The sequence below is a fragment of the Mixophyes fleayi genome, chromosome 6 (genome assembly GCF_038048845.1).
Source record: "Mixophyes fleayi isolate aMixFle1 chromosome 6, aMixFle1.hap1, whole genome shotgun sequence".
NCBI classification, from domain to species: domain Eukaryota; kingdom Metazoa; phylum Chordata; class Amphibia; order Anura; family Limnodynastidae; genus Mixophyes; species Mixophyes fleayi.
The window spans coordinates 158,007,124-158,124,017 of record NC_134407.1 but is presented as its reverse complement, the minus strand read 5'-3'; the positions used below and the strand labels follow the sequence as shown (position 1 = coordinate 158,124,017).

The 116,894-nt window shown below is 41.0% G+C and overlaps 2 protein-coding genes and 1 long non-coding RNA gene across 3 annotated transcripts; 1 reads left to right on the top strand and 2 right to left on the bottom strand.

Moving 5' to 3' along the window:
* Positions 1-7,483: 7,483 nt before the first annotated feature.
* On the top strand, positions 7,484-32,921 carry WNT3 (Wnt family member 3). Its single transcript, XM_075176888.1, has 5 exons — positions 7,484-10,937; positions 24,225-24,466; positions 27,942-28,207; positions 28,783-29,267; positions 32,447-32,921. The coding sequence occupies exons 1-4, from the start codon at positions 10,801-10,803 to the stop codon at positions 29,260-29,262; spliced, it is 1,125 nt and encodes a 374-aa protein (XP_075032989.1). The 5' UTR covers positions 7,484-10,800; the 3' UTR covers positions 29,263-29,267; positions 32,447-32,921.
* LOC142094584 (uncharacterized) lies at positions 27,756-29,164 on the bottom strand. Its single transcript, XR_012677678.1, has 2 exons — positions 29,091-29,164; positions 27,756-28,117 (listed from the first exon to the last, which is right to left on the bottom strand). It is a non-coding gene; the product is annotated as an uncharacterized LOC142094584 (long non-coding RNA).
* Positions 32,922-36,579: 3,658 nt separating the features above from the next.
* On the bottom strand, positions 36,580-102,705 carry NSF (N-ethylmaleimide sensitive factor, vesicle fusing ATPase). Its single transcript, XM_075176887.1, has 21 exons — positions 102,562-102,705; positions 73,518-73,603; positions 66,571-66,670; positions 66,217-66,256; positions 57,082-57,248; positions 53,108-53,215; positions 51,174-51,249; positions 49,002-49,157; positions 46,669-46,868; positions 46,003-46,168; positions 45,857-45,931; positions 45,590-45,777; positions 42,564-42,659; positions 41,804-41,960; positions 41,569-41,702; positions 41,272-41,338; positions 41,108-41,187; positions 40,863-40,997; positions 40,626-40,739; positions 39,938-39,993; positions 36,580-38,240 (listed from the first exon to the last, which is right to left on the bottom strand). The coding sequence occupies exons 1-21, from the start codon at positions 102,571-102,573 to the stop codon at positions 38,213-38,215; spliced, it is 2,241 nt and encodes a 746-aa protein (XP_075032988.1). The 5' UTR covers positions 102,574-102,705; the 3' UTR covers positions 36,580-38,212.
* Positions 102,706-116,894: the final 14,189 nt, after the last annotated feature.

The window sequence follows — 116,894 nt, the reverse complement described above, 5'->3', positions numbered from 1 at the left end:
GTCGGAGTGCTGGGCCCAGTCAAGTGTGCCCAACTTACCGTCCCAGCCGGGGAATCTCCAGAGACTGCTGCACAAGCTGGGAACTCTTCAGAGTCTGCTATTGAGCCTGAATGCCCAAAAGCTTCTTCAGAATCTTCAGACCCTCCTCTAGCCTTCTTTGACGGAGACCTGAAACAATTTTCTTTAGTCCTTGTATGAAGCAATTTGAAGAATTTCCAGTATATTTCTCTGACCAATTTTACCAAGTTGGTACGATTATCATGAATTTCAGAGGGGAGCCACAGACTTGGGCTTTTTCCCTTCTTAAATTTGATGATCCCATTACCCACAACACCATGGACTTTGTAAATGCAGTCTGTCAGAAATATCTTCCACCTCCAGTAAAATCACCTGATCGGGGTCTCTCTATGCCACCTCAGTCTTAACAAGCATCAACCTTGGTGACTGGCTTTTTGGGCATACCGCCATCTTCTAATAGAATAAAAGGTCCTATCCCGACCCTTGGCTGGGACTCAGACTCTGAAAGTGAGTTTGTTGAAGATACAAGAGACTTAGTGGAACTTGCCAATTCTTCTTTTGCTTTTAAAGAATTGGGTCTTCTCTGTGCTCCTTTGGAGAAGAGCCCAATTGGATCTTCAGGAAGATCCCATAAAAAGAAAAAAAAGAGGAGGAAGACCTGAAGGGAGCTTGTATGGAGCATCTGGAATCTGCTCCTTAAAGTGGGGGCTATGTTACATCTCTGTCTGTTGTTTGTACCTAGCAGCAGTGCCTCATACCACCAGAGGTGCTGCTGTTCTGTTCCTGAACTCTTCTACGTGCCTGAAGGAGTTAATCACCTTGCATTATGCCTGATTAGAACTGCACCTGTTGCACTGCTTTAAGTACCTGCCTCTAGCTGTGCTCTGAGCAGTTCATCCCGTTTGTTCCTGGCTGCTGCTAACCTGCTCCTGTGCTATTTGGTATATACCTGCTGGACTGAACTTCTGTGTATGACCCCTGCCTGTACCTTGGACCTTGCGTGAGACCCTGAATAATCATTTGCCTGTACCTTGGACCACGCTGTTTTGCCTGTTGCCCTGACCTTTTGGACAGACTTCTGGACCTCGCTAATTTGCTTGATCTCTGCCTGGCTATTTGGATTTTGTCTGATCACTGCTTTATCCCTGGACTCTGTCTGCTTTCCTGGACAGCCTTGTGCCTTCTGGACTGGGGTAAAACTTATAATACCTGTTCCTGCCATTTTACTATACAGTCTCCTTAGGAACCTGTTCTTATCAGTGGATCTGAGTAATCTTTGTGTATTTACCTGAATAAAGACACTTTGCTTTACACTTCTGTTGCTCTTCGTGAATACACTGGGATTCATAACAGCGGCGCAAAAAGTTTCGGGGGTGTGGTCATACATTTGGGGGCGTGGCAATGCGCCGTTGGGGCGTGGCTAGCACATCAAAATCACTAGGTCCTGAATTCACCAGAGCGTGACATATGTCCCAGCACTCCTGACTTTTAAGACATCTAGCACCACAGTGTAGTATAGAAAGAATGCAGTGTGTACACAAAGAGTTCAGTCTTGGCCTGCACCTTACATTGGGCACAACACTCACCAAAAATTGATATTGTCCCTACTAGAATCACAACATTTCACACACTCTGCTGCTCTCTCCTACCTGTTCTTCTCAATTTCACCACCTGTGACTGCTGCTTTCTTTAGTTGCGGCTTGTCCGGATCCTGGAATGTTGGAGGACCTATTTGGGGGGAAAAAATGGCTACCTTTAGAAAACTGCAGCCAGCCCCGGCGTTAAATCAATAGCATTCACATTTAATAAATAAACCTATTTCCCTTCCTGCAAACAGCCCCAGCAATACCTTTTTCCCGCAACCTTCACTGCCATTAAATAATTCATAGTCACATTTAATAAATAGACCTCATTCTCCCCAAACTCACCCCAACATTCAATAGCCCCCAAACCACCCCATCTTAAATTAATAGTCCCCACAATTAAATTGCCTCACCATCACCCTACAAACAAAATAGCATCCATTAATTAGCCACCACCTACCTCACACTCCCTACATTGCAACAAGGCCCCTGTGCCATCACACACACATTACTGTGCCCTCCATGCTGCTCTCCCCCCTTCTTTTTTCCTCTGTGCCTCTCTCCCCCTATTATTTTCCTCTGTGCCTCTCTTCCCCTTTTATTTTCCTCTGTTCCTCTCTCCCTCTTATTTTTCTTTGTGCCTCTCTTCCCCTTTTATTTTCCTCTGTGCCTCTCTTCCCCTTTTATTTTCCTCTGTGCCTCTCTTCCCTTATTATTTTCCTCTGTGCCTCTCTCCCTCTTATTTTTCTTTGTGCCTCTCTTCCCCTTTTATTTTCCTCTGTGCCTCTCTTCCCCTTTTATTTTCCTCTGTGCCTCTCTTCCCTTTTATTTTCCTTTGTGCCTCTCTTCCCCTTTTATTTTCCTCTGTGCCTCTCTCCCCCTTCTTTACAGTACTGTCCCTTTCTGTTCTTTCCTCCCCTTGCCTCTCCATTTCTTTACTTACCTTTGTCAGCTTTTTTCTTCTTCTCTTCTGTCTTCTCTTCTTTCTTCTGGCTTGGTCCTGGCTGCGGCGCTCCTCACTGACTGACGGGCGTGACTTGATGACGTCATGCCCGGCAGTCAGTGTGAATGGATAAGAGAGCAGAGGATGGACGCTGCCGCCACGATCGCGTAAGTATGTTTTTTGTTTTTTTTCTTCCAGCTACCGCCACCAATGTAAGAGCAACGACAGATAGGAGGAGGTTGTAAAAATAGAAGCGATAGATGATGAAAGGTGAATGTTAGGTAGCTTGGTGACATCCATGTGGAGATAGCGGAGAGAGACACATGAGAAAGTAGAGAAAGGGAAAGGTGAGGGAAGGAGAGGTAGATTTGGGTGTAGTCAGCGTAGAGGTTGCACTGGAGTCTAAAAGAGCAAATTAGTTAAGGAGAGGACATGTACAGTGAGAAAAGCACAGGGGTGAGAACAAAGTCTTGTGGGACCCCAACAGATAGTGGAAATGGAAGAGAGGATGTGCCAGAGATAGAGATGCTGAAGGACCGGTTGGATTGGTATATAGTGAATCAGGAAAGAAACATGCCACAAAGGCCAATGGAGAGAGGGATGTGTCAGAGAAGACAGTGATCAAAGGTGGCAAAATCAGCAGAGAGCACTGGAGAATGACTATATAATAAGTAAAGTGGAAAGCTGGTAGCCTTGATATTAAGGAGATCATTTAGAGTTGGACACATTTACGTCCAAAATACAAATTTGAAATGTGTGCCACATAAAAAGTGCATTTACCTGTTTATTTTTTTTAAGATACATGCAACTCAAGATAAACCCATGAATGGAACAGCATGATGATACGTTTAAAGCGGATAAAGATAACCTTTAAGCTTATCATGATGTGGCATCATGCTCGAAACATCATTCATCATCATCAATCTGATGTCGATGATTGGTGTTTTAGTGTTAAAAATAATTAAAGAGTCCAGCACAGGCCCGAAGCTCCTAGGGGAATCAAATCACCCCAAAAATTTCCCCGTTCACCCTAAGTGCTGAAAACACTGGAGCTCTGCCCATCACAGGGTAGTAAAGTGTCAAAAAAAAAACAACAAAAAATTTCTGTATGTGGCAGTACTGGTCCCAGCACGCCCTGGCAGCTATAAACTGCCAGCTTACACATTGCTGCCAGGGCATGCTAGGAAATTCAGCCCTGTGCTGAACAGGCTGGGGCTGTGTCACATTATGACATGGTACCCCACACTACAGTTTCCCTGTTATAGTGTGTCCAGACCAGCCTGTCAGAGCATGGCGCTGATTGCAGCATTTGCGGTAGAACCCAACACTATTTCACCTCCTTGCGTTCAATTTGAAATGAGCATCTGTGTCTCTATAAAGGTTCATCGGATGTAGTGGATGTCTCAAGAAGTTTGCAGTTAAGGTAACTGCAGAGCATTCTGTTTGTTTCGTTGTTTTTATTTCTATTAACAAATTAACAGGTCAGTAGTGTTAATGTTTTGCTCTCTGGCATCTCTTTCTGTATAACATGCTCCTTCTGTATAACATGCTGTAAACTATCAAACTACTTAGGGGTTAATTATATACACCTCCCCCCTAATTCTTGGGGCTGTGTTGAGTCCCCAGCTGGTTATCCTGCAGTTTGGGGTCTCCCTGGAGACGCTCCCTGCAGGGGGTTTTTCACTCCGACTTAAGGGAATGGTTTAATTTCACAATCGTCCTGAATATGGCCCAAACCCATCTGAGCAAGGGTTACGATAAACTGCAGAATGTGTGACACTTTAACTAGTCCAGAGCAACAGAGAGCTGTGTCTTGGCTTTAAAAAGTGGTTTGTGTGTGAGATACTTAGCCTTGCGCATAGCTATAGCAATGGGAGGGTAAAGCTGTGAATTTATATGGGGCAGGCTCAGGACTGAGGGACATGAAAGACAAGGGAGATAGAGAAAGTGGTGTCATACAAGAAACAATGGGGTAAACAACGGGAAGGAGGAACTAGCATGAGGAAAAGCAAATGAGGCACGTGTTGGCTGGTAGGAGATAAGGTAGCAGATATGTGTGTGTGTGGTAGGTGTTCTTAATGACCATCATCATCATCTATTTATACAGTGCCATTAATTCCGCATTGCTGTACAGAGAACTCACTCGTGTCTAGTCCCTGCCCCATTGGAGCTTACAGTCTAAATTCCCTTAGACACACAGGTCAATTTTGATAGCAGCCAATTAACCTATTAGTATGTTTTTGGAGTGTGGGAGGAAACACATGCAAACACGGAGAAAACTTATAAACTCCACACAGATGGTCGGGATTTGTAATTGTGCCCCCCCTTCAGTTGTGCAGGTTTCGGCTCCTTATCAAATGCTGCTGTTGTGCTCCACAAACCCATGCTCCTTGGTGGAAGTCTAGGCACGCTGTTACGAACCGAGACAACAGCACTATCTAAAGGGATTTTGTGCAGCTATTCAGCCATTTTGTACTTTCATAAATGTGGCCCACTGTCTATTGGTACTGTCTATTGGAACTGTCTATTGGGTCTATGCCAGTGGTTCCCAAACTTTCTCAGTTCGAGGCACCCTTAGGGTCACCATAATCTTTCCAAGGCACCCCTAAGCCAAAATAATTACCGGGTAGTCCCGTTTTTTTAAGTAGTTGTGTCAAAATGACGTAAGATGTATTTAGGCCCCTTCACTGTCACATTGTGCCCCTTCATCATATCACTGCACCCCTATACCATATTACTCTGCCCCCCTTTTCGCCATCTCACACCCTGTCCCTCTCCTTCAGCATCTCTCTCTGTCCCCCTCCTTCAGCATCTCTCTCTGTCCCCCTCCTTCAGCGTCTCTCTCTGTCCCCCTCCTTCAGCGTCTCTCTCTCTGTCCCCCTCCTTCAGCGTCTCTCTCTGTCCCCCCTTTCAGCGTGTCTCTCTGTCCCCCCTTTCAGCGTGTCTCTCTGTGTCAACCTTCAGCGTGTCTCTCTCTGTGCCCCCCCTTCACTTTCTTTACTTACTTTCTTTCCTGATGTCCTCTCTGCTGCTGCTCCTCACTGAAGCTGACGAACGTGATGACGTCACGCCCGGCAGTCAGTGAGGAGGAGGATCCGGTGCTGGATGATTGGTAAGTTTTTTTTTTTCTTCTTTTTATTGCTAGGGCGATCGCGGCACCCCTGTGACAGCGCCGCGGCACCCCAGGGAGCCGCGGCGCACACTTTGGGAACTGCTGGTCTATGCCAATATTTCACTGATTAGTTCCAGCCAGAATAAACCAGACTGTCAGTAAGTGGATGTGCTGAAGTATGTGTAATGTCTTAAAGACTCAGTTTGAAGCTGTTTATGGACACTGCAGAGCAGAGCCGTAACTTTGAATTCTAGCGCCTGGGGCGAGAAAGACAAATGCCACCCCCCCCAGCCCTCAATTTTAACCAAATGAACCTAAAATATTCCTAAATTGTGCCCCCCTTCAGGGTTGCGCCCTGGGCGGTCACCCCTGTCGCACAGCCCTAGTTACGGCCCTGCTGCAGAGCATCAGAGAGCTGCGGAAAATAGAGTCTAGAGCAGAACATCTCAGGGTTGTTTCAGGAAAACGACTGTTTCACCAGAGAAAGGTTTATTATTTTTACTTAACCAAATTTATTAAAAGGTTAACACTAACCCTATTCTTGACGGTATCACCATCCTTATAGAGCTCTATGGGGATGGGGAAAAGTATTAGCTTAGCAAGCTGCACAAAGGTAAACTTATCGCTGCTTGGATTTTTATCTTTTTAAAAAATTGCGCTAACCATTCAATGCTGCTTTTGAGATCCCAGCCAGACGAGAAACAGAAAAGGCAATTCATCTACACCTTCTTCCTCCTCCGCAGGATGTCAGCTCCGGTCCTCCTTCCTCAGAGCACCAGTTTATTGGTGTTTTCATATCCAGGGGTAAATGGTGAATAATGAATTACAGTCACTGATGGCAAGGGGGTTAAGGTAGATACCTGCTTTCACCGTAATGGAGTAAAGGGCATAAACGTTTTATGTGAGCTAGATATGCAAAGAGTTAATTAAAGTCCCAATTGTACTGTGAAATACACACATATACCACATAGAGCTGTTTTTTAACATTGCAAATGTAAAATCAAAGACATGTCATGTATATGTGAGGCCACCGATTTTAGTGCTTACACAGGGGTAGTTCTGGACATATACTATTGTCCCCTGTAGCATTTTAAGCTAGAATGGCCATTAGATAAGACAATATTCATATATCTCACTTAACGTGTTTTTCCTTTATATCCCTTTTACCCCAATACTTATATGCCTGCCTGCCAGCTAGTACACAAGCATTATATGCTGCCCTTTCCGTACACCCACCTCCCAGGCGGTTCTGATCAAAGCTCAGTCCACCTGTCTGCAACTGTAGATGGAAATGCCGGGTTGGAAATGCACTTCAACCTTGTGTGGCATCACAGTACGAACCAACGCTGAAAGCCGGCCCCCTAGCTCCAGCACTGGCGGCTCCACACTCGAGATTGCAGAAAAATAAATGACAGAGGAACAGTTCACCACCAGTCAGTCACCAACACTGTCCATGGTTCTGAACACCCTTCCTCGGTGGTAAAGCAGTGGCGAAAGTTATCTCTCTGGAAAAATGTCTCGCCAGAACACCCACTTACCGTCGGAGAGGGCCCGGTGCAATAATGCTAATAAACTGCACTGAAATGTTATTTTTTGTTATTGTGAAAAGCAGAGATAAAAATATTAGTTGTAGCTAAAATCATGGAGAGGAGGGGCGGTGGGTGTGTGTGGGTGGGGCGGTTAATTATTAGGCCCGTCAGACTGGTGCAGAGCATCAGAGGGCTGTTTGTAGTACAGAGATTAGTGCATAGCATAACAGGGCTGCTTGCCACACTAGGACTGGTGCCAATCAATCTAAGGGATATTTGTAACACAGGCTATGGCAGAGCAATCATTAGTCTGAGCATAATATTTAGGCCTACACTTAGAAATTAGTACAGAGCATTACAGGACTTTGTCTTTGAGACAGAAAATGTAGAGTATGACAATACTGGGCCTCATGCAGAGTATGCCTGCTCTTTTTTTTTTTTCATAAAATTAGCATTTCCATACTCTGCATGTGCACAAAATTGCCTTCTCCTACATCTGTAAGCAGATTTGGTCGCATCTTACACTTACGACTCCTTATGCTTGGAGAGGTGAAACGGGAGGAAAGGGTGGGTAAGCATTGGCCAAATACAGTACAGTAAGAGTGTGTTCATGGAATTGTGACTGAGGTAGACCAGTAAGCAGACGCATGTACACCTGTAATGAGGCAAATCTCTTGCAGGTGCTGGAGGGCAGGTGCAACACGACAATGATGATGATTGGCAGCAGTAGTCACTTCAGATGGGATGGTATAATATCCCAGGTCATCGCGTGTGACACAGACTCGTTCAGAGTACCACAGGTTAGCATGTGTCACGCAGAGACTATTGCAGCATATAACAGGCTAGAATGTGTCACGCAGAGACTATTGCAGCATATAACAGGCTAGAATGTGTCACGCAGAGACTTGCAGCATATAACAGGCTAGAATGTGTCACGCAGAGACTATTGCAGCATATAACAGGTTAGCATGTGTCACGCAGAGACTTGCAGCATATAACAGGCTAGAATGTGTCATGCAGAGACTTGCAGCATATAACAGGCTAGAATGTGTCACGCAGAGACTATTGCAGTGTATAACAGGCTAGAATGTGTCACGCAGAGACTTGCAGCATATAACAGGTTAGCATGTGTCACGCAGAGATTATTTCAGCGTACAACAGGTTACCATGTGTCACGCAGAGACTATTGCAGTGTATAACAGGTTAGCATGTGTCACACAGAGACTTGCAGCATATAACAGGTTAGCATGTGTCACGCAGAGACTTGCAGCATATAACAGGCTAGAATGTGTCACGCAGAGACTATTGCAGTGTATAACAGGCTAGAATGTGTCACGCAGAGACTTGCAGCATATAACAGGTTAGCATGTGTCACGCAGAGATTATTTCAGCGTACAACAGGTTACCATGTGTCACGCAGAGACTATTGCAGTGTATAACAGGTTAGCATGTGTCACACAGAGACTTGCAGCATATAACAGGTTAGCATGTGTCACGCAGAGACTTGCAGCATATAACAGGCTAGAATGTGTCACGCAGAGACTATTGCAGTGTATAACAGGTTAGCATGTGTCACGCAGAGACTTGCAGCATATAACAGGTTAGCATGTGTCATGCAGAGACTTGCAGCATATAACAGGTTAGCATGTGTCATGCAGAGATAATTTCAGCGTATAACAGGTTAGCATGTGTCACACAGACTATTTCAGAGTGTCACAATTAAAGAGCATCAGAGGTCAGCGTATGCGAAACAAAGATTACTGTATAACAATCACTGCTCTGTTGGTAACACTAACACTAGAGCAGAGCTTTACAGAGCTGTGTGTTTCTGGGACTAGTGCAGACCATCACAGTACTGTGTGTTACATTGAGACTAGGTCAGGCATTATAGAACTGTGTGCGACACTGACACTAGTGCAGAGAATCACAGGGCAGTGTGTGTGCGCGACACTGACGCTACTGCAGTGCATCACAGGGCAATATGTGTGCACAACACTGACGCTACTGCAGAGCATCACAGGGCTGTGTGTGCGACACTAACACTAGTGCAGACCATCACAGTACTGTGTGTGCGACACTGACACTAGTGCAGAGAATCACAGGGCAATGTGTGTGCGCGACACTGACGCTACTGCAGAGCATCACAGGGCTGTGTGTGCGACACTAACACTAGTGCAGACCATCACAGTACTGTGTGTGCGACACTGACACTAGTGCAGACCATCACAGTACTGTGTGTAACATTGAGACTAGGTCAGGCATTATAGAACTGTGTGCGACACTGACACTAGTGCAGAGAATCACAGGGCAATGTGTGTGCGCGACACTGACGCTACTGCAGAGCATCATAGGGCAATATGTGTGCACAACACTGACGCTACTGTAGAGCATCACAGGGCTGTGTGTGCAACACTGACACTAGTGCAGACCATCACAGTACTGTGTGTGCGACACTGACACTAGTGCAGACCATCACAGTACTGTGTGTAACATTGAGACTAGGTCAGGCATTATAGAACTGCGACACTGAAATTAGTGCAGAACATCACAGGGCAGTGTGTGTGGGCGACACTGACGCTACTGCAGAGCATCACAGGGTAATGTGTGTGCTTGACACTGACACTAGTGCAGAGCATCACAGGACAATGTGTGTGTGCGTGCCACTGACACTAGTGCAGAGCATCACAGGGCTGTGTGTGTGCGAGATGCTGACACTAGTGCAGAGCATCACAGGGCTGTGTGTGCGTGACACTGACACTAGTGAAGAGCATCACAGGGCTGTGTGTGTGTGCGTGACACTGACACTAGTGAAGAGCGTCACAGGGCTGTGTGTGTGTGTGCGCGATGCTGACACTAGTGCAGAGCATCACAGGGCTGTGTGTGTGACACTGATAGTAGAATATCACAGATATGTAGGTCTGTGACAATGAGACTGCACACACTATTGCAGAGTACGACAATACTGTGTGACACTGATAGCAGAATATCACAGAGCTGCACCTCATACTGACACTAATGCAGAACAGGTCTGTGACAATGAGACTCATGCATACAAAGACTGTTGCAGAGTATCACAGGACAGCATGTGTGACACAAAGACTATTGCAGAGCAACATAGGTCAGCATGTGAGACACAAAGATTATAGCAACAGAATCGTGTGTGTGTGTGTGTGTGTGTGTGTGTGTGAGCCATACAGCCCTGTGTGTTTCTGAGACTAGTTCAGAACATCATAGAATTGTGAGTGACATGACTGGTGCAGAGCATCGCAGCACTGTCTGTGACACGGAGACTAGTGCAGAACATCTATCAACAGAAGGTTTGCAAAAGCTATGGAGATATGAGAATTAGATATAGAGAAAATAAAAGGGAACAGTGAAGGGAAAGTTGATGAGTAGGAGGTTGGATAAAGGAGTCCTTTTGGGAGGGGACAGTTTGATTGACTGCTCCATGTAGGGAGGATTATCTTACCTTGTCTCATTGCTCTGGGATTGGTTGTCTGATGACATCTAGCTTTTCTCTCCCTGTCATGGTCAGCAGACAGAGTATAAAATGCCCAACACCTTCAGTCCCCCAAACAGGCATTCAGCAAAAGGACAAACCCAGCTTCTCATGGGATGCCCCTCACTTTTCCACCAAGGTCTCCTGACTCCCCCAACACCTACTGCTCTCCCCCCATGGACAGGCTCAATATCTTGCGATTTCTCTGGTTCTTCTCTGCTGCCCCCGTCCTGGCAGGTTACCCCATTTGGTGGTAAGAGATCATTGTCTACTTCAATTTGCTTACCTATTTTGTTTTTAGAGTGTATATATCAACTGTATACCCAATTGAATAAACATTTTATACAATGACTATGAATGCAATTAGATAAGTTTAGTTGGATGTTCCTTATCTGTGCTACAGCTTTAAAATAATTTAAAAAAAAAAGTCCCTGTAATATCACTGATAAAGCTGTGTTACACTTATTTTCGCTCAGTTTCATAACCAACAGCACTTTTTATAATCTTCTCCTCACGCTTAAATGCCGTAGTTTATAGAAGAATGCCAATTGCACACAATTCCTTGATATTACATAAACCTATGTCTATTTGGAAAGATTTACAGACTGTGGTCTGGTACTATGCCTGTTTGTAGAATTTAAGTAAATTTTTGATTTAAACATGGGCAATTCTATATATTTTGACATGTAAATGACATGTCATAAGTATGCTTAGTATTCAAATTTTTTCGCAGTCAACAGCCTTTATTGTATCCCTTGTTTAATATTGCTTATTTGTATTAACAAACAAATATTTATATACTATATTTATTGTGTATTTGTGCCATTTATCATAACCTATAGGTTGATACCCAAAAAAATTGTTGCAATGATCATTTTTTTGCAAATCTGAATTACTAATTTGTTAATCATATTTTCCTATTGGTTATATTTAATAAATAGTCTGTGTTCAATAATACGATTTCAAGACAGCATTAAATAAACTGTAAGCTTGTTATTAACAGACATAATCTGGGTCCAATTAATAAAAGGTTAAGAACCCCTGTTCGGTAGTGTAACCCTTTGTTTGGTGTGCATTTACGTACTGTTTGGCTCTTCTTTAAAAAAAAAAAAAGGCCAATTGGATGTTATTACTCGCTCCTTTAAATGCATGGTGATTCCTAAACACCCATAAATGCACACGATTCCCAAAATGTCATAATGCATGCTAACCAGCCATCCGGGAAAACAAATCCTACTCTAACACTGTGCTTTAAAAGCAGTCGTAACAAATTCTAATTTTTAGAATCTTGTTCAGTTTTCACGCAATTCACAATTTCTTTTATTGACATTATTCCCTCTTTGTTTTCTGTCCCACTGTAATTCACAGTTTAGCCAGGGATTGTGTTTGTATTTCCTTGTGTGGAGGGAGGACATAGTCTACAGCTGTCTATCCATTTGTGTTGTAATGGTGAGGGTTTGGAGAGCCACAGACAATTTATTGAGTTGTTATTAATTATGATTATTATTATTTATTTGTGTCATTTTATGCAGCACTTTACAGTGAATATTTAATTATTCACATCAGTCGCTGCCTATAGTGCTAATTTCCAACCACACACACACACATACATACAGGTTCATGTTGCCTGCAGCCAATTAAACTACCAGTGGGTATTTGGACTGTTGGAGGAATCCAGAACAACCGGAGGAACCTACACAAATACGGGAGAACCTACAAACTCCATATGGATAGTTAGTAACCTTTATAGGTAAACATGACCCCAGCACTGTGAGACAGCTAACTGTAAGTAAAGTTAATGCCTGCTCATAGGAAGTTGATCAGCATCTTGTCTGCAGGATTTAAATGCAGAGTGATTGTGTCAATGTGTCCTATCAGTGATATTCTGGGAAAAACTGATTAAATGAAAAAGCCGAAGATGAAATTTTATTTTTTCTGCTTACTCTTATACAAGTGTTGTTCCTTGTGTCTTATTTTACTAGAGGGGTTTTAGTTATTACAGCAGGAAATATTCAAAAGTAGTTCTGATAATACAATACTGTGATGGGAGCAGATTTGTCTCTGTGTTTGCACCCTTTGGGGGGCATGAACTGAAAGAACTTTAAATGAATTGGAGAGATATTAGCATCTTCACTAAGCCCACTCTGGATATCATGAATTGTTACCATTGCATGAATTTAAATAATAAGAAAAAGACATTGATTTCACTTCTTAAAAACCAATTTAATATGCCAGCATATGTTAATGCATTATTATTTTGTGACAAATAATATATAACACAATGTAATTTTTAAGTGCTGTAATAGGGAATATCTTTAGTACATGGTTTAATAAATGGTTAGTTTAGTAATAATGAACTTTAACCCCTTTCACTGTTTACTGTAAACCAACTGCAACGTGGCTCCTGTGTAGAACTTGGTGTGATATCTGTCAGGCCTTGTACACATGGGCATTAATGTTAAGCGTTTAACGCATGTTCTTGCAGGCAATTATACATGCTTCCGTGCTGATAGTTCCACAAATAATGAAAGCAAATAGATCCTCTATATACACAAGCGTTCGCTTTGCTCCAATTTTGACATTGCCTTCAAAAAAATTAATATTTTGTAAAATACAATACAGTTTTATAGGAAGACTCAAGAAGTACAATATAGCACATTACGCTGAAGGGCAACACCATGTACAAGGTTATGTTTGCACATTTAACTAGCACAGATCCTGATTTATAAAGGCAGGCATACGAAGCGCAACCTGCATTTAGGATTAAACGCATGTATTTTGATTGTGCGAACCCCCAAATCCATCAAGGCACGGACCTCAAGATATGTGTACTGTTGAATTTGGGTGTCGGCCTATTGTGTTCTATTATACAAAACACTGCACGATACGTCCAATAATATATATATATATATATATATATATATATATATATATATATATATATAAAGAGAGAGAGAGAGAGAGAGATGTATAGATGTATAGATAGATATATTAGCACCTGTTAAAAATAGAGGCGTAAGTGATCAAACAGAGGAAAAAAGAAAAACAGTGTTTGTTTTAATTTTTTTTACTCTTGAAAAACATTTATTACAATGTTTTTAATGTCTACTGAACATAAAATATGTTTTTACAGTTGCATCTGATTGCAAACACATTATAGCATACATATGGGACTGTCATTACTACTGATCAGGACTTAGATGAGCCCTGTAGCTGCAGCAAGATAAAAACAAATAACTTTCAGACGCTCACAGCTTAATATGGACATGGCTGCATGTGCTTGAGTGTGGTACGCCCCTACTGTAAACCGACTATGGCAAAACGCCCCTTTCCAGCCCCGTTCACTCCCCAAAATCACAGGCTGAAGTAAGTGTCCTTTGCGTTCGAGGATGGAGCTGCGTTCATGGACGCATCTCCCAGTTCTGGGCATGCGCAGAGTGATTTTCCGTACGATACGCTCAAACTTGGCAAATACGTGCCTTAATGAACCAGGCCCACAGTCTGCAAAATATATTGATAAGGTATCTTTGAAGGTGTAACTGGGGCAATGCATGTTTCGGTAAATCTGACTTGTAAATTATTGATATAAAAAGTAGAATGAATCACTGCAAATAGGGACAATGTCTATAACATTCGCTTCCCATATGATATATTTGTGATGCCTTATAAATTAAAGATAATAATAATATATAGGAAGGATATAATGGTTACACTTACATTACAGAAAAAAAAACCACAAGCATTAACTCATATTAATTCACATTTATAAGCATGATGAATACAATTATATTGGGTCTTATATTGAACTTATAGACAGAAGCTGGACAGACACTATTGGGAATCCATAGAATAGACTGGAAAGAGGGAAGATCAGTGTTACAGTGGGATTTGGAACCAAATGAGTAGCAGTTGACAGGTATGTACACCAAATTTCATTACACACAAATAGTATCAGCTATACGTGAAACACATAATATTATATACATACTGTATATGGGATCCTCTATTTGGAATACTTGGGATTTAGGGCTTTATTAGTGACTGTAAAACCATAATTTTGTAAATGCAATTTCAATTAAAATGACCCCCGTCTTTCCCCCTGCACAGCCATTTGTGGTGCCTTATAAGAAAACAAGGATGATGGTGATTGACTTGTTTAGCAGTGCTCATCACAGTGACTATATAAGGAACTTGGTGATCGTATCTGAATGTATATTATCTCTGATGTACTTTTCTCTTTCTGGGTTTCTTAACCTCCTGGATATAACTTCCCATAACACAACATAGTTGTATCATTTATTGAGTTATAATAAGGGTGACAAATTATTATATATATCCAGTAGTGATACATAACATAACCTGTACTGTAGGTATTTATAAGGTTTTAGAAAGGTTACCCTTAACCTTCATGACCTATGACCTCGATGCCATTATTCAGTCCCACAACTGCTTGGTGACTTGTAGTATCCTTATAATTTTCACTAATAAGATACATTTTATAATATGTTTGACATATAAGAATTACATTAAATATACATTGCACTCAGCTTATTCAGTGAACTATTTATATACTCCTGCTTTGCTACTGAGCTCTAGGAGATTAAGATATTCATTGTAAAGGTCTCATTGCTTTTAATGAGTGATTTCCATGTAGATTACAAAAAAAAAAAGCTGTAATGTGCTTTTCTCACCAATATATTAGATATAGAACTGCACTGGTCCATGCGGAACCTTATCCACCCGAGAAGGATTACACTGGTACCAAGCTGGATGAGGTGGGATGGGTTACCAATCGGTAATATCCGGGGTATCCTAATCCCTTTAATTGTTTGAGGATTAGGCTGTAGGATGAGTATTATTGTTTGGTGAATATCTGACTGGGTGGGATTCACTGTGAATATGGGGGTCTTAAGCCCTTTGTAATAAAGTCTCCCCGTGAACAGGAGAGGAGGCTCACTTGTGCATGTCCGGTCTGGGCCTAAAAATGTCTTGGAGAGGGGTTAGGAAAACACTAATCCTTAAAGTATGCAGTTATTGCAATACTAGAGATGGTTGGTTTTGGAACATCATTATAAGACGGTTGAGTGTTGCTTGGAGAAGTCTTGAAGACAAAACATATTGGAAAGTGGGACTGAATACATTGTTAGGTGGGCATTTGTGTAAAGCAAAGCTAGTTGGAAAGAGCTGCAGGTGATAGAGTTATAACATTGCACCACTTATTCATGTTTTCCAGATTACCTTATAATTATTATATATTGTCAGCATCTAGACAATATATATTGCGGCCCAGCACGCCTGTAAATGTGGCCCAGAAGGAGTTTTGGTTGTGGCAAGGGGGCAGCACTGTTAATGGGAAAAAAAATCCTGCAAAAAAACGAAAAGAAAATACTTACCTTGCGGTCACGTCAGCTGGTACTCCGGCTCCCTCCCTTGTCTCCTCCTCCGTGCGGTGCTCGCAGTGAATGTCGGGCGTGATGTCATCACGCCCAACAGCCATTGCGGAGCGCAGCACAGAGGAGTCACCCGCGCGAGAAGAACAATCAGCAGCACAGAATTGGAGAAAAGAAGAGAAGAGGACAGGAGAACAAGCCGATTAAAAGGGAAGTTAAGGGGGATTTTTTTTATTATTTCAAGGGACGCTGACCAGTGAATAAAAGTCACCTGGTCCTGGAGCATCATGGACCGTATCTCCCTGCTACATACTTCTACTTGTAATACTAATGGGGCATTATATATTATTCTCTTTGGCCCATTATAAGTTGTTATCCCTTAACTAACATAGTGGTGTAATTAGCAAAACAGGTCACAATTTGGGGTCACAGTGATGTATATGCCAGGTACCGCAGGCCTGGTCAGGGCACCCTGATATACAATGCCTGGCTTAAATGCACTTTATTGATATTGCATCGAAACAATACAAAAAGTGATTATAGTATAATAACTAGAGAGGATTTTTTGAACAGGGTGATTGAAAGGTAAGTATAGGGGGATTTGAAAAAGTGATGTGATTTTATATATATATATATATATATATATATATATATATAATCACTTTTTTTCTCATATATATATATATATATATATATATGTTAACTATGTTTTCTATGGTTTTTTTGAATGATCAGCTATCGTTATTGTTAGTGTATCTTATGTGCGGCCCAAACCAACTCGCCGTCTTCCAATGTGGCCCAGGGAAGCTAAAAGGTTGGACACCCCTGATCTAGATGATCGTAAAACCAGGCAGAGCTACTTGAAATCATTTGGAATGTAGACCATTTGGGGCCTTCCTGCCCCATATGCCAGTTTAGCTTCTTGCTGCATGGCACAAGTACCCACAATCCTGCACTCCTGTTATAGTTACTGTGCACTTCTACCAGGTGTCACTGTATGAGAATGTAACTGGTGCATGCTGGGAGTACAGTGACTAAAGGAGCGCTTCCTATATGAGGAGTGCAGGAGAAGAGATGGACAACTCAATATATATCATTAAATTCACATCTCGCAAAGAAGCGACATAGTAAAGCACTGATAATATATATATATATATATATATATATATATATATATATATATATATATATATATATATACACACACACATATATATATATATTGAGAAGTTTGGTGGTGAATATATTCCACAGCTCTCAAGGTAAGGTTGTCAAATCTTACATAGTTTTGTATCATAAAGCAACCTAGTGGACCACAAAGCAACAGAGCGACAAATGTTGAAAACATAATTTTTGGGTTGTATACAACTGTTTACAACCAAAAACACGACATAAACAATGCAACAAATCTTGTTTTCTGAATAGCATTTTTGATCTAGTTACTATATATATATATATATATATATATATATATATATATATATATATATATATAAAAATAAATAATATCTATATCTTTAATATCTGTATTTATCTATATCTATCTATATCTATATATCTATCTATCTATATCATATATATATATATATATATATATATATATATATATATATATATATATATATAGATCTATGAGACATATTTTCTCCTAAGTTACAGATTAAAAATCCTTTCTTCATATGATTATTTTTTTGCATATTGGTAGCCATAGCCTCAGAAGAACAATTATTTTGAAGCAAATCACTGTATTATGCAGTGATGTTAGGATGAATACAGCAGCAACCTGGTTGGCTAATTTCCTTGCAGATCACATGCCTTCCTCTTTGCCAGGAACTCTTTTATGTTAGAGTAAAGTGGAACTTTTTCTAGTTTCATGGGAGTAAAGTGAAGAAATCTATGAACAGTTCCAGACATTTTGTAGATTTATGATTTTTTGGGAGCAAATTATTATTATTGTTTATATAGCTCAAATCATATTTTGCAGAGCTGTACAGACAATGTGTGTCCCTGCCCTATTGGAGCTTACAGTGTAAATGTTCTACCCCACACTAGAGTCCATTTTGTCAAAAGCCAAATAATCTACACGTATGTTTAGTGCTTTTCTACACTGTAGAGGGACACCAGGACACTCCGAGGAAACCTACACAGAGGGAGAACATACAAACTCCACACAGATAGGGCCCTGGTCAGAATCAAAACCATTATCAGAATACTGCAAGACAGCAATTCTAACCACGGTGCTACTCAAATCCACAGATCCACTGAGTTCAAAAGGCAGTAGAGCACACGTCTATAGGATGACAGGCTGCAAACATTCCTGAGTGCCAAGTGTGATATTTCAATTGTACATCACTGAGTGAACAGTCCAGATACTTTTCAGATTGTATGGTGCAAAGTAAATACTACATTTTTAAACACGTATGGTATGGTGGTGAGTATTTTGCATACTAGTATCAAATAGTCCATCATATGCAGCTAAATGTCCAGCACATAGGGCACTATTCTATAACAAAGGAAATGTGACCTTAGGATTGTCCTTCTTTTCTACTCCATATTCTATATTATTATATCAACATATGCTAATCTGCCAATAGTAAGCGTGGTTTTATTATACCCACGATAAAACATCGAATTTATAGACTGAATGTTTTATAAACATTTTTTACATGTTTTTCTTGACTAAACTAAAACTCTACAACTGTAAATTGTCTGATGAGAATGGAGAACAAATTTAAAACATCTACTTTTTAAGGACTACAAGTGACATTTTTACATCCTTAATAAAGACTTTTTAATAGAATATGGTGTAAAATGGAAACTCCCTCAAATATATTTTTAAGAAGATTTTCATATTTTTCCACTTTAGAGACTATCCTTTATAGTCCCAATTTCCACCATTTGCTGTTACACAGCATCATAGCAGCCACCTCATGTATCCATATACACCTATACTGAGTGCTCACTGTTGGCTTTACACTATACCATATCCCAACATTTGAACTTGAATAACAGTGTGTGCTTGCTGCAGTGGAGTGGCGTCATACCTCCCAAAAAGGGTTCCCCCGTGAGACATGCCTGGTAGTTCTGAACAACTAGGACTCTCCCATTCCTTCCCATCCCTCCTGCATTGCCACAAACATCAATGGCTGGTGCACACGGCATCGTGGCAAATGGAACACATCTCCTAACAGCAATGTAGATGGGACAAAAGTTTTGACTGTTGGGACTGTCCCCTAAAATTTAAAATGTCCAGCCTAAATCTAGAGAATTAGGAGACATGTTATATCAAAGTTGTACTTAGGTACACAGACTAACGGGCAAGTAACTTAAACACTGCCATTGGTTACTCAGTGCTAAGGTTGGATTTTCTAGTGAACTCTGGCTGGAGTTCATTTGGAAGTACAGCCTTATATACGACAATAAAGTTACTTCCTGTTTAGTCAGCTGACTGTCGTTTATTTTCCCCCAATAAGTAGAGCTTGCTGTGTGATAAGCCCTACTTAGCAGACAACCATATGACTTGACAAGTATTTTCTAGGCACTAAGGCAGGCCTGTCCAACCTGCGGCCCTCCAGGTGTTGTAGTTTCACAAGTCCCAGCATGCTTTGCTGGTAGACAACCAGTTGATAGTTGGCTGGAAGGGCATGCTGGGACTTGTAGTTTCACAACATCTGGAGGACCGCAGGCAGAGGCGGGCTGGGCCGGGGGGCATCGGCCGGCTGCCCCCCGATTCAATTTCTCCGCATTTTTTTCTGCGGCCGTATCTGATGACATCAGATGCGGCCGCGTCAGCGCACAGGAGGCCGCATCCCATGACACAGGATGCGGCCGTGTCCCGTGTAATGAGATGCGGCCGCCTGTGTGCCCCCCTGCCTGCAGTATCCTAGCCCGCGCCTGGCCGCAGGTTGGACAGGCCTGCACTAAGGAATCAGGAGTCTGAAGGTCTGGAGTACACATTCTTGTAAATGACAGAAATGCTCTGTACAGATTGATGACTTTGCATACACAGGGTGTGACTTTCAATGTCACAGGAAACATAACTAAGAGATAATATTTTGCATTTGCGCTTTTTGTCCCATTTCAGGACCCTTTTATACCATGTTTCCTTTAGGTAATTCAGCTCTGTGATGTACAGACCAGGGATGAAGACTCGACTCAGCAGCCTATTAGGAACATTTTAAAGCATACCTGCCTACTTTGTAAATCTGTACTCCGGGAGATTGGAGTACAGATCATGTGACAGAGGGTAGGAGGGGCCGTGATGACATGATTACGTCACTGTAGCCCCGCCCCTACCATTAAATGCAGAAATTCGAGGTATTGAATACCGAGGGGGGCTTAATGATGCAATTAAGCCTCCCTCTATTCAATATCGTGAATTTTGGCATTTTACAGGGTCCGTGATGTTTGCCTACTCTTCCGGGAGTCCGGGAGGACTCCCTGAAATTCGGGAGCCTCCCAGAATTTTTGGGAGAGTAGGCAAGTATGTTTTACAGGGAAAAAATTCAGGAGGCCTAGTGACATAGCCCAAGGTAGTCCACTATGGGACCAGCCCGTGGGTATATGCCACCCAATCCAGTCTGCCCTTGGAAAAGATTGAGGCGGGGTCTCACTATAACAGGGGGTCCCCACACTGAGGTTTCCTTGTTACAGTGTGACCAGCCCAGCCTGTCACAGCCTGGTGTTGGTTGCAGGGAGACCCCACATGGTTCAATACCCCATTGACTGCATTAACAGTAACTAGCTGAGGCTTTGAGCCCTGGTGCTTAGGTAATTATAAAATCATCTTTATACAAATGTATTTAACACACCATGCTGAGCTACACATATCATAAGATATAAGAATAAACATGTAAAAGCACGTTTTTATTTTATGGCACACATTTTACGTATACATTTTGGACGTAGATGCATCCAAATCTTCATGAGGCTCATTATGTTTAAACAAGCTGCAATGGAAAGAACAGTATATTTACATTCATTCATGAAAATATATTTTAATTTACTTGTTGACGTAAGCATTTTTTGCTCACATTCCATTTATGTATAAGACTGACTTTTTCAGATACCTATTTATCCAACTTTTTGAATACGGCACACATTCACTCAGTGTTGTGCACAATACTGTGATACGAAGCAAAACTTTACATGTCCCCAAATACTCCTTACTATATGCAGCTCCCTATATAATCATACCCACTATGTTGATTATGGCAAATTAGAAACCAGGCAAACTTTATGCAGCAAATCAAGGTGTGTCTACTCAAAACTGACATAAACACAAGAAAAAAGTGTGTTTGAATTATTTGAAACTGGAGCATATATTTAATGTGTGGAGACTTTGGTCTTGTCTTAGTTTCATTATATTTTTTAATTGTAGTAACAGTCTCCCCCCTCTCAAATTTAAAGTGAAATAATCTATTATGTTCACAGCATCATCATTTATTTATATAGCGCTGTAGTGATTCTGCAGCGCTGTACAGAGAACTCGCTCACATCAGTCCCTGGCCCATATTCATCAGGAGTCCAAATTCTAGGAAAATATGATGTCTAAGGAATACTTGCAGACTTTTAAATTCTCCCCTCCGGGAGTTTCAAGAGGGGAGGTCAGGTGACAAAGGTCATCATCATCATCATCATCACCATTTATTTATATTGCGCCACTGATTCCGGAGCGCTTTACAGAGAACTCACTCACATCAGTCCCTGGCCCATTGGAGCTTACAGTCTAAATTCCCTAACATACACACACACAGACAGACACAGACTAGGGTCAATTTAGATAGCAGCCAATTAACCTACTAGTATGTTTTTGGAGTGTGGGAGGAAACCGGAGCACCCTGAGGAAACCCACGCAAAAACGGGGAGAGCATACAAACTCCTCACAGCGGAGGCAGAAGTGCTAACCACTTAGCCACCGTGCTGCCTATATTTTTACATTGTTTTGTTTTTTTCAACACAGGTATTTAAATTTACTGTGCACCTAAATAACCTAATTTCTCAGCATATTTGCATTTTTAAATAAGAGTGGAAGGTGCAATATTGCTCGCTATGCAAAGGTGAAGGGAGTATCAACTTTAGACAGCACAGAAAAGTGGTCTCCAATGGTCAAATGGTTAAAAGCAATAGTAGAAACAAAGAGCAGGTAAACCTACTATTAGACATAAATAATACACATAAAATAACCATGTGTACATACTTAAGCATTTTTAAATATTTGCTAAAGAGGGTGGAGCTTCTCTATGTCACATCACTTTGACACACCTAACAACTTTTTTTCCCCCCATCACAGCAGACCACAGTGGGGAAGGGATACATTAGTGTGGTGCATAACGTGTGCCAAAGGCCACAGAAGGTTTGCAAAAACAGATATGCAGTAATACTGTATACTACACGAGAAAATAGCAGAACAATTGCTTAACAGAAGTCAAGGCATTAATTTCTATAAAATGTCATCTAGAAATGGTAATACAATATCACTAAAAAATATGGAAAAAGTTGATAAATAATTAGCTGAGAATTAAGTATCTGACAATAAAACATAGTCATAGACTTGTAATAATATAATAATATACCACAAAATAACCTCTTCTAATACATATTCTGTCATACTATGGCTTACACAACATTCATTATTTATCTGTTTCGCATTATTTTCTGTTAGAGCTGAACCATTATAATATGTTACATCATTTTCTGGCATGTGCAAGTCAATTTTTAGTGACTGCTTTTGAACTATGGCAAATGTTACCAAAATGTTCCCATTAATGTATGAGGAGCCATGTGGCACATTGTTTTTCTTTGGCTACAGTTGGCCACTTTTCATGATAATGACTCGGTGAACTGCTCCATTGAAATATGGTAGCTCACATTCACTTTTATATGGACCTGTCACTTACACACAGTGAAAAGAGCCATTTTGTAAGCTGAACCAGTTTTTGAAAAACTAGTGACATCATTCAGGCACTGCCTAACATATTCATAAGGTTCAGGTGAATTGATAGCCCACAAAATGACTGTCTCCCCTTTGTGTAGGTGATAGGTTCCTGCATGTCTTTCTGAATACGAAACCGAAGTAATTTTACACATAGGGTGTAAACTATGTGCACAATCTAAGACAGGCACAATGATACTTTTTCTAATTTGTCTCATTTGTTCAGAAGGTAATATGATTTCTTTATTTTTGTGGTGCAGTTTAGTTTTCTGTTGTTGTGTAGTGGTTTACCAAGTGGATTACCAAGTGGAAAGGAAATAGTCATTTTGGATTAGAGCTGAAAACAGTTCAGAACCTCTAGCATTAATGACAAATGAGGCTGAATAGGACGAATGCACTTAAAGGGCGACAGGGTTTGTAGTAAGCTGAACACTGACCTGAAGGTGTTAACATGGGTTGGCCCGACCAATGTGTAATCCAGTGGGAGGGACCTTGATTGATATAGGAGGCTGCACTTCCTGTTCTGGTTCATTCCACAGCACGAGATCCCACTCACCCACTCCTTTGGTAGGGTATGTCCGGTTATGTTGCGGTAGGAAGGCACTGCGTTCAGCGGCTGATTTGTGGGCGCATTGGTAGTTGTCGTAGGTCACTGCCCCCCGTTGAGGCACCAGTAACTCCCTTTTTGGCCCTTCGGTGAGGAGGGTCCCTGTTCGACTCGGTGAGGGAGGGCAGAGTGAATTTTAAAAGGGGCAGTCACTCTGACGCCAACTCAGCGCAAAAGTTATGTTGGGATTTGTTCCCCGTGGTGGTGGACGTACGGCGGTTTGCGCCAGTCCACTCGTGATAGTGTTTGTCAGCTTGAGAGTTGTTTCGCAGTGCCCTTTCTCCGCCACCATAGGTCTAGTTAAAATTAAAATCATAATAAAAGTTCTGGCAATTTTTAATAACTTATTCAAGTCTCCGTGTCTTTATTTGCATGCAAAGGTTGTAGAATTATAAGGTTGATGTAAGGTTTACGAAACATACACGGTGAGCCCTTTATCATTCATGTGGGATAAAGTGCCTAATAGTGACTTAACATGAGAGGTGATGTTGAGTAAAAGGTTTATTCAATATATCTGCAGATTAAAAAAATGGAAAAACTGAACTCTTATATCTTGGGTGTTGTTTAGAGGGGGATAAAGGGAATTTTCTTTTGCTCTCTCATCTACAGGTCCTTGGCACTGGGGCAGCAGTACAGTTCTCTTGGTTCACAGCCCATTCTGTGTGGATCCATACCAGGACTGGTGCCTAAACAAATGCGATTCTGCCGAAATTACATCGAAATCATGCCGAGTGTGGCAGAAGGGGTGAAACTGGGGATCCAAGAATGCCAACATCAGTTCAGGGGCAGGAGGTGGAATTGTACCACTATTCATGACAGCCTTGCCATATTTGGACCAGTGCTGGACAAAGGTACTATTCTGTGTGATATGATAGATGTATACTATAGGCAGTAACAGTAAATATATTAATTGTAGTGGAACAATAAGAACTACAATATAGCCTACTAGTGATAACAGATTATCTAGACTCACAATATAATATTGGTGTGAAATAATCTAGTATAGTAGATGATCCGTCTCTCCCCCAACCTGTGCTCCTTCAAACGGGCACTTAAAACCCACTTCTTCCTTAAAGCCTACCAACCATCCACCTAACTCCTCATTCACTCTTCTCGTTCTCCCTCTGTCCCCTGGCCCCTCTCTTCTCTCCCCCTGCCTCCCTGGCTCCCTTTCGTGCCTGTTTTTGTTCCACCCTCCCTTAGGATGTAAGCTCTTATGAGTTTAAAACACAATCAGAGCAGCCGGGCAGCACACTGTCAATGCTGAACGGACCTGCACAGTGTGCAGCCGTCAGCAGCAAGCCCCTGCTAGGGGGGGGCGATCGTGAGGACTCCTTGAGCCACGGTAACGTAGTAGCTGCGAGGACTCCTAGTGCAACAGTAGCGTAATAGCAGTGAGGATTCCTAGTGCCATGGTAGAGTAATAGCAGTGAAAACTCCTTGTGCCACGGTAGAGTAATAGCAGTGAGGATTCCTAGTGCCACAGTAGAGTAATAGCAGTGAGGATTCCAAGTGCCACAGTAGAGTAATAGCAATGAGGATTCCTAGTGCCACGGTAGAGTAATAGCAGTGAGGATTCCTAGTGCAACAGTAGCGTAATAGCAGTGAGGATTCCTAGTGCCACGGTAGAGTAATAGCAGTGAGGATTCCTAGTGCCACGGTAGAGTAATAGCAGTGAGGATTCCAAGTCCCACGGTAGAGTAATAGCAGTGAGGATTCCTAGTGCCACGGTTGAGTAATAGCAGTGAGGATTCCTAGTGTTACAGTAGAGTAATAGCAGTGAGGATTCCAAGTCCCACGGTAGAGTAATAGCAGTGAGGATTCCTAGTGCCACGGTAGAGTAATAGCAGTGAGGATTCCTAGTGTTACAGTAGAGTAATAGCAGTGAGGATTCCAAGTCCCACGGTAGAGTAATAGCAGTGAGGATTCCTAGTGCCACGATAGAGTAATAGCAGTGAGGATTCCTAGTGTTACAGTAGAGTAATAGCAGTGAGGATTCCTAGTGCCATGGAAGCGCAATAGCAGTGAGGATTCCTAGTGCCACGGTAACGTAATAGCAGTGAGGATTCCTAGTGCCACGGTAATGTAATAGCAGTGAGAATTTCTAGATTCATGGTGGAGTAATGGCAGAAGATTCATTGTATAAAATTGTATACAGTAACAATACCTAGAAAAAAGGACCCAAAGTAGTACATGAGGGGAACATAAAGTGGAACTAAAACATAAACATGTCTAAAGTAAACATGAACATAATATGTAACATAATGGGCAGCATTTGCAATTTATGAAAGGTTAATAAGAACAGTTGCTTGTTTGTTTTTACACCTGAAATGTGATTTTTCCAATATTTAATGTGTACCTGTAAACTACACACAGTGCTTCATTGTTAATAGACTGTAAGCCTGCGAGCAGGGCCTTCTCACCTCTTTGTCTGTTTTACCCAGTTTGTTTATTAGTTTACTGTGTTTGTCCCCAATTGTAAAGCACTACGGAATATGTTGGCGCTATATAAATGATGATGATTGTTAAGTAATGTCCCAAGAAAAGGTTAGGATGTTTTTGTTTACATATATTAAGGTCACTAAATGGCTGCCTCCATGGTGTGTAGGGATCATGTGCACTATAACTCACTTTTGCAATACCACTACTTAAAATATAGAGTTATGGTTAATGTTTTTTTGAAGAATCAATGGGGAAAAACATGATGCACTAAACAAACATGTGAAACCATAATTAGAGAAATTATCAACAAGATTTTAATCCATTGCTTTATGAAAGCAAAGACTTTACATATTCTGGGCCTGATTCATTAAGGAAAGTAAGGCAAAAAAAGGAGTAAGTTTTTCCTGGACAAACCATGTTACAATGCTATGGATGCATATTATTTTATTATTTTGCACATAAGTAAAATACTGGCTGGTTTTCCATGTAGCACACAGATACTTGATAGCTTTATTTTTACACTGAAATTTAAATGTGATCTAGAACATGCCCTAGCCCAACTATAAATGTGTCCCCACATTTTACATTTACCTCCCCCTCCAATGCAACATGGTTTTGCCAAGGTGCAAAGTTACTCCTTTTTTTTTGCTTTGCTTTCTTTAATGACTCAGGCCCTATATGTATACACATTAGTGCTTTTTAAGAGTAAAAATGTGATGATTTTTTAAAAAAAATAAAACTAGCTTTCTTTAATCAATGCTATAAATACTATAAGTACTTCATGTTTGTTTTACACCTGCATCTAATGGCATTCTCTCCTTCCTTCTTAGCACTACACCTCATAGGCTCCCCGCTATTTGTCTCTGTTGTCCCTAGGTAGATTGTAGGACCAGCCTTTCACATAATAAATGATCTTATGTTTTGTCTGTTGCCTGCTTCTGCATTGTATCCTATTTTTACCATAATAATATATGGAGGATACCGATACCATATTTTTCCACCTCGGTGTCTTTCTGCTCTATTTATGTATGTGATCTATCTCCAGAGAGAGAACGGCATACGGAGAGCAGTCACAGGGAAGTAGGCAGCGATGAGCAGGTTCCCAGAGATGACAGACTCTGCAGGCTTTCCTCTCACAGAGGCTCCCGGCTCAGTAACATTGAGTGAATGAGTGAAATGAGCTTAGTGTAGGATGAAAGGAGTTTAAGCCTCCTCCCCACTGTGAGGCTGAGAGGGGCTCTGGGCCCAGCAGGACCCCAGGACTATTCACACGCCCTTTCACTGCTCTCCCCCCAGACAGAGAGGGGTCTCCACAAGCAGGGGACACAGTGCACAGTCTGCACACAGTTGCTTGTTGCTATGAACCAGCAGGGAAATGGCAGTCTGGTCACACACGGGTCCCAGAGACGTCCATCATTATATCTCTAATACACTGTGACACCAGCACACAAAAGGGGATTGAGTGTCTCAGCAGGTAACTGGCCGGACTGGGAAGAGGAGGGAGAACTTTTTAATAAGGGGCTTAATCCCTTCTCTACATCATGCACAGATCTGCAGTGTGCTATCCTGCTCATCTCTTCTTATCCCAGAAGCTTGCAATCTAACAGATCACAGTGGGCTGTACATTGTTTTTGCGCATCTAACTTTGGATATTGCCTTGCAAAAATCTTACTGAGAGGTGTAATCATTTCACTAGTGAACTGTATGTGATCATCTTTATTGTGGCCAAGCATTTATACAATGTAATAGGTTATCACAATGTAATGACTCTTTCCTGCTGTTTCACAATATATTACTGACCATACATAAGAAAATATATTTGGGACTGTGAATGTGTATCACTATGGATATGTGTGTGTCACTACTATTCTTTGTTCCCTCCAGCCACACGGGAGTCAGCCTTTGTTCATGCCATTGCTTCAGCCGGAGTGGCCTTTGCTGTGACCCGCTCCTGTGCAGAAGGCAGCTCCACCATCTGTGGTTGTGACTCCCACCACAAAGGCTCATCAGGAGAGGGCTGGAAGTGGGGAGGCTGCAGTGAAGACGCAGACTTTGGGGTGCTGGTGTCCAGAGAATTTGCAGATGCCAGAGAGAATCGGCCAGATGCCAGATCAGCCATGAATAGGCACAACAACGAGGCAGGAAGGGCGGTGAGCAAACAAAGTGGGAATGGTGTAAGAAACAGATCTATGAGAGGGAGCTGCACAACTATACAATGACAGAGAAGCTAATACAATAATAAAACATGACGAACTCAAAACTGATCAAGTGATACAACATATAAACACATAAGCTAAAACATTGAAGCACAGAAGATCAAAAAGTGTAATTCAGTAACAAATGTAATACAATTACACAGAAATCAATGGACAGCTGGGAACACACAGGTTTGTAGGACAATGAAGTATAAAGTGTGGTAATATGTATCACATAGAGTTTGGGAATCAAAAATCTATGACCAGCTAACCCTTATAAAGAGCCAAGAAAGAGGTGTGACCATTGAAAACTGAACAAATTACACCAAAAATGTAGGTGCCAATTAAAGGTGTCATAGCTTCCTGACTCCCAAGGATCTGTCCCCTCTATTACTAGATGAAACATACAGGTTTAGGGTTGCTATAAAGTAAGACAAGATTTTTCTGGTAAACATTGTATCTATCAATAAGGACCACCACTAAACTAATCACATTTTGCCTACAATAAGTAAATACACTTTTCTTTTTAGACCATCCTGGATCACATGCACCTGAAATGTAAGTGTCATGGTCTGTCTGGAAGCTGTGAGGTGAAGACTTGCTGGTGGTCTCAACCTGACTTCCGAGCCATTGGTGACCATCTAAAGGACAAGTATGACAGTGCCTCCGAGATGTCAGTGGAGAAACATCGAGAGTCTAGAGGTTGGGTGGAGACCCTCAGGGCCAAATATTCACTTTTCAAACCTCCCACTGAGCGGGACCTGGTGTACTACGAGAACTCCCCCAACTTCTGTGAACCCAATCCAGAAACTGGCTCTTTTGGAACTCGGGGTCGCACCTGCAATGTGACTTCTCATGGGATAGATGGCTGTGATCTGCTCTGCTGCGGAAGAGGCCACAACACCCGAACAGAGAAACGCAAGGAGAAATGTCACTGCATTTTCCACTGGTGCTGCTATGTGAGCTGCCAGGAGTGTGTGCGAATCTATGATGTCCACACCTGCAAGTGACACAGGTACCATAAGACATAAATTAATATAAAAGCATTTGTTAGGAGCAGTGTTAGGCCAGTTTATTTAATATCACCACTAGAAGGACTTTTTCCATAATCTCATTCTGGTATTTGCACTAGAAGTCAATTATTCCTGTACCGTCAGCAACTACCTTAGGGAAAGAATCTTTTCTACTGTGCCCATACTATACTCTTATTATATGTATTAGGTAATAATATACCTATAAATGTTTATGCAAATTACATATGGGATGTCAAAACTCACTATTTATAAGGTTGTTCTGCATGTTACTTCTCTACTCCGCTGCTTAAAGCTCCTGCTATCTAGGTATGTTTTGCCTTCGCTGATTAACGTGGTCATTAACTGTAGCATGTAGTTATGTTTGAAAGACTACAAATAGCAACATAGCAGCTCTTGACAACTATATCCATCCTCTTCCTTATTTCCAGTCCCCTTCAATCCCACAGTGCACTCTGCTCTTAAAGTATCAGTATCGGTTACAGAATACGTTCAGGACCGAATAAGGCAAGATTTTTTATATTTGGCAAAATCATCTGCAAATTATATAAAGTACATTTCCCACAGTTCCTGCTTCTTCACCTCATCATTTTATCCCTCTTTCACTAGTTATATTTTTAATACCTTTATCCATCCAAACACATTTTACTTTTAAGTGTTTAAAAATGCAGTGTTAGTATTATAAGGGAAAACATTGTGCTGCTTAGATTATGAGATAACGTGCCCCTGCCATAAATTAATTTATAAGGATATTAGAGTCATTGGGTAGTCAGTCATATAACCTTAAAAAGGCTGGCTGTATTTTATACTTTGCAATAGAGACTGTGTATTATTCCTTGTAATACACACATCTTAAATCAATCTCACCTTGAGTTTTCTCTTCCTGTATAGTGCATTCTGTTCTGGTACACAGATATAAACACTACACACAGTGCAGATAACATAAGTTATAAATATCTCCTATGTCTAGCAGTGTGTGTCATATATATCCATTCTGCCTGCCGGAATGGTGTGTCATATATATCCATTCTGCCTGCCGGAATGGCCTCTGACTACATTAACCATCTATTCCAGCTGCCGGAATAGGGCTCTGAGTACCGTAGCCTTCCTGACAGAATGGATGGCTAAGGTACTCAAAGCTGGACAGACACAATGTCATATCACAGTGTATGGGGATAAAAGCTGCCCAATAATCATCCACTTGATAGTGATTGGTTTATTAGCAGCCATCATAGTAAATGCAGTTGGTATGTGAACGCTACCAGTCTGTGTCTACGGTCATCTTGTGACCCGGCCCCACGGAAGCTGGAAGTCACCTACATGTGTAGCCAGTTGGACACAAAGTTTCTGGAGCCACAGGGTCACCCCATGTGTGGCCACCATTAGGCCCAAGTTGTTATCAAAGTACTACTAATGTAAATACATTGTATGACATTGTTTTTTGTGCATCTTTTTTTATCCTAATGAAGCATCCGAATAAATCATCCATAGACAAAAACAGAACCAACATCAGGACATGAGAAAACAGCTAGAGAGGAAAAGAATTTGCTTCCTAAACACAAATCACATACAAACTATTATAAAAATATATGTCCCAAAATGTGCTTTCTTTGCCAATTATACCAAAACTATGGATGCATAGGTGTTTTTACAAAAAAAATAAAAAATACTATTTCATACAAAATATGAAGCCTGGTCCAGAATAGCTAACAGCAAGATACAATTATATAGATGGTAAATTGTACTGGGCTGTACATTATAAAGGTATTGGGAGTCACTGAGTTATGTGATCATATAGCAATCACACTCTATCCATTACATAAAATGAGAGGCATTTGTGACCATTTCAATTAAGAGAGTAGTATCCAGGAAATCTGTGCACTGTGTAACTAGGCCACTATGGGAAGAATGAGTATGGTGCCTCGCCCCTCATGTCGCTAAGCCCGCTTCGACTATGAGATCTATTTGTTAAAAGAATATAAGGCCTAGATCCTGCAAAAAGGGATTTTTTTCAAATAATGTAGGACTTCTCCCTATTTACCAAAGCCCCCAGCCCACAAGACTATCCCCTGGCTTTTTAAACTTTAAAAAAATTTTTTTTAAATAGAGTCTGGAACTGGTAGCCCAAGTCCAGGCTTCCAGTTCGCATGCCTGAGCTGTCATGCCGGCTCAAGCATGCGCACAGAATATCAGGACAGGCTTGGCCAGCGGTAAGACTCTACTGGGATTTTCTTTTAATAAATTGCAAGATTAAGGGGTGTGTTTACTAAAATGCAGTTTTGAAAAAAGTGGAGATGTTGCCTATAGCAACCAATCAGATTCTAGTTATCAGTTATTTAGCACACTCTACAAACTGACAGCTAGAATCTGATTGGTTGCTGTTGGCAACAACCACTTTTTCAAACCCGCAATTTCGTAAATATACCTCTTTCAATTGATGTGGTAAACATCAATAAAATTTCTAGTCTTCGAGAGAATCTTAATAGACTCCTATGTGTGTTAGTAAAGGCTTCAGGCATGTCTGAAACTATTAAGACACCTCATGAGGACAAGTTTTAGTAGGTAGAAAAAGAGATGGCACGTGCCTGCATAGTTCGCAATAATGGGAGAATTTAACATGAAAATGGTTTCCTTTACTTGCTGGATTTACTTTGCTTTAGGTAAGAGTTTTTTTACATGTCTTCCAACGCACTTTAACCAATGCAATGTTTAGTATTTTTGGCATGCATGACAAATCTGATGTGCTGTGTTTTAAAACTTTAAACACTGCTTTTGAATTTTAGAATGCAATTGACATTCGTCTTATTGTTAATGCATTTGTTTTAAAATCCCCCAAAAAAGTAAATAGGTGTGAATGAATGTTATTTATGTCAACTGATAAACTTCAAAGGTCAGTGAATTATGTCCCATACTTTTCAGGGATCCTGTCCCCTTTGTCAGGATTTCTTAGACTCTGCCTTTGACTTAAAGTGCACCTTTAAAGTGGAGACAGCCATTATTCATCAGAAAGCTGCTTATCAATTCACTAGCAACCAATACATTACTGAGGCACCTTATGTTCCTACTGAATGAATAGGCTTGCAGCCTAAATTTACAAATTACTTGTGTAAATAGGTTATCACTCTTAATTTGTTTATTAATCAATTTTCTCTGATATCCGCAGACACACGTTTTGTAAACCAACACGGCCATATCAAAGCATCTACCATTGTGACCAAGCGTACAGACGAGCTGACACTATCCATAAACTGAGTTACCATACTTCTTGGGCAGTTCATTCGGGACTTGTGATTGTGACAGTTAAGTCTTAGATTATCTGACTTGGAAAATTCCGACTTACACTTGGGAGAGATTCCCATGCAATTTTTTTTCTTTGGAAATAAGGCCTGTGTGATGTCATCATGCGACAGTTGAGAGGACTTACCAGGGTACACAACAGATCTGAAATATGACGTCATACACTAAGAAGAGGCTATGTCTGGGGCTCCGTTTCAACTTTGTTGCTGTCGTTCAGTGGCGCATCCTATATTTTGTCCAAAGCTTTCAATGAGATCGATTCAATTGTCAGAATTTTATATTCAGAATCATTTTTATAAATATTATTTATTATGCAATGTGTATATATCCTATATGAGTTAACGAAGAATATATAAATATATATAATATAAATATATTACAAATATATATTTGGAGAAAAACAAATGTGTGTGTGTTTAATCATAGTAGCATCTTTCAACTCACTGTTTATACATGGTTTCTATAAGAAAGTAACAGTGAAGTACTTGGTATTTGTACTGCTCCCCTGTCAAATTATGATGTCAAGGGGGTTTCAAACACCTAGGGGTAAATGTATCAAGCTGCGGGTTTGAAAAAGTGGTGATGTTGCCTATAGCAACCAATCAGATTCTAGCTGTCATTTTGTAGAATGTACTAAATAAATGATAACTAGAATCTGGTTGGTTGCTATATGCAATCTCTCCACTTTTTCAAACACACAGCTTGATAAATTTAACCCCTGAGTTTTCCCAGTGCTGAGAGAATGATGCAGGTAGAGTAAGTCCTACACTTGGTTTCTTAAATAGGTCACCTCTATTTCGGTTTATTTATAAATATATCTGAATCTTATGTGAACAAAACCAATGATACCAGATAGTGAGCAGCTGTCTACATTTTTGCATGACACATTCCTGATCTCTGTTAAGATCGTTGCATTTAACAAGTGATTGGCTAGGTGTGGCTTAGATCAAATCACATGCATACTTATGCAGAGATGCCCACCCTTCATTAAAATACAACATGTACCTTCACTTGTGTTTATGGAGGACACTATATCACCATTATTCTTCCATGTATATTAATGAGTAAAAGGTGGGTGTGGTTTAGATATTTGTTATGTACCCCCCAGTCACTGTGTGGATGGTCCCGGGGTGCCTCGGTACAGGGCCGAACTGGGACTAAAAATCAGCCCTGGCATTTAAAGTACACAGGCCCACCTCAGCTGCAGTAGGAAAGAAACTATGTGCCGCCGAAAAGGGTGTGGCCACATTGTGCTGTGGATGTGGCCAACATGGGGCATTGATACATACATTATAATAAAATATTACATTTATCACGCCCTCCCAGCCACATCACGCCATCCCCCCAGGCACATTATGACACCCCCAGCCCACTGTAGTTATCTATGCTTCTGATGTTACTGACATCCATAAGGGTGGGACCTTCCTGTAGAGTGAGCAGGGAAGCTCTCTGTCTCATGAGATTACCAAATCTTGTGACACTTAGAGCTCCTCGGCTTGTTCTGCAGTCTGTGTCCTGTCCGGGAACTGGGAGCAGCTATCAGTTCCCTTCCCCTAACTGCTGCAGGTGCTGGTGTCTCCACTTGTCTGGATCTGGAAATGTTGGGACTCTGTTTGGAAAAAGTATATATGACATGAACTAAAAGTACATGAAATATGGAAATCCTTGCAATCATTGAACCAGCTACCTCCCTCGCGGCTCCCCAACTAGACCTGGCATTAAGTCAGTAGCAGCCATGTTTAATAATTAGGCCTCCCGCCCTGCATCTAGCTCCAGAGTTTAATAAGTATCATGAACATTTATATAATAGACCTATTTACCTCCAACAAGATCCGGCATCAAATTAATAGCATTCATATCCTACATCCAGCCCAACAATAAGTAATTATTATTTTTATTCAATAAATAGGCCTCCTTGTCCACAAAGTCAGCCAAATTAATAATAGCACCAAATCCACCCCATGTTAACTTAATAGGCCCCACCATTAAATGTCACCACCATGAAACTACCATTAAATTAAATAGCCCCCACCTTCAAATAAATTATTATTATTGTTTATTTGTAAGGCGCCACAAGGTTTCTGCAGCGCCGTACATGGTACAAACAGTAGACTATACAGGGTAAAACAGTACAGAACAATAAACACAAAGTACCAGTACTTCAGAAACTCCAGGCAGGCAGATACAGTAGAGACGGAGCAGAAGAACAGGTAAGGAGACAGGAGGGAAGATGGGCCCTGCTCATACGAGCTTACATCCTAAGGGAGGGTAAACAGAATCAAATAAATAGCCTCCACCATCACCCCACTATTTAATTAATAGCAGACACCCCCATCCACATTACAGAGACTTACCTTTTTCCATAGGTTACAGAGGCAGACTCTGATATAAAAAGCCAGTGATGGCAGAAGAGCAAGAGCAGGAGACAGACATGTTGTCAGTGTAAGAGAGAGGGAGAAGGCAGCTACAACACACACACACAGAGGGAGAGGAGCTGATCAGGACAATCCTTGGCCGTATACAATAAGGTGGCTGGTCTTGTGGAGGAGCCAGCCACCAGGACTTATGCTGGGTACCAGACAACCCCATTCTCTTGAGGGGGCGGGGTGGGTTACATTGTAAATGAGCAATGTCTTAGGAATTGGGGGCACACCACAGGCGTTTGGTGCGGTGGGCTAGTTGCAAAGGAGTAGTTTTTAGCTGAATACTCCTTTACAACTAGTCAACCTGACCACATGCTTGAGCTGAACTCCCACTTCCTGATTCATTGCATTCTAGATTTGCCCCTGCCAGTAAGAAAACTATTCCAAGACATTCAAGACATTGGTACTAGACCCCACCATTCTCAAGCAACTGGAAATCTCCCCTATGTGTGCACCTGTTACCTGTCAAGTAAAGAAATAAAGGTTATTTTACCATAGAGAACTATACAAAGCCTATGTATAGTTTATGGTCAGCATGAAAAATAAGCATTACTCACATATGACCTCTCAAATCTCTCAGAAAGCACTTGTTAGATTTGCCCCAACCTTTAAAAGCAATCTAATACAATAAGGTACTGCAATCTGAAAGTGTCAAGTAAATCTGCCTCCCTGCATTGTTGGGACAGGACCCACTGTGGAATTCACTATGGGATTTATAAGAGGACAACAACAAATCCAAAGCACAATTTGGATCGATCACTGTCCATTATTAAGTATATCTTATTTAGGGGCTATTTTCATGTTAAATAAAAACACAACCTAAATAATTTTTTTGTTCCAAATGGAATATGATGTAAACATTCATAATAATAATAATAATAATAATAATAATAAAAAAAAAAGAAGACATTTTGGAGAAAGATTTGAGATGCCTCTACTTTTATAGAATATCCCTAATTAAAATTGTATTTCTTACATTGCTGTGCTGTATAAAACACAAAAACCTGAGTGCTGCAGAGAAGCTATAGTTTAATTCAACGGAGAGACGGCACACATCTCAATGACTCCAAACCAATTGGGGATATACATTTTTGTTAAAAAAGAGTGAGTGAAAATCTCCTTTTAGCTATATAGAAGGACATAAAATTGTAGACTTCTCTATGCCTGAGTGATGTCACTCGTTGCCAGCATAATGACACACTGCATACTGGGTCAGCCCACAAATGGCTGCCTCCACAGGTTGTAAATAGGTCCACATTAGTGACACGCTGGCACTTTGTGCATTTGTGTATTCAATGTTACATTTATATGCTCTTTTTGGATGAACAAAGCTGTCAAGTTTAATTGAGGGTTTATAGCACACTAGCTTAGAAATATCCTGGTGTGATGGCGATTCAGAGCTTAAACTGCTCATGTGCAGGCAAATAGAGCATGTGAGCGCTAAGCTACAACGTACCTTCCATTCTCATGTCCTGTGCGATGCCACATAGGAAAGATTATCAGTTTATTTTGCCATCATGTACTAACTCCGGAAGATATTAATGTGCGATTTGAAGCTAAACATCACGCAGAAACACCCGATAAATAGTTTCTTTATTGCAATCAACGTTTAGATGCAATAACCCACAGATTATTTCTGACAACATAAAATCCACAATAAAAATATACACATACTGTGGGACGGACAATATTACAGGAGTCTGGTAAGTTGGAGAAAGGATTATAAAGAGAAGAAAAAGCAGCCACAGTATCACAGCACTTGTTACGTTAAGGGGAAGACACTGAAGGGTGGAGAGGACACATTGAGCTGATGTAGAGGAAGGGTGAGTCCCCTTCATCAAGGACTCTAGCTGGGCAAAGTGATACAGTAAACCAGCACAACAAGTTTACATCCAATGTGAGCATATTCAGTCCACAGAGACTTGCGAAGTGAGAAGTATATGAACAGCCAGTCTTCCCAACACAATCCTACACTATTAGCTAAACCGAGAGCAACTTATGTCAATTGGATCCATCACCTAAACACAGTGGATGCAGGCAAGTTGTGACCTGAATGGCTCAATTTACTGGGAATTAGTGACATAACGGAGGCATAAGGCATCATTTTATGCCTCAGTGATATAACCAAGAACTAGTTAATTGACAAGCTACTCTGTATTTGTTTGGCCCACATAATGGTGCCTCCGTTGCCTGAAGTTGATGGGTCCACTTCAGGGACGCACGGAGGATTGTCGGGGTTCTCCCCGGCCACCGAAAAAAAACAAAAAACACGAGAGCTGCTGCGCATGCGCTCCATTTCGCCAGCACTGTCCTATACAGCAGCCGCGGCGCTGTCTAAGAAGCGTCTGCGGCGGTGCTGTATACAATACAGCACCACCGCGGACGCTTCTTTGGCAGCGCCGCGGCTGCTGTATAGGACAGTGGCCACTTAGTTAGCGCAGGGGGGGGGTTTCTAGAGACTCAGAAACCCCCCCTGCGTGCGCCACTGCACTTTACGCCATGTTTCTTAATCCCAGTCCACACATACCCACAACAGCTCATGTTTTGAGGATTTCTGTCTTTGGAAGTAGGTGGGAAATTCTGGGTTTATGCAAATTTGTTTAATGTTTCCGATAATTTGGAACTGAATTCATTAATACCATGTGCCAATATAATACCTTTAACTATGAAAATGGAAGGTTAAAACTACAGCATTAAAGTCTACAAGGACTCCAGTTTTCCCTGGCATTTGTTTTAACCATCAACCCAATGTGCTAGTACAGAAAGATGAAACCGTACAATATGGCTACTAAAATATGGCTGGAACACTGGATTTTTGCAGTATAGATCTCGGCAGCTAAACGATATTGTTACAACATGGATGAACCAAAGCAGCCAGTCTCATGCACTCATCCACCAGAAGCCAAGTGCTGAAAGTATAGATAGCTCAATGATGACAGTTAGAAGATTGTTGCACCAAAGCCGCAAGTCTGGTACATTCAGATTTACAGTAGCTAAGTGGGTTTAGTATAGATGGGAGACAGTTGAATTGTTTGGACAAAGCAGAATGTAGTTACATGCACATCCCGTGTGACACAGAAATACAGGTAGCCAGTGGTATGCTTCAAGAATCCAGCCTTCCTAGAGATAGCCGGTGTGGGATGGAATGTTACCGATTCCTAACATTTCCTCCTCTCCAGTGCTCCTTCCCCGCAGGGAGAAATGTCCAGTTAATCGTATGTACGGCGGACTGGTTCTCTGAAAATAGAAAGGAGATTGTGACTAGAGGCTGCTACAAAATACATTTTAAAGTAATAAGTGTAGTTTCCTGTAGCAGCAAGGATACAATTTTATGACTGGTTACCCTGCAAGTTACATTTTAAAATTTTATGTATCATTAACAGGGCTTTGCAGCTGGAGAAGATTTCACACAACCCACTGGTGCACCATATGGTGGTCCATTACCTGTGACCGCTGTTATTTTCCTTTGCATGATGCAGCTGACCCAAAGACTTATTTGCATTGAAACCAGTAGCAGGAAAGCTTTCCGAAAGCCATGGAGGCCTTCACATCGGTTGGAAAGAGTCCGCTCCGATACATCCTTTCAGGATGTCGCCTAGAATTTCTAACTGATGTTGGACACAAAAGGGACGATTCAATTGGTAGCAACCTTGTGGCGCTGGTTAGGTGTGCATTACCGTCAATTACAGTAATGAAAATTTGCTCGTTTTTAAAAGATGGGGTAACACAATGCGTGATGCTACTGCAACACTCTGCCGCTAATCGAATCGCCCTCAAAGTCTCAGTATGGTCTTGAGAAGTGACCCTAACAGAAATAAGTTTTTGGGGACATCTGCATTGTGCATATGACACGTCACAGGTACTCTGTATATTAAATTAAATTATTGAAAAAGTGAGTTCTCAACTGAAATGTCAGCACACATAATACGATTATATGTGTAAACTGTACAGATAAGTTTTATTTTATGTGAAATAAATGTTCTATTTGTCTCCCATATTGTAAAACAAGGCAAAAAAATGCTGGTGCGATAATAAGGGGACAAAAGTAGCTTTTTGTTGTGCTGAATCTTACCTAACTTGTATACTGGCCAAAATGATAACATGACAGGAAAATAAGGAATTGGACCTGAATATAATCTTCAATTAAGTGAATTCATTTTTATAACTCAATGGTTGTCACACACCTACATTATATGCACATACAAGTTTATTATGCTTTTTTTTTATCATTTTCTCTGGTCATTATTTGCAGAGCAAGACAAAAACAGGTAGAGGCTTTTAATAGCCTGTACAAAACAAGACAGGATTTGTCCCACAGGTGATCCCAAGTAAAGCTATCCTGTGTGGTCAGCTCTAAGAGGATCAGTTTTTCCCCACATCCTGTCAGAGTAAATCCACCTCCCTTGTCACATTTTGACTCCATAGCAACCGATGCCCCATCTTCAGCTAACCAAGTTAAAATGCCCACCGCAGATGGACAGTCCAACAGCATGTCCATCAAGGATGGGCCCCTGTTGCTACAGGTTAAAATGGCTTTGAAAGAGGTAGATATATTATAACACAAATTTTATGGAGAAAATATTGAATGGTTGACTGGTTCTTTAATGCTTTATAAGTTGTTATGGGTTACAGTACCATACCTCCTAAATTCTCAGCACAAAGGCCTATGCCTCTGGACTTCCCAACCACACCACTTAACATGCAGACCATCCTGCCACACTCACAGACTGCCTGATCACCTCTTATCTGCACCTGGTGACAACAGGACTTTAAGGGGTCAAGACCAGGAGAGTGTAATGGCCCCCAAAACGGACATAGTCGCAGGGAAGGTGGAGTACTTATGTGGTATGTAGCCAAATTGTCCCATTTTTATCATGTGATTAAATAAGCCTTGGCTAACCCTCCCCCGTACACTGCCCACACTACACACTTACGTAGCCTCTTCTTTCAACAGGGCAAGGAACTTGCTAACACGATACTCTGGGTTCATCTTAAAATAAAAAAAAGAAAAGAAGCGATTATAAATCAAAAAAAAAAAAAAAAATATATATATATATATATATATATATATATATATATATATATTGGGACACTTTCAGTCACTAACAATTCGCACTGTACATGGTCTAAATAGTTTTAAATACATTCACTATCTTTCCCCACAGACTGGTCCACATTTCCCAACCCTATTTTTTTTTTTTTTTTTTTATAAAACAGGCCTTCCCCATATTACGGTATCCATAAACGCACCACAGTGCTGTCACTGTGAAGCTGACAATGTGTAGTACATTAAATGCCATACACAAGCTGTATCATTCTTATGATTTGTATTTTATTGCCAAACTACAGAAGTGAAAGAAGCAGCAAACATTCTATGAGGGGGAATAATACAATAAAATAATAAAAAGCATGTCAGAGATGTTATTAGGAACACAATATTTGGCCACTAGGTGGCACTGTTCTATTGCTGTTTTGTCAGTAATATTATACCTTCTACTATCACTGACAAATTGAGGAGTGCAAATACGCAATGTAACAACTCCTACATTTTACTAATGATTTAGTTATACACTTAAATCACCATGTCTCCACCCTCCCAACCCTTTTCCAGTGGGTACTCACCTGCATAGACATCTCAATTAACATGAGTAGCTTCTTGATCCCTATGTAAACCTTTTGGCCCTTCACATGCTGAGCAATTATTGACCGTTCGTTGTCCTTGAAACTGCCCAGAAGCTGCAGAACAGAAAACATAGAACAATCAAAGCTAAACACACTTTACAAATACTGGTAAAACAGTCTTCTCCAGAAGTGTTCTTCAAATAAGAGGCTCTCCCAGACGTGATGCGATGCCCTCACCTCCAGAGCTTCCATAAGCTGCTCTCCTGTGCGGATGTTTGGAACATGGATGGTTGTACTGAAGGCATCCAACATCTCCATCTCTTGAAGGACATCCTTACGGCTGGTGGTGCCAATGATCAGCAGTTTACGACGCTGCAGGCAAACAGTTTTAGAGATGTGTGCGATTGCAATGGCACAAAATACCAACACATGAAATATTTGTTGAACTTAGACATTAAATCCATTTTCTAGATTACTCCTACCTGTGGTGGGGCCTTCTTCAAGAGCACAAGCAAAGCCTGCAGCACCAGATTAGAGAATCTAGGACCAATTGGCACATAATCTACAATGAAGCACAATAGATTATATGTACCGTTGCTTATTGATCAAATGATTCATACAGAATATAGTGTGGAAACAGACTCACCTAGCAGCCGCTCTATATCGTCCACCACAACACAACTCAGCTGGGACTTATAAGCATCATCAAAGATCTGGGAAAGCAACCAGAACAATCAATGAGACAAATATTGGTTTTTTTATTTATTTTTATTTCTAAAAAAGAAGATCAATAAAGGATAAAGTCAGAAAAAACACCAAATGAGTAAAGAGAGAAAGAAAAATTTTGAAAGGAATGTGTTAATGTGCTGAAGCACCAATAAAGTTACAGCATTCACTACGGGCTCTGAAACAAATATAGTCACTGTCACAAAGGTGTACATACTTTTTTCATGGCCTGGCATTTGGCAGTCTCAGAGAACCCGATCATCTTCTCAGGTGAGCAGATCTTAATGAACGGGAAATTTGATTCCTCAGAGATCTTGGCAGCTAGTGCGGTTTTGCCACTATGAGGTGGACCTGAAAAAAGATGCCTGTCAATTGGTGCAATAAAAACACTGAACACCTTGCAGATACTGTACACACCCTGCCCCCATTAAGTTACAGTTTGGAGCGCCCACCTTCTAGCAAAACGCTGACTAGTGGTGTGCGATCGCTGTTCTTGGTTTGCTGGACTAGCAGTTCACCGTCATCCAAGACATGACTTACAGGGTCGCCCCATTTGATGATGCCATTCATTATGTAACTTGCATAGTCCTCTTGGTTCGTTCCAAAGGCCTAAAAATAATATTAGATGTTACAGCCCAAGGTTAACGTTTGTCCTACAAAGTAAGTGCATGAAGGACCCTCTGACAAATCTCCACAGTCCAGCCTGGTTTAAAAACAATAAGAACAAAAACAAATAGCCGGGCACTAGTAAGATTAATGACTGGTGCCTAAAAATCCTGCAGCTCTCAAATTAACAGGTACTGTAACCTGCTGAATGACTCATACAAGAAAATAGAATAAACTTAAGAGAGCGTTGGTATCATATTAATACCAATATATTTATTGATATCATTTTTGATTTATTTAAAAACAACTCTGCAGGTCTGTTTGAGGTTATCTGGATTTTGTACACATTCCAGTTTAAAAATCACATTCAGCAACAGTAGATTAGAGCAAATCTTATACAACAGGGGAAGGAGGATCAAGTTAGGAAAGACTGTAGGTCCTGAGCCTACGAAACACTGTTGAGATCTCAGTGACAGGGTTTAGAGAAAGAGATACCAGTTGTGTGCATCATAACATACAGCAATGAATATGCTTTTTATGCTTAACATATGTATCTTAGGGCTCACTGTCTGCAGTGGTCACATGTAAGATAGAAGAATCACTTACAGGCTTTACGTCATTTTCCAGAGAGGTGAGAAAGTCTCCTCTCGTCACTTGGAGACATTCAGCCTTTTCCATGTCAACCTCTACTTTGCTGGTAGCCTAAGGAGAGAAATGGACTTTAGTAACACAACTGATCTGAGGTTCCTGTGCATGAACTTCAAGTTGTTTGATTTATTGGGAGCATGTACCAGTATAGGATCGCTTATCTAGGAATTTCCAAAAACCAGAAAAGCAAAAATTAAACTGCTGCTGCTGCTACATGATAACTAAGTACTATCGCCTAAAGTCAAAGCAGCGCTGACAATCAATTTAACTGGTGGGACAGAATGTCAGTAATGTAATTTAGTACATTTTAGGCACAGCGCTCAAAACTACTGAAAAACCCAAAGCTTTTCAGATCCCATATGTGTATTTTATTTTACCTTAACCATGAACCTATGGGTTTTCAAAACTGCACTACCACATAGCACTTAGATTCCCTTAACCAGAGTGCCGAGGGCTGCTACGTAAAACAAGATTTCAGCTTCTGATTGGTCCTCCCGCTCACAGCTCCCTTCCTCACGTCAGTTTAAAGTAGCAATTGAAATAGTTTTGCTGGTTGTGTATTACAAAACTGTAGGAGCCCTGGGCTATTTTTACTGTGATAGCAATGATGTCTGATATAAGGTACTGCGCTACAATTTTGTGATTATTTGCTTTTAATGTCACATATATATTTGTTAGCTGTACAAGGCGAGCTCAGGGAGGACAGAAACCTCCCGTGGAGCAGAAGGGCCCTCAATGTTTTTCCAGAGAGAATGTGAATTCTTACATGGCAGGATTCTGGATTTCAGTTGCTGAAATACTGGAATGATTGGGCTTACAATTCATGTTATGAAGTAAGAAAAAAACTATACTACAAAGTATGAGGCAGAGATTAAAGTGCACCCATCTATCATGCACGGTTCAGGCAGCAATATGTAGGCAACAAATATCTAGGGCAACTTATCATTCACTAGGAACTAGTGACATACCGGACGCACTGTGCGCCTCAGTGAATGGAATAGGCCGGATGGTCATGAATATTGAACCAGCCGACATTACAGCTGCTTCCACTACATGTAGATGATGGGCATAATTTTAAGGTAGCAAGTGCAGGGAGGTGTGTGATTAAACTAGATAAAGGAAGAGGGCAGTGATATATAAAGTGTTATACAATTTGTATTCGCAAATCGACAGAGAATACAGTTATTTAGTTAAACTATACAATTTTCCTTAATAGAAAGAAAAAAAAAAGAAAAAAAAGACAGTTTAAATTATATGTACAGTTTTGCTCTGATATTTCTATTCATATTCAGCGTTTTAGTCTAATTGTCAATGCTGCTGCTGTTTTCGGTGACTAAATGCTCTCTACAGACAGCACACTAAGGAAAACGTGCACCAGAAAAAAGTGAAATGCATCTATGCTATGAAGGTTTTTCTGATTAAATCAATGTTCAGTTCTATTTCTGACAACATTTTAGAACTGCATTGTGATGATTTTTCTCCTTTCAAAATTCTGTAGCTTTGAGATTGTACTTTAAGCCAGGAGAAAGAAGGGAAAAAAAAAACCAACGTTGAGAATGGTTGACACTGTCATGTCCCCTCCGCCAACTAATAATGTCAGGAGGAGCGGTTATACCACTAGGGTGGTGGTAAGATATTGTCAGGTGTTGAAAGACACAGGTGATTGTGACATTAGTACAGGCCAGGGGAGGAATCGCCAGAGTTATACCGTACATAACAGTCAGAGTTTACTCAGTAGTTCCTTTTACAGAGAATGGCCACTGAAAGTAATATTACTACATTTCAAATGTTTTAATAATGTTTTTTCCCTACATAACACCCTCTGCATATTAAATAAATGTAGTGCATTCAATTTAATTGTTTAAAAGCAAGTAAAGCCAGTATTGAAATTAACAGCAGTGTTTCAGAATGATTGACAGTCTGGTAGACTTGCTTTGCAGAAATATATGTGTAGACTGGTGGATTAGTACATGGGTCAGGACCAGTGATGTCACAGTAGTTAAATGACTCCAGAATCCGCTTTTAATACCCAAGATCCCATTAGGACACTGTCCTAAAAGGGTAGGAGGAGCTTCAGCTGTCAGTATTGGTGCGGTAAGGTAAAACTTTACTTGTTACCAGAGCTGCAAAGTCCAGTTAAAGCAGAACAATGTCTTTTATCTGTGTGGTTTATTTTGGGTTTAGAGGTCCTTTACATCCGCGTGGTCTTTGTTGCTATATTTGATGATCCTGGCAACCAGCATTTAGAGAATACAACACCGATTGCCGGGCTCTGCAAAGTGTAGTCCATGACTGAAAGACTCCAATCATTTGCCAACGGTGTAATATATGTTATTTAAATGTCTTTAAATTTTTTAAAACAAGCAATATAAGTATGAATGGTTCTCTCCCTAATGTTGGATTCAAAGGTCACTGGTGGGAAGGATCAGAGAACATTGATCTAATAAGTAAAAACGCAACAGCACATCTTATAGCTTTAAACTTATTATATTTATTAAAGAGGCTGGCAATATAAGCTGGTTATCATTGTAGCAATATGAAGTAATGCAAATTACTTTGTTTGCACATTTTTTAGGAATTGTATTTTAAAACCGCACTGTGTTTTTGTACATATGGGCCCACCATAGTGTTTTACACATACACTGTAATCACACTGAAGAAAAACAGTACATCTTTGATTTATTTTATTTAACATTATTTGGTAGGGCACTGCAGATTCTGTATATACCATAAGGTAATGTCTGTCTTGGCAAAAGGCCATGTCATGCTCTAAAAAGCACTATAGGTTAAGTACTGACTCTAGATGCAGCCATGTAAATGGAATTACCCAGAAGTCTAATCTTCTACAGAGGAAAATGTTATTTGCATATTTTCCCCATTCCGCTAACTCTTCTCATTGTTTCAGTGAGATGTTGAATACCATACCCATGGAAGACTGTTCCATTAGTTCCTGTGTTCCGGAGAGTGGAGTCAGACTGTCTTACCTTGATGAGGCGGTTCATGGCGGTGGACTGTGCTGCCCTCACCAGCCCTTCTAGCTCAGCTCCACTAAAGTTCTTAGTCTCCTGGGCCAATTCGGAAACATCCACGTCCTGAGACAGCAACTTGTTTTCTCTCATCCGAACGGTGTGGATATTGAGAATCTGGATGCGGCCTTTCTCATCAGGCAGACCTGGGGAGCACAGGTATTTGAAGAGGTAAATAAGACATTTTAGAGAGAAGGGCAAAAAATATAACAGAGCCAAACTCACCTATCTCCATTTTCACCTCCAGTCTTCCAGGTCTCAGGAGAGCTTCATCTATCAAGTCCGGCCTATTGGTCATCCCTGCATTAAAAGAAGGGAGTGGAGTAAACTACATCCATGCAGGCGTCACACTTTCCAAAACCGCTTCTCACCTATGACCAGGATGTTATTGAGCTGCTCCACACCATCTATCTTAGAAAGTAGCTGGTTTACCACAGTGTCATGGACGCCCGTGCTGCCCGCCATGCTACCTCTCTGCTTACAAATGGCGTCTATTTCATCAAAGATAATAATGTGTAGTCCGCTGTTGGCACCAAGCTGGAGGCAGAATAATTATTGTGTAATATTATGTTATATAACAGGGCATGCATGGTCGCACTAAAAAGTAAGATTGTAATAATATGGTTTTTATGCTTTCGTCTTTATATCACTTAGCTAAAAGGGAAAATGAATGCCTGCTGATAATTACTGGTAAATGTTTCTTAAATGTTAGATAAATTTGTAAACCACAATTGTAAACCGCTACGGAATCTGCTGGCGCTATATAAATTAATGTTGATAATACACATGGACATGTGTCCTCAATATTTGCATTTTAACATGTGCTGAACATACTACATTGCTTACTTGTCCTGTGTAAAGGACATACAAGCCAATAGTATGGTTCCCTTTACTAACCAGGTTATCTTATTGTTTATGAATACTCATGTTTTATATATTACCTGGAGCTTTACAAAACAGACAGTTACAATTAAAAGGAAAATAAAATGTTAATTTTCAGTTAAAACAAACTGACTGAACTAGGTTTAACTACTCACCCTCCTCTGTTCCTCCTCTGCGTCTGCAAACAGCTTTCGGATGTTGGCCTCAGACTCCCCAACGTACTTGTTAAGAATTTCAGGTCCATTAACTACTTTGGGCTCTCGGGCGTTCAGCATCTTACCAATTTGCCGAGCCATGAGGGTTTTTCCACAACCGGGAGGGCCAAAGAGTAGGATACCTTTCACGTGCTTACACCCTGCAGGTTTAAGTGCGAAGTCAGACTACTGTAAAGTGCCACCTATACAGGGCTTAGCCCAAAAAATGGCTGTCTTCACTAATGGTCGTGCTACAAATTTACTAGAAACTAGTAATATTACTGAGACATACAGCACAAAAATATGCATTAAAAGGGATAATTGTATCAAACACTGAAAATTCTGTTCCCAAAGACTACTTCCAAGGGGCCTGGCACTCTCTGCTCATTCTTGCCAATTTCCATTTGCTTCTCTCATCCCAGTTGACCACAAACACTACACTGCCAGTGGGAGTGAGTTGGGCAGTACAGGCATGTAAGACGTCCATGGACCAGTCATATTATGTCAATGCAGTAACCATTTAGTATCGGGTTTTACTTATGATGTTCCATCAAAACTTGATTCCTATGCTTTAAGCGAGAAAGTTAATTCCATATCTTAGAGTGTAACAAACGTCCCAGAACTGGTTTGCATTGCCTGCACCCCATACGTTCCTGCACACGGTTCATGACACATTTTCTACTGGGGCTGATATAGCTGTATAAATATATTCTATGGTCCTATTTAAATACAAGCTAATAATAACTGACTGGAGCTCCCTACTTTCCCTCTACTCATTAGGTGAAATAACACTAAAATGTGGCATGTGAATGTTGAGGACTAGACTATTGATTATTGCTGCTGTACAGAGTGTTGGCATTTCCCAGTTGCTGGCAAGCAGTGTATTACTTGCCAGTGTTGACAGCCGTGTTTGGGTAGAAGAGGTTGCCTGTCATTACGGCCTAATCCTGCTACAATATGACCTTTTTCAGGGGCACAGGTGTGAGTGTGCAAGAAACGAGCAGTCAGAAGAGATGAAGTCTACGAGAAGGGGCTGGAATGTTTCTTACAGTGACATGAGAGCAGGGAGTTGGAAAAAGCAGCATTTATAACTTGTACTGTAAAAGAACTGACATTTATAAACTTCTCAGAGCTCTTCATTCTTCATTAGAATCAGCAGGTGCAGAAGGCTCAGTCCTTAACATTCACTAACAAAGCATATCTCTGGCAGTTGTGTGTCCGCTACCAGCAGGGCTAGCATGAAAATAGGTACTGATAGTGTCTGATGACACATGGATTCAGAATCATTTCAATAAGCTGTAAAACGCAAGCAATACTACCAAGACGCATCAGGCAAACAAGCGAGGGAAAGAAACAGAAGAAACATTGTATGAGATAACTTAGTAATACACAAATAAAGAGGCAGCACACTGTAAGTGTACGTCAGCTATGTATTAGTAAGATTAGAGCCGTTATCTGAGACAATCGCTCACTTCTTTCATTCTCACACACAAAAGGACAGATATAACACATAGCTTTCATTTTATTGCTCTGATTTCATTTACTTGATACACCTTGGTTTTATGGTATAATTCCGGACTTGATATACGTGTATTTCAGCACCACGTATATATTTTAAATGTAATTTTTGACCACTGAGCATTATTCAATTATTATCTATAAAAGCAGGCAGCTAGCCAAGCACTTTCTTTATGATGTGCCTAGTTCTGCTCAAATCCTCTATTCCGATGACTCAAACACCACCACAGTGGTTTGATTTATGGTTTATTGGTGAATCCAGGACTAATCACTATATTTTGCTTAGCTGCCTACATCAGTCTGCATGAAGATGGGTTTGACGGATCAGTAGGTCTACTTTTCCACTATAATTTACTATCAATACAGTACATTAAAAGTATAACAGAGTCATGGAAATGCGGTTCTGCAGAACACTCTAGTCATTAGCTTTCAGATGTACAGTGCGCTCACACCTTTTGATCAGAGATGGGTCCCAGTAGGAACAAAACTACCATTATGCAAACAGAACCTCTGGTTATGTTCCCCAACTTATCAAAATATATACGGTCATCTAGGTTTCCAGCTTCTTACCTAACTGGGAACCCTGAGGGATTACCTAAGGTCTATTGCACGTGTCAGGGAAATATAATCTCCATCTTCCGTCATAGTACAAAAGAACAGGAATAGGTTGAAAGAGGTGTTCCTACAAACTATGGAGATTGTCAGTGGCCCCAATGACGCGAGACAGATAATTAACCTCTAATAGTCCAGTTCGTATCATCATCTTGAAAGCTCACCCATCTGCTCCACAATTTCTGGTGGGAAGACTCTTGAAGCAAAGGCTCGTCTGAATATGTCAGAGAACTCCTTGTCCAGACCACCGATCCCCATCTTTTCAAAGTTCCAGTCTGGGTTGATGATAGACTGGCGATCCTGCCTGGTCTTTGATTTGCCTATGAAAAATGGGGGAGCATATGTCAGCAATAATATTCATATAGATGCACAGAGTAACAGGAGAGGATAAATCACACTGGGCAGCTGGTATTATGGTACCACCCCAAAGAAAACAAAAAGTAAGCCATCAACCACAACAAACTGCAGCAAGACTTGTCCTCTCCCGTTGCTCCGCCTCCCAGCTCTGCCAATCTCTATAATGGCTCCACATTCCTCTATGGTCCGCCAATGATCGATGCCTTAATCCCTCACTAATATCCACATCCCACCAAGACTTCTCCAAGGCCACTCCCCACGTATTGGATACACTTCCATGGCCAATTAACACTTCTACAAGTCTCCAACAATTTTAAACACTGCTTAAAAAACCATATGTTCATCAAAGTCTACTAGTATGCCACCTAACGCCATGCTTGCTATCCCAGTCTCCTTCTGCCCACATTCTCACTCCGTGTTGCCCCCCCTCTTGTATCAGCCTCACCCATTCCCAAATTGTAAGCTATCACAAGCGGGGCCTTCTCTCTTCCTGACTTTCCTGCTCCCACAACTTCCAGTTGTGCATTCTGTACACTTGATTGTTACATATGTACAGTATTATGCTTAATGACCCAGTTATGCTTCTTAAATGTCCTATATTTTGAATGTTGGGCCTGTATGCCTTTATAATAAACTCCACTCACCCACGGCACAGCAGATTTTTGTGGCACTTTATAGTGAAATAATAATAATAATACCACAAGGCCAGTCTACCTCATGTCATATTCCTCTTTATATGTAACTAGTACAATGGAGAGATTAGTGATGGAAAAACTGTATCAAGCCAATTACATTTTGTGGGAGGCAACTTTGTTCAATAAGAAAGGCAGAGTCTAGAACTGGATAGAGGATGCTAAAACATCATAAGAAAGCTATAGTACACAAAATACCTAGAATAGCAACCAAACAGCTTATTAAGCAACAAAGAGTATTGGTGTGTTTGTCATTTCAAAACAGTTGCTGAGAATAGTAATATTAGGAATATTTACATATATAATAAATGCATTTTACAGATAAACAATTCACACTTTAGCTGAAACTAAGCATGAATTTTACTTTCCAAGAAAAAAAACCCAACAGGTTTTAGAAAAAAACCAAAAAGAATAACAGACCATATATTTTGGATATTTATTATATAGGTATAGTAATTCATACAATATTACACTATTGTGTTCAAACTATTTTAGCTTTCCATGTTTGGATCACACGACTGAGAATCCTATTGGGGAACACCTGGTCAAGAGATCAAATATAAGTATTATTTATTTATATATTTGTAATTGATATGTGGGAGATTGATAGCACTCTAATCTGTTCTTGATATATCTATATATATTTTTTCAACAAGTGTATAGTTGAAGTTCAAAGAGTTTTGAACTGCAATCATATGTGAGGCGCTCTAAGGAACCCTATTGTTCATTTTTATTTAGGTTTTAGAAAAAATTTAATCATTTGATATTTTTTCCCAGTGAAGTCACTAGTGAGTACCATGTTTTTAAATGCTCATTGCTGCCCACTTCTGTTAATCGTGTGCAGTGTCTGCTGATCATTGACTCTAATGTACCAGGAGTGATTCATGTATAAAGACTGCCCTCTTTTGGTCAACCACAGAGGTGCATCTAAGTATGTTAAACGTAAGTCCCTTTGATAAATTTAGAATGATTATGCTATTTTGTTTAGTCAGTTTTCTGATGCAAATTATTGACTATAGCTCAAAATACTGTTGTGGAACATTAAAAACACTAAAATAAAATGCCACATATAATTAAGACTAGGATATCTAATAAAAATGTATTGACGAAACCTTGGGGTGTGCCAAACAAAAGAGTTTATCATGTAGCCTTCCGTACTACACTATATTCAATCATGGCAAGTTAATAAGAATCAATTAAAAAGCTTCTCTTGATACTGCTAACTTGTGATCAAGGGTGTGATGGAGACACATGTCACTGACACCATGACACCCAAGTGTGACTCACCTGTGAGATTCAGTGAGGAGCTGCTTGCCTTCTCAAACACCACCTGACTGTTCCCCAGCACCAGACCCACGTCAATCTGCAGAAAGAGAAGGACAGAAAAAGACTTGAAATCTCGTTCATGGTAAATATATGCCCTAGTGATAATTGTACACTCATTATGAATATACACACTGCAGGACTTCATGTGGAAACAACTGTGCAGTCCAACACACACAACAACAGAGATCTGATCTCCTGACTTGTGGGGTGAAATGAAAGAAACTGGGAGGATGGACTGTGCATTACTAGAAGCAATATATGTCTTATAAAAGGCATAAGTGATTTACATTGGAACCATTAGGTACAGTAAGGCTAGGGGTTTTTATTTTGTTTTATAAAAAGAAACTTTATGCGAGGATTGGACATTCCTTACAAAACTATTTGAAACACATTACATCACTACTTAAACTAACATCTGTAATGTCTTCTGTTATAAATAAGCAGTTTCATGTCCATATAAAATCATCATAATCAACATTTATTTATATAGTGCCAGCAGATTCCGTAGCGCTTCAAACAGTAATAAAACAATACTGGGTAATACATACATACGTAGAGGTAAGAAGGCTCTGCTCGCAAACTTACAATCTATAGGACAAGGGAAAGTTCTACATAAAATAAAAAATTCCTTTATTCTCCCTCCGCCTAGGAGAGGTGATAATATATCAGCACGCATTATATGCAAATGTGGCACACTGGCTTTAAAATCTAAAGCTGGGTACACACTACAGAATTTTCCACCAACTTTTTATGCCGATCGATTTTACATCCAATCGATGGTCCGATCGCTCAGTCCATGGACTGCATACACACTAGCCTTGTTTTAGACGATAAAGGGAAGAGCGGCTGTCCCGGTAGTGACTTTTTACAGCCATGTTGTCCTGAGCCATGATTTTAATTTCGTACACACTGAAGCAACATATGCAGGGCATGTAATGATATACCAAAGACATTAGCATAACGGGGGCAGAGCTTTCACTATAGTTAACACCCAATACCGCATAAAAAGAGAAGACAACAGTGTCTCTTCATTAATTCATATTTTTTAACCTACAATAGACACAGTAGAAGAACAAGCAACTGCACTTTTCCTGCTTGCTGTGGCAAGAAGACTGCAAATATCTTTTACAAATATTAAGCTAACAAAAGGTTAATATGACTTTATAAGTTTAATAGTTTATAAAAAGGTATACGTTTATAAAAGGGTAAATATGAACAGGTTCCCAATATAAAGGGTTACATAAAACACATGCTTGCACAAGTGTAATGGTGTGCAACCAGACAGGTGCAATACACATGTATACAAAACACAAGTCAGTGATGTGTAGATAACGCACCACGTGGGCAGGTACAGGCATCAGAAATTTCCACACACATGCCCCCAACGGAGCGCCAGCTCGAGGAAGTATTGGAGGATTTTCGTGGATCGGTCGGAAATTTATACACACTACACAATGGACAGGAGATTGGAACGAAAATATTGAACGGTACGACCAACCAAATGAGGCGACAATCTTCCATTTGGGAAGACTTTCAACCATTGTGTCACTACACACACTGACCCGACTTTCAAATGAGCTGTCATATGTCGGCTGGTTGAGCCGAAATTTGGACAAAGACCCTGTAGTGTGCACCCAGCTTAAGTCTTGCTTGCTTGTAAATTAAAGCTCCCCTGACTCGCACAAGCAGAACGAAGGGGTAGGAGAATGCTGTCCAGGTGCAAACCGGTCTCCTACATTGAAGCCAGCATAGGGTATTTGCATATAATGCACACTCACATTTTATGCTCTCTCCTGTCTTATACATTGTGTGTACAGAACTATGTAAGATTAACCTTTAAAAACAGGTCCTCTAATGTGGGAGTGATGACATCAGTGATTGCACTGTACTCTCACCTTCTGTCTCTTTCCAGGGGACTGCTCCCCCTTCAGGATGCTTGGATCCATTGCTTCAATGTCTTTCACCACCAGCCCAAAAAGTTTGTCATTGAAATTGAACACAAGCTGCAGAGGTGACAATCAATAAAAGAACAAAGGGAAATATTTGGGGGTTAGCAAGTGAAGATTACATATTATTAAAAAAAAAAATATTTGAAAAAAAAACAAACAAAAAAAAACCAAACAAACTACAATAAAAGTATGCAACATTTTAGCACCAGACAAAGAAACAAGTAAACTAATACATTGTGTGAGAAGTGAGACACAAGAGTACAGAGGACGGCTCAAGAAAAAGTGATGAAAAGAGATTAATGTTATCTAATTGGGTTTTCAGTTGTGAGGATGATTGCTTAAGGATTCATTGACCTTCTATAAAGCTCTAGTGTTTGACAGTAGGAGTGTTGCTATATAGCAGAAAAACCATGTGACCAAACCCTCAGCAAAGCTTACTAGCGCAAAATCTGTGCTCTCTCGCCATTACTATTTATGCCCACAAGCAGGGGCTTGCTGGGCTGGGGAGCAGGAGGTCATCTGCTCTCCAGGCCAGTCACATAATAGGTTACTTTGGGCTGGGTCACTGGGCTACCTGCATTTTGTTTCCTTTAAAATGCTCCCAATAGGCTGCTGAGTTGAGTTTTGCCCCCCGGGCTAAAATTTCCCAGCCCTCACCCTGCCCACCAGCAACCTCAAATGCCTTGTACATAATACAGCTACATCCCAGTATACTAGCACACCTAGGCTGCCAGAACACAGATAGAGGCATATTACACCGGAAAAGCCCAACACAGCAACAATTTCACCTCTGCAAGTACTCCCCCTGCATCAGCTCACATGAGCCTGCAGGGAATGCCTAGCAGTCACTCCTCCAACCCATCACAGTGGTGAAACTGACCATGCTCCAGCATTTAGATTAAGTGTATAACAACTCGTTAACTCTTAAAATGACATTTTCTGCATTAGCCACAAGCCCGAAAGTACAGTTTGAAAATTAGGCTTCTAATGATTGCTCAAAGCTAAAGCTGGAAGGCTGAGAGAAGCTGACACCACCTATAGAAGGAGGGATTACCAGGAACCAGCAGGATGCTCCACGCACTCAGGGCACTAGCCTGGAGGCAGCCGGATGCTCCACGCACTCAGGGCACTAGCCTGGAGGCAGCCGGATGCTCCACGCACTCAGGGCACTAGCCTGGAGGCAGCCGGATGCTCCACGCACTCAGGGCACTAGCCTGGAGGCAGCCGGATGCTCCACGCACTCAGGGCACTAGCCTGGAGGCAGCCGGATGCTCCACGCACTCAGGGCACTAGCCTGGAGGCAGCCGGATGCTCCACGCACTCAGGGCACTAGCCTGGAGGCAGCCGGATGCTCCACGCACTCAGGGCACCAGCCTGGAGGCAGCCGGATGCTCCACGCACTCAGGGCACTAGCCTGGAGGCAGCCGGATGCTCCACGGACCCAGGGCACCAGCCTGGAGATAGCCGGATGCTCCACGCACCCAAGGCACTAGCCTGGAGGCAGACATGCTCCACGCACTCAAGGCACTAGCCAGGAGGCAGACGGATGCTTCACGCACTCAGGGCACTAGCCTGGAGGCAGCCGGATGCTCCACGCACTCAGGGCACTAGCCTGGAGGCAGCCGGATGCTCCACGCACTCAGGGCACTAGCCTGGAGGCAGCCGGATGCTCCACACACTCAGGGCACTAGCCTGGAGGCAGCCGGATGCTCCACACACTCAGGGCACTAGCCTGCAGGCAGCCGGATGCTCCACACACTCAGGGCACTAGCCTGGAGGCAGCCGGATGCTCCACACACTCAGGGCACTAGCCTGGAGGCAGCCGGATGCTCCACACACTCAGGGCACTAGCCTGGAGGCAGCCGGATGCTCCACACACTCAGGGCACTAGCCTGGAGGCAGCCGGATGCTCCACACACTCAGGGCACTAGCCTGGAGGCAGCCGGATGCTCCACACACTCAGGGCACTAGCCTGGAGGCAGCCGGATGCTCCACACACTCAGGGCACTAGCCTGGAGGCAGCCGGATGCTCCACACACTCAGGGCACTAGCCTGGAGGCAGCCGGATGCTCCACACACTCAGGGCACTAGCCTGGAGGCAGCCGGATGCTCCACACATTCAGGGCACTAGCCTGGAGGCAGCCGGATGCTCCACACACTCAGGGCACTAGCCTGGAGGCAGCCGGATGCTCCACACACTCAGGGCACTAGCCTGGAGGCAGCCGGATGCTCCACACACTTAGGGCACTAGCCTGGAGGCAGCCGGATGCTCCACACACTCAGGGCACTAGCCTGGAGGCAGCCGGATGCTCCACACACTCAGGGCACTAGCCTGGAGGCAGCCGGATGCTCCACACACTCAGAGCACTAGCCTGGAGGCAGCCGGATGCTCCACTCTCAGGGCACTAGACTGGAGGCAGCCGGATGCTCCACACACTCAGGGCACTAGCCTGGAGGCAGCCGGATGCTCCACACACTCAGAGCACTAGCCTGGAGGCAGCCGGATGCTCCACTCTCAGGGCACTAGACTGGAGGCAGCTGGATGCTTCACTTTTAGGGCACTAGACTGGAGGCAGCTGGTTGCTCTGCCAGGAGACTAAGCAATGGTCTAAACACAAGCCTGCTACCCTGCTCAATCCCTGAAGATTTGGAGAACTTAATGAAACTCTAACATTGCTTAAATATCTTTTTGAGGGATTTGTGAAGTAAAATTTAAATTCCGAACTGATGTTTTTAGACTTTAGTTCCCACTCTGTTGTGCACTATGGTGGAGAGGTCACAGAAAGTCACAGCTACAACCAGTTCCATTTCTATCGGTGTGATAATATTTCTAATTCGTGCTAATTTATGAGCCACGTGAGTCAAGTCTGTTGCTCTTTTGTTTGATCTGCAGTTGTATTAACTTGTCTTTTTTCCATGAAAATCATAAATAAAAACTTTTTCAATAAACCTAAATAAAATAATATACAAATGTTGGGTATACAGTTATTTGAGAACTCATGAGATTATAGTGAAACACGATACAATTCTGCCACTCTGTCCGAGCACTAAGCAGCAGGATCAGAATCCAACTTGGCCATGCACTTAAGTGGCCAAAATTTAATGAAATTCAGCCCTTTGGTCAGTGTACGTGGAAAATGATTGCGCTCAGAGCCAGACAGCTGCTGTCTTCTGACCGCATTTACCAACATATCTGATAATAATCAGATTATTGTTAGAGGCATGGGTAATTTAGGAATCACACGCTGTGATACTGGGCAAACTTCCCAATATGACTGCAGATATCCCAGCAGGAATTGTCAGCACTGCAGAGAATGCAAATCATTAGTTATCAGGAATGGACTAAGCTCTAATCACATCAGAGGTGAAACAAGTGGAGCAAAATATATACAATTGGGTGTCCTGGTCTACAGGTTAGGGCACCCACAAAACAGTGATCATCATCTTATTATTCAAATGAACACCCATGGATTTGTTCTATTTTTATGGACTGTGCACGGTTTAATTGATGTGATTTGAGTGCATTCCCTCATATATCGATATATATATATCTATTTATTATACCTTAAATGCCCTCTTATTATAATATATAACTAAGTGCTTGACAGGAGTGACTGCAAATGTAGTAACTGCAGCTGCTGTAGGTTGGGGCCTTTGAGAGCAATAACAAGGCCATCATACGGCTTCCAATGTGGTGCTTGGTCAGGGGTGAAGAGGAAGTTTACATTTTCAGCCCGGATACCTGAATGAGTTTCATATTATGTGGTCATTACATGATCGCTATGCAACAGAGATAACACAATAAAGTGCTAAATACTCTGTTTTGAACATGTTCTTTATTGCTGGCTGTTAGATGTGTTTATATGGGTGTTTTTTCCGTCTTTCTTCTTGTTATGACACTTGGCGATACATTTATTTACCTGTTGCCCCACAGAAAAGGCCTGGTTGTTGAACTGCTGGATAAATTCTCCAGCCATCCTGTCTGTGTCATAGGGGTTGGAGTCCACGCTCTTTTTCTGCAGGAAGTCGATCTCGATGGTCATGGTGCCAATGCATTGTTTTGTCTTGTCAAAGTTGTAAACTGCAACTACAGAGGGCACAAGAAAAGCCAGTGAGCCACTTCCAAAGGAAAAATAGTGTATTATATAAGATTGGACGTCCACCTCACTAAGCAAATAAGAAAATAAAATTGGTGCCGCTATGAACAATAAAATAAGAGACTTATTTATCGTTATGCCATAAAACTCTTTCATGGATGTGGGAAGCCATTAAATAAATAACAAAATGGCTTTAGAGCATCAATTTCTGCAAAATATGTGCATATAAGTTCTCTAAAGGGCCAGCTGTTGATTCTATTTCTTATGTATTTTTAATTCAGCGACACTAAAAATACAAAGCTGGTGCCAATTTGCAACAATTTATGTAATTGCTTAATAACATATAATCTATCTGGTAGTATACAAGACTAAAATAAAATGCATAGTTTACCAGGGGATCTTAGAGAGGGAGAAGGGGCATAAGTGGTAGAGGTGCTTTGCAGGTGACCGTACACTTTAAACCTGCTGCATACACATGATAGTGGCTTACATTTTGTTGGCCGAACCAATATTTGGCCTAGCAATTGACTAGGTGCTACTGACTTCCCTGAAGCAGAAGTGCCTCATGGCTCAGTGAAGTCACTAGCTCCCCGGGAATTGATAAGCTGCAGTCTCATGTGAATTGGTCCAGTTTAATTCTGGTGTCTGTGCGTGTAGGCAGCGGTACTCTGCAGAAAGCGTGCATTGAGCTGTAATGGAGAGAAGCTTTAGGAGGCGGAGCCCAATGTGTGGCACAGGCACACATGTAAAAGGTAACTGGCTATACACACACACTTCTGAGCATCAGCAAAATTCAAAGGGGACCCTGGGAATTTATTGCCGACACAAAGAAAAGGAGTGAATAGACAAGCACTGTGGATTGGGCAGAATCAGACAAGAAAACATCTTACTGTATTCTTGTTAGACATTTGAAGCAGGGAGAACGAGGATAGAAAGGCACGAAGGGAGACCCAAATAGGCTTCAATAAATATTGAAATATATAATGGAGGGAATTATTACGGATTAGAGAGCTGTAATAAAAGTTTTAATATTGGGTGGACTAATCTTGTTTATAAAGTTGGCTAGATTACCCTGGACCACACATGAAAAAAAAAGAATGCAAAAGAATGAAGAGAGATGACAGCGAGAGAGAGCAGCAGGTGAAATGCAGCTTCAGTCTGATACTAAGGGGATCTGCACAGAAACCACAGACATTGCTGACAAATAGACCCACAAGAGACAGGAACTGTCCCTAGCACTACAGTGCTGAAAACAGCAACATATGGCTGGGCCCTGGAGTACATGCGGATCATTGTTCCTTTCTCTATTAGTCATTTCTCGTGAATGGCTGCAAAATAACCAGCCACAGGAATATCCCAAAAGGAAACAGCCGTCATTAAGTCAATAAACCAACAGCTTACAAGACTACCGGACTTGTTGTGTGTAAATGTAGAGACTCATACTACCTACCAGTGGAAAAATCTAGTGTTTTAGAAAAATAAAATAAAAATCAATCTTTACTTCCCTCCTGCTTTACAAGGGCAGCCCTGTCATTATTTACTGGTTTTTAGATTGTAGGCACCACAAGAAGAAGGTATGTATGTCAGGGTTTACTGAAAAAGAGGGAACACCTCAATGATACTTAACGTATACCTTGCCTAAACATAGTGGAGACAGCCATTTTTCTCTGAACTAGCGTTCAGCTTATCCATTCACTAGGGACTATTGACATTGCTGAGGCTTGAGGCACTGGTAAATGGATAGGCTTAACAATGGCTTAGCCCACAAATTGGCTGCTGCCAGTGAGTGTAGGTTACAGGTACACTACAAGTACCAACAATTGCCATCAGTAACCTGTGCCAGACCTGTTTGTTGTGGGCTGACAGAGTGAATGTGGGATAGCGTCTGCTCTTCTTAAAACAGGATGACATTGATCAGAAAAATAATGCTGGCTTTTTAGATCACATCACAGTCAGTTCTGAGCAGCTTGAAATCAACAATTAAAAACAAAGTGGAATTCAAATACTTACAAAATAAAAGCAATTTTATTGGTCCAAAAATAAACACTGTAACCCAGAGCACCTTGTTCATTCTATTCCTGCAATCTGCAGTTTTTGTAGAAACATATGTTACCCGCACGCTGCTCAACAGACCCCACATGAATGTTGCCATCTGTCTTATTAGGAGTAAAGGAGGCAGTGGGCTACAGCTAAGCAACACAAAGACGACTGATTGATTTCACTTCAGCACAAAACCTAGTTAATGACTCATAAGCTGATTTCAAATAGTTCTTCAGATTACAAGTCATAATATCTGAATAACACACACCTCCCTCATTTACACGTTAACTTTTTAGTATTTGAAGTATATGTCCACTTCCAAACAAGTGGCTTTCATTACATTTGTCTGATCCCAACATACATATTTTCCAAAAACACATGGTATAAACTTGCATGTAATTTCGTTACCACTGTATCAATAGATCAGTGATAATAGTTAACTTATTGATAACAGCCTTGTCAGCAAGCTTTAAAATTAATAAATACAAGTGATCTATTGCTGATGAGTTAAAGGGGGATGTGGATCAGGTCCCCATACCATTATTACATGCCCTAAAATATTAGTTATATGACACTTACATGTTTCAAACAAGTTATTTCCATTAAATCTTTTGGGCCCAAACAGATATTTGCCAATTCAAAATGGTATTTATGAGCTTTAGTTTAGAAGATACAGTAATACCTGGCCTCCTGTTGCATATTATTAATTTCATACCTCTCAACTGTCCAGATTTTGGTGGGGTCCACTAGATTTGGAGCTGCCCCGATTTGTCCAGACTTCTGGGATTGTTGGGATACGTATCCTGCTCACCATTGCTAGTGGATGCTGCGCACCTTTGCCACTGTGCACGTGGCAATACAGTAGTGTTTTTAGGCGTAGGGACAGGGGGTTGCAGGCAGCCTAATGCTTCAGAAGCCCAGGAGAATGTGGCACACTTCACAGTGCCACGGCTATGTCCCCCAGTGTTCCATGATGACACACCCTTTTTGAAAGCATGTCCTGACTTGTATAATATATTAAAAATGTTTGTTATGGATAAGGTTGGAAACCCTGTTACTCTTATATTTCTTTAAAAACAATTGAAATAGTACCAAATAAACATGTTTTTCAAAAATATTTGGAAACTGCTGGGGCAAACTTTTGTCTGTGGAAAATTTTTAATTTTAGCGAGAGTAAATAGCTTAATCTGCTGCCAAATGTTCCCAGCTGAATAGACACAGAGATCCAGTGCCGTGAAGAGAGTCTTTTCTTCAATTGTTAAAGCTTACACTCTCCCTTACCTCTGGCTAACAGACTAATAAAATATCAACACTAAGCCAGGGGAGCGGGAGCATCAGAGAGAGGTTATTTATAGTACACAGAGGCATACTTAATTCCCCCGCGCCTCAATTATTCATTGCAAAGCCGGAAACTACCTTCTGGTTCAGTAAGGCAAACAGCGCAGGATTAATACAAGGGAAGATCCTATTCATCTGCATCAGTCTTTGCTCATCAAATCACAGTAATGGAGGAGACATGACAAAAGATAAATGCAATCTGAAAGCACTGTACATGAAACAAACAAGTAATTACCGTATTTGAATAAGTAATAAACCACCTTGTTAATTACATCAACCCCACTTGAAAAAAACAAAAAAATCTGTGGGCGCTAACCCATCACTTAACTTAATCAAGCGTGGACAATGTCCTGCACTTTATTTAGCACAGACCAAGTGTTTCAAATCTGATAGCATGGATAATATTGACATTATCCAGGTGTCTGAATAGTGATACAGCAAATAACCAGACAGTTGATTCTCACCTAAGAAAAAGCAAGTACAAGCAAATCCTGAGCGCCCTGATGAGTCCGTTTTTAAACACTATAAGACAGGCGCAATGATGCACCAGACTGTGGCTGGATCACTTATCATATAAATTTATTTCACTTAGTGGTGCAGTGAGCCAATGTTTATTATTGCAAATGTAAAGAGTTTTTTTTTATTGGAAATGTACTAATGCCATAGAGGAAATTTCTTTCTACAACTGTCTGAAGAAAGGAAATCCCATGCCAATTAAGATTTTTTTTCTGAGTGAACAACACTTTTTTAGCCTAAATATACAGCAGGAGGTCGTTACCTTTTATCCTGTCTTATTAAAAAGATAGACAAACTATATGAATAACGCAACCAGGAAGCAATTTAGGAAATCACAGATTGATGTGAATTTTGTTCAATCCAAGATTAGAGAATATATTACATCCCGATACTAAATATCTAATGTAATATTTCACAGTAAGTATATCTGACCACAGTGATCTCCCTTTAACTGACCCCACTTTAACTGAACCTAGTAACCCCAGCAAAGCGCCCTGACTTAGACAATGGTGAGAGCCGCAGGTGAGAGTTCAGGGCAGCTCAACTCTCTGATCCCTCCCTGGTAGGCATGAGGCTTCAAGCAGGCAGCGGTCTTTCGGGGAGGTTAGAAGTGTGACCTAGTATAAGGGATAGACCAATCTGGGATCAAGAGCTTTCAAATGCAATGGATGTCAGTCGCCCACAAAATCCCTATGGCTGGACACTAGGGGAAAGACCAAACATTGAATCCCCTGATGCAGATCTTATTCTGGCCTGGAATGTCAGATAATATTTAAGCATACTGTAAGTCCTGTGATGTGTATCAGTAGCCTGGGTGCCCCAGTGCCAGTGCTCCCCTCAGGCTCTTGTCAATAGTTAGGAAACATTTCCGGTAAGTGGCTGTGGACCCTGTAGGTCCTCTGCCTGTGTTTAGTAGATCTGGGAGGAGATACATCCTCACTGTGGTGGATTACGCCAGATAGTACCCTGAGGTTATAGCACTGCCCTCCAAAACTGCGGGAAAGGTAGCAGATGCGCAGCTAGGAATATGCAGTAGAGTAGGGTTTGTTAGCAAATCCTAACCGATCAAGGGACGCAATTTATGAGTGAACTGGTCCAGCCTCTCTAGGCAGAGTGCAGAGTTTTGCAACTCCATATTTCCCCCTACCAACCTCAGACTAATGGACTGTGCGAGCGGTTCAACAGCACTCTGAAGCATATGCTACCAACATTTGTAACCTTTGGGGGGAGGGGGCACTGGGAATGCTACCTGCCACACCTCCTGTTTGCTTATTAAGAGGTGCCACAGGAGTCAACCGGTTTCTTCCCTTTGAACTACTATATGGCTGCAGAGTCCAGGGACCTCTGGACCTGTTCCAGGAGTCTGGGAAAGGGAGATACCCACCCACGATGTCTCTGTGGTAGAGTATGTGATAAAGTTCAGATCGGTTAGAGAATCTCATGGGGCTTGCTCAAGCTAACTTAGTGGAAGTGTAGGCCAAGCAAAAGGCATGATCAGGGCGCACATTTCTGAGTTTGGACAGAAGGTTTGGACATCACCTATGTGGTGTTATTTGATAGCGACGGTAGGTGGCAGAGGACCACATAAACATGCTAAAGACATACCACGAGTGTGTGGAGTCGATAGCGGCGTTTTGCTGCTTGCCGGCTGAGGATCCAGGAAGTGATCCACTACCTGACCTCCTCACGGATGCCACAGGTGAAGGTAGTGTAGAGGAAGTGGACTGGGTTCAGTAACCGCAAGAGGGAGCAGCTTGAGGCAGTGTTACGGGCCTTCACGACTCCGTTTTAATAGGAAGCCCGGCAATACTTCCATGGTAATGCACCATGTGGACGCGGTGAGCATTTGCCAATTAGTCAACCCGCTTATCGGGTCTCACCAAAGGCAAAGGAGTTTATATACAAGAAGGTGCAGGAGATGCTTGAGCAAGGTGTGATCCAGCCATTGTGCAGTTCTTGGGCGTCTTAAGTTGTAATGGTTACCAAGAAGGACAAGACAATGCGTTTTGCGTAGATTGCCACCGGTTGAACAAGGTGACCCTGTCTGATGCATATTTGTTAGACGAGTTAGCTGAAGCAAAGTATATTTCAACCTTTGACTTGATCAAGGAGTATTGGTAGATACCACTGGCCCCGGAGGCTCAAGAGCAGTCGGCGTTCATCACCACATTTGACCTGTTCGAGTTTAAGTCCATGCCGTTTGGGATGAAGAATGCACCAGCCACCTTCAAGCGTGTGGTTGATTACCTGCTGGAAGATTGTAAAGGATTTGCTTCTGGCTTACTTGGATGACACTGCCATTTTCAGTGTCCTGGAAGGACCATCTGAAACATTTAGGACAGGTGTTGGGGAAAATTCAGTTTGCTAGTCTGACCAGCCGAGCAGACAAGTGTCAAATGGTGATATCAGAGGCGGGTTGAGTACCTTACCGCGACTACCACAACACCGACAAGATTTTACCCGACATTGAAAGTGCCAACATGTCAATCATGATACACTGGTAAGCCCGAATGTTTTAAATGCCCACCTGCAACAATCGTGACGAATGAACATGCTGGCAGTAGAAAATGACGATATTACTCGTGCTGTTAAGGCAATAATGCAAGGAGACGCCAGCTGTACAATGTTTTTTGTTTTTTTTTTACCAAGGCTTGTACATTGTACAGCCGGCACCTCCTTGTATTATTCCCTTGACAGCACAAATAATAGTATCATCATTGAAACGGACATAAATTTCTACTGCCAGCATGTTCATTTGTTGCGATTGTTGCAGTTGTGCATTTCAAACATTTGGGCTTAGAAGTATGTCATGATTGACAGGTTCGCACTTATGTTGGGTAAAATCTTGTCGGCGTTGTGGTAGTTGCGGTAATGACCACCACCGCCTGATGCATCGTGGGGGAGGTAGGGTTAATCTACAATCAACTAAGGTAGAGGCAATCAGTGACTGGCCCCATCCCACATCCCAAACACAACTACAGACATTTTGTCCCAGACTTTAGTACTGTAGCGAAGCCCCTGACAGACCTAAGAAGAAACTCCTCAAAGTAATGGACTGTTCTGTTGGCGCCTAATTATGACAAGGATTTTATTGTCACAGTACGGACTGAGAGCAGTACTTAGGGGCCAGATGGGCAGGAGCACCCTGTGGCCTACTTAAACACGAAATTGCTAAACCGGGAGGTGGTGTATGCCTCTATTGAGAAAGAATGTTTGGCCATTGAAGCTTCAACCTTATTTGCATGTACAACATTTTACTGTGGTGACGGACCATAAACCCATTATAGTGGCTACAACACACCTCAGGGGAGAATGGCAGACTGTTGCGGTGAAGCCTTGCACTTCAAAATTTATAACCATCATATTACTCACAAGCAAGGAAAGGCCCACAGCAATGCGGACGGACTGTCTCAGCCGAAAGATCTGGATCCTCTGGGTCACCTCCGGTAAACTCAAGAGACTGAGGGACTAGGAGCCAAATCGTGGGGATATGGCCGGTTTGGACAAGAGAGTGGGTGGAGAGTGGCTGGATCACTTAGAGATAACTTATTATATACATTTATTTTACCTAGTTGTGCAGTGCGCCAATGTTTATCATTGCAAATGTACTTTGTTTTAAATTGGAAATGTACTAATGCAAAGTTTGAGGAAATTTCTTTCTGCAACTGTCTGGAGAAAGGATTAATAAACATGGGATGTCCATCACTATATGAGTGAACAATACTTTTTTAGTCTGAATACACAGCAGGGGGTTGTTACCTTTTATCCTGTCTTGTTAAAAAGAAAAATAGACAAACTACATGAATAATGCAACAGCAAGTCATTTATGTGAATTTTCTTAAATCCAAGATTAGAGAATATATTACATGCTGATGCTAAATATCGGATGTGTGGTGCCAGTTAGGAAGGGGGCTGGGGCTGCCAACATGTGTGTCAGAAACAGTATATAAGAGCTGTATTTTGTATTTTAACTGTACTATACTTCTGGATGATCACTAGTGCCTCCAACGTGTGTAGTGGTCCTTGTAAGGACCCCTTGAGCAAATAAACATCACTGCTTGAAGATTCTGCCTGACGCCTATTGCCTGCTGTAGCCTGTGAGAGCTTACAATCGAATTAATTTCCCGGCTGTCCTGTGTTGAGCCCAGCGTCTCTGTGTCAACGCTCTGCCCGCTATTCTGCAGTCCTGATCCATAATAAGCGGTCAGGAGATTCCAGCCCACAGTAAAGAGGTGCTGCAGCAGCGATACCAGCTACCCAGAAGTAAGGGATTCTAGGCGCCGTGTTGAAGGAGCCCAGTGGTGGCAGCTGAAGTTGGTATTCGCAGTTGGCGAGTGTCTGGTGGCAAGGTGACACAAGTAGGAGTGGTTAGTAACACCGGTTACCGATGGTGAGAAAGAAACCCAAATAAACCGTGCCGGAAGAACATCCCTTCATCTTTCTTCCCCCAAAAGACCAGGTGGCGAAGGAAGCCCATCCGATCACACAGACTATGGACTTTTTCCATAAAAATTAGATTTTGTTTTGCTGGTCTGAATATTTCAGTGATCACAAATGAAACTGAAACTCACACCACCCCAGAGATGCTCGAAATCTGAACTTCTCTAGCAGTTTTCCTGCTCCATCTGTGTGCAAATAGGCCACAATATTCTTAAATTTAAATGAAATGTAAAATATGCTCAATCTACTTCACTTTCAGAATGGACCAATTCCTCAGTACCACTTCTCACGTTTGTGTGATGAATGCCATTTTCAGTAAGGTTTTTTTTTTTTTCTTTTTTTAAAGTATGCTCTAAAAATCTTTATTCCACCATTAAATTACATACTGTTCATGCTTGTTTGGCATGTCAAGCTGGAGATGTAGAGAAGATGCAAGTTTACATAGACCTCAGGGAGTGTAATGTGCTTTGATTTACACGCCTGGCAGCAAAGTAAATAAATCCCCTAGCACACGTTTTCTATGATTTGCATTTTGTTTGACTTTTTGCAAAAACAATTTTTCATTACTAAACCTGTGACAAAATAAAAAATCATCACTAAAACAGATGATAAAGCGCTCCTTACCTTCCACGTCCTGTCCGATGGAGAGGCCAGCCCATTTTCTCTACAGAAGAAACACAAATAAGGACAATATAACAAAAACAGCCAGTATATAGAAAATGCAAGCCCATCTTGGAGAAGCAGTATTGGATATCACCTGGCAATACCATGCACCCATGTGTCAGTCACTCACTATATTCGGTGACGATTATGCCATAAAATTGCTTTTCCTAGGACTATGCCTGGACACTTGATATATTAGACTAAGCAAGAGGAAAACTACTACAATTGCATGAAGTCCGTCCAAAAGAGGAACAACTGTCCACTGAATAAATCACCCATGAAGATACCACTAGAAGAAGAGACAAGGAGTCTTACCTGAGGGAGGCTGAAAGCAATATTCCCTGGTAGCACAGTATGGTGGGTCTTTACGGTGAAGATATAGCGATGGTTTGGTGATGTCCTCACATGTACATGCCTAGAGACAAGAGGACGAGGGTGTGAATGTCAACCTCCCAGTTCACCTCGCTTGGATATTATGTTGTGACAATATATTTTGTATGTGTATCATCATCACTATTTATTTATATAGCGCTACCGATTCCACAGCGCTGTACAGAGAACTCATTCACATCAGTCCCTGCCCCATTTTAGCTTACAGTGTATATTGGATTACCTATCATTTTCTGCTTTGGAAAAAATGTCTAAAAAAACAAAAAAATTGCTGTCCCACCGCACAATGACATTTTTCAACTTCATACATGTATTTTTTGCGCTAATGCCCCTGTTTTTACTGAATACGTAAAAAGCAAGACAGCAACATCTGCCCAGGTGTAAAATTTAGCATCTTCTGATCGGGGAGCAGGCTGGACAGGGGGGTGCTCCCTGCCATGTGCTTTACGACGTTATTTAAATGGGATTTAAGCCCTCCTAAAGGTGCCACTTCCTCCTAGCCAGAATCCCAGAGGCTGCTCCAGGCAGGCAATTTTCCCAGGGCTCCTCGGTTTTTCTTAGAGCCCTGACTAAAACCTAGCGGACTGGGGTGAGCGGAAGGACCAATCACAAGTCACAATCAAGGATTGGGAGACACCATTTAAACATGGTTAGCTTAACTGATTAAATGGGCCTGTATTACAAAACCAGAATAGACCTGGGAAAAATGGACACATGTAGCACAACAGGACTCTGGCTAAGTTAGTAAAGGAAAACATTATGTGATAGGGTATTTTTAATACGTAAAAGTACCTTTCTAGGGACATTACATAAAAACATTGAAAGAATTACAAATAAAAAATTATAAACCATAAATCTGGTTAGATCAAACTATCATAAAACAAAAAGTGAAAAGTTTAAATTAATGAAGTACTAGCAGGTCAGACCTTCAAGTGACGTTTTTACTCTAGAGCACACACATTCAATAGAATTTAATTGTACACCAACATAATTTGTTAGTTTCTAAATTACCATTAATATTTACAGTTAATCCGAACACAATTTCCTTCAAGAAGAGTTGTGCTATATTCCACCAACTGTACTATTTAAAAACTCCTCTTCTTTCATTGTAAAAAACAAAACAAAACAACAACGAAAAAAAAAACCACGTGTGCAGCCTAATTGGACAGACCCACCCATTCAGTGCTTAGGCTGAATTACCTCATTCTATGGCTAACAATTATTGCATTCATCTTATGACCGCACTCACATACAAAATTGTGATTGTTGGCTGATGAATTTTCCATAAGTCCTAAATGTCAATGACGTGACTACAATCAAATGTGCATTGGAACTGCCAGTCATTTCAGATGGGCCCACAGGGCCTGATTCATCAAGGCACGTAGCTGCCGATTTTTAAGCATTTAACCGTAGTCAATGTACAGTAAGGGCGGGCGAAATTCAAGCGAACGCAGTCACGTCCGAATTAAGCTCTGAGCATCTGAATGTTAAATGTTACTTGTTTTTCTGCCATATCTATTGCTCCACTACAGGGCTAGTCTAAGTCCTGATCATTAGTGATCATAGTCTCTCTGCCTTGCCCTACACTGGCTCCCCTTCCCCTTCAGAATTCTTTTCAAACTCCTCACCACCACTTACAAGGCTCTCTCCCACTCTACTACCCCTTATATCTCTAACCTCCTCTCCATTCACACTCCCGCCCGCGTTCTGCGCTCGGCCAATGGCCGCCGCCTCTCCTCCACTATGATCACCTCTTCTCATTCCAGATTCCAGGACTTTTCCCGTGCAGCCCCCCCTTCACTGAAATGACCTCCCTCGCTCCATCCGCCTCTCTCCTACTCTGTGCTCCTTCAAACGTGCACTCAAAACTCACCTCTTTCTCAAAGCCTACTAACCATCCACTTAACCCCCATCTCCTCCGCTCATTCTTCCCTCTCTCCCATAAATAATAATAATAATAATAGTCTCGTGTGCATGCTATAACATGTGTTTGTAATCAGGAGCAACTGTAAAAACATATTTTATGTTCATTAGACATTAACAACAGCCTAATAAATGTATTTCATTGGATGGGGGGGGGGGAAAAACTCACTATTTTTTAGAACTGTTTTATCACTAATGTCTTTATTAGTAACTGGTGACATAAAATATTTTTTTTTTCCTTAGCGCTCTTTTATAATTTATAATCCACATAGACTTTGGCCATATTGTGCAGTGTCTTCTGTAGTAGAGCACAGCAGACCTACACCCGAATTCAACAGCATACGTATCTTGAGACTTGTGATGCAACAAACATTATAATAATCTACCCCTGCATCTTACAAAGACAAAATAAATGTGAAGGGCTGACACTCTGCCTCTCTATTACTTACTTTTAGTGGAACCCTATATTTTATCTCAATTTCTGAGAGGAATTATCACCTTGAAAAATAAACATCTCACATCAAGTTTGCGGCTGGTTTTCCATTAGCAGAAGTGTGGCTTTTTGTGAGTATTCTCCTCAAGATGAGAACTTATAATTGCTGTTTAATGAACTAAATGAGAAGGGGCTGGCTCTCTAGATACTGGAATCCTCTATAATTATCTCACATAGTTAATAGCACTTCCCACACTTGATCTGCTTGTTCTGTGTGTGTTCTTATCCAGTAATATTTTCTAAGAAGCCAACTAAAGGCAAAGTTTGAAAGCCAGTATGCAGTCTGGGTTTAGAGCCCTGTGATAAATCAGACCTGCAGAACCCTGCAAATCTTTCCCTCTTTTCACTTGGTCACTAGATGGTTCTATTGAACCCTACTAAACATTCTTATAGAACGTTGTATAGTATCCACATTACTGCATTTGACCACTTATGTGGCATGCCAGATAACTGGCTCTTCTATTCTGTTATAATACTACAGTACATCTGCATTCTCCAACCTTTGCCCTTTTTGTTGTAGAATCCAAAAATGTATTTTCTTTAAAATGAACCCCCTTAACCAACATAACTGCAAGGAGGGAGAGAGGGAGAAGATGGCGAAAGATCTTAAACTAGTTTAAGCTGATGTTAGTCACGCCCACCGAGTCTAATGTGATGCTGGTGTTCACCAGAGCCCTCTGCAAAGAAGTATGGACTTAGCTGCACGCACCAAACAGGACATGGCCCCTGCTAGTTAATTTGTATACGGGGTGTCAGTATGGACTTCTTCATAAATATATGACGTGCAATGAAGAGTGACTTTGCGAAGTACAGGGAAAACAATCCAAACAGAAATACAGGCACAGTGGAATATGCAGCACAGAGGAGCCAGGTATCACTGTAGAATACTCGGAGAGAGAGAGATACATGTTCTGGCACCCTAAATGTGCCTAGAGCAAGTTTAAACAGTGTGCCAAGACATGCAGGCGGAGGGGAGAAGGCATGAGCAGTCCTGTGACGGAGTATATATGAGGCGCGCTTACTTGCACGACCATAATAAAACCCTAGAGCAGTCAACGATGGGGAGAAGAAGACCTGGCAGCACCAAGAGGAGAAAGACGAGATGTGCACCGAACCCGTGTAAGTCTGACACACGACATCACCCCCCCCCCTCTTTTAGAGGTGAATTTTGAACACCTCAAAAATAATTTAAGAAGTAATTTTCAATGGAATACTTGTAAAGAACGAGAAGCATGAATATCTTCAGCTTTTACCCAACAGCACTCTTCTGGACCATAAACTTTTCAATCAAGAAGAAGTCGAAGTTTCCCCTTGGGGATGCCAAAAACTTGCATTACCTCTAAATACATCGAACTCATGAACATTCACTGTGAGGGTGCACTTAATTTAGAGAAGAACCGATTGATAAGAGGCTTCAGAAGGGAAACATAGAGTACATTAGGAATCCGTAATGTAGATGGTAGTTGTAATCTGAAACCCACCGGGTTAATGACTTTTTCTTAAAATGTCTCATCTTAGAGTAAACTTCATATTCGAAAGACATAGTCAAATATTTTGGTTGGAGAGCCACATCGCCAGGTTTTAAATTTGGGACTGGTCATCGTTTTTTAAATCAGTAAAGAACATACAACAGGAAGAAGATTTTCTTTGACTGATTTTTAGACTTTAAGAGAATGCGTGAAATAAACAATCTACCATAGGTACTTTGGAAGGTGGAAGTTTAAAGGTTGGTAAAATGGGATGACATCCACACATGATGAAAAATGGAGTAAACAAATAAGTTTCACAAACAATAACTCCGGCATGGACAGCAAAATGAGAGGTATGGGCCCAAAGAAAAAGGTTCATACGAATTTTACCAGGTGGTGGAATCTGGGGAGATGATGATGCTGCTGCTGCAATTGGAAGAATCTGTGGATTCAAAATGGAGCGGTTCATATTAGCATATTCAGAATTCTTCATTTTAAAAGAATAAGTGCATTGCTTTCTTATTTCTATCTCCTGGGAAAAGTGAAAAACCAGGTGCAAAAACTGTGACCATCTAGCTTGGCGGGGATTTAGACACTGAGCATTCTGTAGATATAAAAAGGTTTTTGTGATCAGTGTAGATGGTTGCAGGAAAATAAGAGCCTTCCAGAATATGCCTCCATTCTTCCAGAGACAATATTGTTGCAGGTAATTCCTTTTCCCCAATGGTGAAATTCATTTCTGCAGGACAAAAATGTGCAGGAATAAAAGCCAGCAGGATGGAGTTTGCCAGAAGATGATTGCTGAGAAAGAACAGCTCCTACTCCTCCTGAGGAAGCATAGACTTCTCCAAAAACTGTCTCTGAAGGATTAAGTTGCCTAAGGACAGGAGCAGAGATAAAAGCCTATTTTAGAGAAGTAAAGGCTTGAATAGCCTCAGAGGACCATTCCCTGACATTGGCACTGTGAGAGCTGTGATGGGAGCCACCAAGGTTGAGTACCCTTGAATAAATTGGTGATAATAACTGGCAAAGCCCCAACATTGTTAGATTGCTTTTAACCCTGTAGCTTGAGACCAATTAAGGATTGAATAGATTTTCTCTGGAACGATCTGCAAGCCAGTACCAGAGATGATGTAACCAAGAGAAAGGTATACTCTGTTGCTCATAGAAATACTTTTCAAGCTAGCAAAACAAATGTTTGCGAAGACAGAAGAGTACTTCATAGACATGGAAATGAAGAGTGTAGATCTTTCTAAAAGATTAGAATATCATCAAGATACACTAACTTCTACATAGCTATACAAAAGATAACAGAAAGTTTTGTTCACAAAACTCTGAAAGACAACTTGAGAGTTAAAGAGACCAAAAGGCATCACAAGATATTTGTAGTGGCCATCTCAGGTATTAAAAGCAGTCCTCCATTTGTCACCATCACAGATATGGATCAGTTTGTTAGCTCCTTGAAGAGCGAGTTTAGTGAAGGTGGAGGCGCCACCTTCACTAAAGGTGAAGAGTCTAGCGATTCTTTATGGTAATGGAGTGGAGTCCTTGGAAGATGATACATAGTCTTAGACCGCCACCTTTCCTTTTTACAAAGAAAAAATGTACTGCAGCAGGTGACTATTTTCTGATAAATTCTTTCTGACAGTTCTCTTGAATTTAGTCTGTCATTGAGTTTCAGGCAGCGAGGGAGAGCTGTATTATGATCATAACCAGTGGGTAGGTCATGTTTAATAGGTGTAGTGTTCAATGTCTGTATAGACAATGATAGCATTTTATTATGATTATGTCCAGTTTTAAGGTCATTATGGGTAGGGTCATAGCTCTATATAGTGTAATAAAGTTGCATTATAAATCACCTCCAGTGGCCAAATCTTTTTGAGGCTGCAGTGTCCTATATCTGTATAGAATTGTTTTATGATCATGTGCGTGGTCAGGGTAGACTGGGCAGGTAGCGTACCCTATATCTATATAGACTGTTGATTTTAATGTTTAATTCACACTTACCCAAAGTTTACAAAGAGTTATTTCGACATTAATGCTTCACATCAATCCACAAATTCTGCTAGTAAGATATAAATTCATCTACATGGAGTCTATAAATGGTCCTAGTTTTGGAGGTTACCAGCTGGACAGTTAAGAGGTATATTTACTTATATTATTTTTTCTACTATTCAGTATGAAAAATATGTACTTATCGCCCTCAATCCTTAAAACGCAGCATTCTGGCTTCTCTTTGCCGCTGTGAGCTAGGTTAACAGAAGCAATGATTGCTATGGATGTGCACCTGCATAGTAACTTGATATATATTAAACTCATCTGCAACACGTCCCAGCATTCTATTTGCGGAGGCTCGGGACTGCTATAGCCATAGCAAATAGAATGCTGGAACACTTTGCGGGTGAGTTTTATTTTGCCACAGCAACTGATGCGTTACGTAATAATGTGCATGTATGAAGGAGAGTCAATTTTGGACAGAGTATACCTTAAAATATGGAAAGAGGGAAATTATGGAACCTCTACAAATAGCTCCCAAAACTCACTCCATCCCTGTTAAAAAAAAAAAGCAAACACCCTCCCCCCCCCCCAAAAAAAAACAACCCAAGAAAATGCATTATTTCACAATGAGGACCCCATATGGAGAGCTGTAAAAGTGGAGTGCATAGTGGTTGGCCCAGCCCCTACCATGCCATGCCTCCACATAACTTAGCCAAGCTCAATGCATTTTAAAGTACCAGTGCTATAACTATTGGTGCTAGGACATTTAAAAGGAAATGACTTCTGCTTAATGGAACAGCAGGAGGCAGGCACATACAGAACACACCTCTACTTTATACAACCTACACAGAGGAATGCATTATTTTGGGTTGGAGGAAGGGGGGTTGCACTGCAAGGACATGTCAATACATACTGAATTCAGAAAAATAAAGCTTGAATATCCCATTTCCTACATCGTAAAAAAAATAAAATATCTAAATTATGCTTACAGTCCAGACTGAAAATCCTTTTCATTCACAACAGCGCAGTTGGAGAGGGAAAGCTCATCAGTAGGACATCTTGCTGCTTGCATAGACTGTAGGGAACACAAAAAGATATTGTTAATTATAATACAACAAGAAGATGATAATAATTATCTATGAGTAACCCATACACCAGAGGCAACCAAAATAAAACTAATCCACACAGGGAATATTGTTCACTATTTATTTTTCTTCTCAGCTTATTTTATTACTGGCTCCAGTGCAAGGTGGACATAAAATAACCACTGGCGAAAACCTTTCAGTTATCTCACAAAGCTTCAACTCACAGGGAAAGCCCTATCGGGGAATATTGAAATCAGAAAAGAAAACTTTGCACACATTTATATTTACAGACCTGCCAGACCTCCGCGCTGAAGATGGAATTTTAAGAAGGCTCCTGTCATTGCCTTTTAGTTCATAGCCATCTGGCCATTAAGCAACTTCCTTCAGTCAAAAGACTATTCCACAACACTCAAAAATACAGTCCTAAATATGCAGGGACATGACACCACACACAGCAGAAGCATGAACTCTGTACTTAGTTTAGATGGGGAGAAAACATATTAAGTAAAAGTATCAAGGAATTTAAGTTAGAGCCGTTGGTCATACCTTTTCCCAGGTTATTAAACGGCTACATAATGCCCCATTCAACACTCTGACCTTGAGTAGCCTACATATAGTTAATATCTCCAGACTAGGAGTGATCAGTCAGGGCTGCACCTCTTCTCATTATTGTTCAGTTTAACAAACACACTGCGCAGAGAACTACAAGCGTTGGGTACTATTAAGGGTTTCTCTAAAACTAACCACTTTTGCACAGCGTTTGCTTCTAACCGTCTGCATGATTTGCAATTAATTGTATATAAAATCAGTCAATTTGTCAAAATATCAATATTTACAACAAACAGACAAATCTTTATCCATGATCATGGGCAACATTACCAAACCTATCTGGAGTAAGCATATCAGAACGCAATGAGCAAAGCAATCTAAAACATACCTGGGAATACAACTTTAAAAATATTTATGGCTTTCCCTCTACTTAAATGACGTGATTCATAAATGATACATATAGGAAAATACTGCTTTAAAAAAACAGCTTCCCCCCAATATGAACTTAATTTTTCTTAAAGACGGTTTTGAGCCATCCAACAATCCATTACTGGCATCAATTTGGTCAATCTGACACAGAACTCAGACTATGCGGCGTTTGAATTGCCATCACTCACTGTTCTTACATTTCTGGGAAACATAAATACACATTATATCCTTTTAACATATGAGTAAAGTGGGGATTCCATCATTGAGAGCTTTGGCAAACGACAAAAAAAAAACAACCCTCACCTTATCTCTAGCAAAGACAAGATTGTACTTTAATGCAATTTAGATATGAGCACAATACTGTATAAGCAAAAAAGACATCAATCTGATCTCAACATGATTAAGCTCCTAGATATCAGTTACTATATCCCTCTCCACTAACCAGCTTATTTATATTAGTGACAATATTTGGCAAACAATCCCAACCACTCACCAAAGTCATACTGTTATCTCGCAGGGACTTACACATTTTCTTACCTCCAATTACCCATCATAATCTCACCCATGTTCTATGCTACAAAACACACTTATGGCAAGTGTATACAGAGAGATACTTTACAAAATACTCCACATGGTATGCTTATCACATGGTATGCTTATCACATGGTATGCTTATCACATGGTATGCTTATCACATGGTATGCTTATCACATGGTATGCTTATCACATGGTATGCTTATCACAGTACAACACAATGGCTGTGCCACCTTGTCTGCATGTCCTAAATGTGCCAAAGTAGATGCCAACCTGTACAGCTATTTTTGGAAATAGCCAGTAAACATACCATACATGGATTGCATGGTAATTGCCCTATCCCCTTAGCTCTATTATAAAGACAAACGTTTCAAAATGGATTGGTTGGAGACCACTGTCTATAAAAGAAAGGATGAAATATTCTTATAAACATAGGAAAGCTATATGGAAACACTCCATATTACTTATAAAACAACATATACATAAATGTTTTCAACATACATCCAAGTTTCAAAATAGAATTTTGTTGGCAGACATACCAATTCAAACATAATGACGTGGCTCTTATATTGGTATTGTGTTGCTCTGGCCAAGCTGGATGATTTAATTTTATTTGACATTGACAATAGTATCTAAATGTTTAGAAAGAATATCTGTATCAGATACTGTTTCTATTCTTTATTTTTGCACTTTCATACAGACTTGCTTGCAAGAGATAATACACAAAACACCATATGCTGTATTTGGCATTCTATATCAAACACATATGACAATTATCAATACCTATGATATGAGAGGTGGAACAGGGAGGGGAGGAGCAGAATAACGTATGCAATATAGAGAAAGGGCGTTCAAAGGACATTTTGACGCAGATGAGGCCAACTGAAGTCCTGGGTTTTCTCGTAAGTACACTTGGTTTCAGACATATCACTTTCACCAGCTACAGAGCAGATGTCAATGTCGACTGATAGTATAATGACTGACACGGCATAGTCTTCGATTTAAAATTTACATGTATGTTTGCCACTAGCTAGCACAGAACATGTCTATGCAAGTAAGATACACTATAAAAAGGAATTGTATGTACACATTACACGCAATAAAAACATCTATGTATTTCATGCTAAAAATATATATTAAATTTTAAATCCATATTTATAGAATGATTATACTGATAAGAGAGATTTATTTTAGAATATAATTTTATCTTCCTGATGCGACAGTTTATTGAAGTACACTTGTGCGTATACTGCAGTTTGCCTACCGAGTACTTGACGTATGTAGACAGAAAGTAGAGTGTACTTACACCCATATTCAAATGGAAACGTATCACAAGATCGGCTTGGACTTAAATAGTCAGAATTGGGGCGGAGCTTGGTCGCCATCCTGTCCGGCTGTATGTGGAAGGAGCTCCGCTGTAATTACTCCCTACACAGCGGAAAAGGAGCCGTCAAAACAGTTTAATCTAAGCCAGCACGTGGAGGATTCTGCAAGGAGGCTGTAGAGACCAGTGTGACCCTGAGAGAAGCGGACCTAGAGCCGCTGTCGAGTGGCTGGGCGTCGGGCTAAGTGGGGCAGTGAGGCTGCAGGCAAACTATTACCCAGGAGTGGCCCCTGAAGTGCCTGCGCAGCGTTCTACCTGTTCCTGGGAGGCTCCGGTGCCCGGCAGCGGCAGCAGGGGTGCAAGGCCGACACAGCAGCGGTCTCTAGTTGCACAGGGTCCCCCGGTCACATCACTTCCGGTTTGCGGGTCCGGACTTCCGGTCGCGGGCAGCGTTAAAACAGCTGGTGCAGAGTGGGACTATAGCCCAAGAGCCGGATTCATCTTTCATAAGTGGCCCATAGCAGTGGTATTTGGGCTGGCAACTGGAGCTGGAGACTGGAAAAAGCCTGGAGGCAGTGGCAGAGCTGGGGCAGACCTGGAGGCTATTGTATAGCTGCTGCAGTTAAAGTTACCTGTGAGCCCTTATCTCTATGTGCATGTGAAGATATTTCTGATGTAAAGAATCTCCACCCACCTGGCACTCACCCCAAATTATACCAGTGGGGTAGTGTTATGCACTCTCTCATATGATGCTTGACTGAGCTTTTTTGGGTCCCCTACCATGTTGCAGCACACCCCTCACATGTGGCGCTGGTTCGCCTAGTCTTCTCAACTGTACCCGGATCCTGCACTCAATTAATATTTCAAGCCCTTAGCCTGGCATTTACCTTTTCTCAGTCTATAATTGGATCTATGCAAGGCGCCATGGTATCCAAAAGAGTGAAACCTATCCAATCACCGCCGCCAGGTCAATTCTTTAAATCACAGGCCTCCTCTTCCTCTAATGTGGGGAAAAACAAACATCCTGCAAATGCTTCGGTGCTAACTACCTCACCGTCCGCGATAGAGGGCCCCAACAGTGCTTCTCCGTCCTCTCCCCCCATGTCGATGCGGATGGCCCTATCACAATTAAAGCTATGCAATCTATGCTTGCCACACTCAAGTCAGAATTACTATCAGAGATGAGGTCTTCAATTACAGATATTCAACGTGAAGTTGCCGAACTGGGAGGAAGGACAGGCCATCTGGAAGATAAATTTAAGGAAGTGGCGGCCTCCCACAATGAGCTAATCTCAGAACACGAAAAACTGAGAGCGGAGGTCAATGCCTCTCAAGAAAAAGCGGCGGATATGGAAGACCGGTCGAGACGTAACAATATTAAAATAAGAGGGATTCCGGAGACAGTCTCCTCAGCTGAGCTTCTGCCGTTTGTTACCAATCTATTCCACCAACTTTTACCCGCAGCATCTGATCTCGATTTAACCATCGACCGTATTCATCGCCTCCCAAGGCCGAGGTTTGGTCCTGAGTCCCTCCCCCGTGACACCCTCCTCAGGGTTCATTTCTTTGAGATCAAAGATCGCTTACTACAGGCGGCCAGGCTGGATGAAAGTTCGTCGATTCTTAAAGAACTTCAATTCTTTCCTGACTTCTCGGCTGCCACTATAACCAAACGCAGATCCTTTCAAGCAGTAACCAGCGCTTTAAGGGAACAAGAGATCCAGTACAGATGGGGTTTCCCAGTAAAGCTGTTAGTCCGTCGCCAAAATGTCTCCCATGTGATCACATCGGTAGAAGATGGCATTGCTCTATTGAAATCCTGGGACATCCCAGTGCGCGAGATGGCACGGGCCCGAAATCGAGAGTGAGAGGTGACTGGTCGAGAAGTGCTTCATAAGAGGTTTATTTCCCATGCTCGGCAGCAGATCTATCCCTGACTGTTTGGTTTCTCGCCCAGCTTCTAATGTTTGAAAGTGAAGAAAACAGACTACCTCTTAAGGACTTCCCTGTATAGGGTGACCGATTGGAAGCCACAGTTGGGGTACTGTGTGTCTGGTTTGTAATTGTTACTGTGCCACTTAAATGTTTTTCCTTCCAGAGACTCCTATTGTTGTGTTGCAACAGTTTGTATGTTATTAGATAATACCGTTATGTAGTGGCAGTCCTTGTTATGCCTCTCTGAAAGCTAAGGTATTGTATATTACTCTTGTTATGATGCTAGATGTTACCCGGGTTTACAGTTGTTATTGGGTTTGAGTGGGTGATTTGTACGTGGGTGGGGACTCCGTTAGTCCATGCTCCCCCCGTTACTTATTTTGCTGGTTTTCTCCTTTTTCCCCTCCAGCAAACACACTAACCCAATGGTTTGGGTTATTTCGGTTAGTTTGCCCTATTTTCTCTCTTTTGCTTTTCTTCCCCTTTTTTCCTCTTTTACCCGACATGCCTTTGATACTACTCAAGAACACACCCCAATTGTGGTTCGCTCCCCTCTCTGGATTTTGGAGGGGATCTACTTTGGTTACAGGTTATACAGACAATGCCATACCCTCCTCAAGCTAGATGGTTAAACTACTTTCTCTTAATGTCCGGGGCTTAAACTCACCAAATAAACGCTGTATGGCGCTGTCCTCCTTTTTTAAGCAACGGGCAGATATTGTTGCATTACAGGAGACTTACTTTTTAGCCTCTGCCCCCCCCCCCCACTTTCAGAGGCAATCACTATCCCACAATTTATATGGCGAACGGTCTACTAAAACACAATGGAGTTGCCATTTTGTTCAGCTCCAATATCTCTTTCACTCTTAAAAAGCGGGTAGCAGACAAAGCGGGTAGATACCGGATTTTAGTTGGCCTACTGAAAGACACTTTAGTCACCCTCACCTCCCTCTACGCTCCAAATTCTCGCCAGGTACCTTTCTTAAGAGAGGTCTTCCAGGAAGTGGATAAACATAAGGAGGGGTGTCAGGAAGTGGATAAACATAAGGAGGGGTGTCTAATAACGATGGGTGATTTTAACATAGTGGCAGACCCCAGGATAGACAGATCTCCATCTGTCCCTCCCTCTGCGGCCTCCTCTCAGCTAGGTCCGGCAGGTGCGTTCTCGAAGCTGTTGGCGGAGCATGGTCTGTATGACGTGTGGAGGGTCTCGGAGCCAGAGGGGAGAGATTACACATATTTCTCCCATGTCCATAATTCGTACTCGCGGATAGATCTTATATTAACAGATAAATGGACGTTACAAAGGTCTATCCGCTTGGAGATCTTGCCTTTGGCGTGGTCGGACCATGCTCCGTTACTCTGGTCCTGGCGTCTGTCACGCCCTCATATACCTCCCAGACCATGGCGCTTCCCAGCTTATTTGCTTTCCCTGCTAGAGGCGAAACTGGCTTTAAAAGGACTCTATTTGCTTATTCTGCCAAACCAATAATCCAGAAGAGACTAATATTTTTAACTTTTGGTGTTCTCTAAAGGCGGTAGTGCGGGGGGGTGGTCGCCATCCAGACTGGGGCTAGATTAAAGAGAGCAAACACACATTGTAAGAAGGTGTTAGAAGCTAAACTTCAAGTGCAATTCTATGCTACCCTATATAATCTGAAGGAAGATCCCACCACGATCCAGTCAAATAGCAAAGCCATAGATTCCTTCCTGGAGGGCCTTAATCTTCCCAGTCTTGATCCTGAAACAGCCATGGCTTTAGATATCTCGTGGACACAGTCTGAAGTTGAAGAGGTTATTAAAAAAATCACCGAAAGATAAAGCCCCAGGCCCAGACGGCTATACCAATAATTTCTATAGTGCTTTCAAGTCTGACTTAGCCCCTATTCTTGTGCAAGTGTATAATACTGGTACTGAGCAGGGGCACTTCCCCAAAGAAATGCTCGAGTCTCAGCTGATAACAATCCCGAAGCCGGGGAAGGACCCCGCTTGTTGCTCTAATTATAAGCCCATCGCCCTGTTGAATACTGATATAAAAATGTATGCCAAGCTCATAGCTAATAGATTGCAAAACCTTATCCCACAGCTCATACACCCTGATCAGGTGGGGTTTGTTAAGGGACGCCAGGCCTCTGACAATACAAGACGAGTCCTTAACATCATTGAAAGTATGAATGGGTCCCACCTTGAGCTAGTAATTCTCTCCCTCGACGCAGAAAAAGCCTTCGATAGGTTGCACTGGGGGTTTATGCAGCAGGTCCTTCTTCGCTTTGGGCTGAAAGATAGATTTTTGAACGGGATCATGGCCCTTTATAGTGACCCCACGGCTAGAGTACTCAGTAATGGTTTTCTCTCTGATCATTTTAAAATTTCGAATGGCACCAGACAAGGGTGCCCCCTTTTGCCCTTAATTTTCATTTTAGCAATAGAGCCTCTAGCCCAAGCTATTAGACAGGCCAAGTCCTTTCCTGGGGTCACAGTCAACCAGACTGTTCACAAGCTGTGTCTTTTTGCAGATGACATCTTACGATTTGTAACTGACCCGGAGACCTCGCTGCCGCCCCTCCATGTTATACTTGATAAATTTAGTGGGGCATCTTACTATAAATTGAATACCACTAAATCCGATGCGTTACCTATCAATCTTCCGCCACCTAAAGTGTCGAGTCTTAGGGCTCTCTTTCCTTACTCTTGGAAGTCTGAAGCGCTTCATTATTTGGGTATTCAGATTACTCCCTCGATAAACAACATTGTAGACTTTAACTTTGTGGCTCTGATTCCCCTAATACTTACCTTGACTAAGTCATGGATGTGCTGCGAGGTCTCCTGGCTAGGTAGGCTGGCGGCCTTTAAGATGATGATTTTGCCGAAGCTAATGTATCTGTTCTGTACGTTACCATTGCACTTACCAAAACCTATACTGGACAAGTTACACTCTATCATGTGCTCATACATTTGGAAGAACAAACCTCCACGAATAGCTAGTGTTCGTATGTCTTTAACTAGACAAAGAGGTGGTCTAGCTCTCCCAGACCTGGCTAGATATCATATGGCTTGCCTTCTTGCCCAACTTAGAGACTGGTCTCTCCCCCCCAATACAAAACCATGGGTAGATTTGGAAAGAGCTCGCAATCCTCATTTCCCCTTGCAGGATCTACTCTGGCTGCCTAGACGGTGGCGTCCACTGTGTGGGTCCCTGTCCCGGCTAACTGGTGACTCGTTGAGGGCCTGGGATAAGCGGATTGTGAACTCATCTGCCATATCTCTTCCCACTAAGAACCTGTCATTGAGAGCTTTGGCTAAATTGATCCCGGATGTAAATTTGTCCCTGTGGATAGCGAATGGCATGGAAGTCCTAGGATCATTATTTGATGACCAGGGGTTGATGTCTTTCACGCAAATCCAACACCAATTCCATATACCTGCGAGAGATTTTTACAAATGCCTACAAATCAGACACTGGATATCCTCCCTCTCGAGATATAATCTGTCCTTACAGGCCCTTCCAGCCACGCTCCTCTCGAAACTTACGAAAGGAAATAAAAGAGCTGGGATCACCTTTTGGTACGGATTCACCTCCCCGGAGCCAATAGCCAAGTGCTCTAGTCAACTCCAGTGGGAATCAGATCTCCAGATAGCCCTCACAGAGCACCAGTGGCAGGCAGTCTATGTAAATGATTTTCGCATGTCCAAATGTTTAAACCACACTGAAATGTTCATCAAGCTAGTTAATAGACTTTACCTGACCCCCTCTAGAATCCATAAAATGTGGCCCTCCCAGTCTAAGCTGTGCTGGAGACAATGCTCGTTGGTTGGGGATTTGCTTCATATCTTTTGGACATGCCCGTTTTTGCGCTCTTTCTGGGCTCAGGTATTTGACCTAGCTAAGAGAGTGACCAAATTGGATCTTCCTCAGACCCCCGAGATTGCCCTTCTCCAGGTATATCCGCCTCATGTCCCGAGACAGGCCTGTTATGTGTTTAATCATATACTTATTGCCGCCAGAGCCGCCATAGCCCAGGCATGGAGAGCACCGCTCCCCCCCTCTCTGTCAAAGGTAATTACCAAAGTCCAGTATGCGTCTGAAATGGAAACACTAGATGTCCCTTATTCAATTAGACCATCTTCCCCATTGATGAAATGGTTTGAATGGCATGTCTACGTGACCGACTGGGGTGGGGCTCCAGTAAATAATCCTTCTTCTCCCCCTGCTATTGGTGGTTCTTTATCAATAGTCGCGCCCTGATTGAGTGTTTATGTCGGGTTTTCCAAGACCTAGGCCAGGTCTGGTGAGTTAGTTTAAAGTTCCACAGTAAACTGAATACTATAAATTGTATACTGTCAGTAACTTGCAAATGCTATATTGGTGTGTTCGAACTCCCCCCCCCCCCTTTCCCCCCTTTTTTTCTTCTTTCTGTACCCCCCATTTACTTAAAAATTTTTCAATAAAAACGATTGATGATAAAAAACAAAACGTGCACGTTGAGTTTGGACTTGAACCAGACCCAAAGTCTCTTTTGGTCTTATATAATGTATAATGATTCTTTTTTATAATTTATTCTTTTGCACTGATGTACACCTGCAACCCCCCTCCCTAACCAACATTGTTCTTTAAAAAAACAGGTTGATATCTCAGTGATTAGTACAGTGCATATTTGGAGAGAGTAAAGAAATTTCCATTACTGTAGAAGACAACATAACAGATCTATGCAAATTTTTGGGCACCTCTGGTCAAATGTAATGTTTAATTGAATCACTAAGTGAGAAGTAGTTGGTACAACGACTGCAGGGTACAAAGTTAAACATGGCATATTTATAAACATAGCAATGCACTATTACTATTTATTTGCTGAATTTAACAAAAAAAAAAAAAAAAAGTGAATGTGGCTTATGCAAAAGTTTGGCCAACCTTCCAGATGATTCATGAACACTTTGTTTTTGTTGTCCTGACAACTTACAATTGGTTCAGTACACCCTAAATTAAGCCAGGTAAAGACAATTACAGAATTGAAAAAAAAAATGCAATGCTTTTCCAACCTCTCGGATGTAGTGCTTACTCTCAAACCATATTGCACTTACTAGCAGCTATGCGGATTACCCCAATTGACTTTACTGTGTACAGGGTTCTGCCGCAATATAATGCATACATGTAGATGCTATTTTTTATATTGTGTAATAAAATTGCAGTATTATCCAACGTGTATAACTACTTTTCTTGCATCTCTTACACCCCTTTCACACCAAAATCCCAGGTCAGACACAGGATAATGAACACTGTTTCAACCAGTGTTGCAACCCTTCATACAGCACTTCAGTCCCGGGTATATCCTGGGTCGCTGCCTTTCACACTGGACCCGTGTCTGCCCTGCATTTTCAAGTTAAGCCTCTCCAGTGAGCTGCTTTTAACTGAATCCAGGTTGAATAACCCGGTAACACCTTTCAGACTGCAGCGTATCTGGCTCCAACCCAGGAATAACAGGTAAACTTAGCTTTTAAGTGGACCAGATTCCTCCAGAAATATGGGCACCATTTGGTGGGAAGGATATGATGGGGGTAGATTTGGTCTTCACCACAAGCTACATTCTTGTATCTAATGGTTGTTGATGCAGCAAAAGGTTCTATAGGATGTTCACATGCAGCAGGATGAAAGTAGTTACCGCCATCATCCGATTACTCAAAAAAAAACCCAGATGACTTTTTAATACCACAGTCCCCATGTCATTGAACAGAACACTTACCCTTGGTGTTAAGAGCAGATCATTTAAATCCCACTGACATTTCAACAGTGTTACTCAGCTCTCAACACATTCTAGCCTCAGCCCATCAAGGCATTTTTTTTTCTCTATTTTGCACAAACATGCAGTTTATTCAATGATATATTGATTAATTTACAGCATTTTATTTCATCCTGAAAATTCAAGAAAATCTGCAATGGATGAAAGTGAAATTAATGTAACCATTATCAGCAGAGGGGAGATTATTGCTAGTGGCAACAGATGGGAGTGATCAGGCCCCTTACTGCTGTCCTTTATATCTGTCCTTTTGCTACCTGCTGTAAAGCTAAAGACCCCATGTCATCTCAGGTTTTTCACCAGTAGGATTATGACGGACTACTTTGTATGCTATACAAATACGAAGTAAAATTAAACAGAGATTATATATCTAAATTGTACAACAGCAGATGTTTCTTGTAACATGGCACTTTTGGGTAGGAGCTACATGCTTAAATGGTTAACTTAAGGTCACATCCAGGAACACAGGTCATATTATCTGCTTGTCAGATACAGGATGAAATCCCTGAGGCTTTAGATACATTTCTGTAATCAGCTGACTGATTAAGAGCGTAAGCTTGTGAAACAGGACACATCTCTCTCTGGCTACCTTCTTCTCAGCCTGTATGTGTATTGCGGCTGTTTAAACATCACATCAAAAAGTCACTTTGGAGCCTGCATATAGGTCAACAATATATTTTCATCTCCAGTGCCTCCATGTTTCCCCCAGTTTCAAAGGGAACAGGTAGGAATGATCATAGCAACAGAGCATTTTAGAAAATAAATGCTCTAATCTTGAAGCAGAAATAGATCTATACAATTGTTTGATTGAGTAATACTGGCTGTACAATATTAGACCATTATTATTTGGTAAATGCAGTCGGAAGATGACCCTAGCTGCCTGTGTGTATGGTCATCTTCTAACATTACCAGGCACAAGGGATGCCAAAAGTAAATTCCTCCACTCAGCCTGAGGGGCAACAATGGCCGATTGTAGACCAATTTGGCAACCTATATGTGTGATGAGAGTAGCAGGATAAGCCTGTGTGATATTTCTACTAAATGTTGAACTGTGCAAGCAGACCTTCCCACATCATCATAGAAACCAGGAATAGTCTTAAACATTTACATACTGGTAGGTTATAGAAGCTTTTGATAAAACGGACCCTAGTTTGTGTGTGTGTTTGCTTGGTAGGGAATTTAGACTAATCTCCAGTGGGATCTGAATGATTCAATAGTCTCTGGAAAGCACTGTAGTTTGATACAAATAAACAATAATACTTTTATAGGATGCATCCTTTAATATTTACATTGGAAAAACAAATAAATATAAATAACATGGTAAAAGTGCACTCATCAACAGGGACGCTTAAAGGGGAGAGGGGCGTTTACAAAGTACAAAGGTCTGGGCCTCACAATTGACAGCATCAAAGTGGACCTGTGGAGAGCCGAGTGTACAACAAGGTGCCTGGTCCTGCCCTGGGATGTAGTGTTTGTTACAGCTATATGCTGCTCACACAGCTCTTCACTGCACTACACACTGAACACAGAAACAATGCACCTACTTCAGTTTGAGAGTATTATGGGGGCACGGTATGTACTGTGGAGTGCTATGGGGGCACGGTATGTACTGTGGAGTGCTATGTTGGCACGGTATGTACTGTGGAGTGCTATGGGGGCACGGTATGTACTGTGGAGTGCTATGGGGGCACGGTATGTACTGTGGAGTGCTATGGGGGCACGGTATGTACTGTGGAGTGCTATGGGGGCACCGTATGTACTGTGGAGTGCTATGGGGGCACCGTATGTACTGTGGAGTGCTATGTTGGCACGGTATGTACTGTGGAGTTGTATGTTGGCACGGTATGTACTGTGGAGTGCTATGGGGGCACCGTATGTACTGTGGAGTGCTATGGGGGCACCGTATGTACTGTGGAGTGCTATGGGGACACCGTATGTACTGTGGAGTGCTATGGGGGCACCGTATGTACTGTGGAGTGCTATGGGGGCACCGTATGTACTGTGGAGTGCTATGGGGGCCACGTGTGTACGGTGTGTGGTACAGTGTGTGGTGTGTGAGGGTGGATGGGTCATTTTTGTCTGAGGGAGTCTCATTAGCTCGTGCAGCCTGTATCGGAGCAGCTCCACCCACTACCTAGTGTTGATGAATCAACCACACCCCCATGGTGTGATTCCCCTTGACGGCAGCGCACAAACTCTGATGTAAGCATCTAAGGAGGGGCCACAAAATATGGTGCTGTACAAGGGCTCTACTTATCCACACTGTGAAGGAAGCCATTTTTTTAGGACAAACCAATATTCCTGAGAATGCAGCCTATCAAATAAATAGGATCTAGCAACATCACTGGGGCACTGAATTTGTGTAAGCAATAGGTGCATTTAAATAGAAATAGGAAACCAGCATAATAGATTCTGGTTGCCGATTGCTACAAGGACATCTAATTTTCACCCCTTGCATCTTAACATGGTTTTGTCCAGGAGACTTAAGAAATTTCTTGCCTCCGTTCCTTAATGAATCAGGCACATAATGATAATTCCACCCTACGCAACGATAACTCTCTCCCCTTTAAATTTTAAGTATCCCAACAAGGCAAATCTTTGTATTTCCAGCAGTCTGTGTTGACCTCTACCTACATCGCTTTACTATGATGCGAAAAATACATATATTGACACAATTTTCAATTATTTTCTAGTGACACTTTAATACGTTTCTTTAATATTATTAAGGCTAGATGGTAATCATTGCATTCCACATATAGAATTTTTTTTACATTTTATTGTGCAGTTGGCTGATACTAACAAACTGAAGCAGAGTATACATGGATTAATGTGTTAATTAATGTGTAAACAAATAGGGGTAAATGTATGATCATCCGATTTCAGCAAGTCCCCGGAAATCGTCGACTTTGCAGTGAAAATTTAAAGCAGCAATGGCTTGTAAAGACAAGTTTGCCTTTACAAGCCATCGTGACTTGCAGAGATTGGAGAATCATACATTTACCCCAAAGTGTTCTAAGGTAATGGTACTAGTGTGACATTTATTGAAAGAACATTGTGTGCATTTTTTAGATGTGCAGCTAAAATGCCACAAACAGGATATTCTATTAATTATAATAAATGTTGATCCAAAAAAGTAAAATGAAGGCATCACCCACGTACGGAGAATACTGAAGGCGGAGAAATAAGGCAACTGCATTGATAATTTGTGCCTTTATTTTTACATGAAAAAGAAACATGCACTCTGATAAGATATCTGGTTTAATGATACACAATATAATCTATCCACACTTACAATAAATAAAAAAAAATGAATCAATAGTTGAATGGCCAGATCAGTTTCATGCTGTAAAGCCTCTCGGAAAATACAGCGATGTGGTTATATATATATATATATATATATATATATATATCTCTATCTCAATGCTTGAGAAAGTACACAGCTTGGTGGACGAAACGCGTTGCCGATTTCTATCCCAATCACATACAAGCTACTTGTTTGTCTCCGATAATAGGATTTCACCATATACTCTGTTGGAGTGGACACTTTCAAATAGGAACCCATTAGCGGTTATTTTACCACACGGACCCCTTACAGGTACGCACCTGCATTATCATTGGATTTTATCCTAGTCGGACGAAAACTACAGATCCAGTGTGAGACCGGACTTTATTCGGAAGATTACTGGAGAGACTGTAAGTGCAGAATATTGCTTAAACATCTCCGACACTTTTCTAGGTCCCTGGCAAGACTTTTCAGTTCCGCCATCTCTTTTTTTCTATACGGAATACCGTGCCCATCCATCAGCTACGGAGGGTCAGTTCCTTTAATATTGTATGCTCTACAGAAAAGTCAGCGTATGAGCTTGGCATATCACAACTGGACAAGTCACACGTATTTATATCTATGAACATAATTATCATTCTATCGACATTTCCAATCAGCCATTATTTGCAATGTCTTATGTCTAGATACTGACTATTGCAGAATCGTCAGTTTCGCAACATTTATTATATTCATGTGTTCATTATTGCCAATATTGTCACACTGCTGTTACTATGAATGATGTCTTCATTTTGAATATAATATATTTTTTTAAATCTATTACTGCAGTAATTCTTTGGAAATTGTACATTGGTTTTTATATGTATATGTATGCCTATATTTTTATATGTGAACACTTTAATCATTAAATTGTTATATTGTATCTTCCATTGCCTTGGATATCCCCAATTATCTATCACTTAGGTACGGTTTTATCGTGTGATACACACTCTTTTTGGGGTCATCTTACAGCACTGCACATTATCTTTTTTGTTTTTTGATATATCTCAATGCACCTTCTCTCTCCGGGGTATCTCAATCGCTGTCATACAATGAGAAGTCCAAAAAGTGTTGACTTTGGTCAGGGTGTGGAGCCCACTACTATGTCCATGGAGCATCCAAGATATGACCAGTAATACAGTGCAGTGGGATATAATTATTTTATCTCCCATCACATATATGGGATTACTTATCTGGAATACTTGGGATTTAAGGCTTTCCAGATAAGATTTCAACTGTAATTGGGTTCACCATTTCTGAAATATACCAAATTACATTTAACAATTACTTCAAGCTTGCTACATACTGGCCCTGGCACTTCCCATCATATTAGATTGTTTAGCAGCAGCTCTTAGCCATACTCAATGTTTCGCGGCATGCTGCAGATTTGTCGGCTGCATATTCATACCGCGAATCTTGTTCCACCACATCAGACAGGCGCTCTACTAGATTGAGATAGGAGGATTGTGGAGGCCAATGGAGTACACTGAACTCACTGTCATGTTCGTGGAACCAGCTTGAGAAGACTTATGCCTTGTGACATGATGTATTATCCTGCTGGAAGTATTAGAAGAGTAGAAGAATGTGTCCATAAAGAGATGCAACATGGTCAGAAACAATACTCAGATAGGAAGTGGCATTTAAACAATATTCAATTGGTATTAAGGGGCCTAATGTGTGCCAATAAAACATTCCCCACACCATTACACCACCACCGCCATCAGCCTCCACACTTGACACAAGGCAGGATGGATCCATGGGTTCATGTTCTGTCAAATTCAGACCCCACCCTCTGCATGTCGCAGCAGAAGCAGAGATTCGTTAAACCAAGTGACATTTTTTCAATCTTCAAATGTCCGGTTTTGGTCTTCTGTTGCTGTAGCAGATCCACTACAAGGTTTGATGTGCTGTGCATTCAGAGATGTTCTTCTGCATACCACTGTTGTAACACATGGTTATTTGAGTTGGTCTTCTTGTCAGCTTGCATAAGTCTGGCCATTTTTCTCTGATATCTCTCATTTGCAAGGCATTTTTACCCACAGAACCGCTGCTCACTGCATGTTTTTTGTTCTGTGCACCATTTGTTGTAAACGGTAGAGATTGTTAGGAGTGAAAATCCCAGTAGATCAGCAATATCGGAGATACTCAAACCGCCCAAGCTGGCACCAACAATCATTTCAGTGTATGGCGAGATCAATAAAGGCTCGAGTCTTTCTATTAGACATAATCCTGTAAGAACTACATGAAACAATTATGGCTATTTTTCTTTTATTCTAAACCCTAGGAACCATGTAACCAATGCACCTTTCTTTCTATTGAGGTCAATGCACAACTTCCCTATTTCCTTACTAAGATCCTACTGGTTCCTAGATTTCACTGACTAGATGCCGAATATATTTGGGCTATTCCTGCTCTACCTGCAATTCCTTGGTGCAGGCTTTCAACCCCAAATTCCTTGGTGGTGTGTAGATGTGCTGATTTTGCACTGACTTGGAAAGCAACATTACCTTATTTACTAGAATATTCCCAAAATTCATGTGCACCCATAGTTCAGAAGACAATTGAGAACCATACTAAAAAATTAGCGGGCCATTATTCACCATTATTTATAAAATGCCAACAGATTATGCAACACTGTACACCAACAGCATCATGATACAAATAAACAACATACAACGACAAGAAGCAGTAGGTAAAAATGGCGTTGCTTAAATGTGCTCAAAATCTAAGGAATGTGGGAAACCATGGATACATAAGATAGTGGATAAAAAATTGGCAGTATTGGTGGAGAAAATGCGTGTGGCTACATTATCAGCCACCATAATTAATGACGCCATTGACAACTGACATTTCTGTGCAGCTTGCGGGAGTGGCACGGTTGGCATGAGGCGAAACAGTTTCCTTTCAACATTTTTCTCAACTGAACCTCCTCCCTCTTCTCGTTCTGGAAAAGGCTGTTGCTCTTGTGCTGCAAGGGCACTCTTATGGTCATGTGCCAGCGTGGAGTAGCTGGGTGCCCAGTATGTTTCTTTGGCATCATGCTCGCTGCTGGACACAGACAACATAGAATTTGATCTGCCAAACACTTGGGGCTAGATTTACTAAGCTGCGGGTTTGAAAAAGTGAGGATGTTGCCTATAGCAACCAATCAGATTCTAGCTGTCATTTTGTAGAAAGTACTAAATAAATGAAAGCTAGAATCTGATTGGTTGCTATAGGCAACATCCACACTTTTTCAAACCCGCAGCTTAGTAAATCTAGCCCTTGGTGGCTGTTTGCAATAGCTGTAGTGCAGACGCTGTTTCCTACACTCAGCCTAACTGCAAGATATCTTTCACATTTGACCACACACGTATATATGGACAGTTCAGAAAGACCAGCCATATCGTATAAGGCAAAGATGGATTGGTCAGGTGATGACTGCCTATACTGTCAGATGTGATCATCTTCCGATTGGATTTACCAGCTGTACAGATCCTCATTGAAAGGTTTCTGGATCCGCATTCTTTTTGGGTTCATACAATGCAATTTGTGACCAATTAGGTCTAAACCAACTAACATGGTTTGTAAAACTGCAGCGTGTATAAGATCCTTACGCTTTAAGCATATTGTAATGTAAGCAGCATGCTCACGCTGGAATGGAAAGGGTTATACTTGGGGTCTCTATATCTAGATAAATTAAGCAGCATTGGCGATAAATAATGCAAACCGCTTCTAAACAGTGACTGTTCCCTTTCCTCATACAGAAATAATTCACTGCCTCTCTGCACATAACAGAAGATCCAGCCTCCCCCTCATATGTCCCTGCAGCTGCACAGAATCCAGGTCACTTATGGCTTCTGCGACACATCAGGAGATTGTAATGGGTATTTGAAGAATTGGAACGCTATGCTAAATCCAGACTCATGCACTTTGTAGGAATCACTGCGGATTCACAGCACCCCAAATTTAGAAGAGATCTCTGCCACGAGCAAACATCACAGTGTGCCTCTATTGATATACATCAAAATGATTCTTGCTGCAAAAAAATACATGGCATTCATTTTACAGAGTAAAGCATGACATTGTATTCCACCCACAATCAGATTGCAGACAACCTTACCACTTTAATATTTAAAACACTTCATACAGACAAGAAGACAGTGGTAGGGAGGGAATATGTGAAAAAAGGGAGAACAAGATGCTGTGACAAAAATAGCAAGTACTAAACCTCAGCTGCATGCATCAAACATGTACTATTAATTCAAAACCAGAAGGTTGCACTTTGTTTGGATCAATAAAATCCCAATTCTTTTCATTTGCTTGTTTGAACTTTTGCTCTCTTCTGTTTTACATATTGTTGATGACCCTGGCAACAGCATGCTCTTACCTAACCAACTTCGTAACGAACAGACTTCATTATAGGCAACAGAGCTATGAATTAACAACAGCTAAGGAAAGTGTTTAAATAGACTATAACTGATTTAAAAAGTAACAAGGTCTTTCTAGTGTTTAAGATTGTGCAGTCCTACATATATAGCACGGAAAGCCAGTAAAATTAATAATAATTATTTTTTATTATAACCCAGATAGGGCCCTGGTCGGAATCAAACACTTGACCCCCAACCCTGTGAGGCAGCAATGCTAACCTGCGGTTAATAAGAGCTACATAATACAGATTAAATAAATGAAGCATCCAGAGCTGTAATAAACATCCACATGTGGCTTACATGCTTTGAAAATGATCACACCTGGCTGGTACGATACATCAAGAATGGGTAAGGAAAATCAATAAAATATTCTTTAATAATATCATTTATTTATTTTTAAATTGGCATAATTAAATTTGGCTGCAGTACTAAAACATTTGCACAATACAGAAGCCCCAGAGAGCAAATCATATGGTCACAAGAAAGGCCAGTGACTTTACCATGCGATATCACCAGCCATTTTCTCCAGGTCCGCAGACTACAACATCATCTATATTCTGGTTTTGCTCTGCCTAACTCCGCTTATTACAAAAATGCACATATTGGTGTCCCTTTCCGGGGGAAGACCCACACAAATACATTGCAGTGTAAATTTCTGGAATTGTTTATATTATGGAATGGTAACAAAGGGGAAGTATTACTATTAATAAGTATAATCATGAAAAAGTAAAAAAAATTTGTGATGCTAGTCTGGTTTACAATCAAATGACATTTAAATAAGCAGCTATTTTAATATTTTAAATGACCCAATTTAAAAACATATCAAACAGAAATGGAAAGCCATATATGCACGGAAGGTATACTATATATCGATATACGTATCAGCAGATTAAAACCTCATCTTAAAAAAATGCTAAAGTTTAAAGTAACACGCCTAATATTAAAGTGCCCTAAACTATACACAGGTTTCTTTATTCATTAATTTAGCATTATATATTTTTATTTATTTCAGAGCTCCTTTTAAAGCCAAGATGCAAATTTCTGAGTGATCACTTGAAGAGGGTTTTTACAGTCACTCAGTACCACAAGGAGCAGTTCCTAGGGCAATAGGATTTTAGCAACACATCCATACTTTGAGGAACTGTAGTATCTACATGGAGATGGGGAAGTAAGTATGATCTGATTCTTCTATTATATAAAATACATGTGCTGTTTAATTACTAAATAATGATTTCACTTTCAGAATCTCAGGAAATATAAGGAAGACAACTCTCCTCTCCATGAACACTGGGCAGAACTGGAATGTCTGTTGCCTTGTCTGTGGTACCTCTAGATCTACAGTGTCAGCTCAGTGGTGAGTAGCTCCTCTGAAAGTCAATATCAACAGGAGGAATGTGGATCCACACTCCTCAGAGATTATTATTAATGGAAGATCTGCAGGAGTAAACAACCGTAGCAGAAGCAGAAAAGGATGAAATACTGCATTCCTGCAAAAGCTTAATTAATAACCTGCAAAAAGTTCCAGTTGAACATCTATTTAGCGTTAAACTAAGCATTTCACAAGCCATTGATCAGGGATTATGCCCAATCCACTGACCACAAATACAAATTACCCAATACTTGCACCCATTCCACCACCTATTCCCACACCTGCACCATATTTGTATCCATATCAGACATAAATCTACAGTTCCACAGCAATATATGTACAGTCCATATACAAGCTTACCACAAACACAGGGCATAAAGCACAAAGTACATCTCCTCTAATCCCACAACAACTGCATTTGAAACTCTGGGAATATGGGCCAGACTATCTACCCATCATTCTATTATGCTACTGTCCACAGCTGCTTTACAAATTTGGTTTATTTGCATTAAAGTAAAATGTAAAAAACAAACGGGAAAAAAAAAAACCAAAAAAACCACAATGGGCCCGATTCATTAAGTTAAGTAAAGCAAAAACAAAAAAAAAGAGTAACTTTGAACCTCGGCAGAACCATGTGGTATTGCTGGGGGAGGTACATTTAAGATGTGGGGACAGATTTATAATTTGGAAAGAGCATGTCCTAGGACAACTTTTACTGTCAGTGTAAAAATAAAGCTATCAAGTATTTGCATTCTACATGGAAAAACAGCCAGTATTTTCCTTATGTGCAAAATAATAAACTCATTTGCACCCCTTGCAGTGCAACATGGTTTTGCTAAGGTTCAAAGATACTCATTTTTTTTGCTTTCCTTTCCTTAACGAATCAGGCCCAATATTCTTTATATTAACCTTTATTTAAATAGCACCAGCATACTCTGCATCGCTTTAGAGTTAGAAATAAAACAAGACAGAGGTAAGAGGACGCTGTGCACAAATGTAATTATTGTATATTACAATGATTAGTGTATAGCCAAATTCAAACGAATATAAATTTGAATATTTTATGTTTACATTTTCTTATATTGCCATTATTGGTGCCCAGCAGGAGAGTCAAACTATTGTGCTACTTTGTTTCTTATTTTGAGTGCATGTTCTTGAGCCTCAACAGCTGTCCATGCTACATCTTCCACTGCAGGGTAAAGGAGTTCTCACCGTTGTATACATCCTTCAGGTGTACACGGTTATGTGGGTGCATGAATCTCCATTAATTTCAATATATGTAGAAAGGACATTCTAGAAATTGATTGCCATGGCCTAGCCCTTAGCTGAAGATCTTCCTAAGATGTGGCCTCGTTATATTTGGCATTAAACAGAAAACCTTGTAGGCCACAAACACATGAAAAAAATGGCTCTCCTCAATCTCCAAGCGGCGTTCGGTTTGGAAAATGAAGAAAAAACAAACAAACTTTCTTTCCATTGTTTTGCAACCCATTGCTAAGGTTTTAAAGATTTTAAAATAGCCTGAACTCCCATAGGCCCTTACATCAATTGAGATACAATTGTAAAAGCCATCGACAGTTGCCGGAAAAACAATCCAAAAATAATTTCTACTAAAACTTTGGACCACTTTAAGCTGGCATCTGTAACTAGATAGGGCTGCCAACCAATGCAATATGAAAAATGTGTCAATTTCCCAAATTCATCAACTCTCTACATATCCTTGGTGGGCTCTGGAATTACGTCGCTTGGCAATTCTCAAGTATAACCTTTAATTGGAAGAGAACAAAATATAAATAAAATATGCAGTAAACATTTCTATATTCAGAAATCATTTGTTTTGTGGGGATGGAAAGTGGATTTACACAAGACAGGAAGTTACACATACACATCATCTTTTTTTTCCTTCCATAAAGAAACGCTGACTATTCCTCTTCGGTTGCATTTCTATACTAGACCCAAGACAAGGGTAGGTATACATTGTACACTTGCCATCAGAAGGCAATGACTAGGTAAAAACAATAGTAAGACATAATTACATTTCCACTAAATCATAGCAATTAAATTTAAGTTAAAATTTGCAACTAAATGCAATGTTATTACATAACACACAAATCTAACCATGACTATAACAAGCCTAATAAAAAGCCAGCAGAATTGACAATTGGGAAAAAAAAAGGATATTATAAGCCAATGGAGAGATCAATAACCTGGATAAAACAGACTACTTTTATAAAGTTCATGAAGTATTATAATACATGTGTTAGGCATGTATAACATGATGGGTAATACAGGATTTAATAATAAATTAACTTAAGTTTGCCAGCAGTCTCTCCCCTCTATAGACATACAGTAGTCCTCTAGCTGGTATTGGTTTTCATGAGGCTTGGTCATACAATGACCAGGAGCTCAACAACAGTGGCAATAGTTATTCAAATATAATCATGACATTTTGGGGTACTTCTGAACTTTCAAAAAGAAGAGAGAATAGCGCTCCTTGCTAATGAGTTACAATAGCAAAGGGTAAACCTAGTAACACTGGCATTTTGCCATGCTCTCAAACACCTCCTTCTAGCCATCATGAACCTCACAGCAGTCACCTATAGCATAAGACTCATAATGATGTAAAAACTCATCTTGCATTGAGCAGGAACACAAAAAATAAATAAATACTTGCTATATTCCTACAATTATTTCTTCACACTTTAACAAACCAGTTGCACACCCTGGGCCTTATTCATCAAGTAATGCAAATGCCGATATATGCCGTATCACACTTTAAATTGCTTTGTGCATGCCCAGAATCTAGACGCCAGAGAGCTCAATGGCATGCAATTCAGATTCGAGCACAAAGGACACATACAACAGGCTGCGAATTCATGGGTGAAATGGGTAGGGTACTGGGCGCATGCAGAGTCAATGTACAGTAAGTGTACTAAGCTCGATTTAAGCTTTGGGCACCTCTAAGATATGTGTTTTTCACCTGCACCAGCTACAGGGCAGGTGTAAGGGCCGAAAATTTGTGATGACTGTCGCGTATCCATGCTAGAACATGTGTTTCCAATCAGCAGCAATAATGAGAATGCATTTTACGCATTTTATGTACAGTAGATATTAATAACATCCTAATAAATGTATTTTATGAGGATTTTATTTTTTTAAAATATATTATTTTTTTTTAGAATGTTTTGTCATTAATGACTATATAATTAACAGGTGACATCGATTGATTTTTTTTATTTTCCTGTGCTTTCTGCCGGGACCTAGACCTGTATTCAACAAAAGACATTTCTTCAGATGCGGTTGTAGTTGAATAAGTGCGCCTGCCCCATTTTAAAAAAACAAAAATACACAATATGTTCATTTTTGTGTGCCTTAAATCAGATCCCTTGTGTTTTGGCGAAAGTTTGTATTTAACAGGATGCTCTCTTTTTTTTCTTTTTTTACTCTCTTGGTACACAACGCGGTCGTGAAATTTCATGGAATCTTCAAAATATATTAGTGCTCTTAACAACTTCACACTGAACGTCAGTGTGCATGAGCTCAAATGGAGCAGCTAATAATTTACTTTAAAACAGAGCTGGAGTGGAATGTCAGGTTAACATCGAAAATTTAAGTTTACCCTTCATAGGTTATATCAAAATATTACAATTTGGAAAATAATATTCTTTTAAAGAACAATCTCGGAACAGGAAAAAGAATTTAACAAAGATACAATGAAAACTGTAAGAGATGGAAGAAACTGAAGATCAGGAAGATACATAGCAGATACACAATTATAACTGTGTTGTTTGTAACACATTCACTCACCCTTTAAAAGACCTTTTTTATTTTTACATTTTGCCTTGCTTACGGTAACACTAATATTACTATAGGTCCGCTCTCCACAAAATGGCTGGATCCCTATCATTTAAGGCTTTTCAGTTGACAGGCATTTAATATAATTAATATATCACACTTGCAAATGTCTCAGCACACTACTCTTTATTTATTGCTTTTGTTTACCCTTAATACACATACACTCCAGGGGGTAGATTTACTAAACTGCAGGTTTGACGAGGTGGAAATGTTGCCTATAGCAACCAATCAGATTCTAGTTATCCTTTTTTTAGTGGATTCTACAAAATGCCAGCTAGAATCTGATTGGTTGCTATAGGCAACATCTCCACTTTTTGAAACTCGCAGTAAATAAACCCCTAGGAGGGGAAGAGAAGGTAAAACAAGATTTTTCACAAACTAAGTAAAATAATAAGGTACTTGCTATTTACATTTTCCAGAATTTTCTGATTATTTTAGCACATTAATAGCTCAAGGCACTGTGAACCATGATGGAAAACAAGAGTCACCTGCATATAGACTTAGTCTCATTTTCCTACAGATCCTCATGGGTCACTACATGGCAGGGTTTGCATAACTATTAACAATCATCTGTCTTTGAAATACCAAACTACACAGTAATAGGGCAATGTACAGTACATTCAGCAGATAAGATTTTAAATGTACTATGACAATATGCAACAGAATATAATTTCAGAATATAATATCATTTAAAAAAAATAAAAAAAAGTATTTTTTGTAAGAATTTACTCTTTGGGGGGAATTCAATTAGCCACGAGGAGCAGCTGGACATTCCCAGACAATACGGTACAGAATCTCCACTAATTTTCTCCTCAAAACTCTGTGGGAGTGAGAGAAAAGGAGCGGAGATTTTAGTAAAAACTCATTCCAAATTGAATTACCTCAGTCTTCCAACAGTAAGCTATAGAGCAATGGTACCTAGAAAGCTACTCATCCTAAATTTCACCAAGGTATAGAAGCTTTACATATCTATTTGTGAATGTTAAGACAGGCCTTTTCATATTTCATAAAGAAATGTTTTCAGTTTAGTAGCCCTTGAAAGCCAGTATGAATTATCATGACAAGTGTGCACCATATTTTCAAACAATTTCTTCTCTGGGCTACATCCAGTTTCATATTGTATGTACTCCATATGAGACTTCATGTCATGTGTAAAAATGAGTGGATATTGCACATTAATTGCAGAAAACCACAGTGGTGTTAATACAATAATACCGCAATATGAAAGCAGAAACTGATTCTGATGGTTTGATATTAGGTTTTCGCGTATTATCTGAAATCTGAGACAAAACTTAATGGCCTTCAAATGTTCTATTAGTATTCACTGATACCCCAACTTTCCAGTGCAGCTCCAGTCCAAGTTAAGTGGTATTGAGCAATTGCTCCCCCTCCCTTTTAGACAGCCAAAGCCACATCCCATTTATGACTGCCCTGATATAGGATGAAAAAGTGTTACTGCAGAGTATCGCATTCCTTTTTGAGGACATTGGCTCTAGTTCGAACATTTCTAGTCAGACATCTGCACAAGCTGTGACTTTCCTCCTCTTCAATTATTATTTTACATAGAGATGCTCCCTCCTCTTAATCAATGGTTGCTGTGTCTGAAGGCTACAACAGACAGCATCAGAACATTTAATATATAATAAACACAGACATCAGTTATTTCTGATATATTGTTTAATGCAGCAATTAATAGGCTTTCATATACATTGTATATATTTTAAGTCTAAAGGTGGCTTTACTTGATCTTATAAAGCCAGTGACATAAGCTCTGTTTCCTAAGGTGACCCACAAACTGCTTAATCCTGTAGTATGGTCTCATCACCAAGTAAAAAGATCAGTTTCTAACTTAGCCAAACAAGCGGGAGAGCCAACTGAGCACATCGGGGTATAGTAATGTGGTTGGAAACTGAACCAGTCAGTCACCAGGTGTTGGCAGTGACTTCACTCCTACAAGCTGATATGCTTAGTCGGAGAGTGTTGGTGTCAAGTGTCACCAGAAGGAGTGGTCAGTAACGGCAGGTTAAGATTAAGCAGCAAAACCATAAATAAACTGTAGAGAGAGAAAGATTGGGTGGTAGAGTAAGCTCACCTGGGGGTAAATGTATCAAGCTGAGAGTTTTCCGACGGGTTTGAAAAACCAATCAGATTCTAGCTATCATTTATTTAGTGCATTCTACAAAATGACAGCTAGAATCTGATTGGTTGCTATAGGCAACATCTCCACTTTTCAAACCCGCTGGCAAACTCTCAGCTTGATACATTTACCCCTTGGTCACAAGCACACAATGTATTTTCGTCATAAAAGATTTTGTCAAACTATTGATGAATTGTGTCTTTTCAAAGCACAATTACATTTATTTGAAACATACCTACATATATTGTAAGTAGATGAAAACATTCTTCCATTGAGCCTGAACATGTTGCTTGGACTGTGGTCATGTTCTTTGCTTCACTGGGACTCAAGTAAGAGACTATGGGGGCTCCTCTGATTGGCAGTGGCGGCCATGCACCATATTGCACCCAGAGATAAGTTAATATTGTTTTCATCAATTCCTGAAGACTAATGACAATTTTGTGCACATCAATCTAAAGCCACGGAAAATTGGCATACAGGACAATATGCTGGCCAGGGTTATGGCATTCTATAACATCCCTTCAGCAAGGGTGGTGGTAAATGGGCTTTCATCCTCATCGTCCCTTATAGATAATGACACAAGGCACCGTTGTCCGCCCTCCCAATCTTATTTTTAATAATATTGGAGGCCCTTCTACAGGCCATATGTGACAATCAGAATAGTCAAAGCATAATATCAGGGGCCTGGACCTAGGTTTTAACTATCTTTGAGGACAATATACTTCTAATTATCAGCTGCTTATCTCTCTCTCTTTCAAACATTAACTAGTTGGATGAGTTTGGTCTGTTCTTAAACCTTAATAGAAAACTATTCCCAGTCGGAGGCTCTGAATATTTTGTTATCAACCGAGTTGATTAGGGTGCCCTAGAGGTCATTCCCATTTCTTCAGCATCAAGATAGGATGTGATATTTAGGAAACTACTCCCCAAGAAGGAGCAGTCTAGACATGGAAGATATCCCACATTTCCCTTGGTTAGGCAGAAAGGGGATAGTACAAACATAATACTTCCCAGGCTAATTATTCTTTTTCAAATGTTCCAGATCCCAGCACCCATGTTTTTCTTAAAGCACACTTGCACCATTTTCAATAACTTTATACAGGAGGGCAGCCTGCTAGGGTCAAAGTCTCTATCTTTATAAAGATTAAGAGAGCAAGAGGTACCGGATGTCCAACTATATTATAATTCAAACCTATTGCTTAAACTGTTGGACTAGATTAATCATGAATGCAAAAATGAACGATTAACAATCCTATGAGAGGTCTCTCTATTCCTGTGATGTAGCATTGCACCCAGATAAAGATGACTGACTGCCTGCCGGCCATGCCCCTCTCTAAATAACATGTGAAATATCAGTTATCCTATACAACCTATATAACTTACACCTTGTAGCTGGATTTACTTCTAAATTTAAATGAGGCCCTGTGTGTTTAAAGGGTAAGTCCACCTTCAGAGAAATCCATTTTCCAGAAAGAGTTGTTTACTTTCGTTGTTCTTAGATACAACAGCTCTGTTCTGTAGATACAATTCTATCCAATGCACAGACCTGAGCTCACCTCTTGTTGTGTACAAGGGCAACAAAAATAAACAGATCAGTCTATACAGTGAAATCAAAAGGAGTGATGGTCAACCTAACACATTTCATGGGCCACATATATGAACCTTCAAAAGGGCTGCATATTACCCTTAATCTCAGTACTAAAAATACAGCCCCAAAATTACCTCTGCACCCACACATCACTCATTCCAAAAAAAACCTCAGACTTTCCACATGCCACTTATACAGGGCCACACTTCCCCTTTAAAAAAATATTTATTGAAGCTGAAATAAACACTGATTATTGTACTAAAATTTGTCAATGGTAAAACACCTTTCATCAAAAGAGTTGTTCTGTCTCCAAGAATTTTTTTTTCTATCTCCACATAGTCCCATCATTGTGGCCTTTTTACAATGGGGGAGATTCTGTGGAGAAGATCCACTGTAACAGTCAATAGTGTACAGTGCCTGCTTGATTGAATGATTAAAAACATTTGCTAGCACTCCTACAGGATGTATCTGTTCTATTCATGAACCTTACATTTTCATCCAAAATGCACCACCAATTTGTCTAACTGCTGCAATGGCTGACAGTACTATACATTACAACTTTCATACACATATATATATATATATATATATATATATATATATATATATATATATATATATATATGGCATTTTAATTTAAATTTACACAACTTAGCACAAATCCAAATATTGCAGTAATCAATAGATTATATTTGAATTGCATACAGGTCTAGAATCTGACACACAGTGTGCCTTATATCTGCAATGCTCATTTCTACCTGACTGGCACTAGAAACCATGTCAAGTGATAACACAACTCACTATTCTGTCTGCCTAGATACATAAAACTAGCTCTTAATAATGGTCCTTGGAAGAAGCACGCATTTCCAATCCTCGTCTAGTATAACAAAAGACCTGATTTAGATGCCCATATTTCCCACAGGGATGCATGCAGTACAATGTCAGAAAATTTAAAATTATTAATGTAATATAAATCTTGGCAGTAGGAATAATCCTTCTGTACTGACAAGCAACACTTACCTATCGATTGATAGGCAGTCACCTACTGAATAATTTAAATTTAGGCGACACTAGAAAATGGGATATGCATTCATAAATAGCATTGTTCAATATAGAATACCTTGTCACATGACTACAGCTGAATGTGAAGAATAACACACATAACAAAATGGTATAATATCCTCACACAATACAATCATAGCCCCAATGAGATCTGACTGCAGTAAAAAATACACAGTCAACAAAAAGCAAAACATGGAAATGTACATTTACACTTATATATTTAGAATGCTTTTACATTTAAAGATGCATGTCACTTCCATTAATATACCATTATGAATTGCATATCTACTCTCTGGAGATAAAACCCCATTAATCTGTATGTTATGAACGATAAAAAAAAATGTATCTACTAAAAAAACTATTTACATATGCAAATAGTAAATACTGCATGAATACACGAGGATAAAGAAAGCAGGGATAACAATAATACATTTAATGTTGTTAATCTATAGGCTGTGGCTAGCTTTATTCGTATAATAAATATTGCATATTGTGAAACTGATGTGTATTGATCTCTCCTATACGTGTTACACATATTGCATTTCCATAAATCCATACACTGTCCTATCTATAGTCGTACAATGGACTAGTCCACGTATTTATATGTTATATAGAAATGTCACCACGATGCTCGGTCACTCACCCGCCCTGCCATGCCTGCTCCTGTCACCGCACACCGATATACCGGCTGTATAAACCTGCACCAGCTCAGCAAAGGGGCAGGAGACGAGCTTCTCTGTGTGGGCGTGTCCTGCAGCCTCACGTGATCACTCTCTACAAGGGCGTGTTACGTCACGGCGCAATCCCGGAAGTATGACTAGTAGTGATGAGCTGGAAGGAGACATGTTTTTGGTTACATCGTCTTTCTTTTATTTCCCTTTCCTCTATGCGTCTTCTTCCCTTATTCCCCCCACCTTATCATTCCATACAAGTTATCTTTCTATTTACTTTCTCCTTCTTTAATTCCATCCTGTGTCCTTCTATTCCACTTTATCTCCTTCCACCTTACACCAGTGTGCATTCTCCTTCATTTCCCCTTCCCAATTTTTCCATTCCCTTCACCTTTTCTTTCTTTAGTCTTCTCCTCTTCATTTTATTTTATTTCTGCAGGCTTTCTATTCCTTCTCCTTCCTTTCATTTTCATATTTTCTTCTTTCTTCATCGAATTCCCTTCTTAGTTCCATTATTTACTTCAGCTTATTGTTATGTTTTGTGATTACCCTATCTTTTCTTTCTCCTTTGCTTTCTGTGTGTGTGTATATATATATATATATATATATATATATATATATATATATATATATATATATATTTTACAGGGTGATTCAAAAGTTGCAGTACACCCTTTTATTTCAAAAACTACAGGAATTAGGCCGATTGGCCGATTTCAAGATGGCGCCCATGTTTGGTACATACCGTAAAAGACCACGTCACCCATACCTTACTGGAGTATTCAGGTTTCCCAATTTCCTGTAGAGTTTTTGAAATAAAAGGGTGTACTGCGACTTTTGAATCACCCTGTGTATGTATGTATGTATATATATATATGTATGTATATATATATATATATATATATATATATATATATATATATATTTCTTTGCATTTTTCATGCATTCTAGTCAAATCAAGCTACTTAAGGTGTTAAAAAGGTTCTTGTCATGCATTTGGGCCTAGCCCAGGCCTCCTTAGGGGAAGAGCGTTACTTCCCGACGCAAGCGCCCTTTTTTAACGTGGTTTTGTCCACATGTCACCACCTCATCATTTTTCTCCATCACCTCATCCTTCATCTTCATCGCCACATCCTTCATCAAGCTACTTAAGGTGTTAAAAACTCCCCACTGTCACCCCCGGCAACCACCAACCACTCCCAACTGTCACTTCTCTTTCAAGAAATATATAGGTCAGTGTATAACTCTGCCCAGCAGGTGGCTCTGCAGCTTTTTTTTTCACACACGCCACTAGGCATTTATACAGTAAATATATATATATATATATATATATATATATATATATATATACATATATTGTGATTACTTAATATTATTCTATTTGTTTTCTTTATGGGATTGTTACTGTAGAAACCCTGCCTCCATTTCCAAAGTTACAAGTAGTAATATAATCATTATTCTACCATTTCAATCATATGTTTATTTGTAAAGAGCAAAGATGTTCTGCTATAAGCTATCTGCTTGGATAATGTATGTCAGTGCAAATCCATACACTGCTAAACTGTCAAAATATGAATGTTAAATAGAGACAGGCTGGTTTACTAACAATGCTGTTGGATCCATAATGTTCACTGAACTACAGCAATCAATAATCAATTTTTGACATGTCTTATTGTAAGTTAAACAATTTAAAGCAAATGCCTAATTGATATTAATTTGTGCACATTTTGAGGAGATATCAATATAAATCTTCCAATACACTCAGGTTCCACATCTGTGGCTGTTTACCAGCAGTCTAACAGCACTATTGACAGTCAGTTTTGTTACCCAACTTTTTCTGTCAATGCTGTACCAGTCCAAGGACCATGCTATATAAATGTCTTTGGAAGGAGCTGAGGGTGAAGGAATTAACTGAATATAGATAATAGAATGAAAATAGTGATAGTTGATGAATGTAGAAGGGAGAAAGGGAATGTGGAAACATAGTGTTGGAGAATCATGTATGCATTTATAGAGAAAGTCTTTAAAAGTGGAGCAAAGGGAGGGGAAGGGCAAAGTGCAGGTCAAAAAGTAAAAGCAGATGGGTGAAAACTGTATTAGAGGTTGGTTGATGAATATGAGGAAGGGAAACTATAGGGTGAGATATGCAAGTCAGCTGTCCCTGTTCTGATATTCAGGAGCAGTTCTCACCCTTTGCCCAGTTAGCAGAGGACCCAAAGTCAGGCCACAAAGGACAAGAATGACTAATAAAAACATCCTTCTCGTTCTATGGCCAACATGACTCTGAAGCCTAGCACTGTAACATGTAATAGTTCTGGAACTAGTGAGTGACAGCTACCTGTTTTGGGGCTGAATAATTTCCATGCAGTAACTGCGATATGCAGATGCTTTGGGCAACCCCCCCCCCCCCCCCATCCATTCACATTTCATTGAAGAGAAATATTGTAAATGAGAAATCCTTTCATACACCACCGAATGCAGCATCTGGGGGTGTATTGTTATGTTGTCCACCCTTTAATTTATCCTCTATGTAGGCAACAAAATCTGGTAAAAAAAAAATGTCCTATTGGTAGTAGTTGTTGCTGCTGTGTCCTATTTGCAGGGTTGTCTCTTTTACGATGTATAGTATCTATCTTGAATATTCAAAAAGAAATAATGAAGACTGAACGATAAAGCATTTATTAAAGGAAATAGGCTTTTTGTGAAGGGAGATGGACTGGTTAATGCAATGGATACTGCAGTAGAGCTGCACCATTTTTAATGTGGCGGAAAATAGCACACTCTAGTGGTCGAATCAGGATAATTGTTTTATGATTTTTTAATCCACTAATCAGTGGAAATACTGACAAAAGCAAAATGTACTGATCTTTTAATTCAAATTCCGATGTTTTGAAAATAAAAGAACTTAATACATTAGATTTCATTCACACATATTTTTTGTTAGGAATTTGAAACTTTTAAGTGTTCCAACTGGGTATTTAAATTAACATAGTTTTAATTTAGTCAAAACCACCCCCCAAAAAAAAGGAGACGTTTTTTATACTTGCTTCTGATTGAGCTATCTTGCCGTTCAGAATATTACAGGAGGTACAATAGACTTTTATGGGGGCAATTATTATTTATTGATTATGAGGAGAAAATTAATTCATAATTAACTTATGGGAGCAAATTTTATTTTTCATTATATTAAGGGGGCAATGTGACGATTATGTAGTATATCTAATGACTGTTATTTTCTGTTGAACTCATGTATATAATGTGAATATGTTATGTAACCTTGTAATGTAATCTCAATGTGCGCTTTGCTAAATAACATGAGATTGAACCTATTCAAGTGTCATTAATCTTTTGAAATTTTCCAGGGATAGATAAACAGTTCTGAGGAGTTTTTTTTGGTATGCAGAGGATGTGGACCAGCCAAGCCGAACGAGCAGAGGTGAGAAGTCAGGTCCTGTGAACATACCAGAGCTCAGGACATCCCTAGCTCACTTCGAAAGCCCTGTGACATTTGAAAGATCATTCTGTCCTTATTAACAGCTAAACTTCGAAGGTGGGGGATGAGAGAAAGGTTTAAAATCTTCTGCCTTAGACAATAACGTATGCATTTTCATGAGGGGGGTCTATCAAGAAATATCCCATCTGTTAGGTGCCGTCCCCGCTGTTCCTCCACAAAGCAGGGGCGGTCGCCTGATGGATCCGGCCATCCCCGGTCGACTCCGCACAGTTGGGAGCATGTGCTCTGTCTCTTCTGTTCTGGCGGTCAGTGTGTCTGACCTCCCCTGTTCTCCTCCAATCACCTAGCAGCAGCCTCTATTTAAATCCTGCTCTGGCACCATTAGGGCTCATTCCCTGTACTGCAAGTTAGACAAATGTCTTTTTGAATGTCCTCAAGTTCTCTTCCTCGGCTACCTCGTCTTGGGGACCGGTCTTTACCTCCTGTAAAGGTGGAATCCATCATCAACTGGCCACAACCTTGTGGGCTTAAAGCCACTCAGCGGTTCATTGCATTTGCAAACTACTACCATCAATTCATCAAAGGATTTTAGGCCCTCATTGGTTCTGTTACCAATAAGTATTCAGAATTAATCAATTTCTGAATATACTGTACTGTTGGGTTGCTTCACCGCATGCACTCTTATAGCAGTTATCTGTATTTCACTGAGAATTATACCTCAATACCACTGTTCAAAAACCTCTTAATTCCTTCTATATCTGCTGAAAAATATTTGCATACTATACAAAGAAATATAATCAGAAAATACACAATTCAAACAATCATGCAAATTTCTGTTGCAGCTGTAACCATTTTTGCTTTCTTATTTCATAATTCAGCAGGATATCCTTTTACAATTTCATTACGTAACACAGGTGGTAATTTCATTATACTGTAGAAACAGATAGGCTTCCCCTCATCATCATCACCATTTATTTATATAGCGCCACTGATTCCGCAGCGCTGTACAGAGAACTCATTCACATCAGTCCCTGCCCCATTGGAGCTTACAGTCTAAATTCCCTAACATATACATACATAAACACAGACAGAGAGACTCAAATGTGATAGCAGCCAATTAACCTACTAGTATGTTTTTGGAGTGTGGGAGGAAACCGGAGCACCTGGAGGAAACCCACGCAAAAACGGAGAGAACATACAAACTCCACACAGATAAGGCCATGGTCGGGAATTGAACTCTTGACCCCAGTGCTGTGAGGCAGAAGTGCTAACCACTTAGCCACCATGCTTCCCCTCAAGGGGTATGTGATTAACTGGCCAATATAGTAACACTTGAGACCACAAATACCCTATATTTTGCTGCAATATATATCCTTATTTAAATGCACATTTACTGTACAATAGTACATCTGTACAATTTGTACTGTACAATTTAAATGTACATTTACTTTGCATCCACAACACATCCAAAAACAGTTCTATCAATTACAGCTTCCAGTGTAGTAAGAGTATCAGCAGAATGCTTTCTAAGTATAACAGCACATGAACAGTCTGAGCAATAACCAAATGAATTATTAAAATGCAATCGTGAATACTTTTGACATGTATTAAATTCAACCATATAGGTAGCGCTTTTTATGCTATCAAACAGATATCTGGGTTCAGGAAATCTCTTTTACCATATACAGATGAACAGCTTTTAGACACAACAAGAATACTGGACAGAGAGTAAATCAGTGGAAAAATCACAGCTGATTTTACCCACTGTACGGATTTGAGCTGTCCGTGATTCTAGCTGATGCTGCAAGAGTTGTTTGTCATCTGTATAGGTTGACCGAGATCCCGGCTATTTGAGCCCCCACGTAATGTTAGGGTAAATTTACCTCTTCTTTATTAAGTCCCTTCAGATATCGGTGAGATAAGATGCTGGTTAACCAAGAGATCAGTAATCAAGACACAGACATGCCAATGTCAAGATGGAACTGAGCTGTGCCGATTTATTAGTGGGCTACATTTAAACATGAAAAAGCGTTTTATCTGGTTATAGGATAAAAACACATGATTGATATTTTCCTGAGTAAATATAAATCTTCTGACAATGCTAGTTAGTTCTCTTCATGTCACATTTATGGGTTCTTATCAACTTTCACTGGAGCCAGTACTCCCAATGTCATCATCCATTATCCCATGTCCTAGGCCTCCATCCGGGGTCTTTGAGATAGTTCAAGGCTGGAGCTGGTGATTACGCTGAATGTATTTTTAAGGCAAATACCAACATTTTTAACTCCTTCACATATTATTACCATTATCGCTGAGGACCCTAGAGATCCTTTCACAGTTCTATTACAGCTTTGACTCGCAAAGGAGCCTGGTGCAAAGCCTGGCCTCGACACTGTTTCTGCTTTCAAATCTCTTAAGGAGGCCTTTATTTCTGCTCCGGTACTTAAACAGCTTGACCAAGGGAGACCCTTTTTTCTGGAGGTAGACGCCTCATCTGTTGGGATAGGGGCTGTTTTATCCCAAAAAAAAACCTTCTGGATCCTTTGAACTTTGTGGATTTCTCTCTAAAATATTCTCTACGTGCGAGAGAAATTAGGCGATAAGGAGCTTCAAGTCATTAAGAATGCTCTGGAGGAATGGTGTTACCTCTTGGAGGGGGCTCAACATCCTTTGACGTTGATGACTGACCATAAGAACCTAACCTATCTACAGGAGGGACAATGCCTTAATCCCCGCTAGGCTTGATGGTCTCTTTTCTTATTTTCAGTTAATATTCACCTACTGCCCCAGTTCCAAGAATATCAGAACTGATGCGTTGTCTAGATCCTTTGATAAATCCGACTTTATGGGGCATCATGACAGCCTATCCTCAGTCCTGTTCAAGTAGTGGCCATAACCAATTTTTCTGTGAAGTCTCCTCCTGGACACTTTCGTGAGCCCTCATCTCCGTCCCAAACCTTTAAGTTGGGCTCACGATTCCAAATTTGCTGGTCACTCGGGCTAAAAGAAGACCACTGCCCTCCTTGGTTCAGACGTACATAAATATGTACAGGCTTGCAGCACATGTGCATGTCACAAGGTTCCCAGACAATGTCCTCCTGGTCTTCTCCCTCTTCCGATCCTAGACTCCTCCTGGACCAGTGTCACCATGGACTTTATTACTGATCTTCCCCGAAGTCATGTCCAATACTATCTGTGTTGTTGTAGATAGATTTTCTAAAATAGCTCATTTTACACCATGTAGAGGACTTCCCTCGGCCTCTGAGCTTGCACAACTATTTTTGAAGAACATCTTCCGTCTCCATGGCTGCCCACATGAAATAATCTCGGATCGTGGAGTTCAATTTGTGGCAAAGTTTGGAGAGCTTTTTGTGGGAACCTTGGAGTCAACCTCAAATTCTCCTCCAGATATCATCAGCAGACAACGGACAGACCGAATGTGTTAATCAGGACCTGGAATGCTTTTTGCGATGCTTTTCATCTGAACATCAATCCTCTTAGAGTGACCTTCTTTGCTGGGTGGAGATTGCACACAATAATCAAGTGCATTCTTCTACAGGTTTCTCTCCATTTTTCACTGTCTATGGCAGACATCCAGTACTCCCTTCCTTACAAGAGATTCCTGTCTCATCCGTTCCTGCTGCAGATTCTTACACGTAATCTTTCTCAAATTTGGTCCCAGACCCAAGCAAGACTTTCAGAGGCCTCCCTGTGTTATAAAGGCGCTCCTGATCGCCATCATAGGAACCTTCCTGTACTAAAGTTTGGAGATCGTGTGTGGTTATCCACTCGCATCCTCAGACTCTGTGTTCCCTCAATGAAATTAACTCCACGCTTTATATGGTCCTTTTTCCATTTCGCAAGTTATCATCCTGTCTCTTACAAACTTTCCTTACTGCCTTCTCTCAAGATTCATAACACCTTCATAACACCTTCCACATCTCTTTACTGAAGCCTCTGGTCCTCAACAAATTCTTCAAGGAGCTTGTCACACCTCCTCCAATCAAGACTTCTCTTGGAGTTGAATATGAGGTTGAGAGAATCTTGGAGGTTTGTTCTCTTCGTGGCAAGACCCAGTTTCTTGTACAGTGTAAGGGCTATGGCAGAGGAGTGATCCTGAGTGGATGAAGTTGACCTCCATGCTCCTCGTCTCCTTGCTGAGTTTCAGGATAGAGGCAATCCTTCTTTAGGGGAGAGAAGGGAAGGGGGGTACTGTCAGGCGCCGTCCACGCTGTTCCTCCACGAAGCGGGGATGGTCGCCTGATGGATTCAGCCGGGGGTGTCCTGTTGCTTGGCAACAGGCACGCAGCGTTCCCGTCCGTATCCACTCCATCTGGCACATGCGCTCTGTCTTGTTCCGTTGCTAGGCAACCGGACGCTCTTCTGTCCTGGCGGTCAGCGCGTCTGACCACCCTTGTTCTCTTCCAATCACCCGGCAGCCGCCTTTATTTAAATCCTGCTCTTGCACCATTAGGGTGCCAGAGTATCAGGTCTCCTGTTCTCCAGCATTGTTACTGTTTCTGCTCATATATTGATTTTGACCTGGCTTCCTCTGACTCCTCTCCTGGTTTGTGCCCATTGCTTCCGTTGTGACCCCGACTTTGTCAAAACTGATAAATATTTAGTGGATCCCTTGTAGCTGCCAAATAGTATGGCTCATTCAGGAGCGCGGAGTCTTAACGGTAGGTGGTGTTCACCAGTGACCCCTGCAAAAGGGTATGGATTTTGCTGCACCTATCCCGCAGGTCGCGGTTCCCAGAATGAGTATTGGCAGAGTAATAGGCAGAGCATGATACAGAGGAGGAGTGACGGTAAGTCAGAGAAATACTGGAGGTATTGGCTGGGAAGCTGATCTCATAGTAATGCTGACAGTGGTGAGTAGCGGAGCTAGTAGAGAAGTGGCTGATTCATAGATGAAAACTCAGAGCAACCGCAGGTGGACTACTGGTACAGCGACAGTTCAAATAGAGGCAGTGATGGAGTAGAACTGGGCTGATCCGAAGATGGTAACTCAGCACAGCAAGTGAATTACTGGCACAGTGGTAGTTCAAATAGAGACAGTAGTGTGATAGAACTTATCTGATCCGTAGATGGTAACTCAGAGCAACAGCAGGTGAATTACGGGTACAGCGGCAGTTCAAATAGAGACAGTAGCGAAGTAGAACTTAGCTGATCCGTAGATGGTATTCCGCGCAGAAGTGGTGAGTTCCTGGTAAGCGCAGTTCCAATTGACGTAGTACCGGAGTAGAAGTTAGCTGAACTGAAAATGGAAACACAGAACACGGCTGGGGAATACAGGTGCAGCGGTAGTCCTATTAGGGACAACAGTGAAGAGAAGCTTCAGCTGATCCAAGGATGATAATGCAGAGCAACAGCAGGTGAGTCAGGCCGAATCCAAATCCTTACTGAGAGTGAGTAACTCGAAGAAAAGGCATCGGATAGAAGGAAATGGGAGGTTTAAATAATGCTCCAAAATGCTAGGACCAATGGGAACAGGTAGGAGGTCATAAGAGAGGGTGGTTGGCAACACGTGCAAAACGAGACACCAAATAGTGGATGTTGATCCAAGGATGTAGCCAGGATACCGTAATCACCGCTTCTAGGAGGAAGGTATTAACGCCGGTGTCCGTCCGCGGGGCCAGCGTGTGAGGCTTCCTGACTATTCTCCTGGATTTCTCGTGACCTTTGACCTCGGCCTGTTTGACTTCTCTGTGGTTTTCCCTTCTGTACCGTCCTGACCATTCCCTATCACTACTCTGGTAACTGTCTAGGTGGACCGCGACATGCGTGCCTCTTGCAGCCAAGCTCAAACCTCCTTGCGGGGGTCCCTGGTGAACACCAGGGGTACGTTAGACTCTACACCTCCTAGTTCAGTGGCGCCAATTCCAGTTGGTGGTCTGAGCATCCATTCCTATTTTATTTTCTGAAACATATTTGTGCAACATATTGTATGTCTTTATATTAATTTTTATAACTAAGCTGTCACTCACCGGACTGTTAGTTCCTCTGGCCCAAGACCTAGGTTTCTCTTCGCCTTGCCGGTGCCTGTCTTGCGCCGCAGCCGCCCGCCATCTTGACCAGGGGTCTGCGCATGTGCTGACCTACAAACTGTTAAAACCTTGCTCCTCTCCTTATTGGATGATTAATTACTTTTCACTATTTAAGACACCTGCTGCCCTACTACCTTTGCCTGTTCTTGGTCCTCATTCCTCTGAGGTACTAAGAAGTTCTCTATTCCTGTTCGTGGTTCCTGTTTGCTGTGGACGCTTACCTGCACCTGGACAAGTCTCTACTCCACGCCAGTGGTAATACCTGTCAGCCGTAGACCGCTCCACGCTACCTCGTATCTTACCTGCACCTGGACAGTCTCTACTCCACACCAGTGGTAATACCTGTCAGCCGCAGACCGCTCCACGCTACCTCGTATCTTACCTGCACCTGGACAGTCTCTACTCCATGCCAGTGGTAATACCTGTCAGCCGCAGACCACTCCACGATACCTCGTATCTTACCTGCACCTGGACAGTCTCTACTCCACGCCAGTGGTAATACCTGTCAGCCGCAGACCACTTCACGCTACCTTGTATGTTATCTATTACGGGGACTAAGTTTCTACTTTGTATTAGTGGTAATATCTGCTAGTCGCTGACTTCTCTGCTACTTTGTATTACTGGCTGCTCGTATAATCTTTCCTTCAGTTGTGAAGTATTCGTTTGTTACAGTTTACCTGCACTCTAGGCACTTCGGAACCTCTCTTTCCCAGTTACCACTGGTCATCATTCTCGATGTGTCATTACTATTCCTACTACTCAGAGACTATTTAATCTTCTGGCATTCCTCCTCCTATCCAGCTCAAGGAGGTCCTTGTTCTCATTGTGTATAGCTGTATCCGTCTACTTACCATACTCTCCAGAGGGCCGTGACCTGCACAGTGGAAGCCGCTAAAACCCATACTTCCTTGCGGAAGTTCCTGGAGAAGACCAGCCACTGTGTTAGACTCTGCGCCTCTGGTGAGTAATGCTACATCTGCTAAATTCTGGGTCAAGACTCCTAGTGACCGTGACATAAGCCTTGGAAACATTTTTCAAATTAAATTTAATCTAGTGTATTCTCTGTGATTCTTTGTGAATTGACGAAGCCCAGGGAGGCTCATGCTACATGTGATTTAGGTGTGAAACATTAATAATTGGTTTTGGTGAAAGTAAGGACACCATAATAAATCCTTTGTGGTGGCAGAAAAGGTGTATTCATTGTTAAGTGACTCATGGCCAACTATTCAGATTACTGTATCTGACAGGCTGGGCATTTGTGACAGGCAATAATAATTGTGAAGATACCGGGTTTTCTGGCCCAATTCTACCCACTTCACACTGGCTGGCCACCCACAGGTGCCTTACTATGCCAGGGAAGCCTACCCAATACCTTCTCAGGCAAATGCAGTTAGATAGTATATCAATACATTTATTGTAATAAAAGCAATCACTAGAATATTATATACAACCAGTAAATAAATACCAGACAGGCTTAGCACTTCATCTGTTCCTTACCCCACTAGCTTAAGGAATTACAGACACCTGGCTGTCCTGACTTGACGACCCATGGATCTGCAGATCTTTTCCACATGTAGAGAACGGCAACTCAAAAACCAGCCACCCTGCAGATTCCAGCCATCAATACTCAGCATGAATATATCCCCCCCCCCCCTCCTCCTGGAGTGCTTCCTTATATCCAGAGTAAAATTTCCACAGTGCTTTCCCCTCCCTCGGCAAACCCCTGGCTCTGTTCCTCTTAACCATTGGTGGGTGCTGTATCAGGGAGTTGGAGGGGGAGTGGAGATGAGCTGTGCTTCCACAGAAGGTCCCCTGCTGGGTTCCAAACAAAATGTCTGGCCTAGTCATGTTGAGAACAATGAATACTAATTGGCCTTCCCCCTCACCTGTATCCTGCAATCTGATCCTTACCCATAACTCACCTGGCTTCACTTTAAGCACAATGAATATCAGTTTAACTCACATAGCAACAGTATACAATAAACAATATACATATTTACACTGAGCTACAATGTCCCCTTATCCACTTGTAATTAGACACTGCAGTTGTACTCTGTTGAGCTGTGCCAAATGTATGCAGTATAAATAGTGCTCCCAAGTATTGTCCCCAATAGCAATAAAATTATATTGCCCCATTAGTATAATGAACAATTGTGCGCCTTAATATACTTAAAAAATAAATTTGTCCCATAAGTTAATCATAAATTAATTTTGCCCCTTAATCAATAATGATTGCCACCATAATTCATATGTCAGTGGTGCCTCCTCGTATGTTCTAAATGACAAGATAGCCAAACAGCATGCAGTTTTAGCAAACTCACCTGTCACAACCACCTCTTTTATTCTAGCTGTTTTGCTGGAGGTATTCACTGCGGTTTGTGAAACAGCAGCTTAGGTAATCTGATGGTTTGTATTGTTATGTTATAAATCGGAGTGACAATCTGTGATGTGGTGCTTTGTTAAACTGTGATTTTCAGACTGCTTTCTAGCGGGTTGGCCTTTATAGTAAATCTGGCAGTTTTGAAGCCACCGTAATAAATTCAAACAAGAGAAATAGTAATGTTGTTCATACATTGTAATGTAATGACTAATAATTCTATCCAGACAGCACTACAGACCCAATAAACTACGACTAGCTTGTAATTGTTCAGATTTTTCTTTTGATTCAGAAATTAGATTTTCTTCACTCAACCATTTCAAAGTCATCCAGGCTGATTTGTGTTGGAGAATCTGATTTATTTGTTTTGATCAAGTGAGTGTTCGTGATGTAATGATGATTAGTGTTTTGATCACAAATTTTCTCTCCTGCCATATATAGACATCTATATTCCTCTATTTTCATCTGTGTACATACACTATATGGACAAAATACAACTATACAACTATATTTGGCCAAACCTGTTAATTATTGAATTGAGGTGTTTCAATCAGACCTGTTGCCAAAGGTGTATAAAATCAAGCACCTAGCTATGCAATCTCCGTTTGCATTTGAGATACAAAATTGGTTGTTCTGAAGAGCTCAGTGACTTCAAACATGGTACTGTGATAGGATGCCACCTTTGCTATAAGATGATTCATGAAGTTTCATCCCTGCTGCATATTTCACGGTCAACTGTAAGTGATATTTTTAGAAAGTGGAAGCGATTAAGAACAACAGCAACTAGCCACGAAAATGAAGACCACCTAAAATCAGAGAGTGGGGTCAACGACTGCTAAGGCGAATGGTGCGTAAAAGTCGCCAACGCTCTGTGATTCAACTGGGACCAACTCCATAGTAAAGTATATGTATTTGAATACAAGTTATTACAGACACTGTATTTGGTGAAGTTGTGTGGTGAGGTACGAATGTTACAGGTTAGGTAAGGCCAGGGATTCTCAAATTGTCTATCTTTGAATTCCTTCTTCAAGTGCAAACACATTTGATTTTTCCAAGTTAATAAGCAACTTGGGGTATTGACCAAACATGCTAAACATTCAGCAAACTCTGAAGAGATGAAATAGTGTTCGCTAATTATAGTAGCATATCATCTGCATATAGTGGTATTCCAAAGGAATAGCTCTTGAATGTTTTTGTTGTTTCTTATCTGATGTAATGTTATCTGATCTTACCTAATGGCTGCACAGCCACTGTGAATACAGCAGGAATGCAATGGCATCCATGAGGTTTGCCTCTATTTAAAAAACAAAACAAAAAACTAGTCTGCCTGTTTTAACTCTTGCTTGTGGTCTAGCATACAACACCTGCATCCATTTGACATATTTTGGGCCAGAGCATCTTTTTCAGGATCGCCAAAAGTTACTGCCATATAATGGAATAAAAGTCGGTAGCCACATCTAAGGAAGCTTGTCACCCTGCAGCCCTTAGTTATATTGATTTGCTTGCACGTTACAGAGGACCATGCTTGAATTAACTTCTTTGGATCTCCCAGGCATAAATACAATCTATGTGAATTATAGTGACAATATATTTATCAAGACCCCTCCACTAACAAGATTTTCTATTGCTGCTGATCACACTGATAGAAAATCTGCTACTGGGCAATTTATCAAAAAAATGTTCCTGGGGCAGATGAGCGATCCCAGGCCAGCCTGGTGCCAATCTTTGCATGCCAACTTGCTGGCGTGTGCATGAGTACTGGAACTGGAGGCCCAGACATGGGCTTCTTGTTCCAGATTGAGTAAAAAAACAGAAAAAATAAAGTTATTGTGTACCGGCGCTGCTATCACCTGCTTGAGATATCATTATCAATTGGAGGACTGTTGCTGTCTTTGTTAAATAGGGCGTCTCCAGCGGCCAGCAGAGCAGACTCCCGTTTCTGCCCTATCTAGTGGTTTTCTCCTATTGATAAATAGACTCCTTAATATGTTAAGTCGGACTGCTAGAATTGTGGTATCCACCAAATTAATTTCCATTGCTTGATAATTAGAGTGCTGAGGGCCTCCCTCTCGCTTTATGGAATCCATGTCCTAATCACTTGTATTAAAGCTTTAAGGATAGCATGTACTAAACTATAAGAACTGTGCAAATTGCCCTCCCACCCTGCCCCCCCCCCCCCACACACACACACTCACACATATGCCTGCAAGATAATATACAGACAATGATAATGTTTCCCCACTCTCCTGAACTCCGACAAATTGTTACGCTCACACAATATGGTGGATGGGGACACAAAACATTCTTATTTAACAAACATGGTATTATGCAGTATTATGATGAGAAATGCATTTAGGAAAATAAAATCTTAAGAAAATACAATAAAACTTTTTTTTTTTAAATGTAAATACCAAAATAAAGAAA

Excerpts from the sequence above, each read along its gene's own strand:
- WNT3 (XM_075176888.1), top strand. The coding sequence starts at position 10,801 with ATGCCCCTCACTTTTCCACCAAGGTCTCCTGACTCCCCCAACACCTAC. Across the intron at positions 10,938-24,224 it reads GCAGGTTACCCCATTTGGTG|GTCCTTGGCACTGGGGCAGC; the intron begins GTAAGAGATCAT and ends TCTCATCTACAG. Across the intron at positions 24,467-27,941 it reads TGGACCAGTGCTGGACAAAG|CCACACGGGAGTCAGCCTTT; the intron begins GTACTATTCTGT and ends TGTTCCCTCCAG.
- NSF (XM_075176887.1), bottom strand. Across the intron at positions 46,869-49,001 it reads AGAAATTGTGGAGCAGATGG|GGTGTAAGCACGTGAAAGGT; the intron begins GTGAGCTTTCAA and ends TTAAACCTGCAG. Across the intron at positions 41,703-41,803 it reads AGTCAGCGTTTTGCTAGAAG|GTCCACCTCATAGTGGCAAA; the intron begins GTGGGCGCTCCA and ends ATCTTTTTTCAG.